The following is a 141,698-nucleotide window of genomic DNA, read 5'->3' on the forward strand; positions in this document are numbered from 1 at the left end:
TAACTGGATTCCCAAATTTGTATTTTTATAACTGGATTTCTGAGTTTATTTACATGGATTCCTAAATCTATTTTTATAAGTGAATTCCTGAATTTATTTTTATAACTAGATCCCCCAATTTATTTTTTATAACTGGATGTCTGATAATATATAACTGGGATCCAGGGCAGGTTTTTGGGGTAAAATGGGAAAGTCAATATTCCCTGAAAGCTGAAGCCACAAACTTCTCCTCAGAGGCTGCAGAGTTTGGTTTAGAAGAGATTTTAAAACCAGAAAAAAATCTTAAATCTGGCATGCAAAACTGGGCTTAAAATCTGATTTATTCCCTAAATTCAGTCTCAGGGATTTGCTGTAGGAATTTAATCCAGAAAGTCACTGTGTCCTGAAGCAGAGCTCCCTTATCAGATCATTCCAGGAGTAAATCATTCCAGTTTTACTGCTGGAATAATTCAGCCTCACATTCCAAATGTTGGGATTTATTAGGACATCTCCTGCTGGAATGAAGAGCTTTAAAACCTGATGTTCTTTCTTGGAGTAATTCCATGTGGGATTGCTGGGATGGGATTTGGGATAAGAAATGCAGTTGTTTCCTCTTCCCTGAGACACAGATGGACATATTTGGGATTTGGGGAAGAAAGGAAAGGAAAGGAAAGGAAAGGAAAGGAAAGGAAAGGAAAGGAAAGGAAAGGAAAGGAAAGGAAAGGAAAGGAAAGGAAAGGAAAGGAAAGGAAAGGAAAGGAAAGGAAAGGAAAGGAAAGGAAAGGAAAGGAAAGGAAAGGAGGACAAACGGCTTCCCTTCCCTCCTCACTACTCACTCCATAAAAATCCTCCCAGCTGTTTACAGGGAATGCTGGCTCAGCCATGGATCATTAACCAGGGTCGGAGCTCACCTGAGCACATGGAACTGCCCAAAATTTGGGATCACAGCCCCCAGCAGGTGCTGGAAGCAGTGACCCCTTCCATGGCTCCCCCAGGCTCCTGCCAACAGCCCAGGGGGGAGGTGACCATTCTGTGCCCCTCTGGCTCCAAGGGAAAAAAGGGAATTTCGCTGCAGGGATTTTCTCTCTGCATCAGGATTCAGCTCCACAGGCAGACCATGGAGTTTTATTTTTAAAGCACTCGTGATTCCCAGCTGGAATGATGGCATGGGAGCCATTGGCCCTGGGGTAAGCCAGAGCTGAGTTTAGGGAAGCAACTTCCATAAAAACTTGGCTGTGAACAAGCTGAGCCTGGAAAGGAAATTTTCAGCCCTTAGGAGTGTGAAGTCCTGGGGATTTATAGGAACAATTTGCCTCCGTGGTTTAAAAGGAGTGTGAAAATCCATGGAAGGCTCTGAAAGAACTTGGAATTTGATCTTTGTGGTTGGATCAGAGGATCCTCCCTGAGCAGGGAAGGGTTTGAGGGAGCCAAACATTGCTGTTTCTGATCAATATCTGATCATCAATCAATCAATTATCCCATCCATTATCCCATCCAGCTCATTCCCTGGCCGAGGCAGAGAGGGATCTGCATCCTTTCCATGGATATCTTGGCCTGGAAGGAGAAACACCTCTGGTATTCCTTCCTGAGGCATCCAGGAATTGTTCTGGATAAACACAAGGTGGATTCAGTTAACATCCTGCCTGGTGAACATTCCTTGGTTCAATATTCCTCATTATTCCAGCAAGGAATCTCAAATCCAGGAGGTTTTCCCCCCCAAGTTGCTCCCTTGGGAATGAAAAGGGATTGGGAAGGGAGATCCAACCCCGTTTGGGTGCTGCTCCTGACCCTGTTCTGTGGGAAAAGGTCTCTCATTGGCGAAGCAATCCTGCTGGGAAGTGGCCTTATATCCACAGGGTTTTGGGAATTCTGTGGTATTCCAGGAGGGATTCAGGAGCTGGGCTGGAAAATAGACCAAAAAAAAAAAAAAATTCCAAGTTGCATTGCACCTGTTCAATCCAGGCCAAATCCACGTATCCATCAGATTTCCAGGGAATTATTTGGCTGCCTTGTCTAAAAACCTGATACTTAATGAAACCAATTAATGAAGTGATTAATTTGTGAATTAAATAATTTATGGCAATTAAACAATATCCACAACCTCCTCTCCCTGGAATGGCCTTGAAATAGTTCATGGAACATCAGAGATGGTGCTTTTCCAAATTCTGATCCCACAGGATGACTATCCCAGGATAAGATCAGACTTCCACTTCCTTTGCAAATAAACAATGAATTCCTTGTTCTTGTTAATCTCAGGGAGGATCCCAAACTCTCAGCTCTGCAGAGAGAATCCCAGAATTCCAGAATGGTTTGGGATCTTCTAGACCATCCTGTTCCATCCCATTCCATGGGCAGGGACAATTCCCACTGTCCCAGGCTGCTCCAACCTGCCCTTGGACACTTCCAGGGATCCAGGGGCAGCCACAGCTTCTCTGGGAATTCCATCCCAGCCAGGAATTCCTTCCCAATTTCCCATCTAAACCCACCCTCCTTCAGCTTAAACACATTCCTGCTTTTAGTCCACGTTTGGATCACAAATATTTACGGGGCAGGAAAAATCCAGCCCAATCCCCATTTTTACCCATCATTTCCTAGGATCTTTGGTGGCACCAGGCAGCTCCTTTCTGTTGGGAAAGGCAACAGCATGGTCCTTCCATTGTTCAGCGGGAATGGTGTGAATCCCAAGGGATGAAGCCATTCCAGGCCATGGATCATTTTGCATGGAAACATTATTGTCACTGAGTGACTTCTCTGACAGAGGTTTGGAAATTTCCATCCTCAGTTTGCTCCGAGCCACTATCATCCCGAGAAATAAAGCCTTTGTCAGTTTTTTTTTGTGGGACATAAACCGTGAGGAATTCCAGTGAAAAATCTCCAACTGCTTTGTCTCCATAATTCATCGGAAGAGAAACATTTTAACCTCCCTGAAATGAAAATGTTCTCCTTCGACTTGTTGAAATCAGGCTTTGTTTGGGGCTTTTTCCTTATTGGATTTTGTTCCTCTGATGTGGTGTGGGAGAGCCGGAGACTACGAAGGAATTGGAATCTTATTCCTTTTGTGGGATGAAAGCTTTATGGCCAAATTACATCTCTTGTCATGCCCCAAATCCAACCCTGTCAAAACATCCGTGCTTTCCAATGAGCACATGGGGAGCAAAAGCTTCCAGGCCATGAGATTCCCACTGCAATTCCCATAAAGCCAGGGATTAATGGGACAATTCCATGGAACTGATTGGGAATTAAACCCCTCACGCCAGAGCAGCAAAACAAAAACTTCATGATGTGATTTATCATTCAGACATCGATCATTTCCCTCCTTCTTTGGCATAATTCGGTTTTACAGGAATTTTCTAGGCAGGAGTAATTGAAAAAGCCTGAGCATTCCAATCCATTGGTCCTTTTCAGGGATAAACTCCCAGGAAAATTATCAATGTAGGAATGATATCCAGTAGTTGATGGAATTGATGTCTCTCTATATGTTGGATTTACACATGTATTTCTGTATATAAATACATTTTAATGGACATGGTGGGACTTGAAGGTTGGACTTGGGATGTCTTTTCCTTAAAGATTCCAGGCTGGAATAACAGACTTCCAAAATCATGGAGTCCAAGCACTGCCAAATCCCCACCAGAACACTGAGTGCCACATCCAGAAGTTCCTTGGACATCTCCAGGGATGAGAACTCCAAACCTCCCTGGGCAGCTCCTGCCAAGCCCTGACCACCCTTTCCATGAAGAAATTCCTGCTGCTGTCCAACCTGAACATCTCCTGCTCATTCCCTCTCTTCCTTTCCCTGGGAATAGAGCCTGACCCCCCAGGGAATTCTGTCAGGGAATTGTGGAGAGTGGCATTTCCATGAAATGGGAAGGAAATTTTTCCCCATATTCTGGATCTCTGACCCTCAGCTCCATGGCTGGAAGCATCCCTCAAAGATCTGGAATCAGATTCCTTTTAAAGGGAAGATATTCCCACTCTGAGGCACAGCTACCGGAATGCAGCCTCCACTCCAGTCTGTGTGTTCAGGAGAGCAGCACAGCTGGGAATTCTCTCCAGACCATGTGTCCCACCCTAAATCCAGCCACTGCCAACCTGCCGGGAGCTCGGGAAGCGGGAAAACAGCACCTCCAGGCCAGTTCCTCCAAGGTCACTCCAGGAGCAAACCAGGAGGCTGGGAAGGTGGATGGGGAATCCAGCAGAGCCCGGAGGGTTTCTCCTCAAGCTGTGCCAGGAGTTGGGTTTTGTTCCCATCCCAGCAATGAGAGCTCATCAAGGCTCGGGATCCCCTCGGAAAATGCATGGAATTCCTTGAGGAAAAATCCCAGTGCACACAGAGCCATCCTGGCCTTTTTTTAGGTGCTGGAAGTGAGGCTTTCATCTGGATCAGTTTTCCTCTTGGCACCGGGGCTGGCTGGAGCTCCCATCCAAACCTGGCTGCCAATGGCAACAGAAATCCAGCCCGACTCTGCTCCTAACGGAGCTTCCCGCGTTTTCCTGCTGCTGGCTGGGATTGGATTTGCAAACAACACCCCAAATGTTCCGGGACAGCAAATCCACACAAACAGGGCCACGCTCCCCTCTGTTTGTCCAGCCCCAGGAATAATAATAATAATAATAATTACAACAATAACAAACCCTGGCTGGTTTATAAATAGCAGCTGGAGAACCCTTTGGAATATCCGCTTCCAGTGGATGGATGGAGTTTGTTCTTGCTGGAAGCTAAAAACTTGGGAATGTTCCAGGAGTTGCAGCAAAGGAGGGGAAGATGGGAGGGGAAAAGGGGTCTTGGGTGGGGGGAGAGGATTTTGGGATTTGCCAGCTGATGCTGGGAGTTCCTGAGAAGAGGGAATGGGGATTTGGCAGGGAAGAGGTGTGGGGATGATGGGAAAGAGCAGAAGGAGGATCCTGAAGGCTCAGGGAGGGAATGGAGTAACAACCTGCAGGGTGTCCTGAATTCCTCTGCACTTCCACAGGTTATCCCGGTGGAAAAGGGGAATGGTGGGATGGCTGTGGGGCCAGGAGAATCTTGGATCCAGGAAAGGGAGAAAGTGGGATGGCTGTGGGGCGACTAGAATCTTAGATCCAGGAGAATCTTGGATCCAGGAAAGGGGAATGGTGGGATTGCTGTGGGACCAGGAGAACCTTGGATCCAGGACCTTCTCCAGGGCAGGATGGACAAAGTGCAGGAGGAGAGGTCATAGGAGAGGTCAAGCCTGGAGGTGTGCAGCCACACCACCATTAAATTCCAGGCCTTGGGATTTAATTCCCATCCAAGATCCCTTCTCCTTCCCTTTCCCATTAAATTCTGGAGCACATCCAACACTCCAGGCCCTATTTCCAGCCCCGAGGCCAAATCCCACACCAGGACTCACATCCACACACAGGAACTCTTTCCCTCCCCTACCTCCAAACAAAAAAAAAAGGCTAAATCCCAACTCCCTTTGGGAATTGTCCTTGGCTTGTTCTACCCCTTGATCCAGGGATCTTCCCAAATTACCAGGATCCTGAGCATTTCTGGACTGGAAGGAGGCAGTTCTGTCCTGTTCCTGAGACAGTCTCCCAATTATTCCAGCTCAGAGGTGTTCCAGTGTTTCAAACCCAAGGAATGAATGAGTGGAATTGTCTTTATTCCATGGCTGGAAGCCACCGAGGGCAAAGGGATTAAGAGACTCAAATAAATGGATACCGATGGAGAAATCTTCAGGCTCTTGGATAAATCTTTATTTGGGAAGTGTGTAAGAACTTCTGTCAGCTCAGTGATTCCCTTCCAGCTGCAATAAATATCCAGGCTGAAATAACAAACTTCCTCTTTTCTTTTTCTCCGTAAAAAAATGCTTCTGTGCTCAAATCCCTCACATAAGTAAAGAGAAATATTCCCACATTTACATCTGATGGAGAAAATTCCATTTAGCAAATGCAGGAGTCACAAGTGCTGACACTTCCCTAAAACTTTATCATGTGGAGTCCAAAGGCAGAGCATTTAAATAATAAATAAATATTGAATAAATATTAAAAAATATTAAATAATGAATAAATTGCACGTCATTATTTAAATATTAAATATGAAATATTGAAATAATAAACATTAAATAGAAAACCTGGTTTCATGAGGATGATGAGCCCAGCCCATTCCCTAGGGATCAGATGTCAACCTGATAAGCAATTGGGACAAAATGCTTGATGATGGAAAAAACATTTTCAAAAGCAGCAAGGAGTGAAGAAATCCCAGTGATCAAAAGGATCTGCAGGAAGCCAACTTTTGGAATGTCTACAACAGGGCAGGACTACAAAGCTGGAAATTTTTGGGAATGATGAGAGATGAAAGCATCTAAAATATCTCTAAAATAACTCCTGAAAGATGGGTTTCTGTTGGAATTATGTCCATTGATTTTTATCTCTCTGGAGCTGGACTTTTCCCTGGATTATCCGTGGGCTGTCTGACAGCTTTGTCTGAAGCTGTGTCAGACCAACCCTGGAGATGTTCCACAGGAAATATCCCAGGAAAAGCGTGGCCTCCCTGACACCTCACTGTCATTGCTGATTAAAATCCTCCTTAAATCCCTCCCTTCCCAAAGCTCAGATCTTGCTGACCTGGGCCAGTTTGATCCAGCTGAGGAAGTTTTCTCATTCCCAGTGTTCTTGGCAAATATTCCCTATAATTCCTCATTGTTCCTGAATTTTCTGTCTTTTCCTCCCTACGTCAAGAGGCTCCAGACCCTGATGGTGATGGATTTTTCCCAGAGAAGCCGTGGCTGCTGCTGGATCCCTGGAAGTGTCCAAGGCCAGGCTGGATGGAGTTTGGGTAGTGGGAGGGGTGGAACAGGAAGGATTTTTAGATCCTTTCCAGATAATCCTGGGATTCTGAGAAGACAAGGAAGGGTTATGCAACAAGGCCCTCTGACTCCCAAAAGCAAAATTATTTCCCTAAAACTCCAAAGTGGGATAGGAAAATATCACAATCAGAGATTCTCCTGAGTTGGAAGAGAATCCAAATGATCATCCCAGTCTGACTCCTCAGTTTCCCAGTGATTCCAGGGAATGATCTCCAAAGCCTTAATCAAACCTGTGGGATTCAGCTCAGCTCCTGAGCAGTTGAACAAAGCTGCTCCTGCCATTTCTCCTGTAACCCTTGGATCATGGAATTCCAGAGCTCAGGAGAAGCTGAGCAGAGCAGGAAGGGAGATCCAGACTCCATGAATATCCCACGAAATCAAGCCATGGATCTTTTTGCCAGCTCTGGAGAAAAGATAATTCCAAATCCTAATATTGTCCAAGAGGAAAATCCTTTCAAAGGCAGAGCTCTTTATGCTCAGTGCTCCAAGTCCTTCCCACCTCCCTGTTTTTCTGGACACAACAAACTCCGGAGTTGGAAAAAAGGATGACACAGTGAGGTAGAAAACCCCAAATCCACGGGGAAAAATCAGGGAAAGTTTTGTTAAGGAATCCAAAAAGTTCGGAGCAACAGGGAAATGCAAGAGACACCAACAAGGATGCTGCAAATCCCAAACAAGGCCTGGAAAGCTCCGCAGCAGGATGTTCCCAGCATGGATTAGTCACCCTGCTGGGAAGGCTCTGGCAGCTCCTGGCGGTGGGCAGTCCAACAGGTGGGGCTGAAATTCCAGGGGCTTGAATTCATCCTCTGCTCTGCCAGCGCCGGGAATGTCCTTCCCGAGAAACGGAGGGTGCAAATCACACAAATATCCCCCCAAAAATCCAAATATTCCCATGTTCAGGGTGTGCACCGATCCCTCAGTCTGGCAAATATTCCTTCCTCTCCATGCTTATTCCAGATTTTAATGGCTTCCCATCTTTTTTTTTTTTTTTTTCTTTTTTCTTTTGTCATTAATTTCCATTCTTTGGGTTGAAATCCAAAGTTTTCTTTCTCCATTTTGTAGAATCCATTTATTTTTTCGCCCCTTAAAATTGTTTCAAAGGATTCCATAGGACATTCCAGCTGGGAGTGACGAGGAGATAAATTTGATAGGTTGAAGTTGGAATTACAGAGCCAAACTCCATTTTTTTGGGAAAAGGTGTCCAAGCGGTGATTTGGTTCCCATCTTCATGCAGCTGAGCCATCCAACTCCTGCCTCAAAAATAAAAATTCCCTGGAAATTGTGCGGCGAAAGCTCCCGAAATATGGGAGAAAAATTTTATTTCTAACTCCCCAAAACCAGGGAAAAAGAACTTTGCCTTTTGGAACCACCTGACCACTGCAAAGCAGAATTCCTTCGTTTTCCTGCTGCTCCAAATCCCAAATTCCAACAGGGCCTCTCTGTTAATCCCAATCCTGGAAGCCATCGACACTCCGGGATAATTTTTCACCACATTCCGCCAACACCTCATCCCTAATTTTCCCCTCAAAGAGCTTTTAGGAGCAGCAATTTCAGATCCAACCTCCTCCTCCTTCCCCTGGTGAGGCTTTTTGGGGGAATTTTTCCCACTTGGAAGTTCCAGCAGAGCCACTGGGAAAGCTGAACTTCTGGAAAGGACTTTGGCTCTCCGTGAAAAATTTCACTTCATCCCATGGAATTGAATCCAAGAAAACCAGAACAATACATGGACCTTTCTTCCTGCTGCTGCTGCCAACGAAATCAAAATATTTGGAGTTTTTTCAGCTTTCCTGCTTCTGAATGGTGTCTGGGTGTTGTTTTTCTTCCTTTTTCCCAGTGTTTTCTTTGTAATTCCAGCGCTTTTTAAATCCATTGACGGATTGGAGGAGTCGTTTTTATTCTGGGACTTCCTCGGGACCAAATGCAGAGAAAATAAAGCTGGGCTTTGGAAAGGAATAAAAATCGTCAGGTAAATACTCAGGATAATTTATAATTCATTCATTATTATTACTACTAATATATATAATAATAATTATTATTATTAATAATAATTTATTACAGGAATGAGAACATTTTTATTGCAATAAGGGACTTGGTCAGCAGTGAGGAAATGCATTTTTTAGTTATTTTACTGTTTCTGACTAAAATTAGGGATGTTTTTCCCATCTTTTCCAAACAGCTGGAGCAAGAGGTGGAAAATCTCACCCAAATCCTTTAAAAATTGTTCTTTTTTTTCCTCCTTTTCCCTTTCACTTTCCTTTTCCCTCTTCAGCACTGATTTTACTCCTCTCAAGTAATTGCTGATGCCATTAATTAACTGTCAGCATCTTTTCTGAAGGCCAATTAATTCTGATTTTAAGGAAATTAATTAATTAATATCTTTTGTGTTCTTAAGGTTTTTACAACAGTTATTATTTGTCTTGAGATGTCCAGCCTGGAAAACTGAAAAAAACCCTTTGGAACAGTTAAAGATTCATTAGATTTTAAATAAAAAAGAATTTCAAAAGATGCCCAGAATGGCAATGAACATTCCAACATTTTAATTCCTCCTGGTTTTCCGTGATTTTTTGGGAAGCAGAAGTACCTGGAGAGGGATGGATTTCAAGCAGGACTAAAAAAGCCCCAAAATTTTCAAGGAAGAGCCTGAAATCCTGACAGAGACTTTCCACCCCGGGAGATCAAAAGCTTCTGGAGAAGCATCCAGATCCTTGGATTTTTCCATCTGACTCCAAATCTCCATCGAACCCTCTGGAGATTCTCCTTTTAACCAAGCTGAGCTTCCTCTCCTGAGCAAATCCAAGGATTCCCACAGATCCAGCTGCTCCTCTTTCCAGCCTGGATTTCCTGGGGAATTCATCCCAGCTGGAATTTGTCCAAGGAGCTCCTTGCTGGTGGACAAGTGGTTGGCAAGAATCCCAGGAATTTCTCCACCTGGCAGCTTTCCTTGGATGGCTGAAGCAGCGGGAAAGACAAGGGTAGATCCTGTTGGATTGTAATTCCTTTGGAGGAAAATCAAGGATCTCCACGATTTGTCAGTCTGAGTCTTCATCCATGAATTTTGGGATGTTCAGAGGGGAAAATATGGCCAAAGACATCATCCCACTGAGGATCCTTTCCATGGAATGACATCCCATCTATTTCTCTCCATAAAATGAGGTTTTGTTCTGTGGCAGTGTCTAGGAAGGTTTGCTTTTATTAATTTTAAAATTAACTTTATTATTTTTTTATTATTAAATTTTTTAAAAAAAATTAATTTTTAAATTATTTTTCCTTGATTAAAGGAAAAATGTTTTATGGGATTTAAAACATTATGGACTCCATGGTGGAGTTAGGAGTCTCCTGAGGAGTTGGGAGTTGCCTAAATATAGGGGAAAAAATCTTTGCTGGGAATCTAATTAAAATCACTGATGGATCTTCAGCTAATCCTTGAATATTTCTCTCTGTCCCTCTCCCTGGCTGGGAGGGATTCCTGGAGATCCCTGGAATCCTCCCTGCATTCCTGCATGGCTTTTATCCTGCAGGCTGGGAGCAAAAAGTCCTGGAGACTATGGAAAACATGGAGAAACTCAGCTCTTTGCCCAGGCAGGAATTTGGAATCCCTTTGGAACTGAACTTTTGGGTGTTGAGCTGACACCAAGCTTGGAAATTCATTAAGAGAATGCAATTTTCCTAATGTAGTTTCAAGCCTAATTAGGGAATAACCCCAGAATTCCCATAATTAAAGCTTCCGGAGGTTTGGTGCTTCCTGGATCTCTCTGAGCTGAGATTTTTTTTCCTTAGTGGAATTTGATTTCATTACCTGAGAATAAACATTGGCAGGAGCTGTTCAGGGACATTTGGAGTTCCCATCCCTGGAGGTGTCCAAGGAATTCTTGGATGTGTCACTCAGAACTCTTAGATGGGGACAAATTTGAGATTGGACGTGATGACCTTGGATGTATTTCCAACCTCAAAGATTCCTTGATTCTGCAGAGGTAGAACCACATCCCAAATCCTATTCCCTAATTCCTAATCTCACAGGGAATGGTTCTGTAGGAATACGCTGTGTACACATTGGGATAACTGTCCCATTGAGCTCCTGCAACTGTGACATTCCTGGATAGAAGCACGGAAATCTGGGAAAATCCGAGCTGGCAGCTCCCAAGGAATTCGGATCCAGTATTGACCAGAGCCCAGCTGGCATGGGAAGCCCAAATCCCTGGATTTGAGGCGGGAATAAACCAGGAAAAGGCTGTCACCATGCTGAAGTCACCTCCTCCTGTCCCACCACACACAATCCTGGTGGACAATCCGTGTCCCACCTGGGAGCGACTCCTGTCATTTCCCAGGGATCTGTGGCATAGGTTGAGTCATTCTTGGCAAATCCAAAGAATTCTTGGCAAATCCAAAGAAATTTTGGCAAATCCAAAGGATTTTTGGCAAATCCAACTCTCAGGCTTGGCTTTGTCCCCAGACCAACCAGGAGCAAGGGAAGGTCACAAAGGACAACCTCCAGGTCTTCCACCCTGATCCATCCCGAACACTTCTGGAAAGCCCTGGAGAAAATCAAACTATTCCATTTTTGGCTGGAAAAAGCTGCCAAACCGAACAGAACTCTCACAGGCAGAGAAATGGAATCCATTTTTTATGAAATGTTCCTTTCAGAACCACGGTGGTGGAAGTCAGAGGGATTGTGCAGATTTTGAGGGAAAACCATCCGCGAAGGACCTGCCAGGTCTTGTTGAAGCACAGTGGGCAAAACGCTTTTTGCACCAAAAAATTCCATTTTTCCCCTTTTTATTCCTTCCCTAAAAAAGAAGAGGGGAAAAAAAAGAAATCTCTATAAATAACTCTACTGTACAGCTCTGCCTGAAAACTCTGGGAATATTTTACAAGCCGGAATTTGGGACCTGCAAATGGGAGCTCTTTCTGCCGTGGTTTGAAAATGTGGGGAAATAATAAAACAAGGAATGTCTCGGCTTCAAAAAAAAAAAAAAAAAGAAAAAAAAAGGAAATCCAAACCCTCTGGTCTCTATTCATGGTTTTTAATGGATTAAGTACAGGGGAAGCATTCTTTAATTTGGGGGTGCTTGGAAGGGACAGGGAAGGATTCAAAGCTGCTGGAAGGATTTGAGAGCTAATGAAAAGCAGCTGAAAATAGTAAAATTTAAAATAAGGGGAGGAAAATTGGAATGTCCAAATATTCACTGTTGGTGCATTTTATTCCAGCTTTTTTCTGCTTGGGCTTCAAGATAACCTGGGGTGCAGGATGACCTGTGAGCTCTCCTGTGGACATGGAGCAGATGGGAAAAATCCTGGAATTCCAGAAAGGTTTGGGATGGAAAGAACCTTAAAGCTCATCCATTCCAACCCCATTCCATGGGCAGGAACACCTCCCACTATCCCAGGTTGCTCCAAGCCCTGTCCAAACAGAGCAGTTGGAGGCCAATTTGTCCTTTCTTTGTGTTATAAGCAAAACAAACAAAAGAAACAAATATTTTGTTTATTGGTGGTTCTGGGTGATGGATTTGCTGATCCCTGCAGTGCTTTTCATCTCAATGCCCAGGAATTCCAGCCCTGGGAACGATTATCTTGGAGGTATCATTGGCATGCCTGGAATGTCTTTCCCGCTGAGGAACAATCAGGAAAATGAGATATTTTCATTTTTTTGTGTGAATTATTTCAGCCCCTAAAGCTCGTAGGGGAAGGAGCTGTTAAAGAGCATCTCCGAGGTTGCTAATGAGGGAATCTTTATGGAGCTTCCCGCTGGGAGAAAGGGAAAATCTGGGATTTATTTCTTGGTGGAGTTTGCGCTTGGCAGTTAAAGGTGAAATTAAGACAGCGAGGCAGAAAAATCAGGCACTGCCAGCGAACTGGGGGCTGTGGAGCAGAGAGAGGCAGGAATTTGATGGGAGAAGGTGGAAAATGGGGATTCTGGGAAGATGAGATCCACGTTTTTTTCCAAATGTTATCAGCAAATCCAGGTTTCACTTTTCCAGTCTGGAGATTTCAGCCTGAGGATCCAAAAGCAGGAAGAGATGACAATATCCGGAAGTGTTCCTTAGGAAAAGTCTTGGATATAGGGAATTAGATGATCCTTAAGGTCCTTCCCAAGCCAAACCGTTCCATGATTGTATGGATAGAAGGAATTTAAATACAGCTGGAGCATTTCCATGGGCTGAGGGAAAGAAAAGCATTTTGGACCTTTCAATGTGGCATTTTTAAAGGGAATTTTTCATCTTTAAAGGGAATTTTCCTTCTTTCAGCTGGGATTTAGGTGGTTGAAGGCAGCAATGAGATTTCCCTTTCAAATTCCCTGCTTAAGACTGAAAACTTCCTGTTCCCATGGGATTCTCCCAGAATACAAGTTGGATGGCGGCAGTGGAGCCACACTTTGGATTCTCTCCCAAAAAAATTTCTTTGGAATCCAAGCTATCCCATGAAATGATCCAATGGCCAACAAATGAGGGAATCAACACCCTCTGACTGCAAAGCAAAGCACTGCTGTAATTCCCTCCTGAAATCTCTTCCTTTATTTTGGAGACAAGGATGGATGGATGGATGGATGGATGGAGGGAGGGAGGGATGGATGGATGGATGCATGGATACATGGATGTGGTAGCATGGGTCTTTCCCATGAGAAGTTTTTCCTGTGTTTTATAAACAAAGATAAAGTTTGGATGTTATTAAAAGCAGTGTCTCGAGATTTGGACAGTTCAGGCCTGGCCAGTCAGGCCTAGGGGGAGGTTTCTGACTGACCAATCTGGGTGACCTCTGAAAAGTCTATATGAGTTGGAATTAAATAATGAAAGCTCTCTTTTTTATGCCACACTGAGAATCCGGGTCTTTTTTCTCTGCTAGCGGCTCAGCAGCGACACATGGATGGATGGATGGATACCTGGAGGGATGGATGGATGGATGGATACATGGATACATGGATTAATGGAAATATAGATTAATGGATACATGGATGGATGGATGGACGGATGAGACCAAACTGTGAGTTCTGCCATTTCAACTCATCTGCTTTTCCCTCTGAAGGAAAAGCAACCACTAAAAAGCCCCCCAGAATCCCAGGACTTTCCAAGGTCTTTGTCCTCTGGGATGAGGATGTGGAACCCTCTCCTTCTGAGGAACTGCTGAAGGCACAGAGATTTCTCTACTCCAGGAATTTTTAGGAAATCTTGGTCTTAAATTGGGCAAATCTGTTCATTCTCTCCTTCCATGTGTCCTGATGCTCTCATGGGAGCAAAATCTAGAAGCTGGGAATGAAGATTTTTGCTGGTTTTTCTTGAACCCAACATTTTGTGGTTGCAACATGAAGCATTTTCTCCTAAACCACATCTGAGGGGAAAAAGGTGCATTTTGAGAGGCAGACTTTGCAAGTGGTTTGCTGCTTTCATTCTGTCTCATTCCCTTCAAAGCCAGGGGTGATTTGGGATTTCAGTTCCCAAAATCCATTGGCTATGAACTGAAAATAGAAACCCCTTGGCCACTCAAAGCCAGAGATTTTTTTTTAAACCTCTTTCATTTTTTTTTCTTGTATTTTTAAATCCTTTTTTTTTTTTTAATGAAAGCCAGAAACTCATTTCAGTGGGGACAGCAGGGACAACTTCTCCATCAATCCCAATTTTTCTATCCTGAATTATTCCATAAATAGGAGAATTTTGTCTCTTCCCAAGCTTTTAACACTCCTAAAAAATGGTGTTTAATTAGTGCAGAAGGTTTTAATGAGGGTGGAGCCCTCATTCATCTGGAGATGGAGATAGGGGAGCACTGCTGATGTTTTCATGCTGACAGAGAGGAGAATTAATTTGCCTCATTTTTCCTTATTTATTTTAAGCACCACCATCTGCCTTGGAAATCCTTGGCTGTGGGGAATGGAACCTCCTTCCCTCAAATCCTGCTTTTTTTCAGGAGAAATCCAGCTAAAAATGTCATTTAATTCCAAACCCAGATGTTTATCGACTCTAAATCCACTCCCAGCCCTCCAAAGGAATTGTCTGGAGGTTTTTGATTGGGTGAAATTTGGGAATCATTCCTGCTGAGAGCCTGGATTAACTTTAGGATTGGGATAACAGGGATGGCCTGGATGCAGAGTGACATCAGCAGTGACTCTGCTCTGCCTGGTGTGAAGAGAAACACCAGGAACACATTCCTTGGAAATGCTTTCCAGCAGGAATCTGATCCATCCCGAATTTCACAGATGGCTTTTCCGCTGGCTCGGGATCAGAAAATGAAGCTTTTTATTCCCAACTCCCTGGCTCTCGTTCCAGCTCCGTGCCTAAAGTCTCTGCCCTTGAAGTTCAGAGGATGTGATGAAATGAAGGATGAGGGAAAACTTCCAGCTGCTCATCCTTTGGGAATGAGGGACAATTCCCACTGTCCCAGGCTGCTCCAAAGCCTCTCCAACCTGGCCTTGGACACTTTTTTCCTGGGAATTCCATTCCAGTCCCTCACCGCTCTCCCATGGAATAATTTCTTCCCAATATCCCATCTAACCCTACTCTCCTCCAGGCTGAAGCAATTCCCTGTTTTATGTCACTCCAAGCACCAACAAACAATTCCTTTCTGGATTTTTTTGCAGGTTTCCCCTCAGGATAACTCCAGGGATTTTGCAGTTTTCCTCGAGGATAGGAAATATTTAGGCTCACATTGATAAAATAATTTGTGCCCAATGGAATTCAGGCCCTGACAACTGGCTGGCTGTTGGATACTTGGAAAGGGAAAAGTGTGGACAAAAAAGCAGGAAAAGTTTTCCCTTAGAAAATCAATAAATCTGGAGATTTTAGCTGGATTAGGAACAGTTCCTGTTGTCTCTTTCCATCACAAACTGGTTTTTCTTGGATCTCTTTGCTCATCCCTCTTTTCCATTCTCTCTGCTCACAAAAATACACTCAGATTGAATTTCCTCACCTTCTGAAAAACAGATTTTCATTTGGGAAGAGTTTAAAAAAAGGAGTTCTGGATTAATTTGTCTGAGGCACTGCTCAATCCCAGGCTGGGATTTCTGGATTTCCAGAGATCCTAAAGATCCTTCAGCTGGGTTTGTTTTCCAGATCTGGGAAGAGCATCCCAAAACCTCTGTGAGCTGAGCAGTGTCAGCCTCTCCTCCCAGGGAACAAGGCAAGAGGATATTTGTGCCAGGAGAGGTTTTAATTGGATTTTAGGGAAAATCCCTTCACTGAAAAGGTTATCCAGCAGTGGAGTCTCAGTCCTGAGGGATTTAAAATCCCTGTGGATGTGGCACTTGGGGACATGGCTCAGTGCTATTGGACTTGATGATCCTAAAGCTCTTTTCCATCCTCAACAATTCCATGATTTTCCATTAATTCCAGTCTCCATCTCCTGTTCTTTGCAATGAGAGTTGGGGCTGAGCTGCTGTTTCGAGTTAATTTTGATTAGCTTTACATGAGCTTAAACTGATTAAATTCAGATCCACATGGACTCCATCCTGCTTTATAATGGAATAACTGGATTAAAATGATTCCAGCGGATTTAAAATCTCTGATCTGTACCGAGCAATGCCTCACCAAGCTGTTCCTGCCACAGAAATTAAAAAATTCAAATCAGCCTCTCCATGAGCAGCTGCAAATCAAATCCCAAAAATGGGAAAAAATCACATCTGCTAAAAATGAAATCAAAGCTTTTATCTGGCAGAAATTTTCCAACATTGCTGCTTTTTAATTAAAAATCAAATTTTTATTTCAATTTTTTTGGTTTGGAGGAAAATGCCCTTTCCTGGTCTGTTTTTGTGGACACAGATTTTAGCATCTGTCAGCTCGCCAAGAGTTTCTATCAGGAAATAAATACGAGATAATGAATAATAAATAAGAGAATGAATAATAAATAAGAGATCATGAATAATAAAGAGGAGATTTATTAACCATCACAGCACTGCTATCAGTGCTTGTGGTGAGGAAGCACAACAAGCATTTTTTTTTTTTAAATTCAAATTACACCTAATTTAAATTTCTTCGGTAATTTTCCTAAATAAAAGCTGGGTGAAAACGCTGAGCTGAGCTTAACTCAGCCACTCCATGCTGGCAGCCAGCGAGCTGACCTCACATCCCAAGGCTCCTGCTCCAAATTTTCTCCTTTTGGAAAATTACAGGCTGCAGTTTGGCCCTTTTCCCCCCCACCTGAATGGGGTTTTTTTTTCCCCTCCCCAATTCCCATCCCCTCATCCTGCTCGCCCAGGGTGTCCCACAAAACTCTATTTTCGATCCTAATGAACGTCCCGGAGCTGCTTTTGTTTGCTTTTCTGGTTAACCATCTTCGCTCCTCCAGCTCCTCCTCGTTTTTCCGGGAAGAACGTTCCCTGCCGACCCCACAATTAAATTCCAGACAGCCCACGGATGAAGATTTGGGCTATTATGGGAGACAAACCGAAAAATAACAACCCCGAGGTGCACAAACGATGTCTGACCACCCAAACGCCCGGGCGAGGAGAATTCCAGGCAGAGAGTGGGGGGAAAAAAAAATTCCAAAAATAAAAAGCTCGACTCAGCCACTGTGGGAGTCTCTTTTTTTGGAAAGGCCAAGGTTTTGAGGCCAAAGCAAACGTGGAGTTCAGCAGGAATGATGAATGCAAGGAAAGAGCCATTTGTGGTTTGCTGCTTTTAATCAGCTCCCACCTGACCCCCAGGGGATTGCTGATATTTGAACTCCACGTGGGATGTAGGATCTCAATCCCAGAGCAGCAATTTGCAAATTAGGACATCTACTTGGAGGGAATTAAAACTGGATTTAGCCGAGGCATAATCGCCCCACTGTCCTCCCTCAAGGTTGTCTTTATTCCCTGCTGGAGTCACCTCTGAAACCCAAAACATCAGTTTGGAAATTCCAGGTAGGGGTAGGACAGCACAGCTGGAATTATCTCCCACCAAAATATCCTTCCATCCAAATAAATCCCAGAATTACCTGGAATGCTGTGGAAAATGGCTTTGAGTTTGGCAGGAGAAAAAGTTGGGGTGGTGCTGCTATGGGGAGGAGTCTCCATGGGGAGCTCTGGGGGAAGGAGATGGGAGAAGAACAAAGATTTTTGGGAAAACTGCCCCAGGAATCCAATGGAGTTCCCAGCTTGGACTCAACACAGAGTTCCCAAATCCTGCCCCATGAGGAAAACCAAGGATCTGAGAGTGCATCTTGAATTTTCCAGCCAGTGACAGATTGAGGTGCTGTGCTCTCCAGTTTATTGGTTATCCTAAATTGATTGATTGTCTTGAATTTATTATCAATAAATTTATTGATTGTCCTGAATTTATTATCTTGAATTTATCAACTATCTTGAAATTATTGATTATCTTGAATCAATTATCCTGAATTAATTCATAATCCTGAATTGATTGATGACCTTGAGTTTAATGATTACCTTGAATTTATTGATTATCCTGAATTTATCGATTATCTCCTCCAACACCCCTGCTCAGAGCAGGATCCTGCACAGCCACATCCAGCTGATTCTGAGTGTCTCCACAGGTGAATATTCCATAAATCCAAGGGCAGCCTGTTCCAGTGTTGGTCTATCTCCCAGTGAAGAGGCTTCTGATGGAATATTCCAGATTTTATTTTTGATTCCCAGTCCCTCTGGATCTGTCTCTGGGAACTACTGCCAAGGGCCTGGCTCTTCTTCATTCCCTATCAGTTATTCCCACAAATTCCAATCCCTCCCGAGCCTTCTCAGCTCTCCCAATCTTTCCTCATAAAAATGTGTTGAGGTAATTTAAACTTTCCCTGGACCATTGGAGATGAGATTTCCAGTGCTGGGAAGAGGGGAAGGATCCACTCAGCCAGCTGGGAACACTCTGGAAATGCAGCCCATAATACTCATGGGCTTTTTCCACAGAATCACATGGAATCCCAGAATTCCAGGATGGTTGGGGTTCAAAGGGACCTTAAGGATCATCCATTTCCATGGGCAGGGATAACTTCCATTATCCCAGGCTTTTCCAAACCTCATCCAACCTGGCCTTGGACACTGCCAGGGATCCAGAACAGCCACAGCTTCTCTGGGAATTCCATCCCAGCCCCTCCCCACCCTCCTAGGGAAGCAATTTTCCCACTATCCAATCCAAACCTCCTCTGTTCCCAAATGTCCAGTTCTGGGGTGCAAATCCCGAAAGGAAAAGGCAAATGCTCCAAAAGCAGCACTGCCAGGAAGGATCAGGGAAGTCTCTCTTTTCCTTGGCTGTCCCGAGGTGACAGACTGGGACAGGGAAGGGCTGAGTCACTGGATGGGCAGGAAGCTGCTGTTGGCTGGAAGAAGGAAAACAGAGGCTGGAAACGGGAATGGTGGGAGCTGGGATGAATGGTTGCCGTGGAAACCACTCCTCCTTTAAAATGTTTCCCTGTATTTCAATAATTCCAATACTGATAACACCTCCTCACCTTTTTATTGGAGTGGGATGTGTCCATGGAAGGGGGTTGGAATGAGATGATCCAACCCAAACCATTCCAAGATTTTGGGATTTTAATCCAAAACCTCCTTTCAGTCGTGTCATGCTGAATTGAAAGAGTCTAGGAAGGGCTTTAGCTTCCTTATTTAAATAAAAAAGTGGGAACACAACCCAGCCGTTTCCACAAATAAGGAGAGTATTTTACTGGGCCCGAATGAAAAAACAAAAATAAAGTGGAATTTGGAGTCCTGTCTCTTCCTAAAATAAAATTCACACACTGTTGGCAAAAATTAAAGTTTGGAAAAATCCCCCTTTTCAGCACAGATTTGGGATTGTCACGTAATTCCTGCTTTTTTCCTGTGTATTCCCTGCCCTCTCCAGACAATTCCAGGGCCTCCCATCCATGGGATCCTTTTCCATGATTTGTGATGATCCTTTGGGAGACTCAGAAGGTCCCTCCAAGGCCTCCTTTGCTCCAGGATATTCATGGAATTAAGTGAAGAATTCCCGAACTGAGGGAGAGGTTCCTCTCTTCCCGCAGCAAACACCAAAGTTGGGTTGATGAGAAACATCCCAGAAATGTTGATTTCTCCATATGGATTGCACAGAGAGGGATAATGGATTTTTCTGGCCATTTTCCTGTTCTCCACACCAAAATCCGGCTGAGGGGACAATTCCATGAGATCTTATGGAATTCATTTTCCTGATCACCCACATTCACACCTCATTCCTTTTCCTTGGGATTCCCTTGGAAAACTCACAAATCTCATCTCTGATGATCCAGGGAAAGTTTGATTCAGGAGGAAAGATTGGGAGAGCTGGGAAGGCTTGGGAGGGATTGGAATTTGTGGGAATAACTGATGGGGAGTGAAGACAACGGAGTCAAGCCTTGGCCAGTGGTGCCCAGGGACAGATCCAGATGGCCTGGGAATGAAACACAAAATCCGGAATATTCCATTCTGGAGCTCCTCTGCCTTTGCCCTTTGAAAATTCCCAATTCATCATCAGCTCTGAGCCACAGCAGGACCTTGCTGGGAATGGTTTTTTGTGGATTTCTCTTCCCTGGGTTCATTCCAAGAGGGGTCAGGCAGTTCCTGGTATTCCCTGGGGGATACAAGGGCCGGGAATGTCCCACCGATGTCCCAGGATTCAGGTCACTGCTCCCACTGCACATTCCCCCTTTCCCTCAGGCTTTCCATGCCTCCACATTCCTGGGCACTGAGGCAGGACGGAGGGAACAACACAACCCCTTTCCAGGTGGGTTGGGAATGTGGCTAACGACTGCCGGGGCACTCCGGGCGGAATTCAGCGCATTCCCTCTTCCTCTGGAAGCTCTTCCCAGCCATGGGCTTGCATGGCAAGTTTGTCATTCCCTGCAAGCACCTTCTCCTTGACCCAGCACTAATTTGGCCTGAGCTCTGCTTAATCCCTCTGGAAAGTTTCCCAAAACCCTGGGGCATGGAATTTGTAGGGATTGGCTGTGACTAATCGCAGTTTTCACTTTCGCGGGACACAACCCCACCGGGGCTGGTTAAAATTCCAATTTGGAACTAAATATAACTGGGATGGAGCTCTGGAGGGAAAGGGAAGCTGAGGCCATCGGATCATCGCAGAATGGATTATCCTGGAGAGCTGGGGGTGACAGAGCGAGGAAAACAGAGCTGGAGAAAGTTGGGAATTACAAATTTATAGTCTGGGATGATCCTTTAATCCTTCCCACTTTCCCTGCCAGCTGTTTCCTTGGCATCCCTCTGCTTTTCCTTGCCCTGATATTCCATGGCTCAGGGAATGGGAAGCATTTAAACAAGGCTGACAATGGAATAATCCAGCAGGAGTTGAAGATTTGTCCTGAGGGACATCCAGGTGGTTTTCCTCACAGTTTCTTGGGAATACTCCATGTCCCAGCAGTCTCTGACTCCGTTGGGATTAGTTTGGTGCCACCTGTGTGAAACAAGTGCCTCACGATCCAGGAATTCCAGAATTTGGGTTGGGAGGGACCTTTGGGATCATCCAGTGCCACTGGAAGGGCTGTGAAGTCTCTCTTTGTTCTCCAGGCTGAAGGGATAAGGAAAGGGATAATCCTGAAGGAACACTGGATTTTGGAGACCTTTGCACAGCCTATTCCTGCTCCTATTCCTATTCCTATTCTTATTCTTGTTCTTGTTCTTGTTCTTGTTCTTGTTCTTGTTCTTGTTCTTGTTCCTGTTCCTGTTCCTTTTCCTATTCCTTTTCCTGTTCCTGTTCCTGCTCCTGTTCCTATCCCTATCCCTATCCCTATCCCTATCCCTATCCCTATCCCTATCCCTATCCCTATCCCTCTATCCCTATCCCTCTATCCCTATCCCTCTATCCCTATCCCTATCCATCTCTACCACTCTTCCTATTCCTATTCTTATTCCTACTCCTATTCCCATTCCTCTGGAGTGTGCCTTGCTCACTCCCTGGGCTCTGCCCCTTTCCGGGATCATCCCATCCCAGCCTTTCCATGTTCTCCCTTTCCATGTTTATTCCCACTTTGCCGTATCCCAAATCCGAATCCCACTGTGATGGTCTCTTCCTGACCCAATCCCAACATTCCAAAGCCTCTTCCCACCTCTGCCCACACGGAAAAGTTTCTTTGTGAGGACCAAAGGAGCTCCAGGGAAAAGGAGAGATCCTTGAAGACACAAATCCCTTTCCTCGCTGTTTTTCCCTCCCTCATTCCAAGCGCTGCTCTCCCTCCATCCCAGGGAAATCCATCTTTTCCCTTTGCTCCAGAGGTCGGAAGTAACTCCCGGAGAACTTTCTCGTTCAGAATTCCAACTTAATGAGGTTCTTTTACAATCTTCCCAAACATTCCCTGGCTCCAGGCTATCCCCCTGTGGCAGATCCCGAGGCCAAAGCTTCCATGGGGGAATTATGATTTTTGAAAATTCCATTTGAAAGATCCCGAGGGACTTTATTAAGACTTCCTGTAAAAGGACAGGGAGTTTAATACAGAGGGGAAAAAAAAACCCTCCAGGAATTTTGATTTCCACCAGAACAGGGCTTGGCTTTGTAAATGAAATTCCCTCACGGTTTCCCCCATCCTGTTCCCATCCCATTTTCCCCCCTCCAAATCCCATAAAATAGAGCCTGGGATCAATGCCGCGTGTGTATGGAAAGAAAGAGGAATCCTGTAATTCCTGGGTTTTTCTGTGGGATGGATCACGGAGTTTGGGCTCACAGAGCTGCTGGGGAGAGCAGAAATCCTGGGCTGGCTGGAATGGGAATTTTTTGGAATTCGGAGACGCAAGGATGAGGGGATAATGTTCACTGAGGGTCGCTTGAGTGGTGGGTTTGGGGTTTTTAACGGAAGGGTTTAAGGAACTTTTCCCTTTTTATTTTCTCCCATAGGAAGAGATGGGGAAATCTGGGATGAGCTGGAGAAGGAGACATTCCAAGGAAATCCATCCTGGTTTTCTGAGCATCCAGGATTAGTGGAAAATGTCCTTGCCTGTGACATGAGCTTGGAAATGGATGAGCTTTAGAGTCCTCCCAACCCAAACCGGCCTGGAATTCCATAATTCCGGAATCTGGAATATCCATAACTGGTGGGAAAACCTCTTTCCTGGGAAACACGGATTGTCAGGAATAGCAAACCCAGGAAGAATTTTCCAGGGATTGTGTGTTCCACAGGGACACCTTCACCCCATGGCTTTGACTGGCACAGGCCTTTTCCAAAGGGTCCAAAGGGTTTAGCTCCCATTGTTTTTGGGAATATAATCCCAGAATCCTGGATTGGGTCAGGGAATTACTGGATAAATCTCCCATGGATATTTCCCAGAGGCTCTGCTTGTTAAAGGATTGCTGGCATCCCTGCTTTGGGAATTCTCTGGCTCAAGGAGAAAATGGGACAAAATAAAAATGATGGAATTCAGAGTTAATTGTTGGAAAATGTAACCTCCCTGGAGATTGGGAGCTAAGGGATTTAAAGTCATTCCCATTCCCATCCATCTCCAGGGTGTTTATTTTCCTCTCCTGGTTGCTTTTCCCTCTTTTTAATCCATGTTTTCCAAGGTTTTGGAGGTTTGGGTGTTTTTTCATAATTGTCTTTTTTTTTTAGGAATTTTCTCTGTAGGATTTTGTGAAGGGATTTCCCATTGCTCATCTGGAAATGTATCCAGGGTGGGACCTTCCCTGCCCTGGAAAAGGTTTTCCAAGGGAATTCCTGGATTTAGAGCCCTTCCTGTGTTTTCCTCTGGCTCTGCCTGCTCTGGGATGAAATCATCTCCGAGAACACAAAACTTGGAGTTCTTTGGGATCCTCAAACCCCACCAAAAATCCCATTATTTGCTTTGACCCCAAGCCTTTGAAGGATGATCCAGCCTGGATTTTTTTCCCAAAAACCCCCTAGGATGCCTTTCAATTTGTGGGAAACCCCAGGATTTTCCAACCCCCTTTCCCCACGAGGTGTCCTTTGATGTTCCCATTCCGCATCCTTCAAAACGAAAATAGCCCCGAAAATCCTGGATCCGTGAAATTCCATAGCCTTCATCCCACATCCAGCAGCATTCCAGAGGCCAGGAAAAAACCCCAAACCATTCCCATGAAAGTCGAGTTGGAAACCGGAGAGATAAAAAAAGGGGGAAGTTGGAATTTCTCTGCCCCTCTCCGGTTTCCCTCGATGGCTTCCAGATTGATTCCCGAAAGGAAAACTTTCATTTTAATTCCTTTAAACTCTCCTTTAATTCCCACAAATTTGGGATGGGATGGAAACCTCTGAAGTCATTCCCAATAAAATTCTGCCACTGGAATGTGGCCAAACCTTTGGATGAGCTGGAAGGCAAGGGAGATGATTTTCCCATTAAATCTTTGGCTCTGCGGAGCCAACGGGAAGAAAAGGTGGATTTTGCTTCCAAGGAATCCAAAGCTCCAAACCACAGGGAAAATTTGGGAATAGAGGCTCCTTTTCCTTGAGAATTCCTCCCCTAACTACAACCACACTGCTTCTCCAAGCTCCATGGAAAATTCTGATGGATCTTATTCCAGACAGCCAAAATTCCAAAGGTTTAGGCTCCAAAGGATATGGAGCAAAAACACCCCAAATCCCAAAAAAAACCCAATCAGAGCTGGGGCATTGCTGGAGTTTTTGAAGTCATGGAATCATAAAAATCATGGAATCATAAAAATCATGGAATCATAAAAATCATGGAATCATGGAATCATAAAATCATGGAATGATGGGATGGTTGGAATGGGAATCATCCCATCAGTGGGATCATCCAGTCCCTTCCAAATCCCTCAATCCATGGAGGGATTGATTCCCTCCTGGAAGCCAAAATTTCTCCCGAGGGAGAAAGGGAATGTGGGAAAAGTTTGGACCAAGGTGAGGCTGGAAATTTGGGATTTGAGGCCATCCGGAGCAGAGGAATTCCACGTGAACCATTTTTTAATGGATTTACACGCTAAGGAGGAGAATTCCTGAGCGTGAATGGTGGCACATTCCAGAGGAAATCAGAAATCAGAATAAATCCCATTTTCATTTATTCCCAACCCAAAGAATTCCATTAAAAAATTCCCAGTTTCTCACACCTTGTTTTCCTCATTCCCATCCCGAGCTCCTCCAGCACCTCCTCACTTTCCCCCCGGCACACTCGGAATGCAAACCTGGATTTTTATTGGCCCCTAAATCCGAGAATTCCCATTGTATCCATGACCTCCCTGGAATAACCCCAGGCAGTTTTATGGGAAGAGAAGATTGGGAAGCTCAGGGAGGCTTTGCTGCTATTATTTGGGAACAAATCCCTGGAGAATCCTTGGAAAGGAATGTGCCTTTGGCGTTGTTGGTGACATTCAGCTTTTGTCACTCTGGGTGTTTTTTTCCCTGGATTTTTTCCAGCCAGGAAAGTTTGGGATCATAAAATTCCCTGTGAGGGGAGGAGGGGAGTGCCGTGGGAAATGCCGGGAGAAATTTGGGATGATGGAGAGCCTTGCTTATCTCCCTGTTATTGTCTGAGGAACCTCAGGCATTCTTGGAATTGTGCTCCGGGAGGATTTTTGAGCCGGATGGGAATTCTGGGAAAGGACCACACCCCATCCTGGAAAAAAAAAAATCGGGAAAGGCGAATTTGACAGCTTTTTATTGGTCAAAAATTCCCGATTTTTAAAGGCTGCAAATCCCAACCTCTGACAAATGTTAAAAATATAAATCCCAACCTGACCTGTGGATGAAAAGCTCAACCTCCAATCCGGGAAATCCGTGGGAAGCTGATAATTTCATTTTTTTGGCCACTTGGAAGGGGAAAATCCCAAGGTTTGAACAGCTCTGCTTCCAGGGATTCCACCCACCTGGAAAAGGGAATCTCCCACTCCTTGGGGTTCGTTTTCCATGGATTTAAGCAGGTGATCCCAAATTTTCTTTGCTGCAATTCCAAAGGGAGCACAGCCAAAAATTTTGCGATGTTTAGATCCATATTATGATATAAAATATCCTTTTAAAAATTTTATAAAAGAATTAATTTTATAAAATATAATAATACATTGTATAAAATCAAATCCCAGCAGTTCCTGGAATTCCCACTGTGGAAGGAGAGGGAAGAATTTCAGGTTTTTCCTTGAGAGACTCTGGGCCAGCTGGAATTCCTGCAGAGGGTTTGATCCTTTGGACATATCCTGGAATTTCCGAGCCATGAATGCACTTTGGCATCTCCTGCTGAGTTTTCCCTGCTTTTCCCTAATCCTAAAAATCTTAAAAATCAAACAAATCCTTTCCCCTAATCCTAAAAATCCATGAGGAAAATTCCACAAGCAGCTTTTGCCCAGGATTCTTTCCCAAATGAAAGATTCCAAATGCAATTCCAAACTCCTCTTTTTCATCTCCTGCTCATCCAGCCTCCCTGAAATCCCTTGGATTCAACTTTTTGGGCTAATTTTATTTTTATCCTCCAACAAAAATAAGATTTTTTTGGACTCTCATTCATCCATTATGAATTAAACCCAACTTTTCCTTCTATTATCCATGGAAAAACAACCCAGGGTGAAAATCTGGATAAACCAATGCCTGGAACATCCTTAGCTGGAAGATTTCCCAAATCCAGGCGTAACTTTCCATCCCAACTAAGCCCAGATTCCCTAAAAATCAATTCTAATATCCCAGACAAGATCCCCTCTATGGAATTTATGGAATTGTGGAGATCCTAGAATTTTTTCCAGGCTGGATGGTTTTTCCTCCTCCCACCTTTGCCATGGAACAGCATCACCTTAATCCAGGGAAATGAGCCATCCTGCCATTATTCCCTGGATTTCTGGGAATTAAATCCGAATTTCGGCCTCTGGAATTCCATTCCCACCGAAATCCGTGAAAAATAAATCCAGTTTTCCGCTAAAAATTCCCTCTGCCACACTCCAGCCCCCTGGCTGTGGATTTTCCAAGGCAATTTCTCCACCTGCTGGTGGAAAAACAATTCCCAAAATGCTGGAATTTCTCCGGGATGGAATTTTCCACCTTTTCCTCACTTCCCGACTTTCAGATCCCACTGGATTGGGGAAAACAACGATTTGGGGTTGGGAATTTATTCCTTCCGTGGCAACTTCGGGAATTTGGATGATTTTTTGGGACAGGATGTTCCCTGGAACCTCCAGGAATGGATTCCCTGATCCCAAAAATGAATTCCCTGAATTCCACCCTCACACAATAATTCCAGCCCAACTTAATCCACACTTTATTCCCAAAGGATAAATTACTTTTTTTTAAACAGAAAATCCTTTCTTTTTTCCCTCAATCAGTAAAACATTCCCACGAATTGCTGGGATCTGATCTGTAGGATTTGGAATATTTTCTTGGAAAGAAGGGATGCAGGTGGATTTCAAAGGATCCGCCAATCCCAACAATTATTTTATTTTGGAATTTGATTATTTTTTAATGGGATGGGGATGGAAGTTGGATGTAGGCAAAGGAATTTCTCAGCAAAGTAAAGGAGTGGATTTTCCTCCTGGAAACCTTTGGATTGGGAATAAATCCATAAATCCACTCCTCCTCCCTCTTTCCAAACTGAGCCAGCAGCCTCAGCAAATCCCAAATTTCCAGCAGGATTCACAGCTCTCCATCACAATTCCAGCCGCAGGACAGGAAATCTGAGTTTTCCTGCCCAAATACCAGCTGGATCCAATCCTGGAGTTTTCCCTTCCCAAAATTCCCAGTGGGATCAGGCAGATCCCAGGGAATCTAATGTTAAAATCTTATTTTTTGGTTGTGATTCCTGATTACAGAGGGCCTTGAAAAAATGGGATTGGGATTGAGATTCCAAATAAAATCCAATATCTGTGACAATATTCCCAAAAAATTGGGATTGGGATTGAGATTCCAAATGAAATCCAATGTCTATTTCCATATTCCCAACAAATTTGGATTGAGATTCCAAATGAAATCCAATATCTGTGTCCATATTCCCATTTTTCCATCGGTGCCATTCCAAGGATGGAGATTTAGGGCTCCTCTGGGCAGAATTCCCAACCCTGATTCCCAGAATTCCCAACTGGTGCTCATCATGCTCTTCCCAAACATCATTCCCAACCTCTCTCAAGTTTTCCACCTTTCCAGGACCTCTGGAATTCTGGGGTCTTTTTGGAGCTGATTGAATATTCCCTGAATTTTTCTGGACTCATTTCCCACCAGGATGATTCGGGGAGGAAAGAAGGGAAAGGAAAACCAGGACAAGGAAAAGTGGGAAAAATGGGAAATGTCTTTATGGTGATAAATCTGTGTTGGCAAAACAGCGGGAAGAGAAAACAGCTGGGAAAATAAATCAAATAAATATAAAATAAATCTCATTCCTGGGATTTAGGAAAAAAGGCCTGGAATAAAGGCAGCCAATTCCATGCCAGTGGATATCCCAAATTTTCGTCATCTCAAGACTTTCCATGCTATCCCCAAAAAGTTTTGGAAGCAAATCCCCCACAGCTGGGAATTCTAAAGCATAAATTGCCAGAATATTTACCAAAAAAACCCAAACCCTGAAAAAATGCTTTTCCTGATAAAACCACTCTGCAGAAATTCCCGGGAAGTGAGGGAATAACAACCATGTGGAAATGCAGCACAATTCCTGCTTTCAGAACTGGATTTCCTCAGCAAAAAATTGGGAAAAAGGTGGATAAATCTCCTGGAAGAGATGCAATTCCTTGTGTTACCTGCAGTGATCCAGGGAAAGAGGACCTGGGAAGGAAGGAAGGAAGGAAGGAAGGAAGGAAGGAAGGAAGGAAGGAAGGAAGGAAGGAAGGAAGGAAGGAAGGAAGGAAGGAAGGAAGGAAGGAAGGAAGGAAGGAAGGAAAAATTCCCACATGTCCAAACAACCTCTTGGAATTCACAACCTGGAGAACTCCATCCTTCGGGATTTTTCTGGGATTTACATCATCCCTAAAACTCCCCACGTGCAAATTCCAGTGAGGAAGTGCTGATAAAGAAATCTTTATCCAACTTCTCCAGGTCCTCAGGGAGAATAAATTTGGGATGAATCCCATTTTCCCGTCAGTTTGGCTCCTCATCCCTGGGCATTCCCATCTTTATCCAAAGTCCTGATTCTGGTTCCAGTTTTGTTCTATCCTTGTTCCCACTGGAGATTTTTATTTCTCATCCAACCAAATATCCAAGTTTTCCTTTGGAGAGCCAAATCCCAGTGCTTTGATCTCCAAAATGGAATCAATCCATGAATCCAGCAGCACTCCAGCTGGAATATCTGGAAAAGCACATCCTCCCAGTGCTCCCCCACAGCGATTTGCCAGAGAATTCCCAAAAAATCCCAGCCCTGTCTTTTAGGGAGGTCATTTCTTCTTTGCCGGAGCTTTGGAATTCCCGCCGGCTTTTCCGTTGCTTTTGGCACCTCCTGATTTTCCAGCTTCACCTTCCTTTTCCCCTTTTTTCCCAGCTCCTTGTTTCTTGTCACCTCCGTCCTTTCCCTTTTCCCCCTTTTCCCCTTTTCCTCCTTTTTCTTCTTTTCCTTCTTTTTCTTCTTTTCCTCCTTTTTCTCCCTTTTCCCCCTTTTCTCCTTCCTTCTTTTTGGCACCATCCTTCCCTTCCTTCTTGGATTCTTCCTTCTCCTTCTCTCCATCCTTCTTCTTGGGATCTTTGGCTCCATCCTTCTTCCCCTGAGCCTTGTCCACTTTTCCGGATACAGTGGGAACTTCCTCCTCTTTTTTTTCTTCCGCAACCTGAGCTGTTTTGAACGATAGAAAATAAAAAACCAGGAAAGGAATTAATGTGGATTGAAATTACCCAGGAATAGATCAAAATTCCTGCTCCCTGCTGGAAATCTGGGACAAAGGGAAAATACTCCTAATGGGGATTTTCCCATCCAAATGTTTGCTCCGGATGAGTTTTTTAGGAGAGGAATTTGGGATAATCTTTATTCTCAAGGTGGGAAAGCCTTGACACAGATTCCCAGAGAAGTTGTGGATTCTCCTGGATCCCTGGAATTGTCTAAGACCAGGTGGGATGGGGCTTGGAACACCCTGGGATAACGGAATTTCCCCTTGCCCATGGAATGGGATGATCCCTTAATTCCCTTCCAATCCAATCATTGGGAAGGAATTCCATAGCACAAAACTTTCCCTGATTTTTGTTTCCTTGGAACAAAAATGATCCTGATTTTTTTCCATCCAAAGTGGTTCCATTTCTCCAAAGTTCTCCCAAAATCAGGGATTGATGCCCTGAACTCATCCCAAGCACAACTTCACCCTTCAGCACGGATCACATTCCATGTGTTTCTTATGGAAAGTTTTGGTTTTTTCTTTGCTTGAGGAAAGCAGAGGATAAAGTTTTACAAAATCCAAAGAAAATGAGGGAAGTTCTCCATCTTTTTGCCTTCTCTGGAAAGGGACAGAGATTTGGAGAAAGGGATGGAGTGACAGGACAAGAGGGAATGGCTTTAAACTCAAACGCAGTAGGGAGAGATGGGATATTGGGAAGGAATTCCTGGCTGGGATGGAATTCCCAGAGAAGCTGTGGCTGCTCCTGGATCCCTGGCAGTGTCCAAGGCCAGGCTGGACAGGACTTGGAGCAACCTGGGATAGTGGGAATTGTCCTTGCCCATGGAATGGGATCATCCTTAAGGTCTCTTCCCACCCAAACAATTCCAGGATTCTGGAATTCCACGAAACCTGAATTTTTCGCATTTCCATAAAACATTCCTTCGGTGTGGACATTGAAATAAAGTTCCATCCTTTGTCCTTGGGAGTGGTGGTTTATTTATCCATAAAAAAATGGGAGTGGAACAATACAGAGCATTCCTCACAATCCGAGAGGAATCCCTGACATTCCATAAAAAAAAAAAAATAAAGACTAAAAATCAACCCCAAGCGACCCCATTGTCCCCTTCCCAGAAAAATAAAGTAGGAACCAGGTGAATTCCCCAAAAATCAACTGGAGCAGCCTCAGACTGGAATCCTTGGAGATCTCCATGGATCCACATGGGAAACTCCAAACAAATCCTGCTTTTTCTTCTCCCAAAACCTGGGAATGGAGCACAAATCAACTTTTAAATCCTGTTTTAACCACCGAGCCCTAAAATCCATTTCTTTATTCCCAGAAGGATTTGCTCTTTACGACATTCCAAAAATGACACGGAGAGCATTTAGGAATTAAAATATTCCATCCTAGGGAAGGTGAAATAGGAGAAAATAATTCCAAGAACTGGGAGTATTTTAAACATTGGAATATATTTGGGATCTGTGATTTTGTCAAGGTGTCCAGACAAAAATTCCAGCATGGAGATGAACCTCAAAGGTTCCCACAATTCCCATTGGAATGCCTGAATTGCACAGGGAGGATTTTTTGGGATCAGGATGCATCTCCAGAGGGAAAACCTGGGAATTTGGTCACACAAAGAACTGTCAATCCCAGGAGTCCTCAGCTGAGGGAATCCTTTGGAATTCCCAAGGCTGGAGACTCCCAGGAATTTTTAAGGCACAATTTGCCTCTTCCACTTCAGCACCTTCCTTTCCATGGAAAAAATGGAATATTTTTATTTTCCACCGTGGACAAAGGGATAAAGTCTGGATAAAGTCTGGAAAATCACTGCTATCCACATCCATCTGCATAAATATGGCTAACACTTGGGAAGAGATAATTCCCATCCCAATATTGACTCTTTCCAGGAAATTTGGGCTGCCAAATCCCAGAGGATCAGGAATTTCCAGGAACATCTTTTCCTGAGCCTTTATCAAATATCAGCACCAGAATTCCGGGATTCTCCATGGGTGACCCAAATTTAATGGGATAAAAGGTAGTTGGGATATTCCTCATGGTCTGACTGCCTCCGAATAAATGGATTTCTTGTGGATATATTGTGGGAATTTATTCCTGAATTCCCATTGTAAGAATTGGATTACAAATTAATTAATAATAAATTTGGAATCGAGTTAATGACTTGATTACAAAATCAATAACTTCCAATGGAATTATTAAATCCACACCAAGATCCAACCTTTGGATGAAGCACATGGATATCTGTGGGATGTACAGGATTTTCCCAGGAAATCCAGATTTATTCTGGGGTGAAACCAAATTTCCTCTCTGCCTTTTTGGGATATTCTTACCCTTGATTTATTGGTTTTCCAGAGGGATGAGGACCCAACAGGAAATTAATGGACTGGGAATTCTGTCATCCACATGATCCTTTACATTCCCTGGGATCTACAGAATTTATGGAGTCAGAATTTGGGTTTTTTGGGCAGCAAATCAAAGAATCCCTCAATTTCCTGCTGAAATGTGGGCATTTTCCAAGTGGGATTGCTCCCAGATTGGATTTTCCAGACCTTTGGATAACCTTGGAGTTGAAAGCAGTTGGATTTTAAGGATTTAAGGACAAGGAATAAGTGTAAACAAGGATTAATCCATGGAATTTGGGCTCAGGTGTCAGGACACCCCCGAAATCCCAAGATTTGTGTGATTCCCATTGTTCAGCTGTTATTTCTGCATTCTGCTGGTGTAGGACAGAATTTCTCCAAGGAATTCCTAAATTCCCAAATTCCTACAATGCTGGGATCTGCCTCTTTCCCCAAGGATTGAAGCAGCACATCCTGAATTAAGGAAAAGCAGTTTTTATAGAATTACAGTTTAGAGAGACACAGGAAAGAGGTGGAAAAAAGCCACAAAAAGGTGTTGAGGAAACAGGAAAAATCCAGGAACGGAGAAGCAGAAATTCCAAGGGTCGATGGATCCCCTTGGAAAGAGAAGCCACAGGCAGGCAGGAAGTCAATCCCTAATTTCCTTGGAGAATCATTTCATCCTCTTCCTTCAGCACGGGCAGGGAGTGGAGAGGTCGGGACTGGCTATGGCCAGGGAGAGTGAGGAGAGTTTCGGGAGAGCCTATGGAATCAGGAAAGGAGAGTGAGAGCCGCGGACAGCCGGGAAACCAACATTCCAGGTGTGTTTGTTCCCATCCCGCCAGGAAAAACCGGGAATAGGGAATTCCAGCCGCTCCTCTTTTCCCTCCAACCCAAGGAGTGGCCCTTTCATTAATCTTAATTCCCTCTGGGAATTTTAAACATGGAATTTTTCTCCACAACTCCCTGACGGGAGGGTGAGGCTCGGATTTTGATAGGAAAATGGGATTTGGCCACAAGTTGTCCCAGGAAAGGTTCAGATTGGATATTAGGGGAAAAAATTCCTAATCGGAAGAGTGATTAAGGATTGGGATTGGCTGTCCAGGGAAGCGCTGGAATCACTGGAATGACCATCACTGGAATGACGGCGATGGAATCATGGACATCAGTGGAATCAATGGAATGACGGTGATGGAATCAATAGAATGACAGTGATGGAATCACCATCCTGGCAGGATTCAAAAAACCAGGAATTATGGCACTTCCCATCACTTTTTAGCAGGATTTGGTCTCATACAGGGTTTGATGAACCTGAGGGTCTTTTCCCACCTTAATCTGGGAATAAAGGAACTATTCTGACTCAAACCAATGGAAAAATTCCCTCTAATCTGAAGGATCTTATCTAAATATCCTTATTTTTTGCCCAGAGAAAATTGGGTTGAAAATTCCACATCCCTGGAAGAGTCAATCTCAGTGGTGTCACCAACTTTGCATTCCCACAAAGGGAATGATTTTTTTTCCTTCTCAATCCCAAAAAAAAGAGCGGGAATTACCTCCAGGGATCTCGGTGAGCTCGTTGAGGGGCGGCACGGTGTCCAGTTTGTCGGCGTAGTTCTTGGCCGCCTTGCGCTGGGCGTAGCGCGCCTCGATCTCCTTGCGCGTGCGCGGGATGCGGCACTTGAATATACAGCACAGCGTGATGACTGGGAACGGAGGGAAAACGGGAATTCTGTGAGTTATTGGGAATGGAGGGGAAAACGGGAATTCTGTGAGTTAGTGGGAATGGAGGGGAAAATGGGAATTCTGGGTGATGACTGGGAATGGAGGGGAAAATGGGAATTCTGTGAGTTATTGGGAATGGAGAGGAAAATGGGAATTCTGGGTGAGTTATTTGGAATGGAGAGAGAAACAAGGATTTGGATTGGTCACTGGGAATAGAGAGAGAGAAATGAAGATTTACAGGGGAATGGAGAGGGAAATGAGGATATTCTGGGTGAGTTATTCGGAATGGAGAGGGAAATGAGGAATTCTGGGTGAGTTATTGGGAATGGAGGGAAAAACGGGAATTCTGTGAGTTAATGGGAATGGAGAGGGAAAATGGGAATTCTGGGTGATGACTGGGAATGGAGGGGAAAAACGGGAATTCTGTGAGTTACTGGGAATGGAGGGGAAAATGAGGAAATTCTGGTGAGTTATTGGGAGTGGAGGGGAAAAACGGGAATTCTGGTGAGTTACTGGGAGTGGAGAGGGAAAGTGGGAATTCTGGGTGAGTTATTGGGAATGGAGGGGAAAATGGGAATTCTGTGAGTTATTGGGAATGGAGGGGAAAATGGGAATTCTGTGAGTTATTGGGAATGGAGAGGGAAACAAGGATTTGGGTTGGTCACCGGGAATAGAGAGAGAGAAATGAGGATTTACAGGGGAATGGAGAGGGAAATGAGGATATTCTGGGTGAGTTATTGGGAATGGAGGGAAAAACAGGAATTCTCTGAGTTATTGGAAATGGAGGGGAAAATGGGAATTCTGTGAGTTACTGGGAATGGAGGGGAAAAACGGGAATTCTGGTGAGTTATTTGGAATGGAGGGGAAAAACGGGTATTTTGGGGGAGTTATTGGGAATGGAGAAGGAAACAAGGAATTCTGGGGGAGTTACTGGGAGTGGAGAGGGGAATCAGATTGAATTCCAAATTTTTCCGGGAAAACTGGGAAGGGTTTAATCACCTCCCATCCGGGATTTTTGCCCAAATTATTTTTCCTCCATTTCCAGGCTCTGCTCTATCCATATTCCTGATATTCCTGCTCTTTCAGGAATGTGGATTTATGGAATGACACACAAATCCATGAGAATTCCACCTCTAGCACTACCTGGGCAAAAATGGGAATACAATGGAAATACTCCAGGTGGAATTTTCTGCCATTGGTTGGATTATTCCCAATATTTTGGGGGATTTTTGGTGAATATCCAATCCCAGAGCAGAAATTAAGGAAAAAGAGATGGATGAGACTGACAGGGAATTGTTTCTGTAGGGATCATGAGGAATTTAGGGTTAGAGATGGAAAACCTCCTGGATTACAGGGATGGAAATGAATTTTTCCTGGTTTTAATCGTCCCAAAAATTCTCTTTATGTAGGGATTGAAGTTGTTTTCCCATTAAATGAGGAGAGAGTTTGGGATTTATATGGATTTTCCACCTTTTTTGATGGGATTATGCCACCTGGTGGGAAGAGCTGGAGCAGCAGTTGGAATCCTCACTTGGATCACATTTACAGATTTATTTGATTGAATTTTTATTTATTTTTATTTACTTGTTCCATTATTACTTAGTTGATTAAAAAATATGATGTTTGTAATTTATATTAATTACAAGTTGTATACATTGTTGTAATTAATACACGAATACCCACTGTGATGTTCACTGGATTTACAAAATAATTCTTTTAAAATTATAATTTATGCATTGATACTTCACTTAATTTTTATATTAACTCTATTTCAAAGGAATATTTTTTAAAATATTTATTCTATTTTAATGTCATATTTAGTTTTATTTTTTAGTTTTCTATTTTTCTATTTCATTGTGTCAATGTTTATTGTTATACTTAAATCTACCTTTTAATTTACTATATTTAATTATACTTTTATATTTTGTAATATTTTTAGGTTTCTATTTTTTATTTAATTCTATTTTTAATTTTTCATTTTTCTATTTGGTTCTATTTTTCTATTTTGTTCTATTTTTAATTTTCTGGTTTTCTATTTCATCCTACTATTTAAATTTCTATTTATATATTTAACTCTACTTTTAAATTTCCTATTTTTATATTTATTTCTATTTTTGAATTCCTTACTCTTACACTTAATTCCACTTCTAAAACTTTTATTTTTGCATTTAACTCTGTTTTTTAATTTTATTTTTTTAAATTTAAATCTACCCTTTAATTTCCTATTTTATACTTAATTCTATTTAAAAAAAATTATATTTATATACATATTTTAATTTTAATATATTTCTACTTTTGAATTTCCTAAGATCCTCCCTTTCCCCTCCATGAATAAATTTATCCAGAGGAATCAGCTGATTCAGATTTTGGAATTTGGGTTTTGTCTGATTTTGGAGTTTAGGATTTTGCCTGGTTCTCGAATTAGGTTATTTCCATAATTGTGGAATTTAGGGATTTTATCTGGTTTGGGAATTTTGTATTTTGCCAAGCTGGAAATTTAGGATTTTGCTTGATTTTGGAGTTAAAGATTTTGCCTGGTTCTGGAACTAGATTATTTCCATAATTTCAGAATTTAGGGATTTTGCCTGGTTTTGGAATTTAGGATTTTTCCTGGTTTTTGGGGAATTTTGTATTTCACCTTTTCTGGGAGGGGGGGGAATTCAGGATTTTGCCAGGTTTAGGAATTGATCCCAGAGTTCCAAATCCCTGGGATCTCCTGCAGATCCCTCCCTTTCCCTCCGAGAACAAATTCATCCGGAGGAATCTGTGCGTCCTGCGGAGTTTTCCGGGAGCGAATCCCGCCGGGAATGCTGGAAGTGCAGGACTCACTGATGGAGAGCACGAAGAGGGCGAAGATCCCAACCACCTGCCAGAGCCGCAGCCCCCAGATCACCACGGTTTCCGACGTCACCGGATCCGGCTTCTTCTTGGGAGGCGCCGTGGTGGCCTGGAAAACGGGAATATGGCGGGAAAACGGGAATATGGCGGGAAAACGGGAATATGGCGGGAAAACGGGAATATGGCGGGAAAACGGGAATATAATGGGGAAACCATGGGAATATAATGGGGAAACCATGGGAATATAATGGGGAAACCATGGGAATATAATGGGGAAACCATGGGAAAATGGGAATGCAGTGGGAAAATGTGAATATAATGGGAATATAATGGGAATATAATGGGAATATAATGGGAATATAATGGGAATATAATGGGAATACAGTGGGAATACAGTGGGAATACAGTGGGAAAACAGGAACATAATGGGAAAACAATTGGAAAATGGGAATATAATGGGAAAACAACAGGAAAATGGGAATTTAATAGAAGTACAGTGGGAAAATGGGAACACAGCAGGAAAACAATGGGAAAATGGGAATATAATGGGAAAACAGGAATAGAATGGGAAAATGAGAATATAATGGGAAAACAATGGGAAAAAGAGAATACAGTGGGAAAATAAGAATATAATGGAAAAGCAATGGGAAAAAGGGCATACAGTGGGAAAATGGGAATACAGTAAGAAAATGGGAATATAATGGGAAAATAACAGGAAAACAGGAATACAACAAGAAAACAGAAGTACAATGGGGAAACACAGCTTAGGATGGTGAAATTCCCAAAAATTCTCCTGCGCTGTCAGCACATCCCTGAGCAGGTCCAATGTGGTGACTCTCAACATTTTGGGAATGTTGGAGGAATGTGGAGCTGCTGTTTGTTTTTTGGGAATGTGGGAATCGAGCTGGGATTTGCAGAATTGAAAGGGAATCTTCTGGCTGTTCTGCAATTCCTGGTTGTTCCTAAAGAGCTCCTTTCTCAGAGCCCAACATTCCTAAATGTTTCCTTACTTTTGTTCCTTTGTTTTCCCTCATTTGGTTTTTTTCAGGAATTTTTTTAGCTGCTGGAATGATTTTGCTCTTTTTTTCTTTCCAGCTTTTTTTTTTTTGCCTTCTCTGTTTGCTCCAGTCTGGCTGAGCCGAAATCCAATTATTCAGGACAACTCCATTATCCAATTATTTCCAGGAAAAAAAACTCCTTGCAGAGCTTTTCCAGGAAAACCTGGGATAAACAAAGCAGATCCTCCAATTCTCCCTGGTTCATCCCAATTTTTGTGGGTTTGACATTTTATTTTTGTTTGCTTCGGCATGAGGACAATTCCTGGAAACTGGAATATAAGAAATGGAGAATTTTCCCGCTGGATGGATTGTGCTGAATATCCCTCGGATTCCGTGAAGGATAATTTGGGAATTCTGCACTGTCAGGGGAAGTTCTGCCTCAGTTGTCCCCTTGAGAGAGGTTGAACAGCTCGGAAAACCTGGAATTATTCCTGGAGCGTGGGAAAGCTTGGGAAGGATTCCTGGATTGCCTTGCTGGGGATTTTAGGGAATGCTCAGGTAGGATGGATTGGTGGAAAATCAGGGAATTATTTGGGAATGGGACAAGAAAAGTGCTGGGAAGGAGCTGGAAGTGGGGAGTGGATGTGAAATGGGAATTCCCTGGTTTTAGGGAGGAGCTGCCAAATTCCACAGGCTCTGGAAAGCAGGGGAAGAGCAGGGATGAGAGGCTTTAAATCCCTGGAAAAAAACATGGAAAGGGCATGGATGAGAGGCTTTAAATCCCTGGAAAAAAAACATGGAAAGGGCAGGGATGAGAGTCTAAAAACCTGAAAAATCCCAGTGTTCATCCCTAACACAGCCATGCAGGCAGGAATTTTCTAATCCCAGAAATCCGGAAATCCCAGCAAAGTTCTGCTCCAGAAATTCCAGCTTGGAGCGGGAAGGATCCAGAGGGGGGAAAGTGAAAGTTTTTGGGAGCTGGGATTCCAGAGCGCCGTTTTTCCAGGGATTTTCCCTCCTGGAATTGCTCTCAGGGATCGGGAGCTGCTCGGCCCTCCTGGGTCATTCCCAGTTTTTTCCATAGGAAGCGCAGAGTCATCCTTAGGGAAAAACTCTCGCGGAGGGGGAGGAATTCCACTCCCAAAATCCAGGTTTTTTTCGGGATGACAGGGAATGAGGGAAGGCAGGAGAAGGAAAACACAGCCCGAATATTTTCCTCGGGAATGCACATCCAGGGACAGGATTTTGGGATCATTCCAGGTCCTTTCCCCCCTGATCCTCAGATGGTTGGAAGTGCAGAACGGGGCTGGAAACCGCCGAGATTCCAACCCCTGGAAAACTCTTTATTCCCTAATTCAGGCCCTTCGGGAATCACCCAAATCTCCCAAAAAACCCCCTTGGAACCACCTTAAATTCCCGGTTTTTCGCTCTCCACCTTCCCTGACCCCCGGAGATCCCAGTTTTCCAGCGGGATTTTCCCTCACCTCGATCAACTGCGCCAGGGAAAGTCTGGAGCGAACCAGGATGAGGCAGGAAAATCCCAGGCAGGAGGAGAGAGGAGCGTTCCAGGGTGGATCCCACGCCATCTTCTCTTCCCGGGGTTTTTCCAGCTCCTGCCGATCCCGGGATTTCGTGGATAACGCTCTCCCGGCCCTGCTTTTCCAGGCGCCTTTTCCAGGCGGGACCCGGCGCTGGGAGCCGTTAATTAATTAATTAGGCGGTGTCGCTTACAGAGCTGCGGGAAGGGAGGGAGCAGGGAGCACCGGCAGCTCTTCCTGCTGCTCCACAGGCGAGGAATTCACTTTTCCAATTCCCTGATTTGCTTTTCCATGGGGTTTTCCAGCTGCCTGAGCGATTCCAGCTGTTGTTTTGGGGAGGGAATTTTATTCCTTTAAAAAAAAAAAGGGATTCAAGCCAAGCTGGGGCTTCTTCAGGGGTGCTGGGGATGGATACTTGGAATCCTGGGATTTTCAAAGTGTTTTTCATTCCCGATGGATTTTATGGATGTGTTCCTGCAGTCTGGGATGTCACCTGAACTTTATAGGATCACGGAATGATTTGGGATGGAAAGGGTCTGACAGCTCATCCCATTCCCTGGCAGGGACAATTCCCATTATCCCAGATTTCTTCAGCCTGGCCTTGGAAACTTTCAGGGATGAGGCAGCCACAGATTTTCTGGGAATTCCATCTCAGCTACTCCCCACTCCCCAGCCAGGAATTCCTTCCCAATATCCCATCTAAACCTCCTCTCCTTCCGTTTAAAGCTGATTTCTGAACTGGATTTTGGGATTCTGTCCCAGCAGAATCCTGGGATTTCAGGCAGGGAAACAATCCCAGGGATCCAGGAGGATCCAATCCCTCCAGCTGCTGTGTTGCAGCATTTTTAGGGAATTAAACGCAATTCCTGGATTAAAGTATCTCCGCAGGGAAGGAATATTTCAGCAGCTCAAGAAGCCTTGAGATTTAATTATGGATCAGCCTGGGAATATTCCAGGAGTTTGGAATGCTCCCAGCATGGCTTTTGAGGAATGGCACGGGGCTGGGATGATGGGAAAATGCTCGGGAATTCAGGAATTCGGGATGCGGCGGTAGGAGACAGAGGGTGGCAGCAGCGAGACAGGGAATTCCTGCTTCCCAAATTGTCCAGCCGGAGGGAAGCTGGAATTCCTGCCGAGGGTGGGATCAGCTCCATCCAACCCTCCCCAGACATCCCGGGCTTTCCAAGAATCCCTTCCAAGCTCGCTCTGCTCTCCTTGGGTTTCCCCCAGAGCAGTGAGATCCAAACCCTCTTTTATGGATGTTTGGAGATTTCCAGGGATACCTGCATCCCAATTTTCCCTGTCGCTCCCCAATCCAGCCCCAGCAAAGAGAATCCTTGCAGGGGAGGGGAGGAGACCCGGAATGCAGGAAAAACTGGGAAAAGCCAGGAAAATGATCCTTGGGAAAATGACCCTTGTAAAATCCCTTTGGCTGCACTTTAATCCTTAATTTTTCCCTTCACCTCTAGGATCTGCAGGTTGTCCCTGTGGATTGGGAATTCTCGGTGGGAGAAAGGCGCAGACTCCATCCTCACTTCGCTCTGCTCCACATGAGCTTCCCCAGGAGGGGAAAACTCGGGAGCATCCCGAATTCCTGCCGCCGTTTCCCTTTAAATCCTCCCCGAGCCATTCCAGCCGGTGGAATTTTCCAGGGATGGCAGCTCGCCAGAGGTTTCCATGCCTACCAGGAATGTTGTGCGGTGCACCTTGGGAGAAAGGAGCTCCACTTCCTAGAATTTCAGTGCCTTTGGACAGAAAGCAGGAGAGGAGTTGGGTTCGGGAGTTTTTTCCCACCGGGAATGCCCATGGAGCTACATCCCGGCTGATCCCAAGGTAGGGTGGGAATTTTTGCTACGGAATTGCTCTGGAATTGATCCCGTGGGATTTGCGCTCCTGGTGGATTTGGCTGATCCATAAAACAGATCTGGGCTCTGGGATTTTACAGCTCTGGGATTTTTGGGATTTGGGAATCTCTCTCCCGGTGTTGTTGCTTGGATGTTTTGTAGGGTTAGGGAAGAATTCACAATGTATTTTGGGAAGCTGGGAGTTCAGGCAAATCCTGCCTTTTCTGCCTCAGGAATTTCCCTACAAATATTCCCCAAATCCCTGATGGGACATTGGGAATGGGATAGAACAGTGGGATTTCCTGGGATGAGGGGACTTTGTCTCTCCCGTGTGGCTCCAGGTGGTGACAGAGCTCAAGGAATGTTTGAACAACACCCTCGGGAATATGGTGGGATTTATGGGATAACCTGTGGAGGATCGGGAATCGGACAGGAATGTTTGGATAATGATCCCTGGCACATTTTGGGATGTCCTGGCAGGACTGGGAATGGGATTGGATGATCCTGGAGGATCCCTGTTTTGTGGCTCATCATGGATCCGATGTCCCTCGTGATTCCTGGTGTCCCAGTGGGACAGGGCCAGGCTGTCCAATCCAGGTTGGATTAGGATGGGAAGTTGGGATATGGATGGGAAGGTCATTCCAAGATAAGGACAAAGCCATGAACTCCTGTGGCTTCAGGAAAAAAAATCCTAGAATGGTTTGGGAAATGGAATGGAATGGAATTTCCTCCAGAGCAACCCGCGCAAGGATCAGGGAGAAGTTCGGCTTTGTATTCCCTGAACGGCTCCGGGTGGTGATGGAGCTCCAGGAATGTTTGGATAATGATCCCTGGCACATTTTGGGGTGTCCTGGCAGGACTGGGAATGGCATTGGATGACCCTGGAAGATCCTTGTTTTTGTGGCTCATCATGGATCTGATGTCCCTCGTGATTCCTGGTGGCTCTCGGTCACTGGGACAGGGCCAGGTTGTCCAATCCAGGTTGGATATGGATGGGAAGTTGGGATATGGGTGGGAAGGTTGGATATGGAAGGGAAGGTTGGATATGGATGGAAAGTTGGGATATGGATGGGAAGGTTAGATATGGATGGATAGATTGGATATGGATGGGAAGTTGGGATATAGGTGGGAAGCTGGGATATTGATGGGAAGGTTGGACATGGGTGGGAAGGTCACTCCAAAACCACCAACTCATGAGGTTGCAGGAAAAAAGTCCTGGAATGGTTAGGGATGGAAAGGACGTTGGAATGTCCCCCAGCCCAATGTCCTGACAAGGGACAATTCTGCTCCACCAGGTCCCCTCCTGGTCACTTCCCTCTGCTCCTCCAACCAAGGGGGAAATTTGGGAATGGGAAAGGATGGGAAGGGTGGGAAGAGTGAGCCAAGCCTTTCAGAGTTGACCTTGGCATCTCCTCCCACTCCCTGTGTGAGGATTTCCCAAATCCAAGGGTGATTTTCCCAGGAAATGCCATAAAATCCACGGCATGGGAATGGCTGTGGCCACGAGGAACATTCCCTATATATTCCCTGCATTGGGAAGGAAAACCTCATGGATTTGTGACTCTCCAGCCCTTCCCGTGACTCTCCCACCTCTGGAATTTTGCTCCTCTTCCTTCTCTCCACTTCAGGCGCCTCTGGAATTGCTCTGATCCAGGTGCACCTGGCAGAGCTTCCCAAGGACTGGGAAGAATTCCCAGATCACAGCCACCCTGCCTGGAGCATCCCTGGAAAAGTCAGCATTCCGTGCAGTCAGACACTGTTGGGGTCTGATATTCCCAACTGAGATGTTCCCAATCCCCAAAGTCCCACCATTAAGTGTTTTTCTGGCAAATGATCCAATTAACCCCTGAAAAACTCCTGGATTTAGAGAACTTTGTGTAGAGGAAGGAGCTCTGAGGGGAAGGTGCTGACATGGAAAAGTGGGATTGTTTTCCTGATTTCCATCTTCCTGCTGTTCCTATGGAATCAGGGTTGACTCCAGACCTCTTTAGCAAGGCCTGTGGAAAATCCAAGAATTTCTTTGGAATCATGGATTAATTCCTGGAACTAAATGGGCACCATTGAAAAAGAATTCCTTGTTTCTCTGCTGGTTGCTGCCAGAAAATGGAGCCTGAAGCAGAATTCCAAAGGATTTCTTGGAATGGGCTGGAATTTCTCCCTGTGGTTCTGTGGGAATACCGAGGGGGAAGAACATCAGGCATGGAATGTTTTGTCCCAAGAGAATCCATGGATGTGTGGTGGGCTTGGTGTCTTCCCAAAATATCCGTGAACATTCCAGGCTTCCCAAAATTCCTGGAATGGCTGGAATGGGACAGGAGGGGCTGGAATGGGCCAGGAGGGGCTGGAATGGGACAGGAAAGGCTGGAATTCAGTGGGAATAAGGGAGCAATTCCCAGGCCAGTTCCACCAGCTGGCTGCTGCTGGGATTTCTCCAGGAGCTTACGGAACTGGTCTGGCTCGACCAACAGGCACAGGGAATGTTTTACTCCTGGGGATTTCTTGGATCAGGAGCAAGGATTGTCCCTTATTTTGGAGCCACTGGGATCCGGTTGGGATTTGTCCCTTTCCAGCTTTTCCGCAGTCGGAGGAGATCCTGGTGGTCCCTGGTGAAGGCAATCCATGGGTTTTGTTTTTCCAGGGGTTTCTCAGGGCCTTGGATGAGCTGGAATTCCTCCAGTTTGGAATTCTGGCACATTCCTAGTGGTGAGGGATCTCTGGGAATGCTGAGCCCAGGAGCTGCCAGACACAGGAGAGCACAGCTGGGAGGGACATTCCAAAATCGTGGAAAAAGCTGGGAAAAGGGAATTTAGGTCACGGGGTGCTCAGCTAGGGTTGGAATATCCACACTGAGCTCGGTTCATGGAATTCTTGGATTTTTGAGGTTGGAAAAGGTGTTGAGACTCGAGTCTGACTGTTCTCCAGCCCTGCCAAGGCCACCACTGATCCATGTCCCCAAGTGCCACATCCACAGGGATGTTCAATCCCTCCCGGAATGGGGACTCCACCCTTGCCCTGGGCAGCTAATTCCAGGAGAATTTTCCCTAAAATCCAACCTGAACCTCGCCCTGAGGCCATTCCCTCTCCTCCTGTCCCTTTTCCCTGGGAGCAGAGCCTGATCCCCTCTTTCCCAAGTCTGCAGCATTCCATGGAATTGTCGTGACCCAGCTTGGCCTTGCCAAACCTTGGGAATTTCTCCTCCATCCATGGATCCATCCTGCCCTGATCCCTCTGCAGATCCACATCCCACCTGCTGTGCCCCTCATCCCCATCATGGATAAAGGCGTTTTCCAGGGATTTTTCAGGGATAAAAGCATTTTCCAGGGATTACCTGATCCTTCCATCCGGGATCCCGTGTGGGATCAATCCTGTGATATTTGGGTTGAATCCCTTGCAGGACAAGTCAATCTCCTAATTTTTTATGGGAATTTTCTCCATACGGAGATGAGGAAAATCCTCAACATATGGATATTTTTCCATGTGTTTCTCCTGTCAATCTCCTAAATTTTTTATGGGAATTTTCTCCCTAAGGAAATGAGGAAATGCCTCAACACATGGATATTTTTCCACGTGCTTGTCCTGCTGCTGGCCAGTCCGTATCCCTGTTTTTTCTTGGATTGTATCCCACAGACAGGGCTGGGCAGTGCCTTTTCCCTGAATCCTTGTGCTCATCCCACTCTTCCCCAAATCCTTCTTTTCATCCCACTCTTCCCCAAATCTTCCCATTCATCCCAATGAGGATCTGTAGAAAGTCTAAAACCACATTTTCTGGAATTAAACATGGAATTTCCATCCTGGTTTCCTACTCAGCTCAGACTTATTCCCACTGCTGATCCCAGCTTGTTGTGCTTTATTTTCCAATTCCCACTGCCATTCCCAGTTTTTTGTGCTTTTGTTTTCCCATTCCCACTGCCATTCCCAGTTTTTTCCAATTCCCACTGCCATTCCCAGTTTCTTGTGCTTTATTTTCCAATTCCAGTTTCCAATCCCAATCTCTTGTCCCTTTCTTTTCCAGTTCCCACTGCCCATCCCAGTTTTTTTGCGCCTTGTTTTCCAATCGTTCCCTTATCCTTTAGGGGAAAACCTTTGTGTTGCCTCAGTGAAAAAACAGGGATTGGATTATCCCGGAGATTGTGCAACTCCTTTTGCATGAGATAAGGATCTCAGCTCCCTCTCCATGCCCGCGCAAATCCCAGGATTCTGGGCTGGCAAGCCACGGAATTCCATGCTTGGAGCAGATTTTCCTGAACTTTGGGAATCTTCTGGGTGAGTGAATCCCAGCTTTCCAGCTTTTGTGGGGTTGGATACTGAACTGGATGCAGCAGAGCAGATTTTCCAAGGAAATTCCAGGTGTTCTGAGCTCCCTGTTCTTTGCCAAAACCTTGGATTGTCCTGGAGGGAAGCAGTGGAAATCTCAAATTGGAATTAGCTGGGATTACAGTGACTCCAGAAATTGAGATTTTCTTCCAACTCCCAGCTCCTTGTCCTTGATGGGCATTGGAAACTCTTGGAATGTCTTGAGGGAAATTTGAAATTATTTTTAAAATTCCTTTAAAAATTCCTTTAAAAATAATTTTTAAAAATCCTTGAAAAATCCTTTTAAAAATACTTTAAAAAAATCCTTTTAAAAATCCTTTGAAAAAATCCTTTAAAAATCCTTTAAAAAATCCTTTTAAAAATCTCTTTTTGGAAGGAACTGGGAGCTGTAGGATCCTGGGATTTCTGCCAGGAGAAAATATTATGGAATTCTTAAGCTTAGAAAAGAACTCCACAATTCGAATAATCCAACAGATTTTTTTTTAATTGGGGGAAAAATTATGAATTTGGGGTTGGTTTTTTTTTGTTTTTTTTTTTTTTTGTTAGTTAGGGGTTTTTTTTTGTTTGTTTTTTGTTTTTTTTTTTTTTTTTATTTTCCACATATTCCAACAGCCTTTTCCTGGGAAAAGCAGGAGCCAGCTTTTCCTGGAGCGATGGACTGAGGGAAATTTCCAGAGGGAAAACGCTTCTAATTGCCTGGTTGGGTAATGAAGGATAATTCCCTGTGCCATAGAATCCTTGGAGACCTCGTGGTCCCTGTGGAACAACCTGTGGAGCAAGGAATGCTTGTGGCATTCCCAGAGTTTCCAGCTGGAGGTGATCCCACATTTCCGATGTGGGGCTGCAGATATCCAAGGACAATTCCATGAACAATGATCTGGTCAGATCATGGGAGAAACCTGGAGCTGATAGGGAGGGTTGGGAATTTTTCCAAGGAAAACCGTTGCCTTCATTAAATAAAACCAGGAACAGCTCAATCCTAAGAAAATTCCTTCCTTTTTTCCTCCCCAAAAAGCTGCATATTCAATATATCCTTGAATTTTTTCCCCCCAGTGTTTCCTTATCACGACTGAAACATCTCAGCTCTGTTTTCCTTGGGGTTTTTTCCCCCAAAATTTGAATCCAAGATCAAAAATATCTCATTTTTCATCTTCAGGACTAAAATTTCCCTGTTTGCCAAATATATCTTTGGATAGCTCATGGAATCATGGAATGCTTGACCTTAAAGCTCATCCAGCTCCAAATCTCCTGGAACTGGGAGGTTGGAATTTGGTGATGGTGGGAAAAATCCAGGGCTGGAAGCTGAAGGGTTAATCCTGTTGAGGATGGAAAGGAAGGGAGTGGGAATGTGAAGATCTCTAGAGGAAAATCTGGGAAAATCTGGGAAAATCTGGGAAAATCCTGGATGTGCGGATTGCTGTTGGAAGCATCAGAGGGGAAATGGGAGATCGGGGCTGGGGAGATGAAAAACTGGGAGGGTTGGATGGGATACTGGGAAGGAACTCCTGACAGAGGGATTTGGCAATTTTGGGATTGGTTTAGGGTGTTTTAGGAGGAGGGGAAAGAGTTAAAGTTGGCTCAGGTGCAGCAGAGAACTCTGGAACCTCCTGACCAAGATATTCGGGAATTCTGGGGTTTGTTTAGGGATTTTTTAGGAAGAAGGGAGTTAGTTAAAAGTGGCTGAGGTACAGCAGAGAACTCTGGGACCTCCTGATCAACGGATTTTGGGGTTAGTTTAAGGTTTTTTAGGAGGAAAGGAATTAGTTAAAAGTGGCTGAGGTGCAGCAGAGAACTCTGCAACCTTGTGACTGATAGATCTGGGAATTTTGGGGATGATTTAAGATTTTTTTAGAAGGAGGGGAAAGAGTTCCTCGTGGTTGAGATACAGGAGAGAACTCTGGGACATCCCGAGGGGTGGTTTTGGGGTTTGGGGTTGGATTTAGGGTTTTTTAGGAAGAAGGGAATTAGTTAAAAGTGGCTGAGGTGCAGCAGAGAACTCTGGGTCCTCTTGAGGAATGGATTTAGGAATTTTGGGAAGGTTTAGGGTTTTTTTAGGAGGAAGGGAAAGAGTTAGAGGTGGCTGAGGTGCAACAGTGAAATCTAGACCCTCCTGAGCGATGGATTTGGGAATTTTAGGGTTGGTTTAGGGTTTTTTATTGGTGCCTGAGGTGCAGCAGAGAACTCTGGGACCTCCTAAGAGATGGATTTGGGAATTTAGGGGATGGTTTAGGGTTTTTTTAGGAGGAAGGGAATCAGTTAAAAGTGCCTGAGGTGCAGCAGAGAAATCTGGAACCTCCTGACCGAAGGATTTAGGAATTTTGGAATTGGTTTAGGGTTTTTTAGAAGAAGGAGAAGACTTACAGAAAGCTGAGCTGGAGGAGAGAACTCTGGGTCCTCTTGAGGAATGGATTTAGGAATTTTGGGATGGTTTAGGGTTTTTTTAGGAGGAAGGGAAAGAGTTAAAGGTGGCTGAGGTGCAGCAGGGAACTCTGTGACCTCCTGAGCGATGGATTTAGGGGTTTGGGGTTGCTTCAGGGTTTTTAGGAGGAAGGTTGGTTCCCTTTTTTCAGAAGGAGGGGAAGGAGTTCCTGGTGCCTGAGGTGCAGCAGAGAACTCTGTGACCTCCTGCCCGATGGATTTGGGGTTTGATTTAGGGTTATTTTAAGAGGAGAGAAATGAGTTCCTGGTGGCTGAGGTGCAGGAGAGAACTCTGGGACCTCCTGAGCGACAGAATTGGGAATTTTGGGGATGGTTTAGGGTTTTTAGGAGGAAGAAAAAGAGTTAAAGGTACCTGAGGTGCAGCAGAGAACTCGGTGACCTCCCGCCCGATGGATTTGGGGTTTGGGGTTGGATTTAGGGTTATTTTAGGAGGAAGGGAAATGTTTCCTGCGCTGAGCAGCACCAACAGCTCTCCTCGCTGCCAGCAGCGCCTGTGAATGGCAGGAAAGCTCCCAATTCCCAGGATTTCCTGGAAGCTGCAGGAGGACAAACAAATAAATCCCAGAAATTTCTCCGGCAAAGCTGTGTGGGAACAGCGCGGGGCTGGAAAGGGTGGGGAGCTGAACAAACCTCCCCAAAACCCATCCCGACCTTTTCACTTCCCCGCGCTTGAACTTCCCCAAAATCCGAGCTGCCGGCGCAGGGATCGCCAGTTCGGTGTTATTTTTAGGATTTAAAAAAAAAAAAAAAAAAAGGGAAGAGGAGGGGCAGAATTTTGGGAAGCTCCCGAGTGAGGATTTTGTAATCCTCCCTCCGTGGGAGTTTGGGATTTGCGGCTGGGAGCTGGGAGGGCAAAGCTCTGGGAAAAGCGAGAATTCCAGGATTTCTGCGGCTGCCCGAGTCTTGGGAAAAGGGGAATTTCCCTCGGCTGCCTCATGCCAGGTGGGTGGCTCCGCGATTCCCGGGATTTTGGGGTTTGGCGGGTGGTTTTGGGGTGGGATGGGCTTGAGGAGGGACTGGGATTGCTTTGCTCCGGAGGAAAGTTTGGGAATGTCTTCTCCAGGTGGGAATTCGCGCACGGGATGGAATTATGGAGAGGATTTCCCTGGAATATAAACCGGATTTCCACGTGGTTTATCCATACAAAACCATGGCTTTCCATGCGGAATTTCACCTGTTTTTTGGGAATTTCACTCCCAGCGATTTTCAGGCTCGGTTTAGATCCTCTCCTCGCTCCCAGCAGGGAATTTCCCTGTTTTCCAGCCGGGATTTTCCAGCCTCACCTGGCGTTCCCAGGCTGATGAAATGAGGCTGGAAAAGGCTCTGGCTTTGCTCATCAAGAAATCAGTGCCTTGCTAATTAAGGAGAGGTTGATAAGCTCGGCTTATCGGGTTTCTGTCGGGGGGGAAAAAACACTAAAAAAACAAACAAAAAAAAGCTTCCAGGTGTTCCATGAAAAGTGTGGATTAAAGGGGAAAAAACACATTGGAGGGTTTTTAAAAATGATAAATAATGAAAATAAGGAGGAGGAACTGCGGCTCTCAGCAGGGTTTGGGTTTAAACTTTGGCTTATTTTTGGGCTGGGTTTAAACTTTGGTTTAATTTTGTTGGTTTGTTTTGGGCTCTTCGGGGAAACTTCCTCTGGCCCGGGAGCTTCCTGGAATGTGCAGCTGCTCCCTGGAAATGTCATTAGTGCTTCTGGAATGGCTTTGTTCCCGACAGGCTGAAAAAAATGGGAATTTTTTGGGAAGGCTCTTTAGTGCTTCTGGAACAACTTCACTCCCTATGAGCTGAAAAATGGGAATTTTTTGGGGCTCATTAGTGTTTCTGGAATGGCTTAATTCCCAAAGAGCTGAAAAGTTTTTTGGGATTTTTTTCTGGGGCTTTTTAGTGCTTCTAGAATGGCTTCAGTCCCGATGAGCTGAAATATATTTTGGGAATTTTTCTGGGGCTCTTTAGTGCTTCTAGAATGGCTTAATTCCCAAAGAGCTGAAAAAATTTTGGGATTTTTTCTGGGGCTCTTTAGTGCTTCTGGAATGGCTTTGTTCAGGATGAGCTGAAAAATGGGAATTTTTTGGGGCTCATTAGGACTTCTGGAATGGCTTTGTTCAGGATGAGCTGTAGTATTTTTTTGGGAATTTTTCTGGGGCTCATTAGTGCTTCTGGAATGGCTTAATTCAGGATGAGCTGAAAAATGGGAATTTTTTGGGGCTTTCCAAGGAAACCAGGCAGGATTATCCTTCAGAACTTTGCCTTCGCTGCATTTTGGAGGCCAAAATATCAGCGAGTTCAGGAGAAATTCCGGGATAACAGGGAATAGGGTTGGAGCTTTGGAGATTCCCGATGCCATATTTGGTTTTTTTTCCGGGAATATGAGAGGAACAAACCTCGGGAAGTTGGGTTGGAGTTTATTTGCTAAAACCACCTCTGAGCTTGACGCCTGAGCTGCTTGGGAATTGTTGACATTCCTTTGGGATTGGAAGAGCGAAGAGCTCCACAAACTGGAATTTCCTTGGGAATTTCCTTGGGAATTTCCTTGGGAGCCTCTGCAGGTCAGCAAAGCGCCTGGAGCTCCTTTGCTCCGGGAATTGTGGCTCCTCCTTGGAATGCTGGGCAGGATTTGGGAGGAATTTGGTTTCTCCTTCATCCTCCGGGATCACCGGAGGGGTTGGATGGAATGGGAGGAGATTCCTGCTGCTCCCAGATTTTGGGAAAGGCCCTGGGGGTTACAGGAGTGCAAAAAAAAATTGGGAGTTTGTCATTTAGGATTGGAGTTAATGGTGCTGGAAATTATTCCAGGGAATGTTCGTGGATTTTTTAAAGAGCTCCAGGGACAGGTTTTTGCAGGAAACAGGGAGAGGGACAAGGGATGGAGGGGCAGGACACAGGGAATGGCTTCCCACGGGAAAATGGAGATTTAGATGGGATCTTGGGAAGGAATTCCTGGCTGGGCTGGAATTCCCAGAGAAGCTGTGGCTGCCCCTGGATCCCTGGCAGTGTCCAAGGAAAGCTTGGAACACCCTGGGATAATGGGAGGTGTCCTTCTCTGTGGAATGGGATCATCCTGAAGGTCCTTCCACCCCAAACCATCCTGGAATTCCAGAATTCTGGGAATATGCAGCTCCTACTCCCAAAGCTGTGCCAGAAAAAAGATTCCTGTCCCTCTTTTCTGCCTTTCCCTATTCCCACTCTGTGAAATTCCTCTCTCCTGGTGTTCTCCTCCCTTCCCTGCCTCTGGCCCATCCCAGGCTGGAATTTCATCCATGAATCCCAAGCCATTCCCGAATTTCATCCACGAATCCCAGCAGTCCCAGGCTGTGCTGGGTGACAGCAGGGACACTTTCCTAAGCTCCTTGTAAAGATAAGGATAATGGGAATTACACAGCCAGGGAGCATTAAACATCTGAGGAAGCAGCTCCTTATCGAGCCCTGCTCTGTGCTGGGCCTTAATTAAATCCTTCATTTAATCCTTAATTAAATCCTTAATGAATTCCTTCACGAAATCCTTAATTAGGGGGAGAGGGATCTTCCCTGGCGTTGCTTGTCAACAAAGCCAGGATTTAATTCCTGTTTAGTTCTGCACTGGGGCAGCACAGGAGACCCAAAAATTCACTTATTTCACTGGAAATGGATTAAACTGAGCCTGAAATTGGGTTCATTTATCTCACTGAAATTTTATTAAACTGAGCCTAAAAGTTCACTTATTTCACTGAAATTTGATGAAACTGGTCCTAAAATTAGGGTCACTTATTTCACTGGAATGGATTAAATTTGGCCTAAAAATTCACTGGATTAAACTGGGGCTAAAAGTTCACTTATTTCACTGGAAATGGATTAAATTTGACTTAAAATTAGGTTCACTTATCTCAGTGGAAATGGATTAAACTGAGCCTAAAAATTCACTTATTTCACTGGAACGGAATTAAATTGGACCTGAAAATTCACTGGATTAAACTGAGCCTAAAAGTTTACCTATCTCACTGAAATTGGATTAAACTGAGCCTAAAATTAGGTTCACTTGTCTCACTGAAATGGATTAAATTTGGCCTTAAAATTCACTTGATTAAACTGTGCCTGAAAGTTTACTTATCTCACTGGAATTGGATTAAAGTGATCCTAAAATTCATTTATCTCACTGGAATTGGATTAAATTGGATGTGAAAATTCTCTTTATCTCACTGGAATTGGATTAAACTGAGCCTAAAAGTGACCTCATCTCACTGGGTTCAATTGAGCCTAAAATTTCTCTCACCTCCCTGAAACTGGATTAAACTGAATTTAAAAATTGCCTCAACTCACTGAATATGGATTAAGCTAGGCATAAAAGTTCACTTATTTCAATGGAAATGGATTAAATTGGACCTGAAATAAAGTTCACTTACCTCAGTGGAAATGGATTAAACTGAGCCTAAAAATTCAGTTATTTCACTGGAATTGAATTCAATTGGACCTGAAAATTCACTGGATTAAACTGAGCCTAAAAGTTCAATTATTTCTCTGGAATGGTATTAAACTGGGGCTAAAAGTTCACTTATCTCAGTGGAAATGGATTAAACTGGGCATAAAAATTGACTTATTTCACTGGAACTGAATTAAATTGGACCTGAAAATTCACTGGATTAAACTGAGACTAAAAGTTCAGTTATTTCACTGAAATTGGATTAAACTGAGCCTAAAATTAGGTTCACTTATCTCACTGAAATTGGATTAAATTTGGCCTGAAAATTCACTGGATTAAACTGAGCCTAAAAGTTTACTTATCTCACTGGAATTCCCTCCTGTAACCCCACGAAAAACCCCAAATCCTCTCCCATCCCAGCCTGATTTTCCAGATTATCCTTGAAAACTTCCAACAACCTCCAGCACTCCCTAAAATCTGTGGGAAATGACTTTATCCTGGTTTTTATGAGATAAAGAGCTTAAAAAATCAGCAAAAAAAATCAAATTTTAGCTCTACCCTCTCCTTTTGGGCTCCTGATTTTCATTTTTTTCCTGCTTTTCCCGGGAAAGTCCAGGAGGAATTTGAATTCCAGGTTTTTAGGAGTTATTTCCATGCCTGGAGTTTCCCTCTGGGATTTGTGTTCCTGGAAAAAAAAATAGTCTGGATGAAGAGCTTGATGGATGAAAATTCCATCCTAATGGAATTAGGATTATGAAATTATGGATTTTTTCTTTAATGATTCCCATTTTTCAGGCAAATGGGATTGGAGGCTGTTGGTTACTAAGGAGAAATTAAGGATGCAGTCATGTTTCTCTTGATTCCAGCTGGAAAATCCCTTGGTTTTTTAGGGATGAATTCCTGGGAAAAAAATTCCTTAAAGAGATTGGGATGATTTTTTGAGAATTCAGATTTTTTTTGGGGAATTCAGATTTTTTTAGCAAAAAATCCACCCACGGGTGAGGCTGAAAAATGCGATTTTCCCCACACAACTCAGCCAGAATTCCTGGATCAACTTTTCCCAATCCATGCTGGGATCCTCGAGGAATTTCCTTCCAGGAAGTATAAATTAGGATTGGCTCTGAATTCCTGACAAATCACTGCCGGGAGGATTAATTGCATTAATTAATTTAATTCGGAGCAATCAGGGTGGAGTTTGGGACATCTGAGTGTTTCACCTCTTCCTGGAAACAGGGAAAAGCTCCTGGAAATTTCCCTGGAAATCAGTGGTGTCTCCATTGGGGAATTTTCACCATTTGCCACAGGAAATTTATTCCATTAGGGAATAAATTTATTCTGTTAGAGAATAAATGGGAATAAATTTATTCCATTAAGGAATAAATGGGATCCAACTCCAGAGCCAAGTGGTTGTTGGACAATCCATGACTTCCTTTTTTCCTAAACCAACTTTTCCATGTGCAAATTCCCTGTTCCCAATATTCCTTGGATTATTTTTACTCCAGGTTCTCCTCATTCCCATCAAACCTGTGCCAAAGGCATTGCCACCAATTTAGGAATATCAATATTTGTGGGATAATTCCAAATCCTGGTTCCCTTCCCGATGGGAATTCTGTGGCATCCAGGTGGGATCAATGTGGGAAGAGCAGCAGCGAGCGACGGGGAAAGGAGGAATGGTTTTGAAGGGAAATTTGGGGATTTTGGGAAGGAATTCTTGGCTGGGAGGATGGTGAGCTAGGATGGAATTCCCAAAAAGGCTGTGGCTGCCCTGGATCCATGGAAATGTCCAAGGCCAGGCTGGATATCCCAGCTTGGGATAGTGGAAGGGGCTGGAATGAGATGATTTTCAAGGATCCCAAACCCTTCCATGCTTCCCTCCCCAATCCTCGATCTCCATTCCACTTCCCAAAGCCTCAGGAATCTCAAAATTCCGTATTTCCCCCCTTTCCTGTGCTCTCAGCTGATTCATCCCGGGGCATTTTCACTTCCTGGCCTTTTTCCAGAGGGGCTGACGTGCCCTGAGCTGTCCTGCCCTCACTTCCTGTGCCTCATTTTTCCGGAGAGCCGTGGGAATGAGGAAGCTGCCGGAGAGCTTCAGGAGAGCTTCACGCAGCAGCGCTCGGAAAAGAGCAATTCCAACCCCCTGCTCCTGGAAAAACTGGAATTTTGGGATGGCTGGCACAGTTTGAACCTCGGGAATTGTGGATTTGCCCAAAATCCGGTGAGAGGGATTGGAAGGGATTCTTGGGATTGTCTCCATCCTTCGCCGCCTTGGATTTGAGGGATTTCCTCCTGGGAAAACAACTCTGGAACTCATCAGGATTAACAGGAGGAATTCCAGGCTTTTCCAGACGGGTGGAAGGAGTTTTGTGGCCCTGAGATTGTTGGGAATTTGGGAAAACGGGTTTGGTTGTTCCCTGTGCTGCCAGCTCAGGTTGAGCTGGTTGGTTTCAGTTTCCTTTCCCAAGTTTTCCCAATCTTTGAGAATTTGGCGATTTTTGGGAATTTGGGGATTTTTGAGAATTTGGGGATTTTGGGAATTTTTGATCACAGCACCACCAAGGGCAGGAAGGGTTTGCCAGACCACTGAAGCCTTGAGAGAGAAAATCCAAGGATTTTCAGTGGGAAAAACCTCAAATCCAATGGATGCTCCTTTTTCCCAGGAATTGATTCATTCCTTCCATGTTATCCAGGAAATGTCCGTGGCGGAAACAACGGGATCACTGCTCCAAGTGGAGGAGAACTTCTCCTCCTGCCTGGCCAGGATCGATGCTCTCATCCTCAAGCCTCTGCTCCAGGAAGGTGAGTCTGGGTTGGAGTTCCCAGCTGGAATTAGGGATATGAGCTAATTCCAGTTGGAATTCCTGCTGGAGGTGTTTCCTTGGAGTGAGTGGTTTATGGAAAACAGGGAATTTTATGGGTGTTTGTGGCCTTTTGCTCAACCCCAGGGCTGTGGTTGCTGTGGTTTTTAGGGATGAATCCACATTTTTACCTGAATCATCACTCCCAATCCAGGGTTTCCAGTGTGGAAATCCGAAATCCATCCCACACAAATCCCCAAAATCCATCCCACACAAATCCCTAAATCTGAGCTGTCTCTCCTTCCCTGCTCTCATTCCATGCTCAGGCCCAGGGCTGTGGTTCCTGTGGTTTTTTTGAGATGAATCCACATTTTAACCTGGATCAGCATTCCCAATCCAGGGTTTCCAGCGTGGAAATCCAAAATCCATTCCACACCAATCCCTAAATCTGATCCTTTTCTCCTTCTCTGTTCCCATTCCATGCTCAGGCTGTGGTTCCTGTGGTTTTTAGGGATGAATCCATGTTTTAACCTGGATCAGCATGCCAGGTTTCCAGCAGGGAAATCTGAAATCCATCCCACAAAAATCCCTAAAACCTCATGGAAATCCAACATCCATCCCACACAAATCCCTAAAACTGAGCCCTTTCTCCTTCCCTGTTCCCATTCCATGCTCAACCCCAGGGCTGTGGTTTTTAGGGATGAATCCATGTTTTAACCTGGATCAGCATTCCAGGTTTCCAGCGGGGAAATCCGAAATCCATCCCACAAAAATCCCTAAAACCTCATGGAAATCCAACATCCATCCCACACAAATCCCTAAATCCTATCCTTTTCTCCTTCCCTGTTCCCATTCCATGCTCAACCCTAGGGCTGTGGTTCTGTGGTTTTTAGGGATGAATCCCCATTTTAACCTGGATCAGCATGCCAGGTTTCCAGCAGGGAAATCCAAAATCCATCCCACATAAATCCCTAAATCCAATCCTTTTCTCCTTCCCTTCTCCCATTCCATGCTCAATGGAATAAATCCACATTTTAACCTGGATCAGCATTCCCAATCCAGGGTTTCCAGCAGGGAAATCCAAAATCCATCCCACAAAAATCCCTAAATCTCATCCCACTCTCCTTCCCTGCTCCCATTCCATGCTCAGGCTGTAGTTGCTGTGGTTTTTAGGGATGAATCCATGTTTTAACGTGGACCAGCAATCCAGGATTTCCAGCAGGGAAATCCAAAATCCATCCCACACAAATCCCAAAATCCGATCCCTCTCTCCTTCCCTGCTCCCATTCCATGCTCAGGGAGAACTTGTGGGAGCAGGCTGGGAGCTGGCAGGGAATCAGAGCAGCTCCAGGGAAAGAACAAATCCATGGAAATATTCCGTGGCACTGGGTTGGGTGGAGGGTGGGGTGGATGAATTCATCTTTTGGGATGAATTCCAAAAAAACTGGGAAGAGTTCTTTGGGGAAAAAGGTGGGAAATTCCCCTCTGGAGCTCCAGTTTGAGCCTCACAGGGAGTTTGGGATGGAATTGGTTTCTTCCCGGAAAAACAGCTCCCAAAATTCCCTGGAATATTTTGGATTCCGAGATTTCCCACTCGGTTTTAGCAGGGATTTTAAATCCACATTTTTCTGGCCCTAATCACTGGGATGGGATCAGGATCTCTCCAGCTATGGCAAATTCCCTGCTGGAATTTCATCCCAGGGAAATTCCCTCTCTGGGAATGGTTATCCAGGCTTCCCATGCTTCAAAAATTCCCAAATTTCCCTCAGAAATCCAAGAAATCCTCCAGAAATCCTCAGAATTCCCACCAAAATTCCAATAATTTATCTTTGCTCTCTCCCTGAGCCAACTTTATAAAAAAGATGGATCACTTTGATAGGAGATAAAATGGGATAAATCCATTTTTTCACCCCATTTTTTGTTGCTCTCGACGTTTCCAAAGTGTTTGATTTATTTCTTCCTGGGAAAACATCAAATTCCTTGGAAATTCCTCTTTTCCCTGTCAGGAGCAGATAAGCAGAGGAATGGGATTTATCCTCAATCCCTGAAGTTATTCCCATCAATTGGAAATCAAAGACCTCAAATCTTTTCCCATTCCAGGAAGATCATCATCCAGCCATGGATATTTTCCTTCTAAATCTTCCAGGAATTTTTCCCCCTTTTTTTTCCTCATTCTGGCCATAATTACCCCTTAAAATTAATTACCAAAATGGAGAAATGAAGGATATTTGGAGTGACTGAAGGCAGATCCAGAGAAAAGAGATTTTTCTGGATCACTCCTGATTTTTTTTCCTCATTCTGGGCCTAATTACTCCTTAAAATGAATTATGAAAGTGGACAAATGAAGGATTTTTGGAATGAATGAAGGAATATCCAGGAAAAAGACATTTTTCTGGATCTCTCCTGAATTTTTTCATGTTTTTTTTTCTCATTCTCCCCCTAATTGTTTCTTAAAATGAATTATAAAAATGGAGAAATGAAGGATTTTTTGGAGTGGCTAAAGGCAGATCCAGGAAAAAGAGATTTTTCTGGATCACTCCTGAATTTTTCCCCCTTTTTTTCCTCATCCTGACCCTAATTACTCATTAAAATGAATTATAAAAGTGGAGAAATAAAGGATTGTTGGAGTGAAGGAAGGAAGGAATTCTTGTGAACTGAAGGAATTTTTGAAGGAAGATCCTGGGAAAGGAGATTTTTCTGGATCACTCCCGAAAATCCCACACAATTCCTTGGGAACCCCAGCTTTTCCACAGCATTTTTCCCGATTTTTCCCTCCCAGAGCCCCACGACCAGAAGGGCAAGGAGAACTTCAAGCTCCTCACTCTCCTCAACGATCGTTTCCAAGCCCTCTGGAACCTCACGGAGGAAAATTCCCGAATTTTGAGGCAAAAATGCGCCAATTCCGCGTCTTCCTGCATCCAGGATATTTATATCATCTGGAAAGGACACCTTTTCCTGAACCTCTACATCCAGTGAGTGCTGAAATATTTGGGAAGGATGGGATGGATCCGAGTTGGGATGGTTTTGGAGAGGGAATTTGGAAATGGGAATATTGGGAAAAATCAGGATTGAAACCCTCGGGGGGAACAGGCGGGAAAATATCCATGGAAAAAGTGGATTTGATGTGGTTTCTCCAGGTTTTTATGCTTTTTTTGATGCTTAAAATATCCTTGGAAAAATTGGATTTCATGTGTTTTTCCAGGTTTTTATGCTTTTATGCTTTTTTTTAGAAAATTTAGAAAAATTGGAATTAATGTATTTTTCCACGTTTTTATGCTTTTATGCTTTTTGATGCTTAAAATATCCTTGGAAAAATTGGATTTGATGTGGATTTTCCAGGTTTTTATGCTTTTTTAATGCTTAAAATATCCTTGGAAAAATTGGATTTGATGTGGATTTTCCAGGTTTTTATGCTTTTTTTATGCTTAAAATATCCTTGGAAAAATTGGATTTCATGTATTTTTCCAGGTTTTTATGCCTTTTTAATGCTTAAAATATCCTTAGAATAATTGGATTTAATGTAGTTTTCCAGGTTTTTATGCTTTTTTGATGCTTAAAATATCCTTGGAAAAATCGGATTTGATGTGGATTTTCCAGGTTTTTATGCTTTTGGAGAAGGATAGAATGGGGATATGATATCCCAGCAGGAAAAGAGGTTCCTGGACATCTGACATTCCATGAAAACATTCAATTCCTCATTTATTCTTTTCCATAAAAGCAGCCAAGGCTTTCCCAGCTGGATTTCTCCAGTTTTGGCCCCACAGGGAATGGGAAGTGGGCAGTGCTTCCCAAATTCCTGCTCCCCCAGGCTCGTTTTCCATGGATTTTCTCCATCTGGAAGGGAGGATTGGCTCCTGTTTATTTGGAATTCCCCATTTTAGGAAGTGCTGCCCAAGCTTTGCCTCGATGGGAAAGGTTTGGAGCAACAGGGATTTTCCTTTGGGAATTTGCTCCAGGAATTAAAGCTGCTTTTCCCAGGGATTGGAAAAAATGGGAATTTGTGCTGAGGTTTGGGATGACCCAAAGGAGATGTTCATCCTAAGGTTTTTCCCTTTTTTTGGAATTAAATCTGAGTTTTTTGGGGGTTAAAACTCAGGTTTGGTTCTTCCCCTCCTGACTCATTCCATGTGATCCCAAAAATCCTGATGGGAATGGGGCAGGAGGGAGGAAAGTGAGGGTGAGGGGCTTGGAAATCAGCAGGGAATGTTGTCCTTGGGAAATGGAATTCAGGAGAATCGGGTTGGATGTTCCACAGGATTGAACTGCAAACCTGCTGGGAAAATATGGGATTTGCTGGGGGAAAATGTGGGCTTTTCTGGGGGAAATATGGGATTTGGTGGGAAAACCTGGGGTTTGCTGGGAGAAAATGTGGGATTTGCTGGAGAAACATAGAATTTGCTGGGAGAATGTGGGATTTTCTGGGAAAGAATGTGGGATTTGGTGGGAGGAAATGAGGGATTTTTTGGGGAGGAAATGTGGGATTTTTTTTTTGGCAAATGTGGGATTTGGTGGGAAAATGTGGGATTTTTCTGTGGGAAAACATGGGATTTTTTGGAAGAAAATGTGGGATTTTCTGGGAGAAGATATGGGATCTGCTGGGAAAACGTGGGTTTTTCTGGGAGAAAACAGGATTTGCTGGGAGAAAATTTGGGATTTGCAGGGAAGATGTGGGATTTGCTGGAGAAACATAGAACTTGCTGGGAGAATGTGAGATTTTCTGGGAAAGAATGTGGGATTTGGTGGGAGAAAATGTGGGATTTGCTGGGGGAAAAGGTGGAATTTGGTGGGAAAACATAGGATTTGCTGGTAAAAAAATGTGGGATATGGTGGGAGAAGATGTTGGATTTGCTGGGAAAGTGTAGGATTTTCTGGGGGAAAATGTGGGATTTTCTGGGAAAAAAATGTGGGATTTTTTTGCGAAAATATGTGGGATTTGCTGGGGGAAAACGAGAGATTTTCTGGGAGAAAATGTGGGAATTGCTGGGAAAATGTGTCTCGATCTCCCTCTAGTGTGGGATGAGGAGCACTGGAGAGGAATACCCAGGATTTGCTTGGGGAATAGAAATAAATTCCATACATTTCATGGAATCCTGGAATGCTCTGGATTGTTCTACTCCCATATTTTATGGAGAAATAAACAGCCATTCCCAAGGACAAAGGATGGAATTTTATTTTAATGTCCACACCAAAGGAATATTTTAGGGAAACTCAAAAAATTCAGGTTTCGTCAAATTCCAGAATCCTGGAATTGTTTCCTTTTTTTTTGGTAATTTTTTTTTTTAAAATTCCATTTATTTTAAGTGGATTTTTCTTTTCCGGTTGAGGATCACTGGAGGAAGTTGCAATATCCATGGATTTTCTGCCAGTGATTTGGAATAAATCCTCTGGGAATATTAAGACAGAGGTTGCAATTTGTTGTTTAAAATTTAAAATTTCAGTTAGATTTTTTGGGGTTTTTTTGTTTAGTTTTTTGGGGTTTTTTTGGTTTTGGTGTTTTTGTTTTTTGTTTTTGTTTTTGTTTTTTTTGAAGTGCAAAAGGAACAAGAAAAAAACCCCAAAAAGAAATTACAGGGAATTACGGAATAAAATCCAAGATCAGCTCATTCCAAGCCCCATGGGAATTTTCCTCTCTCCCAGGCTCCAAAAAAATCATCCATATGGGAATTTTCAGTCCAGGAAAATGCAGATCTTGGAAGAAAATATTGCAAAATATTAAATTAGTGCTGCGAAAGAAAATTGGGAATTCTGCTTGGAAAAATAAACCAACCTCAGATAACCAGAGCTTTACACTTCCACCAGAATTTACATCCCAGAAATCCCAAATAATCCAAATCCCAAAGGGAATTCTGTGGTGAAAAGTCCATGATCTGCAGGGAATGAGCAGCTCTGATCCTGCAGGCAGGAGATTAATTCCATGGAATTCTGTGGAAGTGGATTTTGGTGTTTTCAGCACTTTTTCCTTATCCAACTCTACCATGAAATCCTGGAATGAAGATTTGAAAAGAATTCCAAGATTGAATCCAGTTTTTAATCCCAACTAAACCATCTGGTTTTGTCTTTTCCCAGAGATGCCCCTGTGAGATTAACAGAACTTCCCAACAATTTGGGATCCCTAAACTCATCCCAAATGTTCCTCTCTAACTCATCCTGAGAATCCTTGGAATTTTTTTCCAGGTATTTCGTCACCTTTGCCAACTTTGCCGTCGTCCATGGATTCGAGCAGGCGACCAAGAGCAAGAGGTCAGTGGGGTGGAAAATCCTTGGGAATCTTGGGAATCCTTGGGATGTGGAGATGTTTTTGGGTTCAAACTGCAGTGGGCAGCTCTGAGTGTGAGAGAATTCCAGAATCCTGGAATTGGATTGGGAAAGACCTCAAAAATCATCTCATTCCACAATCCCACCATCCCAGCTTGCTCCAAGCCCTGTCCAGCCTGGCCCTGGAGAATTCCAGGATGGATTTCCTCTTTTCCACCCTCTCCCTCTCTTCCCAAGCACACCCAGCTCCTTCTGGAGTTGTAAACTTGGGATTTGGGGATCCAGGAAAAGGATTCTGACAGAGGGTGCTGTGGGAATCTGGCAGGGAATTTCAGTTTGTCCCAAAATTTTATGGATACAGCAAATGAAAATTTTACAATAAGCAGATTCCCAACCGCTTTATTCCCTGATTTTCCATGTTTTCTCCAGCCTCTCTGGGATGAGATCACAGAGAAAACCTGGAAAACTGAGGTGGAAAACAATGGCAGGAATGATGGGAATTTCCAAAGGGGTGGCAGTAAAAATCCTGTTCTTTTGATGATGAAAATACAGCAGAATTTGGTTGTTGGGAAAAGTTGGGAAAGCTTTGTCTGGGATTCATCCCTGTCTGCTTTTCACTGGGAAATAAAGGAAAATGTGGGAAGGAGCAGAGGACAATCCACATGACATTTTCCCAGTAAATGTGGATTATCCAAAAAAACCTGGAAATTCCCAGGATAACTAACAAACCTTTCTCATCATTCCCATTTTCCAGCGAGGCCTGGAAGCACCACAAGACGGTGCTGAAACAATTCCTGACGGATTTCACCTCTGAGAGCTGCCTGGCCCTGGCCCTGTACACTGTGCTCCACAAATCCATCCGGGATCACATCCAGGAATACCTCCTGCTCCTCTCCAAGCTCCACCAGGCTCTCCAAGAGGTGGGAAGCTCCCTGGATTTGAAACAATTCCTTTGGGAATATTAGGAAATTTTGAAATGTCAATTTGCTTTCAGAAGCGCAAAAGGAACAGGGAGAAAAGATCAATGATAGGGAATGATGGAATAAAATGATGGAATAATTATGGATCATTTGGGTTGGAAGATCAGCTGATTCCAAGCCCTCTGGGCAGGGAATTTTCCTCTATCCCAGGGTTCATAAAATCTGGCTCTTGTCAATTATCTTTGTTAATTGGCTCTTGTCAATTATCTCTGTTGATTGATTGTTGATTGGCTTTATGGATGTGCCAGGGAAGAAATATTCCCTAAAATCCAATCTGGACCTCCCATGACACTAAAATTCCAATGAAATCACAGGAATTATGGGAATTTCCAAAGCGGTAAAAATCTGGTTCTTTTGGTGGTGAAAATGCAGTGGAGTTTGGCTGTTGGGAAAAGTTGGGAAAGCTTAGTCTGGGATTCATCCACAAAATCTTGGATGTCAATTATCGATGTCGACAATCTTGTTGATTATCTTTGCTGATTGACTGTCGGTTGGCTTTGTGGAAATACCGGGGATGAAATATTCCCTAAAATCCAACCTGGACTTCTCAGTCTGGGATGGAAGCATGGCTGGAATCTTTCCGTGTTTTCCCAGGGATCTGAGAAGGATATGGTCGGCACTGTGATCCAGGAATACGGGAAGCTGGAATCTTTCATCAGCCAGGTGCTGGATGAAGCCTGCTTCACCAAGGCCTTGTGGAAATCCTTGGGATACAAATTCACTGTGAGTCCCTGTGGGAAAAGGGAGACCTTGGGGAAGGTTTTCCACATATCCAGGAGGGGATTTAATACAGATCAGGAATTTGATAGGGATCAGGAATTTGATGTGGATCAAGGTTTTTAGACTGGAAATCAATGGAGAAGAGTTGAAGAAACTCCCAACATTCCCAACTCTCAGAAGAGTTGGAGAAACTCCTAACTCTCAGAAGAGCTGGAAAAACTCCCAACTCTCCCAACTCTCAGAAGAGTTGGAGAAACTCGCAATATTCCCAACTCTCTGAAGAGCTGGAGAAACTCCTGGGGAGTTTGAATGTTGACTTTGTGTCCAATGGTGCTGGATAAACTCCCAACATTCCCAACGCTCTGAAGAGTTGGAGAAACTCCCAACTTCCCCAGCTCTCAGAAGAGTTGTAGAAATTCCCAACATTCCCAGCTCTCAGAAGAGCTGGAGAAACTCCAAACTTTCCCAGCTCTCAGGAGAGATGGAAATACTCCCAGGGAGTTTGAACACTGACTTTGTGTCCAATGTTGTTGCCTTCACTTGAACCCCAAGGCAGATGATCCCTGCAGGAATTCCTGCCTAGAATTCCATGTTTTCTCCCAAATCCTGAGGCTCCATCCCGTGCAGGACATGCTGTGTGTCCCGGAGAGGAGGCTGCTGGAGGACAGCAGGAATCTCCCCATCACCTCTGGCTCCAATCGCTCCGAGCGGATCCTGCTCTTCGACGATGTCCTGGTGCTCATCCAGGTCAGTCCGAGCTCCTCCAGAGGCATCATGGAAAATTGACACTAAAATTCCAATGGAATGGTGGGAATGAGGGGAATTTCCAAAGGGTGGTGGTAAAAATCCGGTTGTTTTGATGGTGAAAGTACAGCGGAGTTTGGCTGTTGGGAAAAGTTGGGAAAGCTTTGTCTGGGATTCATCCCTGTCTGGTTTTCATTGGGAAATAAAGGAAAATGTGGGAAGGAGTGGAGGAGCATCCAAGTAACATTTTCCCAGTAAATGTGGATTATCCAACCACCACAGGCACAAAGGAAAATCTGGGAAGGAGCAGAGGAGAATCCACATGATATTTTCCCAGTAAATCTGGATTATCCAACCACCACCAAGGTGCCTTTGGAATAATCCACATTTAATTCCACAGGGAATTTTGATCCTTTGTCATTCCAAGGAGTTCTGCTGGTCAATGATGTGATTCCATAAGCTCCCGTGCATTGGAATAAATAGGATTTTCCATGGTTGCTGATGCTGGAGGTGGTTTTGGGGCTGGTTTGGGTATTTTTGGGGAGTGTCTGCAGCCATGGGGAATGGGGTGGAGATTCCCTGCCCCACCTGGACACTGTGGAATTCTGATCCTGCTGGGAGCAAGTGCCCCAGGCTCCCTGGGAATTCTGGGAAGAGCAGCCTGTGCCGTGGGGTGAGGTTTATCTGCCCTATTTGGGATGCCAGGATTGGGATGGGAGAATGGGATCAGCAGATCTCATGGAATTATCTCCATGTTCAATCCATGATTCCCATGTGTCTCACCTGCTGCTGCTGAGATTTGCTGAGGTTTGGGAATTAGAATTGGATTGGGATTGAAGTGGTTGGCTTTGGTTGGGAATCTTGATGTCCTGCCCTTGCCTGTTTTCCCAAATCTGGGAGCTGCAGCACTGGGGAATTCCTTGGAAAACTCCATCTTCCCAGGCAGCATCTCTGGATGTCAGACAGGGAAGGGAGATGGAAAATTTTTCTAAAAAAATCTTTATCTAATTTTTTCAACCATTTTAGTTCATTCCCAAAGTAAAATCTGGGATTTGTGGGATATTATTGGTGGTGCCATCTGGATTTCAAATCCTAAATAAATCCCAGAATGGTTTGGGATTGACAGGGAGCTTAAAGAAGATCCATTCCCTTGGGAAACCTCCCACCACCCAAGGCTGCTCCAAGTCCTGTCCAGCCTGGCCTTGGACACTGCCAGGGATCCAGGGGCAGCCACAGCTTCTCTGGGAATATTGTCTGGAATAATTGGGAATGTTGCTGTGTGATAGGGAAGAAATTCCTGTGGAGATCAAGGTGATCTGGGAAGGTTTTCCTGCTGGTTGTAGCCATGGAATTATGGAATCACTTTATGGGTGTTCAAATTAGAACTTCCCTCCTTTTCCTGTGTTTTTTCCATCTCCAAGGTCTCTCATCCTAATGGATGTGATGCCCAAAAAAGAGGGAATTTGCAATCCAGCAGTTCCATTCATTCCATGGATTGACAGAGCAAAGGGTGATGTTGCCATCAATAACAGGACCATCTTTCCCCCCTTTTTTCCAGGGAAACAGCTTCCAGAGTTTTGATCTGAAGCTGGTGTGGGTGGATGAAAACTGCGGAGAGAAATCAGCTCCGGGATCGTGAGTGAGAAATTCCCACTGGGAGTTAAAAGAAAAAGGAATAAAAAAACTTTAATTTCTGGTGACAGTGGGAGGAAAGGATCCAAAGCTTTGTAAGCAGTGGGATTGGCTCTGGGATGTGGTGATGGAGGAACCTCTCGGATGGAATCACAGCAGTTTGGGATTTGCTGACAGATGGAAATCCCAGGATCCCTGAGGTTGGAAAAGTCCCTTGGGATCATCAAATCCATCCTGTGCCCAATCCCCACCTTGTCCCCAGCCCAGAGCTCTGAGTGTCACGTCCAGAATTCCTTGGAAAACTCCAGTTATGGGGACTCCAAACCTCCTGGAAAAAATTCCTCCTGATGTCCAACCTCCTGGAAAAAATTCCTTCTGATGTCCAACCTGACACGAGAAAATTTTATCCTGAGGCTGTTCCCTCTCATCCTATTGATTACAAATTGCACCAAAATTATTTAATCTAGACCTGGAGAACTCGAGATCTCTCCAGGAAAACCACCTGGAAAAGCACCAGGAGCTCCTGGAGGGGGATGGGAAGAGCAGGAATCTGGGGTTGGGTTGGGAAATGTGTTTTCCAAGCTGTTTTTTGCCTCCCAGGTACAGCCTGCGCATCACAACCCCGGAAGAAACGTTCATCCTCTCAGCCAAGGACCCCCAGATGAAGGTCAGGGATTTTGGGATTTTGGGATTTGGGCATCTATTTCTTGTTTAAAGCAGAATAATAATCCAGGTGGGGTTGGGTTGGGATTTCTGGCTCCTTTTCCAGGATAATCCTGGATCAGGTGGCCAGAAGTGGCTCAGAGTTGATGGTTGGTTAGAAATGTTGGTGGGAACCCATGGATTTCTTGTGCTTCTCCTCAAGTTTCTCTTTTCCACAATCAACTTAAACAGTTTTATTTTAATTTTTAAAAATTTTTAAATATTTTTTTCATGCCCAAGTATAAATTCCTCCCTCACAGTTATCCTCCCAGGATAACCCCTGTGGATGCTTTGGTTTCTTCCTGCTTTTCCTGAGGTGTCTCCTTTTCAAATCAACTTGAACTCCTTATTTTAATTTTTTTTTTTAATATCCAAGTGGAAATTTCCCACTTTTTTAAACATCCAAATGGAAATTCCTCCTCAGTGCAGTATACAACTCCCAGGATAACTCCTGTGGATTATGGAGATGGACTTTGGTGGGAATCCATGTCTTTCTTCCTGCTTTTTCTCTTGTCTCTTTTCCACAATCAACCTGAACATTTTAAAATTTTTTTTTTATATCCAAGTGGAAATTCCTCCCTCACAGTTATGTTGTACCTTTGTGACTCCCAGGACAACTCCCGTGGAAGCTGGAGATGAGCTGGATCTCCCCAGCTTTAGTGAGAACCCATTGGTTTCTTCCTGCTTTTCCTCGTGTCTGTTTCTCACTATCAACCTGAACATTTAAAAAAATTTTTTTTCTAATATCCAAGTGGAAATTTCCCACTTTTTCTAACACCCAAATGGAAATTCCTCCCTCACAGTTTTGTTGTGCCTTGGAGCAGTGTCTGACTCCCAGGATAACTCCTGTGCATGCTGGAGATGGACTTTAGTGGGAACCCACCAGCTCCTTCCTGCTTTTCCTGACGTGTCTCTTTCAAATCTACTCAAAATTTTAGTTTTTTTTTCAACACCCACGTGGAAATTCCTCCCTCACAGTTTTGTGATGCCTTGGAGCAGTGTCTGACTCCCAGGATAACCCCTATGGAAGCTGGAGATGAGCTGGATCTCCCCAGCTGTGGTGGGAACCCATCGTTTCCTTCCTGTTTTCCCAAATTTTCATCTCCTGGCGCCGGGTTTCCCAGGACCCATACTGATTCCCTGTTTTCCCTGTTTCCTGTGTCCCAGGCGGTGTGGCAGTGGAAGCTGAAGCAGGCGGTGCGTCAGGCCCTCAACGGCAAGCGCGATTTCCCGCTCTGGGGTCGCAGCGGCGAGGGCGCCGAGCCCCCGGCCTGCCGCTTCTTCAGCTACGCCTTCCGCCTGGAGGGACGGCTCCGGGGAGCCACCTACGAGGGACAGTGGCACTGGGGGAAACCCCACGGCAAGTAAGGAACCTCCTGGGCTGCTTTTCCAGGCGGGAATAGGGATGGGAGTGCTGCCTTGGTGTTCCCATGGAAGCTGGGAAAAGCCGCCGAGGTCAACCCAACCGTCGCAACTCAACCAAATCACCGAGGTCTGGTCGATTTTTGGGCATTTCCAGGGTGGTGGGAATGCAAAAATTGGATTAGAAATGAGGTTGTGGATGTGAGTCCAGGCTGGGGTGGGCCAGGCATTCTGCTTCCTGCCTCACTGATTCCCAGAGGGAATTCTGGCCTTAGCAAAGCCTGAGAATTGGGATTTAGCATAGATTCATCCATGGTTTATTAAATCCTAACCCATTCCCAGAGGGAATTCTGGCCTTAGCAAAACCTGAGATCTGGGATTTAGTGTAGATGTCTCATCCATGGTTTGTCAAATCCTAACTCATTCCCAGAGGGAATTCTGGCCTTAGCAAAGCCTGAGTCCTGAGAGTTGGGATTTAGTGTAGATGTCTCATCCATGGTTTATTGAATACTTAAGGATTGGATCCGTAAATCAGTAGTGTGGTGATCACACTGAAGGTACTGCGTGGGTTGCTGCCTCTAATTAGGATTTAAAATTTTAATTAGGATTTAGGCTTGGCCTTAAATCAAGGTCTCAGCCTGAGACGTGGAAATCTCACCCTCATGATGAGAAAAATCTCGCTTGTAAACGGGAGAAAAGTTTTATCCTGTGCTGTCAAAATAATTTTTAACTCTGTCCAAACTTTTGATATCCAAACTTATATCCAAGGAATTAAAAAAAGCTTCAATACAAAAGGTGCTCAGATGGTTTGATGGGAATGTGAGGACTGTTCCCATTAAATCTGTTCCAGTAAATCGCAGTTTAATTGAGCTCTGCCAGAAGGGAATGTCTGTAAATCCCTTGTTCCCAACCAACATTTTTTGTGATATAGGATAGAGAACAGTCTGGGTTGGTTTTTTCTGGGGGAAGAAACATGGAATATGACCAACCTCCTCAGGCACAAAACAGGCAGATTTGGGAATTTTATGCTCCATGGATTTTCCATGGTTTGCTCTTGAAGCAAAAAGGATGTAAAGACTTGGTTTGAAAAAGCCTTAAAATAATGAAAGAATCCAGAATGTAAATTTTGGAAGGGATTTTAATCATCCAGTTCCAAGCCCAAATCAAAAGCTGAATCCTGAATATTCTGGGGAAGAGATTGGAACAGCATTAAGGGGATGTTTAGGGTAGAAATGCACCTGAGGAGACCCCTTTGCATCATCCCCACCTTTATTCCCAAAATCCAGCTCCTGGTTTTTATCTCTTCCTGTCTCAGGGCTGGAAAATGAGGATTAATCAAAACCTCTCCTGTGAGGCATCGCAGGAAATTTGGGGAAGAATTAAGTGACTGCAGGTGTTTTAACATCTTGGATTTGAGTTCCCTTCCCACTCCTGAAATTCCCCTGCCGTGGTTTTGCTGAGGGAATTTTCTGGAGCAGCATCCTGGCTGCTCTGGGATTTGGAAGGGAGGAGCACCTGAGTAGAGCTGTGGGAGTGGGAATTTGGCAAAAACACCTGTGTCCCCCACTCAGTGTCCCAGAATTCCAGGTGACCTGGTGTGGGGGAAGGACACACTCCCACTGGGATGTGGCTGAAACATCCTCGTGGCTGCAGCAGTGGGAATTATGGAATATCCTGAGTGGGAAGGGATCCATAAGGATCATTGATCCAAGTCTTGGCCCTGCACAGATATCCCAATAATCCCACCCTGTGCTCCTGGAGCAGCCTTGGGAATGTTCCCATTCCTGGGAATGTACACTGCCCACCACCCTCTGGGGGAAGAAACTTTCCCTAAATCCACCCTAAACCTGCCCTGGCACAGCTCCAGCCATTCCTTCATCCTCTTTGCCTTCACCCCCTTTTCCATTCCTACCAGCAAAGCAAAGGGAATTTGGAGTGGATCTAAAATCCATCCACACAATTGCCTGTAAAAGCTGGAGAGGAGCCCAGCAGCTGTGGGTGTTTGGAACAACAGCCTCGGTGAAAGTCAAACAAAGCAGTCACGGTTTTGGTGTTGCACCATCGCCTGTTCGGCTGACCCGGAGGAAGGCTAGACTAAACATTGGGATGGAATTCCTGGCTGGGATGGAATTCCCAGAGAAGCTGTGGCTGCCCCTGGATCCCTGGCAGTGTCCAAGGCCAGGTTGGACAGGGCTTGGAGCAACCTGGGATAGTGGAAGGTGTCCCTGGCCAGGAATAGGATAATCCTTCAGGTCCTTCCATCCCAAACCATTCCAGGATTTTCTAATTCTTCTGTGTCCAGCTGGGGAATGTGCAGGGATCTGATTGTCTGGGATAAGGCTGGAATTACAGCTGTCAGTGGGTGTGGGAGGAGTGGGAGAGCGGGAAGGAGGGAAATCACTCCAGAGCTGGGCATGGCTGGGCAGGAATTTCACCATAGCTGACCATTCCCATCTCTCTGTGCTTCATTATCTCCTCCTGGCATCACTTTTCCAGCTCCCACACAAAACTGATGGAATTCACGATCCCTTGGGACTGCTGTTCCTCTCTTGTTTTTCCAGTGGAATTCCAGGCTGTGGTGCCATCCTGTTGTCCATGGGGATGTGCCAGGCCGGAACTCCAGCTGGATTAATCCCTGTAATTAATCAAGGATCATGTGTAAGGTCCTTGAGGCATCACCCAGCACCGCCACAAAATGCTTTTGGGATTAGGGAGCATGGAATGGATTCTAACCACTCATTCCAGAGCATGGAAACATTATGGGATTAAATCCTCACCGTGAAAACCAAGGCCTAGAGTTGCCTTTTGTGTCCTCGTCCTCTGAGGGAATTTTTGGATGTTTGCTGTAGAATCTGGGAATGGTTTGGGTTGGAAGGAACCTTGGGAGAGATCCAATTCCAACCCCTGCCTTCGGCACCTTCCATTAACATTCCAAATTTACCAATTTTCCAAAATTACCAATATTCCAAAAAGTCCCCAAATTCCATCCAAGCTGGCCTAAATATTTCGGCTGTTGTGATGTTCCTAGTGAGAGAATTCCTTGAATTCCAGGGGGACGCTGAAGTGGCGCGATGGACGCAACCATGTCGGAGATTTCCAGGAAGGCCTGGAGCATGGGTAAGCATTGGAAAACTGAGTATTCCTGCTTTTTAAATAAACTATGGAATGGTTCCTCCCAGGGGGATTTATTCATAGGAGGTGTCTTGGGGTTATATTTAGATCCCTTTAAAAACCTTAAAATTGAGGTTTTTCCTCACAATTTAAGAAACCATTCCATGAAATTCCAGTATTATTCATGTTGATTTTACCAGAAGTAAGACTTTTAGATTCCTTGTTTTTTCAAGGCTAGGGTTTTAAGGGGAAAAAATATCCCAGATGTTTTGTGTCAGGAATACCAGAACATTTAACTCAGCCTTTAAACTGGGAAAAGGGTAAAGAGGAAGGAAAACAACACCGAAAGAAACTCTGGAGGAGGAACAAGGAGGAACTGGGAGTGCAGCTCCCAATGGGATGAGTTTTCCTTTGGATCAAGTCCAGCAGAACCTGGGAAAAGTGTCGGAGTAGAGTTGATTCCAACCACAAAAAGAATGGGAGTATGGACAATCCTTGGGTTTTAAACTTCATCCAATACAAGGATGGATGAAAACTTCTTGCAATACATTTGCCATGGTGACTTTTCCATGCTGACCTTTTCCATGTGTTCCCCATAGGTTTGGGATCTGCCTGGTGCCGCGGCGCTCCGAGGATCGCTACGACTGCTACAAGTGCCACTGGTACCAGGGCAAGATGAGGGGCTATGGAATCTGTGAGTAAGTAACATCCAGGAATAGGGAATCCCTGCATTCCAGGGAAAAGGGCACTCCAGGGGTTTGAAGTGGGGACTGTTCCTGTCTCACCTCCCCCTCAAGGCGCTGCTGGGATTTGGGATGGGGCTGGGGCTGTAAATGATTTGTGGGCATGTAGAATTCCAGAGGTATTTGGGAGCTTAAGGATCATCCCATTCCACCCCTGCCATGGCAGAGACATCTCCCACTGTCCCAGGTTGCTCCAAGCCCTGTCCAACCTGACCTAGGACACTGCCAGGGATCCAGGGGCAGCCACAGCTTCTCTGGGAATTCCAGCCCAGCCAGGAATTCCTAATTCCCAATATCCCATCTCTCCCTGCCCTCTGGAAGCTATTCCCTGTGTCCTGTCCCTCCATCCCTTGTCCCCAGTCCCTCTCCAGCTCTCCTGGAGCTCCTTTAGGCCCTGGCAGGAGCTCTGAGCTCTCCCTGGATCCTTCCTTTCTGATGTCACATATGGCTTGGAGCCAAAGCTGGGAACACTGGGCTGCCCATGGCTCCTGCTCATCCCAATCCCTGATTTCTCCGTGCCAAGTGTGGCAGAGGAGAGCAGACAATCCAGCATTCCAACTGGGACAGGCCTGATCTTCCAGCCTGGATTTACCAGTGGTCAAGGACCTCTCCCAGGACAATTCCAAGCCCGTGTGTTGTGTCCTTGGATAATTTGGAAAGCTCTGGAATGTCTGCTTTGGGTGCTGCATGTTCCTAACAGTAAACAAGGATCACCTCCAGTCCCATCAGGCGAATATTTGGAATATTTAGAAGTGGATGAGCCTGATCTCCTCCCTTTCCTGTCTGGAATTCCCAGTCTGGAATTCCCAGTCTGGAATGCTCTCCCTCTCCCTGCAGGTATGGGAATGACCTGGTCTACAAGGGTTACTTCAAGGATGACGTGCGCCAAGGGTTTGGGATCCTGGAGAACTTCTCGGCTGATCATCCGTTCAGATACACAGGACAATGGGAAAATGACAAAAAGAACGGATATGGAGTCTGGGAAGACAGGGAGAGGTAAAGCTGGGGTGGATCTGGAGTGGGTTTAGGTGGGTGAGAGCTTTGTTTTTGGTGGGATAAATCCTCATGTTTGCATGGGATTTGGGATGGAGAGGGGAGGGATGTAAACTGGAATTCCTTGCAAAACATTCCAGGACCTGAGTTTGTGTGGGACATCCTGCATGGAGCATGATATAAAATAAAAATGCCCTCAGCAATGGCACAGCCAATGGATTTAGAACTAGGAAAAACCAGAAAGAATCCATGATTTGGTTTTCCTTGCATTCCAGAGGGGAGAGATACATCGGGACGTGGCTGGATGACCACAGGCATGGCCAGGGCATCGTGGTGACCCAGTCGGGCGTTTGCTACCAGAGGACATTCCATGCGGATAAAATGGTGGTGAGTCCAGGATTTCACTGGAATCTGGGAATCCCTGGGATGTGGAATTCGCTGCCAAGGAAGAGATGAATGGTGAAATGGAATGTTAAACATGGAGGGCAAATAGGAAGGAAGAGGGTTGGATTTTGGGGAAAAGGTTCTTCCCTCAGAGGGTGTCAGGCACTGAACTGATTCCCCATGGAATTGGCACATTCCTGAGGCTGCCAGAGCTCCGGGAAGTTTGGACAATGTTCCCAGGGATAGAGTGGGATTGTTGGGGTGTCTGGGCAGGGCCTGGGCATGGATTTTGATCCTTGTGGATCCACAGAGAATTCCATGATTCCACACAGTCGCTGCCTTCCCATTTTCCTTTGATAATTTTCCAAGGAATTACCCCCAAAATGCCCCAGCATTGGGAACACCACAAGTTTGACTCTGTGACAATCCCTGGTGGCTCTCCTTGGCACAGGATCCTGCTGTTCCTTCCTTTTCCTAGGAAAATCCCTGGAATAATTCTGTTGTTCCAAGCCTCCCGACCACCCCGGATTTTCCACGGATTTTCCCTGGAGCGTCTCCTTGCTCTTCTCCCAGGCATTGAAAGGAGATGTTTGGCTTTAAAAAAAAAGTTTCTGGGAATCTGCATCCCAGAAATGTTCCAAGCCAGGGTTTTTTCCTGGATGAATTCAAGCAGGTGGGAATTTCATGCCATGAATTCACCATTTTTCCTTTCATCCCAAGGGCTCTGGAATTCTGCTCCTGGAAGATGACTCTGTCTACGAAGGGAACTTCACGGAAGATCTCACATTTGTTGGAAAGGTGAGAATTTCCTCCCTCTCATCCTGGAATATTTTTTTTTCCAGATGGATTCACCTTCCAAGTTCATTCCTTCGTGCTCCACTTCCCTCAGCTTCTTAAAAACAGCATTTTCCTAATTTTTGGAGTATTTTTGTCTATTATCAGCCTCATCACAGAAGGAAGGCTGCAGCTGAGGGACTTCTGGAAATTTGGCAATAATTTTGGAACAATTTTCAATGTTTTATTTATTGGAGTTTTGTTCATTTCGGTTTTTCAGTTGAGTTTTTGGGGCATTTTTTTTGATTTTATTTATTGAAGTTTTATTTGTTTGGGTTTTTCGGTTGAGTTTTTAGGGCTTTTTTGGGTTTTCTCGTTGGTTTTTTTTTGGGTTTTCTGAGACATTTCCGGCTGTTCTTTGCAGCTACACCCAAGATCCCTTTTTTACCCTTAAAACAAGAATATTTCAGGCTTTGGGGCGTTTGGGGCCTCAGGAAATGATGACAAACACATTTCAGAGAGCTGAAATTCGGGTTTTGCAATCCAGGCTCTGCCCTGACACGTCTGATGTTCTGCGGTTGGTTTTGAGCAGAAATATTTGCCCAGAGTGCTGATAAAATTCCCATTGCAGGGAAAACGAGTCCTCCAGCCTGTCAGGGAAATCTGGGATGAGCCTGGTGGGAATTTGGGGTTCAGCCTCGCTGAGAGATGGCAAAATTAACGCTCATTAATGAATGCAAACGAGCTTTGTCATTTGCTGGCCTGGCAGGGGAGGAAGAGTTTCATCATCTTCCTTCTCCGGGAGGCTCTGGGGTGGATTTGGAGGGATTGATCAATCCATGGATATATTTCCCTCCAAAATTCCTATTTATCTTAGTGCTGAGTCCAGAAAATTCTGGGTTTTTTTAATCTCAAGCTGGAATGTCCTTCCTGCTTCATGGGCTGGAATTCCAAGGCAGATTTGTTAGGATATTGTTTGCCTTTGGACTGAATGAAATCCTGAAATTTTGGAGTCAAACTCGACATGTTTGAGGATTTCAGGTTTGTCTTGCTGGCAGCAAACAGCCTGGAAGTGTTTCTGGGGAAAATCCCAGGATTTGGGAGGCTGAACTGCCTTGTGGTTTTCAGCAGTGGAGGGAAAACAGAGGAGAAAGGGATGTTTTGTGTTCCAGGTTCAAAATAACCATTGCCAAATTAATAGAAAAATTAATAATATATAAGAACAATTAATAATAATATACAAGAGTAATAAATAACAATAATATTTAAGAATAAGCAATTGAATATAATAATTGTATTATTATAATTAATAATAATATATTTATATATAGAATTGCATAAGAATTATTATTAGAGTAATTAGATACTAGAGAATTTAATAATTTATAGAAATTTTAATAATAGGGAATTTGTTAATAGAGAATTTATTAGTAGGAAATTTAATAATAATTAGAGATTCTAATAATAGGGAATTTAATAAAAAGTAGAGATTTTGATAATAGAAAATTTAATAATGAATAGATATTTTAATAGTTGGGAATGTAATAATAAATAAAGATTTTAATGATAACTTAACAATGAATAGAGATTTTAATAATAAAGAATTTAATAATAAATCAAGATTTTAATTATAAGGAATTTAATAATAAATAGTGATTTTAATAATAGGGAATCTAATAAAAAATAGTGATTTTTATAATACGGAATTCAATAATAACTAGAGATTTTAATGATAGGGGATTTAATAATAAATAGATATTTTAATAATAGGGAATTTCATAATAAATAGAGAATTTATAATATGGAATTCAATAACAAATAGAGATTTTAACAATAGGGAATTGAATAACCGCAAGGAGATTTTGATTTGAGGAGCAAAATGCAAATATTCTGCTCTGATTGCCAGAGGCATTGACTCCAGGTGCTCCCACTTCCCATTGCTGGAAACTGGGAATTTTAGCTCTTCCTCCATCTAATTTCCTGATAATCCCGGATTTCTGCTCGGCAGGGAAAGCTGTCCTTTGCCAACGGCTTCGTTCTGGAAGGAACCTTCAGCACCAGGTCAGGCCAGGGGCTGCAGACCCATGGAATCCTCAACACCTCCAACGAGCAGCTGGACGAGAGCATCACCAAAATGTGAGCCTGGAATGGGATCTTGGATTGTTCTTGGATCTTGGGTTGGGAATTTTCCTGGAGGAGCTCTGGATTGATCCATCCATGGAACAGGGCAGCCCTGGCTGGGGATTGATCCAATCCAGTTCCACCATCCCAGGTTGCTCCAAGCCCCATCCAGCCTGGCCTGGGACACTTGCAGGGATCCAGGGGCAGCCACAGCTTCTCTGGGAATTCCACTCTGGGAATTTCCAGGAATTCCTTCCCAATATCCAACCCAAACCATTCTGGGATTCTCTGAAAAATCCAAGCAAAGCTCCACTCCTTTTTCCAAGTGGGATGATCCTTTAATGCTCACAAATGGATTAAGGAATTGTGACCACCCTGCTCTTCAGATCCCTGGAGATTTTGGAACTCAGGCATTCCTGGTTCTCCTGCTGCTCCAGGAGAAACCAACCCCTCAAATACCAGAACCACACTGAGATTTCCAGAGAAATTCCAGAAAACTTCCCTGGAAGCTCTGGATTGATCCCTCCATAGATCAGGGCAGCCCTGGCTGGGAGTAGATCCAAAAATTCCAGTTGCCCTCACAAATCCCAGCTCCTCTCACGAATCCCAGTTCCCCTCACAAATAATTCCAGTTCCCCTCACAAATAATTCCAGTTCCCCTCACAAATAATTCCAGTTCCCCTCACAAATAATTCCAGTTCCCCTCACAAACCCCATTCCAATTCCCTCCTTTTTTCCTCTCCAAAATATTCCCACTCCCTCAGAGCATCTGTGGGGCAGGAAAAGCTCCTGGGAGTGGTGGTTGCTCAACTCCTTCTTCCCAGGCTTTTCTGTGGGATTCCAGATGAGATAAATCATCTGGATTTAGGAATATCCATCAGGGGATGGAGCAGGAAGCCCGGGATCAATTCATCAGCAAAAATTGGGATTATTTATGTCCCATGCATGTGGAATTTTTTTTTCCTAAGGGACTTTTGTTGTCAGGACAAAAGGTGCTTTTGTTGAATTTCCATTTAGGATCATCCTGGAATGGTTTGGGATGGAAGGGAGTTTAAGGATCATCCCATTACCACCCCTGCCATGGGCAGGGACACCTTTCCTAATCCCAGGCTGCTCCAAGCCCTGTCCAGCCTGGCCTTGGACACTGCCAGGGATCCAGGGGCAGCCACAGCTTCTCTGGGAATTCCATCCCAGCCAGGAATTCCTTCCCAAGATCCCATCCATCCCTGCCCTCTGGCAGTGGGAAGCCATTCCCTGTGTCCTGTCCCTCCAGCCCTTGTCCCCAGTCCCTCTGCAGCTCTCCTGGAGCTCCTTCAGGCCCTGGCAGGAGCTCTGAGCTCTCCCTGGATCCTTCCCTTCTCCAGGTGAACATTCCCAGCTCTCCCAGCCTGGCTCCAGAGGGGCTCCAGCCCTGTGTTAATATCAAATCCTGGAGAACATTCCCATATTTGAAGGGGAAATCTGCAATAACTGAGGAGAAAAATGGAAAATGCCAATCCTAATTTGTTTTTCAGCCAGCTAGGCCTCAAGGAATTCCCAGTGGAGAAGAGATGGACAGGAATCTACGACCAGTTCCTGGAATTCATCCATTCTGGCTGCAAAGAGGAAATGGAGGAATCTTTCACAGGATTTCACATCCAAACCAGCAAGGAGCTGCGGAAATCCCAGGAATACCTGTTCTGCCAAAGGTACTGCAGAGGAATCCAAGGGTTCTCCAGGTGTTCCTGCTCGGGAGGCAGCAGGAGGAATTTTACACCTCCGTTGAAATTTGTGCTGTTGGAACTGATGCACATGAGGCAAAAATCAGTTTATTTAAATTTAAATTAATTTTATTTGGAATCTGCCAATCTGGATTTGTCAATGTGTGTTTTTCCTTCCTCGCCTCCCATCTTTCCAGGGGCACTGAGGAGATATCCTGGAAAATTGAAGATATTCTGGAAGAGCTCGTCCAGCACCAGGAGCTGGAGTCACTCCAGAGTTATTTAGAGAAGGTAAGGATGGAAATGATTTATTAAAATTATCGAGATTTGAACAAACTGAGCACATCAAACCCTGCCAGGGCCTTCCAGAGCTTTTCCATAGAATGTTTGGAGAATAGGCTTCTCCTTCCTGCTTTTTGGAATTTTCCTGAGGCCAGGAAGTGATGATAAAGCTCCACTCTTTGTTCCCAGCCTGGATCAGGGAATATCCATCTCCTGGAAGGGATTCATGGCATTACAGGCACTCTCAGAGGTTCCCAAGATTAATCCTGGAATTTATCCCTGTCCTGCTGGGTTTTCCCATTTTTGTAGGAGCGCTGGCTTTTCCCAGTGAGATGGGGTGGGAACAGGAATCCCTGGGATGGGAACACCAGGATTTGAGGACTCCAAAACCTTTGGAAAGCCAGCCATGGAGCAAGGTTCCAAACCCTCCCCCAGTTGGGGATTTTTACTGGTTTTCCCTTCCTGGAGCACCCTTTGTTCCCTCTGGAACATCCCAGCAAATCCCAGCAGAACAGCACATTCCTGCCAGATAAGGGGAGGAGAAAGGATTTGTGGCAGCCAAAATATCCCAAAATTCCAGTTGATACCTCCAGGCTGCTTCTCCTTTGCTGCCAGGAGAAGGTTGGGTGCACTTTTGGGGTTTTCCTCTCCTCACAGCCTGGAAAATTGGATTTTCCTTTATCCTGCAGGCACTGAAATCTTCCCTGCATCCCTTGGGAAAGCTGCTGAGGGCTCTGACTGTGGCATTCCAGGCAACTTATTCTGGGATTGGGGCCAACAGGCACCTGCTGACCATGGCACAGGAGGAAGTCAAGTTCTATGCCAAGAAAATTTGGGAATTCTACCAGTAAGTCAGACACAGAGCATTTCCATGGGGTGTGAGTGTGGGGGGGATTGTGGAATAGCCTTTGGAATTGTTTTTAGGTGCTGTGGCTTATTTGTATTCCTTTTTCTTGGGAATTCTTGGGAGAGTTGCTCCACCGAGGTGATAATGCCAATCAGAGCACAGAACAGTGGTGTTAGAAATCCATGTTTGAGGGAAAAATGGATTCATGGAATGGTTTGGGTTGGAAAGGATCCGAAAGCTCATCCAATTCCAATCCCTTTCCACTATCCCAGGCTGCTCCAAGCCCCATCCAGCCTGGCCTGGGACACTTCCAGGGATCCAGGGGCAGCCACAGCTTCTCTGGGAATTCCATCCCAGCCAGGAATTCCTTCCCAATATCCAACCCAAACCACTCTGGGATTCTCTGAAAAATCCAGGCAAAGCTCAACTCCTTTTTTCCGAGTGGGAAAATCCTTTAATGCTCATGAATTAAGGAATTGTGACCACTCCACCCTTCATATCCCTGGAGATTTTGGAACTCTCAGCCATTCCTGGTTCTTCTGCTGCTCCAGGAGAATCCCCTCAAATACCAGAACAACACCGCGAGAATTCCAGAGAAATTCCAGAAAAAACTTCCTTAATATCCCACTTGATGCTGGCACAGCTGAGCTCCTCCTTTGGGAACAACAAATTATCCTTAAAAAAAAAATAAAAGCAGGGAAGGAGCTAACCCTTGTTTGTGCTGCTCTTCCAGGGGTTTGCTCCGCCTGGCTTTGGAACAGAAAGGCCAAACGCCCTCAGCGGATGGAGATCCCAGGTTTGTGTCACCTCTGGAGGTTTCATTTCCAGCTGTTGGGATGGACGAGGTGTCTCCTGACATCCATGGAGTGCTGAGCTGCTGTTTGTGTCTCTGGGCTGGGCTTAGTGCCCAGGCTTGGCTCCAAGTGCTGAATTTTCCATAATTCCGCTTGGAGCACAGAAACAACTCCTCCTCGTCATGTTCCGGAGCAGGACAGGCAGCAGAGGAGGTGGAAAACATGGTGTTCCTGGAATAAATTGTAGGAATAATCATGGAAGACCCAGGGTTAGGGTTTTGGAGAGTGAGGAGCAGCTGGTCTGGATTTTCTGCCGATTTTTCCGCAGCCATTCCCACAAAGCCAGGAGAGGGTGGAATGGTGGGAAGCTGGAAAAGGGATTTATTTATTTTAAGTGGATTTACTTGGTCTTGGCGCTCAAGTGCTCCATTGGGATAGATTGGAAAAAGAGCTGGGGATTGGTTTCTGGTGCTCCAGGTTTTTCCCAGTGATTGTGGAGATCCCATGGAGATCTCAGAGATCCCATGGAGATCTCATGGAGCACAAGATCCTCTTGGATCTGCAGTTTTTGGGCACCACTTCCCACAAAGCCAGGAGAGTGTGGAATGATGGGAAGCTGGAAAAGAGCTTTTGAAGTGGATTTATTTGGTTTTGGTCCTCAAGTGCTCCATTGGGATAGCTTGGAAAAACAGCTGGGAATTGCTCTCTGGTGCTCCAGGTTTTTCCTGGTGGTCCACGGAGATCCCATGGAGATCTCATGGAGCACAAGATCCTCTTGGATCTGCAGCTTGTGGGCACCACAGCCCTGGAATTCCAGAGCACTGTGACCTGGAATTGGGAGCAGGGAGAGGAAAACAAGGAGAACACCTTGGAAGTGCCTCTTCCATCGGGCACTGGGTGGGTTTGGGAATACCCAGGTGGATTCCACACTCAAATCCCACATTTTTCCTGCTTTCCCAGTTCCCAGAAGGGCTCCAGCCTGGTCCTGCCGCTGATCCTGCCCTGCTTCTACCCCGAGCTCTTCATGCTCTACATGCTCTACCACGAGCGGGAGGATGATCTCTACTGCCAGGGAATTGTGGATCTCAGCCTCTTCCCCGACATCAAGCTGCTGGAATTCCTGGATGTGCAGAAGTAAGTGGGATTTTTTTCCCATCCCAGGGTGCTGTGATGCCAGGGAAAATCCTGGAAAGGATGTGTTGACCTTTTGCTGGATCCATCACTGGATGGGGTTTTTCCCGGTTTTCCGTTTCCGTGTTTATTTCCTGGGAAATTTAAATCAAAATCCTTGACTGACTTCCTGGATCTGCTTGGTCTTCAAAAAAAAAAGGTGAAATGTTTAAAGCTGAGGAGATTAAATCCATGAATTTTTATTTTATATGGAAATGTTTAGGTTGGAAAAGACCTTTAAGATTATGTAGTTGTTCCCAGCTGCCAGAGGAATTCCCAGCCTGGAATGCTGGTCTGGAAGGACAATTTTTTAGTGGAAAGCTGCTGTTATCTCCACTAATTCTCATTTTTGTGTGGGAAAACTGCCATTTTTAGCTCCCCAGATCCTTTGCTCCAACTCAGGACCAATCACCCAGAATTTCCAAATGCCTTGGAAAGTACAATAATTCATTCCAGGGTATTTCCAGTTAAAATGTGGGCATGGAAACTGGAAAGAGGGAAAAAGCTGATGGAGGCTGATGTTCCCTTCATCCATCCCTGCTGCTGGATCCACCTTTGGAAGTGATGGGAGATCCAAGCTTGGGAGTTTTCCTCAGGGATTTAAGGAGGGCAGCAGATCCAGGGTATCAGTTTGATGCAATATAAAATTAATGAGAGGAATTGGATCCAAAAGCATCAAAATTCCTCATGGATTATCTAGGATCATCCCTGAGTGGGTGGAATTTTGGGTGAAATCAAACCTACATCTCCATCCTCTCCTTCCAGACACCTGTGGCCTCTCAAAGATCTCACCCTGACCACCAACCAGGTAAGGAAGATCCAGCTGGGAATGGGAGGGACATGGAATTGGGCTTGGATGAGGATGGAACTTCACCTCATTAACCACAGGGCCCAGAGCTCCATGGCTTGGGTTGATCCATCTGATCCATGGATTTCCACCCGTGGATTTCCACCCGTGGATTTCCACCCATGGATTTCCACCCAGGGATTTCCACGGAGTTTTTGTAGTTTGGCTCCCTAAATCTCTGCTCCTGGTATTCCAAAGGTATCCATTCTCCCTTCCAGAGGCGCTCCCTGATCAAGGATAAATGTTTCCTGTCTGCCACCGAGTGTCTGCAGAAGCTCATGTGAGTCCCTGTCTGTCTCTTCCCACTGGGATTTGGTTTTCTGGGAAGTGCAGGAAATTTGGACTTGTATGAAAAACATTCCTGGGCCAAGCTTCATGATTTAGGGAAAAGTTGTTTGAGATGTTTTTGAGGGAAAAAATATCCATGGAATTTTTTCCTCAAAAACTCAATGAAAACACATGAAGGATGTTTAAATCCAGCTATTCCCTGGTCAGTATTTTCCATTTTGCACAGATATTCCTTAGGAGGGAATTCTTGGCTATGAGGGTGGGGAAGAGCTGGGATGGAATTCCCAGAGAAGCTGTGGCTGCTCCTGGATCCCTGGCAGTGTCCAAGGCCAGGCTGGAGCACCCTGGATCATGGAAGGTGTCGCTGCCCATGGAAATGGATGATCCTTAAGATCCCTTCCAACCCTAAACCAATCCAGGATGGAGTTTCCACAGAAAATCTTGGATGAAATGGAATTCACTGGTGCCACCTGCAGAGCACAATGGGAATTCCTGGTCATTCCTGGATTCAGGGAGCTCCAGGAGGTTTATCCATCCCGCAGGGAATCCCAAGAGGCTGAGGAGGCAAAGCTGAGCTCAAGATAAAGCTCAGCCTAAAGTCCAGCCTAGGGAATGGTGCTGCGGGAACCAGCAGGAATTTCAGGGGGAGCAGGGAAGTGGATCCATGAGATGGGAATTCCTAGGGAAGTGGATCCATGAGATGGGAATTCCTAGGGAAGTGGATCCATGAGATGGGAATTCCTAGGGAAGTGGATCCATGAGATGGGAATTCCTAGGGAAGTGGATCCATCAGTGGGAATTCCTAGGGAAGTGGATCCATCAGTGGGAATTTTCAGGGAAGTGGATCCATGGGATGGGAGCTCCCAGCTGCCTAAATCCTGAGAGCCTCCCTGTGGAATCCAATGCAATGATTTTCCTGGGAAAGGCAGCACAGGCCACAGGTACCTTTGATATGGCCTGGAATGTGACATTCCACCTTGGAGGTATGGTCAGGAATGTCCCATTCCACCTGGGAGATGTGGGCAGGAATGTCACATTCCATGTTGGAGATATGGTCAGGAATGTCCCATTCCATGTTGGAGATATGGTCAGGAATCTCCCATTCCACCTTGGAGATGTGGGCAGGAGTGTCACATTCCATGTTGGAAGATACAGTCAGGAATGTCACATTCCACCTGGGAGATATCAGGAATGTCACATCCCACCTTGCAGATATGGGCAGGAATGTCACATCCCACCTTGGAAATATGGTCAGGAATGTCCCATTCCATGGTGGAGATATCAGGAATGTCACATCCCACCTTGGAAATATGGGCAGGAATGTCACATTCCATGTGGAGAGATTCAGTCAGGAATGTCACATTCCACCTTGGAGATATCAGGAATGTCCCATTCCATATTGGAGATATGAGCATGAATGTCCCAATCCACCTTGCAGATATCAGGAATATCACATTCCATGTTGGAGATATCAGGAATGTGCCATACCACCTTGGAGATATGGGCAGGAATGTCACATTCCATGTTGGACATATGGTCAGGAATGTCACATTCCACCTTGAAGTTGTCCCCCGGCACAATCTCGAATCTCCCTAAATCCTTTCACCCCTAATTTTTTTTTTAAAAGACCCCTACTTTTCCCTGGATAAACATCTTCATCCCAACTCCTTCCATGCCAACAGCACCACGGTGGATCCCAGGGAGAAGCTGGAGATCCTGCAGAACACCTACGAGGAGATCGAGGCCACCGTGTCGCGGGTGCTGGACAAGGACTACAAGCTGCCCATGGATGACCTCCTGCCCCTCCTGATGTACGTCGTGTCCCGAGCCAAGTACGTGGAATTTTTCCCTCTTCCCGTCGGGATGGGATACCTCTGGAAAAGGGCAGCCATGGTTTTGGGCTGAATCGTTGAAATGAAAAGCTGGGATTTGGTTTTTCCTGACAAAAAAAACCTCAAAAATGGCTTTTTTTCCCCCAGAGATGCGGTTGGGTTTTTGTGTGTTGGATGGGATATGAATTCCATAGAATTCCATAGAATTCCATAGAATTCCATAGAATTCCTGAGTGTCCATGTCTTATCCCAGAGGATATTTCAGGGTTTTCATAGAAAATTGAAACAATTTTATCACAAAACCTCCAAGGATGATTGTTGATGCCTCCAAGGCATCTTCTCTATCCTACAGCAATCCTCCATCCTCAGCAGGGCACTGGGATTCAGTTTGGAGATGAGGAAGTCCAAATCCCATCCAGGAATTGGAGTTTTCCCGTGGGTGGAACACATTCCTACCAAAGAGGAGGAATGTTCTGCTTTAAGCAGGAATCTCCTCCCATCCAGCAGGATGAAACCATTTCCTTGGGTTTTTTTTCCCCTGGAAAATGTAAATCAAAATCCTTGCCTGACTTCCTGGATCTGCTTGGTCTCCAAAAAAATATGGAAATGTTTAAACTTGGGGTTGTGAAATCCTTGAATTTTTTTTTTAATATGGAATTGTTAAGGTTGGAAAAGACCTTTAAGATCATGAAGTCCAACCTAATCCATGTCCCAAAGTGTCACATCCACGTGGTTTTGGGACAACTGCAGGGATGGGAATTCCACCTCTTCCCTAGGCAATATTCCAATATTTGATATTCCAAACAATGTCCAACATTCCAAAATTTCCATAAGGAAATTTTTTGTGATACCCAAAATAAACCTCCCCTGGTGCAACTCGAGGCCTTTTCCTGTCACCCTGTCAAAATATCCTGCTGGATGACGGGAGGGTTTTTTTGGGAATGACGCAGGAAGGGAATGAGAATGGAAAAACAGAGCTGGAATTTTCTTAGGATGGAACATCCAAAGTGGTGGCTGCTCCATGCTTGGAATTGTTCTCAGCTGGATGGGGCTTGGAGCAACCTGGGATAGGGGAAGGGGTTGGAATTGGATCATTGTTAAGGACCTTATCATCCCAAAATACTCTGGAATTCTGTCAGATCCCATCATGGCAAACACCTCCAGAAAATCAGGATGCACAAGGAATCAGCAATGGAATTCCAGACTTTTCCCTCCTTCTCTCCAAAATCCCAACCACACCCTGCAAGTCCCCAGAGATTTTTTTCCAGCTGGGATTTGTTTTTCCCTAGGATCCAACACCTGGGAGCTGAAATCCACCTGATCCGGGATTTGATGGATCCAACCAACCAGGGAGGAATGTTTGACTTCCTGCTAACAGCCCTGGAGGTAAGGGAATGTTTGCCAAAATTCCAGCTGGAATTGCATTTTAGGGAAGTTATTCCCCTGCTAGGCTGGAAAATATCTTTAACAGATTTAATGCTGTTGGGAGAATTATTTTTGGGAGCAGCTTTGGCTGCAGGAGCTTTGATTTTGTCCCGGAATTCCCAAATTTCTCCTGACTTGCTGCTCTGTTCCTTTCCCAGTCGTGCTATGAGCACATCCAGAGGATGAGGCTCCACCAGAGGGAAAGCTGCCATGCATCCCACAGCTCCTGAGCCACCAGGAATCTCCTTTCCTCAACTCTCTGGACCCAAAACTGCTGGGAAAAGCAGGAATTGTGTTCCTGCTGCCTTTCAAAGGGAAGAATTCCTTATTCCTGAGCTTTTCCTACAGCACACAAAAGGATGGAAGCTTCGACATCCAACCTCTGGGAATCTCTTTTTGAGTGGAAAAGGTTTCTCTTTGTACTTTTATCCCCTTTTCCTGCAAATAATTCCCTGGAAATCTCCTTTTCCTGCTCTGGATGATTTTTTGCACTGGAAAACTGGCAGTAAAAGAAGAATTTACTGGATTTTGGATGGGATTTCTCAATCCCCAACGCTCCTCAACATTCCTGAAGGGAGAGGTGGTTTTTTTCCCACCACTCCTCATCCTACTTTTCCCAACTCAGGACTTCTCCATTGCATTTGGAAGCTGCTATTCCTTAATTTCCCCGATTTTTATGATGCTTCAAATATTTCTATTTTATCAGCTGCTCCCGTGAGACCTCAGGGATGGCACTCCTGCACCTTGGATAATCCCCTGCTGCTCTGGAAAAAAGAAAAAAAGACTGATTTGTCCTGGATTTTTGGGAAATTCTGGAAAAAAGACAACAGAAAATACGAAAATATAAAATCCAAACCCAGCTGGTTCTGTGCCCTGAGGTGCTGTGTGAGCAGAACCAGGATTGATGCTGCCTCTGGAAAAAGGGATCTTTGGAATATTCTGAAATGGATATTTGGGATTTGCTGCTCCCAGCAGCCAAAAATAGTCCTGGCTGAGCTGCGTTTTTAGAGCAAAAGCTCTTTTTGACACACTTTTTAACCTGCTTTTTTGGGATTCTTCCCTTGGATTTTTTTCCCCCTTGTCCAGGTTGATTCCAGGAAAACAAAACTCCCCAGGCTTTTTCCTCCAGTTTTTCCCAAACGTTCTGCTTTAATAAATAAATAACACATTGATTACAATAATTAATATATTAACGAGAGGATCCTAAGGGATGGTTGACAGGGATTTTATATTTAAATAAAGAACTGAAATGTTGGACTTGTGATGAGATTCCAGGCTCCACATGCTCCTCATTCCAATCTTTGGGAATTTTCTATGTTTAGGGAAATGTGGCTCCTTGAGTGCCTTTGGGATTGCTGGGAATGAAGAATTGGAAGTACAAAGCTTTCAACAAATGGGATTTTTGTGCTTCTGTTCCCTGCTGGATCAACCAGGAACACAACGGGAATCCAACACCAAATCCATGCTTTTCTTCCCCAAAAAAAAAATTCACTGTCAGCTTCCAATCCTTGTCTCTCACCTCGAGGAAATCTCCCTCGATTCAGCCAAGGAAGGAAATTCCAGCTGCCTGGCTTGGAGAATGGGAAGAGCCCTAAGGAACAGCTGGGAATTGAGCTCCAGAGGTGCCTAAACCTGGAATTTTCCCACCCTGGATGAGTGAATTAAAAAAAACCTCTGGATTTTCCATCCATTCTTCCATGCTCTGGGGAAGGATTTTGGCTTTCAGGTAGCTTTGCTACTCAAAAAATGCAGATTTTCTACTAGAAAAGGACATGCAAAGTGCAGGAAGGGTAGAAACTCCAAGGAAATTCTCTGGAAAACGAGGTGGATTTTCAGTTTTACTTCCTAAAACACAAAAGTTTTTCTCTGCTTGGATAGGAGGAAGTTCTTGAGGAGGAATTCAAGTGAGGCCTAAAGTGCCAACTCCAGGTTAACAGTGTGCAGCCATTTGTGCTTCCAGGCTTTTTTTTCTCCAAGGAAAAGCAGGAGAGAGGGGGATGGATGTTCCACTGGGAATATCTGGTGGCATTCCAGTCGGGAATTGTGCTGTGGAACCATGCAGGAGGTGCTGATTGCTGTGGGCACAGCATGGCTTTTGAGGCTCCTTTTGGGATTCCCTGCTGGATCAAACCTCTCCTGGCGGGAATGCTGGGCCTTGGAATTGCACGTGGAAATGTGGGAAAACACTCCAATCCCTGCTTTTTACAGAATGAATCTTTACCCATCAGATTCCACTCTGATTTTCTGATGGTGAATTGCATCCTGAGCCTCTCACATCCCACTTTGGAAGACATGGAGTCAGCATTCCCAAATCCAGCCCCCAGCTCAGGTTTCCACGGAAGCTCCAGCAGCTGGAATTCCCTAAAAAAAAAGGGCTGGGAAAGCTGAGCTGCACCTGGAAGCAGGAGAGGTTTAAAAACCACTGAGCTGGGAGCAAAGGGAGTTTGCTTCATTCCAACGCCAGGTTTGATCCACAGGGAATTTTCCCCCCCTTCCCTGAGGGATAAAAGTAAGGAAGATTTGGGATTTTCCTTGATTTGGGATCGGTTTTTCCCAAAACACTCAGCTTTGGGAATGTCCTCATTAAAGCTGTTGCGTTTCCCTCCAAAAGCTGATAAACCAGGAGGAGCCAATCTTCTCCAACCCTTTGGAAAAGAGCTGGAAAAGAGCTGGAAAAGTGGGAATTCAGAGCAGGGCTGTGTCTATGGCTGCCTTCAGGTGGTGCAGCAGAGCCTCAGGAGAGGGGGAGAGCGAGCTCAGATCCAATTTCCTGAAATCCTCGTTAGCACTTAACGAGCTCAGCACCTTCCCCGTCCTCTCCAGGTCGAACACGGCGTGCAGCATGCCCAGGGTGGAGATGGCAGCTTTGGAATTGTTCTGGGCTGAGGATTCCTCATCCAGCCCTTTCTCCAGCACGGAAATCCTGTTCTCCGCGATGACCTTGAGGAAGTTGTAGAATTCCTTGTAGTCGATGCCCGTGCAGGATTTCATGATTAGCTAGAGGGGGGAAAATGGGATTAAAGTGGGGAAAACCACAGGAGAAATCCCCAAAATTGATTTTAATTCATACATATTTATGATCTTAAAAAAAAATTATTTTAAAAAATTTTATTTATTTCAGAAAATCTTATTTTGAAAAAAATTAGTATGAAAAAATTTATTTCAAAAAATTTATTTTAAAAATTTTATTTCAAAAAAATTTATTTTGAAAAATTTATTTCAAAACATTTATTTAAAAAAATTTATTTTGAAAAAGTTTATTTCAAAATTTTTTTATTTTGAAAAATTTATTTCAAAATTTATTTCAAAAATTATTTTGAAAAATTTATTTCAAAAAATTTTATTTTGAAAAAAATTATTTCCAAAAAATTGATTTCAAATCAGAATTAATTTATGTGCAATCATTTTAAAAATAATTTTAATTGGAATTGTCTCTAGCTCTAAAAGCACCAAGCTGGTTTTTCCAAGTCCTCAAAGGCTGTGGGAGTGAAAACTATTTTGAAGGAAATCAACCCAAGGAGAGAGAACAGCTTCCAGAAATAACCTTGGCATTTGTTTCATCCATAGAATTTTGGAAGGAAATGGAATCCTGCCCAGATCCAGGGGCAGCCACAGCTTCTCTGGGAATTCCATCCCAGCCAGGAATTCCTTCCCAATATCCCATCTAAATCCCCATTTTCCCAGTGGGAAGCCATTCCCTGTGTCCTGTCCCTCCATCCCTTGTCCCCAGTCCCTCTCCAGCTCTCCTGGAGCCCCTTCAGGCCCTGGCAGGAGCTCTGAGCTCTCCCTGGATCCTTCCCTTCTCCAGGGGAACATTCCCAGCTCTCCATATAAAAGCTCTCTAGATCCCGAATGGTTTCCCAGCTTTCCAGACAACATTCCAACCTGCCACAAGCAATTCCCAAGCTTTTCCAAGGAATATTTCACAGCACCACCAAGCTGTCCCCAATTCCTGCTTCCTCCCAGCACATGGAAATCCCAGAAATTTCGGGATCCCTTGGGGATCCTGCTGTACCTGGCATTGGAGGTGCCAGTCATCCATGGGATCTTTCCACTGGTTGATCTCCCTCTGCACAGCTGCCAGCTCGTCCTGCAGGAAGCACCACATGACAGCCACGTTGCAGCCGTTGACCCAGTTGTGGTTGATGGAAATGGTGTCTTCCTGAGGGGAAAAATTCGGGATAACGCGAGGATAATTAGTGATGGAGTCGTTAGGAAGAACAAGAAGGAATGTGCTGCTCCAAAAATCCTGGTTTTGACAAGGGAAAGGCTTGCTTGGCAGCGAAATTGGCTGGAAAAGTCCTTCTTTCCCTGTCCCTGAACAACCCAAAATGTCCCTAATTCCACAAATCAAAAAGGTGGGAGAATGGGGCAGGGAAACAGGGAATCAGTTGGTAATTCTGGGATGGAATCCTGGGGAATCATCTGTTAATTGGCCATTGTCAAATTAAAACTTCCTGCTGGAAATCAAGATTAACGATCGTGTCTCATCCAGAATCCCATTCCTGAGGGATTTGGAAGCATTTCCAGGCAAAAGATCAGGAAAATGGGATGCAGGCAGCTCTTTTTCATGGCATCCTCTCCCAAATTCCAGTGAGCCAAGGAGCTTTGGAGTTTTGATGTTTTTAGCATCCCAGAATTCCAGAATGATTTGGGATGGAAGAGATGTAAAGGATCATTCCATTCCCACCATCCCAGGCTGCTCCAAGCCCTGTGCAACCCCCAAGTTTGGAAGGATTTGCATCTCTTTCTCTCCCTTTTTCCCACAGTTTTCCTCCTCACCCCAATTCTGTGCTACACCATGGAATTCCAAAATGGCTTGGGATCAAAGGGATCTTAAGGATCATCCCATTCCCATCTCTACCACAGGCAGGGACACCTCCCACTATCCCAGGATGCTCCAAGCCTCCTCCAACCCAACCTTGGACACTTCCAGAGATGGAGCAGCCACATCTTTTCCGGGAATTCCACTCCAGTGACTCAACTCCTTCCCAAGGAGGATACCTCCACCTTTTCCCTAAACCCTCCCCATCCCAACAAAACCTTCAGGACCAGCCAAGCAGCATTTGATCCAATCCAAAGCCAATCCCTGCCCCACTCCCTCTCACCAGATTATAAACCTGATGATGCCATCCGCTGGGAATGAAGACGATTTCTCCCGCTTCCTGCACGATTTCCACCGGGGGTTGGCTTTGGCTGTAGTGAGGATAAACCTTCCTGTCCCTCAGGCTGGGAGCTGTGACATCGAAGGGAAGGTTGCCATGGCAATCCTTCAGGAATTCCTCCTGCCCTGCAGGATACAGCAGCCACTTCTTCCTGCCGCAGATGTTGGCTGACCAGCTGTAGGAGCGGAAGACGTCGGCGTGGAACGGAGTCCTGGGGGGAAACAGGGATGGGGAGAGGCAATCCCCAAAAATTTGTAAGGGGAATTGAAGCTGTTGAGAATGTGGGATGGTGATCCCGAAATTCCTCATGGGGTTTTGGTGGGTTTGTGGAGTTTGATGTGTTAGAAGGCATTGCATTGACGCTGATCCCAAACTTCTTCCTCGTGGAATTTTGGTTTATGGAGTTTGATCCATTAAAAAGCCACTGCATTGACATTGATCCCAAACCTTTTCTTCCTCATGGAATTTTGGTTGGTTTATGGAGTTTGATCCATTGAAAAGCCATGGTTTCCATACTGATCCCACCCATTCTCTTCTCTTCCTCATAGAATTTTGATTAATTTATGGAGTTTTATCCATTAAAAAGCCATTATATCCATTATATCTATACTGATCCCACCCATCCTCCTCCTCATGGAATTTTGGTTGGCTTATGGAGTTTAATCCATTAAAAATACACTGTATTGACACTGATTCCAAACCTTCTCTCCCTCATGGAATTTTGGTTGGTTTATGGACTTATCCATTAAAAAGCCACAATATCCACACTGATCCCACCCATCCTCCTCCTCCTGGAATTCTGGTTGGTTTATGGAGTTTAATCCATTAAAAATACACTGTATTGACACTGATTCCAAACCTTCTCTCCCTCATGGAATTTTGGTTGGTTCATGGATTTATCCATTAAAAAGCCACAATATCCACACTGATCCCACCCATCCTCCTCCTCCTGGAATTCTGGTTGGTTTCTGGAGTGTTTTATATCCTCTGTGCTTCTCCATCCCTTAGGTTTTAATTTATCCCACAGATTCCTCAAGGGCAGGAGCTTCTGGGATGGTAACTGATAAAAACACCCCAAATTCCACTTTATAACCAACACTGGGCTGGAATTTTCACCTGGAAAACACCTGACTCAGTTATCACTGCCTTTCCCAGGCTCCCACTGATGCTGCAAATTCCAGCTGGCTGATCCCAAAGGAATTTCTCCTCTAAAACATTCTCTAATCCACCTGATAATTTTTGTTTTGTGAGCTCAATTTGGGGCTTTTCCTTTTCCCTCACGGAAAACAAATCAGCTCCAGGTAGAACACCAGACCTGCCTGGCTATCCTGAGGGATAATGGGATAATTTCCTGGGAAATTCAGCTCCCAAATAAATTTGTGGGAGTGAGAGAGCCTTACCAGGAGCCCTTGGGTCCCATGTAGACAAATCTATAATCATCCACAGCCACAGCATCCCAGTACTCATTAAGCCAATCTGAGGAGAAGTACACAGGGGTGGTGTAGACATCCTGCTCTGGGAAAGCTCTGGAAAACAGGAAATGTGGGAAAGTAGCTCAGGGAAATCTGATGTTGCTCCTTCTGCCAAATCTGGATGGAAGGAGGGAGAAGAGTTGTGTTTTAGCTGAGAATTCCAAAGGCTTGGGTGGGAAGGGAGCTTAGGGATCAGAAACCTTCCACTATCCCAGGCTGCTCCAAGCTGGCCTTGGACACTGCCAGGGATCCAGGGGCAGCCACACCTTCCCTGGGAATTCCATCCCAATCCCTTCCCACCCTCCCAGCCAGGAATTCCTTCCCGAGGTGTTTGTCCAGCTGGAGAAGGAAAGCCAGAGCAGGGGCAAGAGAACTGGAATGAGTGGGAATGTTCCCAGAAAAGCAGATGGATACTAAAGGATCCCAAATCCTGAAATAATCCCAATTAAAATGCCCTCAAGTTTGGACTGGAGGAGATGTTCCAGTCACAGTTTCCATTGGGATAACACAATGGAATAACATGGAGTGGTTTGGGTCAGAAGGGAGTTTAAGGATCATCCCATTCCATGGGCAAGGACAATTCCCACTATCCCAGGCTGCTCCAGCCTGGCCTTGGACACTGCCAGGGATCCAGGGACAGCCACAGCTTCTCTGGGAAATCCATCCCAGCCAGGAATTCCATCCCAACATCCCATCCATCCCCACCCTCTGGCAGTGGGAAGCCATTCCCTGTATCCTGTCCCTCCATCCCTTCTCCCAAACCCCTCTCCACGTTTCCTGCAGCTCCTCCAGGCCACCCTTGGACCACCTCAGAGCTCCTGTTTCCCAGGCTGAGCATTCCCAACCCCTCCAGGGGCTCATCCCCGAGCTCAGACCTGCTCAGGTGCCAGTCCTTGAGGTAGAGGCAGCCGCGGGAGGAGCGGTAGCCATTCCGGATGTATTCCTTCCAGTACTTGACGTACTCCTTGAAGGGCAGCTGCTCCTTGGGGTTGGAGTTGTACTCCTTGACGTCACAGTTGGCCACAGGCACCACGGCGTCACCTGCAATTCAGCATTCCACACAGATTCCCCACGGGAAAGGAGGAGGGGAGCTCAGAAAATTCCCTCCCTGCTGCTGCCTGGGAATTCCGGGCTTTTAAATATTCCAAATAAATCCCATAAAGCAGCAGTGCTGATCCCAGAGTTGGCATTCCAGGGAAACATGATCCCAATCCGGTGATTTTTATTTGATGTGACCTGAATTTTCCTGCTAGTTCTTTCATGTGACCTGAATTTTCCTGGTTCTTTTTTTCTTTCCTGTGACCTGAATTTTCCAGGTTTTTATTTGACATGACCTGAATTTGCCTCTTAAATTCCATTAGGATTGGGGTGTGGATTACTACTTAATAAATAAATGTATCACATTTAGATAAATGCATTAAATAACTATTGTTTAACTATTAATTGATTGATTATTAACTAATAATTATCAGTTATTATTTGTAAACATTATTTGGATTAAATGCAAATATTCTAATAATAATATCCTAATATATATAATGCATGATATAATAAATAATAATATAACAATGTAATAATCAGAATTTGTGTAAGAGTAATTTCTATGCTAATTTATTATTTTGATAACAATTTATATCTTCATTGTAACCTAAAATTAAATATAAATTATTCTGACTCAAAATCATAATCTTAGCAGAACTAATTCTTTTATTATTTAACTGTTCAATATGTGAAGATTTTACAGCCTGTAAGGAGATTTTGCTGGAACCACAAAATATTTTCTTCTTATAATAATAAACACATAATAAATAAATAAATAATTTTTCCTGTTATAATAACAAGTTCCTGTGGGGATTTTCAGGCTAATGCTCCCATGGAGGGAAATAAACTAGAATAATTAAATTATATCGTATATTTTGATTTACTGATGGGAATAAATTTGCTCCGCGAGAATAAAATTGAGATTGAAATCAACAAAACAAACCACGAATAAGTGGAGAAAATCCATGTATTAATTTAGGGAAAACCCTTGGAATTCGGCTTTTTTCTTAGCGCTTCCATCCCTAAAAGTAAATCAATTAAAATTAAATTTAAAAATGATTAATTAATAATAATAAGAAATAAAATAATAATAAAAATTAATTAGTTAATTAAATTTTTTTAGAAGTATTTAAACCAGGCTTAGGAAAAACCCAACCCCAGGACTCACCGAACTTCTGCAGCAGATGCTCGAAGTTGGGTTTGCCATCCCACGTCACCCAGCTCCTCCTGCTGCCCCAATCCTCCGTGAACTTGGCCGAGAAAATGCAGGGATGGTTGGGAATGAGATAATCCCGGAAAAAATCCGAGTAGGTGAAGGAATCGACCTTCTCGATGAAATCCACGTGTCCCCCCGGGAGGCTGAGAGCGGCAGCAGAGGAATTCCCCGAGTCCCGGAAAAAGGCGGTGGAACAGGCAAAGGTTGCTCTGTCCATGCAGGCTGGGAAAGATTCCTGGCTGAGCCAAGGAAGCTGGGAGCAGGGGGATAGCCCGTTATCCCACGGCGGAAAACTGCTAAAAAAACTGCTAAAAAACGGCTAAAAAATGGGATTTGAGGCGCTAAAGCTGGGGAAAATCAGGGGAAAAGTGAGGAGAGATAAGGAGTGGTGCAGGAGCATCCCAGCGCGGTGGGATGAGGAGGATTTTCCATGGTTTGGAGAGCTGGGATAGCTGGGAAAATCACTTTATGGATGCTGTTCTTGCCGTGTCGCCTTCTTGCCGGGGCTGGTTGCTTCCTGGAAGGGCAGGAAGAGGAAATTTCAGCGGGATATTCCAAGGAAATTAATTTATTAATCGCAGGGGTGGAGGGAAAGGAATGCCCTAGATATTTCTGGGATCACCGCTTTGTTGCAAGTCTGGCACCTCCCACCTTGCGCAGAGCTTTTCCCAGGGAGATGGAGCGACTGCGGGATGAAAATAGGGCAAAGAAAAGGGAAAAAAAATAAATAAAATGAGGGAAGACTGAGCGCAGAGGGAGAGGAAAGGCGAGTGGAGGAAATAGAGCGCGGGGATGGGATTTGGGAGACGCGGAGGGAAAAGGGGATTAGGGATGTGCAGGTGGGAATTCCTCCCTCCCGGAGCTCCATGGGAATAGCCGGATATCGGTGGGATTAAGGGAATTCCTCTCACGGAGCTCCACGGGAACAGCTGGACTCCGCGGTGGGATTAAAGAGCTCCATGGGGGAACTCCCCCCTCCCGGAGCTCCATGGGAACACCCCGGTTAAGGAGCTCCATGGGGGAATTCTCCCTTCCCAGAGCTCCATGGGAACAGCCGGATTAAGGAGCTCCATGGGGGAACTCCCCGCTCCCAGAGCTCCATAGGAACACCCAGATTAAGGCACCTCCACGCCGGGATTCCCCGTCACGGAGCTCCACGGGAACACCCCCGATTAAGGAGCTCCGCGCCGGGATTCCCCATCACGGAGCTCCCAGGTGTGGGGGGGAGCACCCGGACACCACAGGCCGTCGCACACCCCATCCCCGCCCCGCTCTCCCGTTCCACCCGCACCCCCGCCACCCGCAGGAACCGGGAGCAGCCCGAGGCACCCACACTCACCCCAGCCCGCCGCGGGGAGCCCCCCGGCGCCAACGGCGGCGGCGGTGAGAGGCGATGGCGGGCGCCGCCGGAACCTCTGCGTCGGGCGGGCGAGGGCCGGAGGGGAGGTGAAGAGCGGAGCGCAGCGGCTCGGAGCTCCGCCAATGGGAGCGCGCGGGGGGCGCAGGCGTGGAGCGGGGTCGGTGCCGCACTGGAGTAGGTGCGTGCGGGGAATGGGGGCTGGAGATGGAGATGGGGGGCTGGAGATGGAGATGGGGGGCTGGAGATGGAGATGGGGGGCTGGAGATGAGATGGGGCTGGAGACGGGGATGGGGGTTGGAGACGGAGATGGGGGGCTGGAGACGGAGATGGGGGGCTGGAGACGGAGATGGGGGGCTGGAGACGGGAATGGGGGCTGGAGACGGGGATGGGGGTTGGAGACGGAGATGGGGGGGCTGGAAATGAGGATTGGGGGTTAGAAATGGGGATTAGGGGCTAGAAATGGGGCTGGAGGGTTGGAAACGGGGATTAGGGGCTGGAAGTGGGGCTGGGGAGGGGTCGCATTGGGGTTTTGGGGCTCTCCGGGCCGGGAACTGGGTGCACCGTCCCATGGCCGGGGTGTTCTCCGGCCGGAGCTCGGCCCGGGGCCGGGCGGGGTTTCGAACCGGGGCCGGGCAGATCCGACCGGGGGTCGGGCTGAGCTCGGGTCGGGGCCGGGCTGGGCTGGAACCGGGCCGGGGTGGCTCGACCCGGGGGTTAGGGGGGTCCGGCTGGGGGATGAGGTGTTTCCCGGCTGGGGAGCGGCAGGGGACCTCGGACCGGCGGCTGGGCAGGCTGCGAGCCGGGGAGCGGCGGGGGGCTCGAACCGGGGCGGGAATGGGGGTTCGAACCGGGAGCGGAGAGCGATGCTGGGCTGGGCTGGGCTGGGCTGGGCTCCGCACCGGGGATGGGAGGGCTCGGGCCGGGCTGTGAGCGGGGCTGGGATGGGGAGAGGGAATTCCCGGGTGGGGAGGGAGAGGTGCGGCGTTCGCAGAGCTGTGGGTTGGTGCAGATGGTGTCCGATGTGTTCAGCAGTGATCTGGTGATAACTTATTAACTTAATTAACGGCAATAAACTCCTCGGTAACACCGAGCTGTGCGGCAGTGTGCACACTGAGGGGCTGGGGAGTGTCCAGGGAAGGGAATGGAGAATTCCCGAGGGAGCTGGGAATGTCCATCCTGGAGCAAAGGGGGATCAGGGGGACCTTGTGGCTCTGCACAGCTGTGACAGGAGGGGACACCAGGGGGTCAGGCTGTGCTCCAGGGAACAGGGACAGCAGGAGAGGGGATGAGCAGGAGGTGCTCAGGTTGGACAGCAGCAGGAATTTCTCCATGGAAAGGATGCTCAGGGATTGGCAGGAGCTGCCCAGGGAGGTTTGAAGTTCCCATCCCTGGGGGTGTCCAGGGAATTCCTGGCTGTGGCACTCAGTGCCCTGGGCTGGGGACAAGGTGGGCATTGGGGACAGCTTGGACTCCATGGGCTGGGGAAGCTTTTCCAACCTCTGGGATTCTGCAGGAAGAGAGGAAGGGAGTCGGGAAAGATCCTCTCAGTACCTGAAAAGATGCTGCAAGAAAGATGGAGAGGGACTGGGGACAAGGGATGGAGGGACAGGACACAGGGAATGGCTTCCCACTGCCAGAGGGCAGGGATGGATGGGATGTTGGGAAGGAATTCCTGGCTGGGATGGAATTCCCAGAGAAGCTGTGGCTGCCCCTGGATCCCTGGCAGTGTCCAAGGCCAGGCTGGAGCAGCCTGGGACAGGGGAAGGTGTCCCTGCTATGGAATGGGATGGAATAGGATGATCCTTAACATCCCTGCCATCCCAAACCATTGGAATTCTCAGGTGTAGCAGGTGACTGTGCTGTGTTTGGGCTGAGGAGGAGGAGGAGGAAGACTGATGGGAAAAGGGAGGAGAAAGGGATGGAAATCCTTGCCAGGAGGGAGGAAATCCAGCTTGGGGTGAAGAGGCAGAAGGTGAGGATTGGGAATGGTGTTGGGGAAGGAAAAGGGAATGAGTTGGGGAAGGAAAAAAGGAACTCATTCCTGAGTATTTAGGAAACATCTTGGAATTGAGCCTGAATTAAAGAAGAGGGAGAGTGACCTGATAGGATTTATAATTGATAGGATTATTGATTGGATTGGTAAACTGATTTATTGAGGGTTGGTGGCTCCCAGGAGCTTTTCCCAGCTGGAAATGCTGAGTTGGGAATGAACCCCTGTGGAATCCTCAGCCAGGGAGGAGGAGAGAAAATCCCAGGTGGGAAAATCCTGGGAGTTCATTTTTCATGGGAACATTGCCCAGGGATGGCTGCAGCTCCTCCTCCCTAATTAACTAATTAGCGACGCTGCCAGGTAATTGGGTGATCTCACAGAAGGTGAATCAGCTCCTTTTTATGGAAGCAGCCCCTGGATGATGTTCCAGGTGAAGAATTCCTGAAATGTCCCCGTGATGCTGCTGGATGGGAAATCCTCATCTCCCTGTTACTAATCCAGGGATTGCTGTGGGTGGAACTCCAGGATTTTGGGGCTGAAATGGCCAAAAATCAGATTATTTATTAAAAAAAGGTGATTTTCAGAGTGTGGATAACGGGAGACTCCAGAGATTGGTCTGTGGTCAGATTGTGAGGGAATATTTACAGGAAAAATGGAAGGAATTTCCTGTGGAATCACTCAGGTGTCTCCTGGCTGAAAGGCTGTGCCATTCCCAAGTTGCCAAACCCATTCCCAAGTGGATTTACAAGGAATTGGAGGCCACTTGTGGCTTTTGTTTTATTTTTCTGCCAATCCAGACCTTTTCATGGATTAGTAAAGGAGTGATTTATGTCTTGGGGGGTTTTTCTTTGGAATGGTTTGTTCCATAAATATTGGAGAAGTTAGGGATGGGCAATCCCTGGAATTGCTGAAAAGATGGGAAGGGATAATCCTTAAAATCCTTTCCCACCCAAACCATTCCATGATTCCAATCCAAAAATCCAGGATACCTCTGACCATTCCTTTCCCAACAATCCCAACCATTTCCTTTGTCTGATGTTGCTAAAATCCCTTCGATGTTTTAATTTGAAATTCCCATTTCTTCTCCGAGAGAGACGAAAAAAAGAATTCCCCAGATCCCATGCTGACAAAAAATTCATTATATTGGGGGGAAAAAATTGCTGAATCAATGAATGGATTTAATCCCCACGTGGATTTTTCCATGGAAAATTTGCCCTGAGGCCCAGCAAGGTGCTGAGCAAAGCCTCAGAGCTCCCAGGTGAGTCAGGAGTCACAAGAGCTCAGCCACATCCAGGTATAAAATCCAGGGAAGTGACAGCTCTGCTTGTCCTGCCCTGCCAGGCCTTGGATTTGTTGTTTATTCCATGGAAATCCTGGATTTTTGAAGGAATTTTCAGCGTGGGAACAGCCTCAGTTGGATTTTCTTTTAGTTTTTTTTTGGTTTGGTTTGGGGAAAACTTGGAAGAGGAAAAAACCACAGAGGGAAAGAATTGATTCTCGAGGGGAAAAAATGTTCCCTGAGAATTCCGTGATTTCAGATCCAGGTAAGGAGCTGGGGCTGGGGGTCAGGAAAAGCTTATTTTAATTGAATTACTGAATATAAATCCGTGAATTTTTAAGAGAATTTTGCCTCAGTTGTGTTTTGCTTTAGTTTTTTTTTTTCCCCTGGTGAAAAGTTGGGAAAAAATTGCTCTCTGAGAATTCCATGGTTTCAGATCCGAGTAAGAATCTTGGGGTAGAGGTCAGGAAAAGCTTATTTTGATTTATTATTCCATAGAAATCCTTGATTATTTAGGAATTTGAAATTTTGGGAACAGCCAGAGTTGTATTTTCCTTCGTTTTTTTGTTGGGTTTTTTTTTCCCCCAAAATTTAGAACAGAAAAAACCACTGAGGGAAATAATTTTTCCCTAAGGGATAAAAATTGCTGCCTGAGAATTTCATGATTTCAGATCCAAGTAAGAATCTTGGGATAAGGGTCAGGAAAAGCTTATTTTAATTGAATTATTGAATATAAATCCGTGAATTTTTAAAAGAATTTTGCCTCAGTTGTGTTTTGCTTTAGTTTTTTTTTTCCTGGTGAAAAGTTGGGAAAAACAAAGGGAAAAAAATGCTCCCTGAGAATTCCATGGTTTCAGATCCAAGTAAGAATCTTAGGATAGGGGTCAGGAAAAGCTTATTTTGATTTATTATTCCATAGAAATCCTTGATTATTTAGGAGTTTGAAATTCTGGGAACAGCCAAAGTTGTATTTTCCTTTGTTTTTTTTGTTGGTTTTTTTTCCCCCAAAATTTAGAAGAAAAAAAACCACTGAGGGAAATAATTTTTCCCTAAGGGATAAAAATTGCTGCCTGAGAATTTCATGATTTCAGATCCAAGTAAGAATCTTGGGATAAGGGTCAGGAAAAGCTTATTTTGATTAATTAGTGAATATAAATCCGTGAATTTTTAAGAGAATTTTGCCTCAGTTGTGTTTTCCTTCAGTTTTTTTTTTTCCCCTGGTGAAAACTTGGGAAAACCAAAGGAATAAAAATTGCTCCCTGAGAATTCCATGATTTCAGATCCAAGGAAGAATCTTGGGATAAGGGTCAGGAAAAGCTTATTTTGCTTAATTATTGAATATAAATCCGTGAATTTTTAAAGGAATTTTCATTGTGGAAACAGCCTCAGTTGTGTTTTGCTTTATTTTTTTTTCCCCCTGGTGAAAAGTTGGAAGGGAAAAACAGAGGGGAAAAAATGTTCCCTGAGAATTCCAGGTAAAGAGCTTGGGTTAGGGTCAGGAAAAGCTAATTTTGATTAATTATTGAGTAGAAATCTTGGATTATTTAGGGATTTGAAATTTGGAAGAGAAAAAAAAAACAGTGAGGGAAAAGTTGTTCCCTAAGGAAAAAAATTGCTCCCTGAGAATTGAATAAAATGTTAATTTTCATTCCCTGTTCTGGAGTTCCTTTGGTCCAATAATTCAGATTAATTTGGATTTCTAATTTATAAGTCCTGGTGGATAAAGCTGGAATATGATTTAGCTTCAGCTGTCATTGATTTCAGCATTAATGTCATTTAATTAAATAATTTAAACTGATTTAATTACCAGTTATAGTGGCAAAAAATACAATTATTGTAACAATTCCCATTTAAATTATCCTGGAAAAAACCCTGGATTTTTTTGAATTTTACTGCTGGGGTTTGTTTCTTTGCAATCACATTTGATTATTTCAAACTATTTTTCCTGTTGGTGTGTGGAAATAGTGAAGTCAATAAATAATAATAAATAGGAATTACAGTAAAAAAGATAATAAAAATAATAAATGGTAAATAGAAATTATCGTAAATATAACAAAATGATATTAAATAGACATAATAAATAGAAATAATGTTTAAGAGAAATAATGGAAATAAGTAATAAAAAAATGCCATGGAAATCAGGGATAGAAGCCAAAATAAAGGAATTTTTGGGATATAACATAGGTGGATCCTTCCAATAATTCCAATTGATTCCAATAATATCTTCCAATTAGTTTCATTAATTATATTAGAATTTTGAGTGTTATTAATTTAAAAAAATCATCAGACTTGGACTTTTTAAGGAATATTAACCCTAAAGAACTGGGAGATCTCCATATGGGATCAGCAATTCAACATTCCTGAAGAAGGAATTTGTTGTTTCCGTGAGAATTCCTAAACTTTCCCTGGAGGAAAAGTTTCCAGATTGTCCTGAAATTCAGGAGGATCATTAATTGGGATCTCATTTCTGGCCCAATTCCAGCAGCAGAATTCCTGGAATTGGCTTTTTCCTGGAGATTGTTGGGAATTCCTGGAGAATGTAGAGAATTCTTGAAGAATATGGAGAATTCCTGGAGAATATAGAGAATTCTTGAAGAATATGGAGAATTCCTGGAGAATATAGAGAATTCTTGAAGAATATGGAGAATTCCTGGAGAATATAGAGAATTCTTGAAGAATATGGAGAATTCCTGGAGAATATAGAGAATTCTTGAAGAATATGGAGAATTCCTGGAGAATATAGAGAATTCTTGAAGAATATGGAGAATTCCTGGAGAATATAGAGAATTCTTGAAGAATATGGAGAATTCCTGGGAAATAATGGGAATTCCTGCAGAATATTGAGAGTTCCTGGAGAATCTTGAGAATTCCTGAATGATAGGAAATTTCTGAAGAATATTGAGAATTCCTGGAGAATACTGAGAATTCCTGAGGAATATTGAGAATTCATGGGGAATATTGAAAATTCCTGAGGAATATTGAGAATTCCTATGGGAAGCTGAAGGTAGAGTGGGAAATGAGAATATTCCAGGATATTAACGGAATTATTGGTAAAATGGGGTCCCAGCGATGTTCAGGGTCCTTTCCAGAGGAAATCTGGAATTTTGGGATATCCTGGATGTTCAGTTCCTGTTGGACTGTGGGAAGCTGAGGATGATGTGGGAATGGCAATATTCCAGATGGACACAGATGGAATTATTATTATTGATAAAATGGGGTGGGCAGTGATGTTGAGGGTCCTTTCCAAAGGAAATCTTCAGGAATTTTGGGATATCCTGGATGCTCTTTAGTGCCTGTTGGTCTGTGTGGGAAGCTGAGAACAGAATGGGAAATGGGAATATTCCAGGATATTAATGGAATTCTTGGTAAAATGGGGTGGCCAGTGATGTTGAGGGTCCTTTCCAGAGGAAATCTTCAGGAATTTTGGGATAGCATGGATATTCAGTTCCTGTTGGCCTGTGGGAAGCTGAGAGTAGAATGGGAATGGGAATATTCCAGATGGACACAGATGGAATTATTATTATTGATAAAATGGGGTGGGCAGTGATGTTGAGGGTCTTTTCCAAAGGAAATCTTCAGGAATTTTGGGATATCCTGGGTGTCCTTCAGTGTGGATATTTTGGGATATCCTAGATGTTCTGCTGGTCTGTGGGAAGCTGAGAACAGAATGGGAAATGGGAATATTCCAGGATGTGAATGGAATTATTGATAAAGTGGGGTGGGCAGTGATGTTGAGGGTGTTTTCCAGAGGAGATCTTCTGGAATTTTGGGATCTTCTGGATGTTGACAGCCCTTTCCAGAGGAAATCTGGAATTTTGGGATATCCTGGATGTTCTGCATCCGTTGGTCTGTGGGATGCTGAGAGTAGAATGGGAATGGAAATATTCCAGGATATTAATGGAATTCTTGGTAAAATGGGGTGGCCAGTGATGTTGATGGTCTTTTCCAGGGGAAATCCAGAGGAAATCTTCTGGAATTTTTGGGATATCCTGGATGTTCAGTTCCTGTTGGCCTGTGGGAATGGGAATATTCCAGATGGACACAGATGGAATTATTATTGATAAAATGGGGTGGCCAGTGATGTTGATGGTCTTTTCCAGAGGAAATCTGGAATTCTGGAATATCCTGGATGTTGACAGCCCTTTCCAGAGGAAATCCTCCTGTGATTAGGGATAGTTACCAAATTCCTTGGATATCCACCTGAAAAGAGCTGGGAACAATCCATGAATGGCATTCATTAATGTGTATTTATGAAATATTCCTTCTTTTCCCCCCTTTTCCATGGATTTCAGCATCTCCCGGTGGACTGGAGACCATTTCCCTGGCGGAGGAGGCTGGGCAGAGCAGCTCCATGAACGAGGACATCCGGATCCATTCCTGGCCCTGCTCCTACTACCTGGACACCAGCAAGCAATGGATCCCTGGCAAGCTCTCCCTCACTCCCACCTCCATCAAATTCACGGCTGACAGGACCGGAGAGCTCCTGCTGGATTTCCACCTTTCCGCCATCAGCGAGATCAAGAAGGAATCTTCCCACCTGATCTTCAGCTCCCTCACCGTGCTGGAAAAAGGCACCAAGCACTGGTTCAGCTCGCTGCACCCCAACAGGAATGTGGTTTTCAACATCCTGGAGCATTTCTGGCGGGAGCAGCTGCTCTCCAGGGAGGAGGGAGCAGCCGGAGCGGCTCTGGAATCCAGCAAGGGCAGGGAGTTGTCGGGAATGCTGGTGGGATCCCAAAAACGCCTGGAGGACACGGCCAGGGTGCTGCACTGCCAGGGGGAGCAGTTTGACAACATCATGAAAGGGCTGCACAAGATCGAGGGGGACATGGATGTGGCTGACAGGTAGGGAGTGGGAATTCCGGGGCTGGGAATGGGATGGGAGGTGGATGGTGGATTGGAGGGATGGAGTGGATCTGGGAGGGAAGGATGAGGGGATTGGGAATGTTCCCCTGGAGGAGGGAAGGATCCAGGGAGAGCTCAGAGCTCCTGCCAGGGCCTGAAGGGACTCAAGGAGAGCTGGAGAGGGACTGGGGACAAGGGATGGAGGGACAGGACACAGGGAATGGCTTCCCACTGCCAGAAGGCAGGGATGGATGGGATATTGGGAAGGAATTCCTGGCTGGGCTGGAATTCCCAGAGAAGCTGTGGCTGCCCCTGGATCCCTGGCAGTGTCCAAGGCCAGGCTGGATGGAGCTTGGAGCAGCCTGGGACAGTGGGAATTGTCCCTGCAATGGCAGGATGATCCTTAAATTCCCTTTCATCCCAAACTATTCCAGGGATTCTGGGATTTCCTGTTCTGTCTCTTCCAAATGACTTCCCAAGCCTTAATGAATTCCCCCTAAAACTGGTGGATATTTGGGAGAATTCCAACAGATTATCCTCCTGTGAGTTTGGAGAGAACAGGCAGCTAGTTAGAGGAGAGATCTGGAAATTGCTGTCTCCACTGAAGGAATTGCATTCCCGTTTTATGAGACATCCAGGAATATTCCTGGGTGCCAAAATCCTGGATTGGGTTGATTTTGGAGCTTTTTGGAGCTATTCCAACATGAACCAAACCATCCTGATTTCCTATTCCCTCCTCACCATTCCAAGGAAATCCTTTTATCCTCCTTTTCCACACCAATCCCAAAATCCCCATCAGATCAGGGGCAGCTCTGTAACATTCCAGGTTTTTTCTGGAATCTCTTCCACCTGCAGGAAAAAACAAACAGCAGGAAAGTTCAAAGCAGTTATTCTTGGAAGAATTCTGGATGGAGATGGATGAGGTCTGAAGGGAAATGTTTTTTTCCCCAACAATCCCAGGGATATTCTCCGGAGCCTTTCATGGAAAGCCAAGAGAGCTGGAAAGGATCTGAGGGAATGAACAACGAGGAGGGAAATCCAAGTTTGCTCCTTGTTTTTGGGAGAGGAGGTTGTTTTGGGTTGGGATGCTCTGGCAGGGATTGTTTGGCCTCTTGGGTCAGAAAAGTTGGATTTTTTGGGATTTCAAAACGGGGAAAATAAGGGAGAACATGGGAGCTGGGATTGTGTTTTATCTCCATGGGGAGAGTTTGGCTGATGGTTCAGAGCTGAAATGCAGGAAAACTGCTGTAAGGAGATGTTGCTGTTGAGCTGCTAGCAGAGAAGGAAAACCCAGATTCTCAGCGTGGCATAGAAAAGGTGCTTTATTATTTTGAATCCAACAAATATATAGATTTTTCAGAGGTCACCCAGATTGGTCAGTCAGAAACCTCCCCCTAGGCCTGACTGGCCAGGCCTGAACTGTCCAAATCTCGAGACACTGTTTTTAATAACATCCAAACTTTATCTTTGTTTATAAAACACAGGAGAATGTCCTCATGGGAAAGACCTGTGCTAGCCACAAGGAGATTTTCAAATTTAGGAGATTCTCTGGAAATGTGTGTGGATTTTTTGGAATTTCAGGCTCTTCCCCCTTCTTTCCCCTTCTCCCAGGCTGCTGACCGAGCTGGAATCCCCATCCTGGTGGCCCTTCAGCACCAAACTCTGGAAAACCCCTCTGGAGCCCAAACCCAAGGAGCCAACCCCACCTCCCGATCCCAAAGCCCAAGAACCCATCCTGCTGCAAATCCCCGTCATCATCACGCACAGGACAGACTCCAGCGCCAAGCCTGGCAAGCTCACCCTGCTCCCCTCAGGCCTGGAGATCAGGGACTGCAGCTCCCAGCTGGTTCACCGGTTCGAGTCCCGGGAGGTGGATGACATCCGGGTGCACAATCCCTACGAGGTCAGCGTCCGGCAGAGGTTTATTGGCAAACCTGACACTTCCTACAGGCTGCTGTCAGCCAGGATGCCTGAAGTGATCCCAGTGCTGGAGATGCAGTTCAGCAAGAAGATGCAGTTCCTGGAGGATGCTCTGGGCTTTGCTGGAGCTGGGAAGTCTCCCCAGGGGGATTTGGGAACGTCCATCTGGCAGGCAGGTGGGTGGTAGGAGGAATTCCTGGTTCGGAGGGTTTGCCAGGGGAATTCTCTCCCTTGTGTCCCTGCAGGGAGGCCATGGGGAGGAGAAATCAGGGAATAACCTGCAGGAGCCTTGGGCACTGCTGGTTTTTCCTGGTGGTCATTCCCAGCTGGAAGGGAATTTCCAATATCCAATATTTAATACCCAGTAACCAGTATTTTGTATCCAATATCCAATATTTAGTATCCAGTAACCAGTATTTAGTATCCAATATCCAATATTTAATATCCAGTAACCAGTATTTTGTATCCAATACCCAATATTTAATATCCAGTATTTAGTATCCAATATCCAGCATTCAATATCCAATATCCAATATTTAGTATCTTGTGTCCAATATTTAATATTCAATACCCAATATTTAATATTAAACATTCAATATCCAATATCCAGCGTTCAATATCCAATAGTTAATATCCAATACCCAATATTTCCTCTCCAATACCCAACATTTCATATTCAATATCCAACGTTTAATATCAATATCCAATATATCAATATCCAGATCCATATATCCATATATATTGATATATATAATATTGGTATCATATATCAATATATTTTATCAATATCCAATATATCAATATTCCATATCCAGTATTTAATATCCAATACCCAATATTTAATATCCCCTACCCAATATTTAATATCTAATACTGAATATTTAGTATCCAGTACCCAATAGTTAATATCCACTATCCAGTATTTCATATCCAATATTTATTAATTAATAAATATTAATTAATTAATATTTATTAACCAAATCCAATATTTAATATCCAATAACCAACCTTTAATATCCACTATTTTATGTCCAATACCCAATAGCCAATATTTCATACCCAATACCCAACAATTCATATAAAATGCCCAATCTTCAATATTTGATGTTCAATATTTAATATTTATATGGAACTAAAACACAGAAAATTTCACCCAAAATATCCAGAACATTTTTAATTAACACATGGGATAAACATCATTTTCCCATCTTAAAAAAAACAGGATTTTGATGTTCCAGAAGTCCAAGTGTTGGAATTTAGGAGATCTTGGAATTCATTAAGAAAACATTGGAGATTTAAACTCCTTCTCACCAATGAAATTTATATTCCCTACCTTAATCCTTCCAAAATTCCAGGAAGGTTTTTTTTCCCAATCCAGCCCTAGGAATTTTTGGCAATTAGGAATTTATTCCTCAATAAATTCAGGAATCCTCTAAATCCTGAATCCTCTTTTTTTTCCCCCTAACTCTGACTGCCAAAAGAGCAAATCAAGGATGAATTTAGTGCCAAAAACAAATGGAAAAAACAGAATAAAATCATACATCCACCAATTCCTCTGCCCTCAATTCCAGCAGGAAAGGGAATATCCTGTTGTGCAGGATTATTCCAGCTTGGAAAAACTCCATTATTTTTAAGAAAAAATTCAATTTGTGGGGCATTTGGCTCTGGAATTTCACCACCACAACAACTCCAAGGAAAAACAACCTGCTGGGTTCCTGTTATTCCGGAGGGAATGACATCAAATCCTTGGATCTCCAGAGCTTCTCCCTCTTGTTTTGCACCTGCAGCTTTCTTCCTGCTTTTTCCCTTTATTTAATTTGGAAAAGGCTGGGAGGTGATGGAAATCCTGACTCTGTTTGTGTTTTCCCTGGAATTGTCACCATTCCCCTTCTGTCACCAGGTGGCACTCATGGACTGTGCCTCATCCTCTGGGATTTTTCCTTGGAAATCCTGCATTTTCCAGTTTTTTTCCCCATTTTCCTCAGAGCAAAGGGGGAAAAAATCAGTTTTATTCATATCTGTCTCCCTGTTTTCAGATAGGGAATTGATCCAGGGATTTATTGGAAAAATATCCCTTCAGGGGGATTGAATTCTTTTTAAAAATCATGGATTTTTCCCCCAAAATTGTCACAACCCCACCTTTGTTTCCACAGCCCTCAGTTTATGCATAAACACATTTATGTAATTAATTTTTTTTTTAAAATCATCTTTCCTAACAATTTTGGCTTAATTCCATGTGGAAAAGGAATTTATAGAGAGTTTTATACACACCAGATTATCTGCAAGTGTTTTTAGCTGCTTTTTTTGGGATAAATGTTGAAATTCCCAGGGACTGTTTTGGAACAGCTTTTCTCTGGTTTTAGCCTCAAAAAAAGGCTGATAACTTCCCAGGATGAAAAACCTGGATTAAAATCCTGTTTTTCGTCTGCAATGGGATAATTTCTTCAACTCAATCCTGATATTCCCAGGTTTTTATCCCTTTAAAGGCTCTGAATTTCCAGATTATTTTGAATTTTCAGGATTTTTTCTCAGACTTTTGGTGACTTTTTGTCCTCTCTGGGTGTGACACAAACGAACCCAAATATTTGCAATATTCCCTCCTTCCCATCAATCCTCTCCCTAAAAAATCTCTGGGAAATTCCAGCTTTTTTTGGCCCTTTGGCATTCCAACCTCTTTTATTCCAGGGATTATTCCTGTTCCAGGTGGGATTAATGGGGTGGGAATGGATTAATGGATTAATTGGATGGATTAATGGATTTTCCTGGAATATTTAGCTCCTTACCCACTTGGCTGATAGAAACACAAAGAGTCCAATCGTGGATTCCATGGGGAATTCTGTCATTCCCTTCCTGCTTTTCCTGAGGGAAATCAATCCATGAATTCCCTATAAATAGCATTTTCCTGCCTGGATTTTCCTCCTTTGGGAAACAGGGATAACAGGGAATAACTTCCTTGTTTTCCCCTTTGCTGGATGCTGATTCCAGCAAATTGGAGAATTCCAGGGATGAGGAGTTTGGGGTGAATCTGGAGAAGGGATTTAGGGTTTGGCACTTCTGGGTTGGCTTTTCCCAGGGAAGGAATGCTATCCAGGAGAAACTTGGGATGGTGGAATCCCCATGGCAGGGATGGAATGGGATGATCCTTAAAGATCCCTTCCATCCCAAAGCATTCCAGGATAATCCTCATAGTTTATTTCATTCTTTATTTCATTTTTTATTTCCATTTTTTAAATTTCATTTAATTCATTTTTTTGGTTCCGTATTTTATTTATGGAATGTTTTGCTGCTTCTCCTCTGTTTGGATGAATCCTGAAATCCCAATGATCCCATTCTCCAAAGGAATCCTCACATCCCAATGATCCCAAATAATCCCATTTTCCAAAGGGATCCCTTGGACAATCAATCATCTCCTGGCAGCTTGGGCACCTCCAGGATAGGAATTATAGGAAACACAACTTGAAATCTTGAATCCTTCCTGGCAAAAATGTCATTTAATGGGAAAACCTGCAATTTAATAGGGAAAAAACATAATGGGGAAAAAGAGAATTTGGTGGGAAAAAGAGAATTTGGTGGGAAAAGTTGAGTCCTGAGCCTTCCCAAACTCCTGTGGAGCAAAGCACAGTTTGATCCCAGCCCTGGTGGTCACTGTTGGGCCACAGAATCCCAAAATTCCAGAATTCCAGGTGGGAAAGGACCTTAAGGATCATCTCATCCCATTCCATGGCATTCCACCTCCCACTGTCCCGGATTATTCCAACCTGGCCTTGGAATTTTCCAATTTCCAATTAATTTTCCAATTTCCAATTCATTTTCCAATTTCCAATTAATTTTCCAGCATCCTGAGGCTTCACCTCTGTCCATCCAAACCAGGAATTTTTCCCTAATTTCCACTCTGACCCTGGAATTCCCTGAGGCTTCACCTCCCTCCAAACCAGGAGTTTTTTCCCTACTCTCCACTCTGAATTTCTGGAATTTCTCTTGCAGCCACAGGACTGCTGGGAGGAGTGGTGAGTCCTGGATCTCCCGTGGGAAGCAGGGAAGGGATGGAGAATGAGGTGCAGCTGCAGAAACACGAGAAGGTTTCCCAGGAAGAAGCCAAGGAGCTCCGACAGGTAAAAAATTTGGGATGAATTTATACCTAGAGAATTGAATTTATTCCTAAGAATTGAATTTACTCCTGAGAATTGGGATGAATTTATTCCTAAGAATTTATTCCTAAGTATTGAATTTATTCCTAAGAATTTATTTCTAAGTATTGAATTTATTCCTAAGAATTTATTCCTGAGAACTGGGATGAATTTATTCCTAAGAATTTATTCCTAAGAATTTATTCCTAAGAATTTATTCGTAAGAATTGGGATGAATTTATTCCTAAGAATTGAATTTATTTTTAAGAATTTATTCCTGAGAATTGGGATGAATTTATGCCTAAGAATTAAATTTATTCCTAAGAATTTATTCCTAAGAGTTGAATTTATTCCTAAGAATTTGTTCCTGAGAATTGGGATGAATTTATTCCTAAGAATTTAATTTATTCCTAAGAATTGAATTTATTGCTAAGAATTTATTCCTGAGAATTGGGATGAATTTATTCCTAAGAATTGAATTTATTGCTAAGAATTTATTCCTGAGAATTGGGATGAATTTATTCCTGAGAGAATGAACACCTATTGAGGACAGAGATAATTGTGCCACACGATTAATTAATTAATTATTACATTCATTATTAATTCATTGATTTTTTTTTTTATTAATTGAGGTATTTAGGATGGAAATTCCAGAGTTTTCCTGAGCAATTCCCTCTCCTGAGGATTGGGATCTCTCCCTTTTTGATCTCCTTGTTTTCCCACAAAAAAAGAGGTTTTTTTTTCCTTCTCACAATCCAAATCCAGCAGAACTTTAAAAGCTGGAAAAGAGGAATTCATGAGCAACAAAGTTACCCAGTTGTTTCTCTCCCTCTCTCCTCCAAATTGCAGGAATAACAGGAATTGCTGGAAGTTCCAAAATTCCTTCCCTTAGGGCTGAAATTCCCAAGCAGGATTTGAATGCTTTTGGAAATCCCAGATTTTGTGGCAGTGTGGATCTCTCAGAATCTGGGAATGAAGGAAAAAAATCCTACAAAATATCAAAAACTGCACAACACCACAGGATTTGCACAGAACAGCCCCAGGAGTGGGAAGGATGTGCCAACACCGGCTGGAGAATTCCAGAGGGACTTCCAGAGGCTCTTTTTTTGGTGTTTTTTTACCCTTTCCTTGCCTTCAGCTCAGGAAATCACAGCTGGCCGCTGGGAGCAAAGCTTGTTTTGCCCAGGAACTGCTCCTTCCAAGAGCTGAAATTCCACATTTTTCATGGCATGGCTTCCTTCCACGGCCTGCAGCAAGGAGCAGCCACCTGAGCTGCCCTCCGAGGTGGAAAACCACGCCTGGCTGGGGTGTTTTTGGAATTTTTTCCTTTACAATCCGAGGGGAGAACTCAGCTCCTGGCTGTTTACACCTCTGGAGTCGCCTGGGTGTGATTTCAATAAATGGCATTAAATAAAAAAGGTGGGAATTGAGCCTTGGAGCTGCTGGGATGGATTGTTTTCCGGACCGAACTGGCACTGGCAAAGGCAAAAAAATTAGGATTTTCTCTCAGTCCATGCAGAAAAATGGGAGAAATATCCTCTGGGAAATGGTGATTCCAAACTCCTGCCTCCCTGAACATTCTGGGTGCAGCAGGAGAGGATGTGGACAAAGTTCCTCCAGGATGATCCAATCCCTAATGAGGATTGGAGTGTGGAAAGAGATATTAATTGGATATTAATTCCACTAATACTGGGATTTTTGAGGTGTTATCCCCACTTCTTTCCCACCTGCGCTGTAGGAAATCCTGGAAAACTATCCCTGTTTCACCCAGTGCTGAAAATGACACTTTTTTCCCTAAAAATCAGGTGGATTTGGGTGGGAAAGCTGCACATTCCTGGATAAACGTGCTCTGCTGCAGCACTCAGGATGCACAGGGATAATGGGATGGAGCTCTGGGAGTTTTCCCAATTTCCTGGCAATTTTTCCTGCACCAGGACACTTCCAGCACCTCATTTTTCCTGCTGGATACTCCGTGAGGAGATGGGAGATAATTTTTCCCAAACTTTCGCTGAATTGCAGGATTTTTTGGGAATTTCAGCTGACTTGCCTGGAGCTGCCCAGAAAATCCATGGCAGAACCACCAGGATAAATCAGATTTTCCAACTGATAATCCACAGGCAGAATTCCATGTGAGACTGAGCAGAGCAGGGAATGTGCCTTGGAAACACCTGTTTGGTGGGCTCAGGATTCCTGACTGGATTTGGGGAACACACACAGCTCCATGTGGAGTTTTCCTGCCTGGATTTTCCATCCAAAATCCATCCTGGCTCGGGAGGCAGAGCTGCAGCAGTGATAACTCCACATCCCCTATAAAAACAGTGCCCAGCTTTGCCCAGACCTCCCATTGCCATTTTCCTGTCCTGGAAAAGCTGGGAAAGCTGGTTTTTATTTGGGGGATAATTTGGATTTACACATACTGGGGAGAGGTGGGAAATGAGGAATATTCCTGGAGGGATATTCCTGTTTTCTCCCTTCATCCTCATTTTAGTGCTCCAGGTTTTCCTGCAGCAGGAGGTGGAAGTGTTGAGCATCCTGAGGGATCATTCTGGAAGATGAGGCAGAATTTTTGTCCTGCTGTGCTGGAAAACATTCTGGGATGCTCTTGGATCACAGTTTTTGTAAACTCATGGAAAAACTTCCATGAGGACCTTTTAAAATCTCCTGCAAGTGGCAAAGCTCCTGTTTGTTGCTGCCATCCTTTGGGATCTGCTGAGGGAGTGAGGATTCTCCTTTAATCCCAGAATCTTTAAGGTTGGAAAAGACCTTCAGAACCATCAAGTCCAACCTTTAAACCAGGATAAAGAATTCCAGGTTTTTAGGAGGGAATGTTCTCTCAGCTGGACACTGACTCTGGCCCTGCTCTTATTTGGATCAGGGAGACCTTTTCCAAGGTCCTTTCCAATCCTAATTATCCCATGATTTTGTGGATGTGGCAATCATTTCATGGAGCTCTCGTTGATTTTTTAATGGATGAATAAGATTGATGCAGAAATAAATCCAAGGAAGGAGTGAGGGAGAGCAACCCCTGGAGTGTCCTGTGCAGGAGCAGGAGTTGGATGATCCTTGTGGATCCATTCAAATTTCAGGCATTCTGTGATTCCATCATTCCCATTTCCAAGTAAAATTACATCCCTGGGAGAAACAAGACTTAATTTTATTCCCGAATAACGCCTGGGATGGATCTGATCTGTCAGTTTGATTTTTGGGATCTGATCTGTCAGTTCTATTTTTGGGATGTGCTCTGCACCCATCCAGCACCTCCAGTCTGGGGAATCCAACCTGGCTTTCCTCTTCCAGGGAAAGAACCTGGAATGTTGTATTTGGGATAGAAACAGGAGTTTCTCACTTTTGGGAAGAGCAGAGGAAGGGAGATTAAGCTTGATCCATGATTTATTTTTTATTTTCCCTTTGGCAGCTGAAGGACAATCCCAGTTATCCACCCAGCCTTGTTTCTGGCTGCTTGGGATTTCTGGGAAGAGCCAAGCTGTTTTCCAGGATCAATCCCACTGCTTGGCTGCCATCCAGCTCCACTCAGAGCATTTTGTCTGAGTGAATTCCCCTGCCATTCCAGCTAGAGAGGATATTCCTGCTCTTCCCAAACCAGGAATTGCATAGGGATGCAGATACTCCACAGAGATAATAACAGAGTTGGGAAAAAATTATTCAACTGATTTTTATTTCTAATTTTTACTTCCTCTGTTCCCCTCTGTCCTATGGAAATGTTCACCTGGAGAAGGGAAGGACCCACGGAGAGCTTCCAGCACATTCCAGGGCCTAAAGGGACTCCAGGAGAGCTGGAGAGGGATTTGGGATAAGGCATGGAGGGACAGGACACAGGGAATGGATTCAAACTGGGAAAATAGAGATTTAAATGGGATATTGGGAAGGAATTCCTGGCTGGGATGGAATTCCCAGAGAAGCTGTGGCTGCCCCTGGATCCCTGGCAGTGTCCAAGGCCAGGCTGGACAAGGCTTGGAGCAACCTGGGATAGTGTGAGGTGTCCCTGCTTATGGAACTGGATGATCCTTAAACTCCCATCCATCCCAAACCATCCCAGGATTCTGGGATTTAAATCCAGGAACTATCCCATTGGTACCAAACCCTCACAGCCAGCTCTCCCTGTTTGCACCTGGCAGATCCTGAAGAAGCTGAAGGGGCTGGCCCTGGAGACGGAGGCGGAGCTGGAGCGGCAGGACGAGGCGCTGGATTCCATCAGCAGCTCCGTGGATCGCGCCACGCTCAACATCGACCGGCAGAACCGCAGGATGAGGAAGCTCACGTAACATCCCGGCTGGAATGGGAACGGGGGGAAGAGCAGGAGCTGGGATTGTCAGGACTGCTTGTTCCAGAGACACTTTGGGAGGTGGTGGGATGAGGGTCGAGTTCCTGAGGGGTTTGAAGGGGTTTGGATCTTGGATGGTGGTTGGATCTTGGTGGTTGGATCTTGGATGATGTTTGGATTTTGTGTATTTGGATCCTGGATGATGGTTGGATCCTGGATGATGTTTGGATCTTGGATGATGTTTGGATTGTGTGTATTTGGATCTTGGATTGTGGTTGGATCATGGATGATGGTTGGATTTTGGGTCATTGTTGGATCTTGGATGATTGATTGGATTTTGTATATTTGGATCCTGGATGATATTTGGATCTTGGATTGTGGTTGGATCTTGGATGGTTTTGGATCTTGGATGATGTTTGGATTTTGTGTATTTGGATCTTGGATCGTGATTGGATCTTGGATGATGGTTGGATTTTGGGTCATTGTTGGATCATGGTTGGATTTGGGACGATGGCTAAATCTTGGATGATGTTTGGATCATGAATGATGTTTGGATTTTGGATGTTTAAATCTTGGATGTTTGGATCTTGGATGATTGCATTTTGTATGTTTGGATCTTGGATGATGTTTGGATCTTGGATGATGTTTAGCTCTTGGATGTTTGGATCTTGGATGATGATTGGATTTTGTATATTTGGATCTTGGATCATGTTTGGATCTTGGATGATCTTTAAATCTTGGATCATGCTTGGATCTTGGACGTTTGGGTCTTGGATGATGATTGGATTTTGTATATTTGGATCTTGGATCATTGTTGGATCTTGGATGATGATTGGATCTAGGATGTTTGGATTTGGATCATGATTGGATCTTGGATGATCTTTAGATCTTGGATGATGGTTGGATCTTGGATCATGGTTGGATCTTGGATGATTGATTGGATTTTGTATATTGGGATCTTGGATGATGTTTGGATTTTGTGTAGTTGGATCTTGGATGGTTTTGGATCTTGGATGGTTTTGGATCTTGGACGATGTTTGGATCTTCAGTCAGGATTGGATCTTGGATGATGATTGGATTTTGTATTTTTGGGTCCTGGATGACAATTCGATCTTGGATGATGTTTGGATCTTGAATGATGTTTAGATCTTGGATGACGACTGGATCTTGGATCATGGTTGGATCTTGGATGATACTTGTATCTTGGATGATTCAGGATCTTGGATGTTGGCTGGATGTTGGATGATGGTTGGATCTTGGCTGATGCTTGGAGGCTGTTTTAGGATAAAAAGGTCCAAATTTCCCATCAGGATGAAACAAAATAATTCTACACTACAACAAACCTGTAAATATGAAGGGATGTGACAAAACCTCACCTAATTTTAATTAACCAATTAGTTAATTAATTAATGTGCTTTTTGATTTTGCTGCTTTTGGGGAATTTTTTTGTGCATCCAAGACCACCTGAGCTGGAATCATTGGATGCTTCTGGGAAATCCCATTTTCCTTGGTTTTTATTTTATTTTTATTTTATTTATTTGCACTCAGTGAAACATTTCAAGGCTTTTCCTGGACTTTTATTCCTAAAAAAAAAAGGGAATTTTTTCAATTGAAGTCTAAAGTTTACACTTGGCTCCATTGAGAGCAGAGATTTCCTCTCCTCAATTATTGATATTCTATAGGAAAAATTCCAGCTAATCCATAAAACCTCACATTTCATCAATCCCTACATTTCCCCAGCTATTTTCACTCAAAAAAAGCTGCTGCAAAATGTCCTTTTTGAGTGGTTTTTTTTTTAATTTTAATTTAAATATTTCTGGTGTTGCTTTCAAACTCAACACTCTCAGTGCAATATTTCTAAATATTTCTAAATATTTATAAATATTCCTGGTTTTACTGGGAAATTTTCCTGTTTCCAAGGAATCCAGCCTGATTTGGGGAGAAAAAGACATCGTTGGTGTTGTTTGCAAGCTCTTGCTCTCTCCCTTGGTTTGTATTCCTTCATTTTAGTTAGGATTGGAGGCAAATCGACTCCAAGTTTTTCCTGGCATGCACTTTACTGGATAATGACGGTGAGAATTCCATATCCATCAACTCCTGACTGTGAATCAAATCCTCTCCCTGCGTTTCCCACCCCCAGATCACGGCTGGGAGAGGAAAACAACCTCCACACTCATTTCTTCCATGGATTTCCAAGTGGATTTTTGCACCAAATCCGTGCTTGTCGAAGCTGCTGCCGCCTGGGATGGGAGCTGGGAGCTGGATGAGTCCAAATCCGGATTCCCAAAAGGAATTGGGGCGTTTTGTGGGATGTTCTTCGTGCCATATTTTTTATTTTTGTGGGATTTTCGCTCCGACTCGGGATTTTGTGGGTTTAGTCTGTGTCCCAAAAACCTGGGAATAGTCTTTGTCAAGCCCATCCTAGAGCTTTCCATCGGCTGAATTCCGTGTGCCGGAAGGATTTTCCCACCTGTAATTCCTTCTGATTAAATCTCTTGGAATTGTGAGTTGCTCTCCTGTCTTCACTTGGAAAAATCCATCCCGTCGGGTTCCTGGGGAATGGGATTTCGTGGAGCACTTCCTGTGGGGTTGGGCTTTGGGATGGGATTGGTTTGGAGTGAAAAAGAGGGAAAAGTTTGGAATTTCAAGGGAATTTTGGGTGAAAATCACTTTAAAAGTTGTTTTGTTTGTTTTGTTTTGGGGTTTTGGGTTTTAATTTTTTGGGTGGGTTTTGGTTTTTTGTGGGTTTTTTTTTGGTTGGGCTTGTTTTTGTGGTTTTGTGGTTTTTTTGGGTTTTTTTGTATAGTTTGGTTTTGGGGTTTTTTTCCCATTTATTTATTTTTTTGTCACTTTTCTGTCAAAAATTCGAAAGCAGTTTTTCTCTCCATGATGTTGGGTTTGTTTTTTGGTTTTGTGGTTTTGGGTTTTGTTTGGGTTTTTTTGTATAGTTTGGTTTTGTTTTGTTTTGTTTTGTTTTGGCTTTGGTGTTGTGGGTTTTTTCCCCCCCATTTATTAATTTTCTGGTTCTTTTCCATCAAAAATTTGAAAATTTATTTTCCATGACTGATGGAATTGTTTGGGGAATGGTCTGGGGTTGGGAATGGAATTGTGGAATGGTTTGGGGTTGGGAATGGTCTGGGATTTTGGGATTTTTCACGCGGTGTTTTTGACTCCTTTGGCTGTAAATCCCAAACTCTGTGGGATTTCTCTCCCAGCTGGACACATCTGCTTTCATAGGGGTGGAATTTCCACATGGGAATCCCAAAATTCCCGTCTGCTGCTGGATTTGAGGCATTCCAAGAGGGAATTCTGTGTCCCAGGTGACAAATGTGGGAATAAACCCCAAAATTCAGATTTCAGAGACCTCAGGGACGACTCTGGAACAACATCTTCTCCATGGATCATCCAACAAGCCTGGAAATTCCTGCATTCAGAATTCCATCCTTATCCACATCCAGAGCATTTCCACCTCCCGAGGTGAGTCAGGCTGGGAAAATCCATCCCAAAACCAACCTTGGGAATCCCTGTTGTATCCCAGACAGCAAAATCCCCAATCCCCCCTTATTCCAACCACCATATCCTTGTTTTTCCACTCATTTATGGTTCACCACTTCCAAGCACAGCAAATTCCTGCAGGGAGAAAAATCCGGGATTTGTTTTTCCCCGGGTTGGGTTTGGCCTGGCTGGGAGGAAGAGCTTTGTGTTTTATGATGGCAAATGCCCTCGGGGTGTTTTTTGGGCAAGGAGGTGGAGTGGAGGGATGGAGGGAAGCCAGGAGGAAAGGGAAAAAAAGGCAAAAAGCTCCTGAAATGCATATTTTCCCACTTTTCCATAAAAAAAAGATCATAAACCCCTTGAAATCAGGGTGGATTTCCCCCCCCCTCTCCTTGGCTTTAAGCACTGTTGGGGTTTTTGGTTTTGGGGGTTTTTTACCTCTTTTTAAATCCATGAAAATCATGGGGAAAAAACATTCCATTCAAACTCTATAAGGAAATACCTCGGGGACAAATGACTTAAAAAATCAATTAAACAGGGAAAAATAATGGAAGGCTGGTGGGAGTTGTGGGGTCTTGGAGCAGCCTGGGATAGTGGGAGACATCCCTGCCCATGTGGAATTGAATCATTTCCAAATTTCCTCCCAACCCAAACCACCCTGGAATTCCATAATTCCACGATAAGGAGTTTTTATCACTCAAGGAAAATCAATCTCCCCCACCAAACCCAAACTAAGGTCAGATGGATTTTTTTTTGCAGGCAACAAAACCACCCAACTCCCCAAAAAAAGACACATTTCAAAAAAACTCCGGAGCCAAAACCATCCCAGTCACAGAAATCCATCCTTTCCAAGCCCTGAGCCCCTTAAATTGCCCCATAAAAATATCTTTTTTTTTTTTTGGGAGGTTTAGACCCTGTTGGGCTGTAAACACCTTTTCGTATTTTCAGGAGTTTTCCTTCCACTCCTATTTTTCTCCTTATTTTCTCCTCATCCTCTCTGATTTAAAATATCCTTTTTATTCTTTTCTGGCACCCTTAAAATGGTGAGTGAAAAAAAACCCCAAAATATTGGGGGAATCCGGGAGCCTCGGGTGGGTTTGGGGAGATTTTAAAAGGTGCAAAGTTATCCTTTGGATATTCCTGTTGGAATTTTATTGGCCCTGAAAGGAAAGCCCTGAACTCCCTCTGAACTCAAACCCAAGAATATGGGAATTTAGGTGATCAGGGCTGGGTGTCTTTGGAAAATCTCATGGAAAACCTCATGGGAACATGGGAAACCTCACTTTTCTGGCATGATTAAATCAGGAAATTTTTATTTTTGTGGCCTTGTCAGCTGGATCAACCTATTCCTGAGGCTCAAAATTCCTGTGACATCTGACAAGCCTGGGATTCTTCAGCACTGGAAAAGAACTTCGGAATTTAAGATTTCAGTGCTGGTGTTCTTGGAAAACATGGGAAAGTTCACTTTTCTGGCATGATTAAATCAGGAAATTTTTATTTTTGTGGCTTTATCAGCTGGATCAACTTATTCCTGAAATTCAGAATTCCCGTGGCATCTCCTGACAAACCTGGGATTCTTCAGCACTGGATAAGAACTTGGGAATTTAGGTTATCAGTGCCAGTGTTCTTGGAAAACATGGGAAACCTCACTTTTTTGGCATGGATAACATTTGGAATTTTTTATTTTTGTGGCCTTGTCAGCTGGATCAACCAATTCCCTGAAGGTCAGAATTCCTGTGGCATCTCCTGACAAACCTGGGGTTCTTCAGCTCCAGCCCTGGACAAGAGCATGAGAATTTAGGTTATCAGAGCTGGTGACTCTGGAAAACATGGGAAACCTCAGGAAAACATGGAAAACCTCAGGAAAATATTGGAAACCTCAGGAAATCATGGAAAACCTCAGGAAAACCTTTCCTGGCAGGAACAACAGCTCCATTGCCACCTGCAGTGCAGCTGGGAGGACAGAGCTGCTCCCTGCAGGAAGCAGAGAGGGAAGAGTTTGATTCCTTCCCTTCTCTCCCTTCTCCCACTTCCTCTTACCTCCAGACTGTTTGTTTTTCCCAGGTGGCTCCTTCCCTCTGGAATTTTTCCCCGATGGAAAATGTGAGTTTCCAGCACGGGAGAAGCAGCCAGGGGAGCTAATCTGGATTTTGGAAAAGCTTTATCAGCTCTCCTCGTTATCCTTGGGGGATGTGATTGATTGATTGATTGATTGAGGGCTCCATCCTCCCTCAGGGATGCTTTTCCTTTGGATTTAGAGGATTTTCCTTTGGATTTAGAGGATTGGGAAGAGGTTGCAGCTCCCTGGCTCAGGGCTGTAAGCAGCCAGGGTGAGGTGAGGGCAAGTTGGGACTTCTGGCTCTGATTTGGGAGGTTGGAGGTGAGGAACACCTGGGATCACAGGGAGAATATTGGATACCAACCACTGGAGCTGTTGGGAAGGGAAAATCCACACTGGGACACCTCCTGTTATCCCAGGCTGCTCCAAGCCCTGTCCAGCCTGGCCTTGGACACTGCCAGGATCCAGGAGCAGCCACAGCTTCTCTGGGAATTCCATCCCAGCCAGGAATTCCTTCCCAAAATTTCATCTAAATCTCCTCTCTGGAAGTTCAAAGCCATTCCCTGTGTCCTGTCCCTCCAGCCCTTGTCCCATATCTCTCTCCATGTTTCCTGCAGCTCCTTCAGGCCCTGTAGGGCCACAATTTGGTGTCCCCAAATCTTCTCCTCTCCAGGCTGAACAATCCCAACTCTCCCAGCATTTCCTTCTCCATCCCTTGGATCATCCTGGAGTCTCCTCTGGACTCTCCAGCAGCTCCAGCTCCTTCCCATGCTGGATCCAGGGCTGGAGCAGCTCTGCAGGTGGGGCTGAACCTGAGGGGGGCAGAGGGGCAGAATTCCCCCTTCCCTGGATCCCTCAGTCACATTTCTTTTGGATCCTCATTTTTCCAACAAATGTCCCAAGGTTGCCTTAATCCCTCCTCAGATGGTGTTTAATAACGAGTTTGGTGTTTCATTTCTCTCTGCTCTAGGGCTTTTAGACTCTGAGATTTCAGGGACAGCAGCGTGGGCACCTTGGGTTTTCCCAGCAGGATTTGGGATCCACATCTCTGTGGGATTCCAGGCAAAAATCCCATCCCTACAGCACTGAGATCCTCCAATTCCTCATGGATTCATCCCACCCTGGAATTAGAGAGAAAAAGTGTTATCCTGGTCACTCTTTGAGCACTGGGATCACACTCCAGGTGTTGTCTGAATTCCCACTCTTTCAGGCTCCCAGGAAATCTCACACCCCACCAGAAAACAGGAGGAAAACTCAGCCAATTCCCAGCTCTCCCAGTGCCAGGGCGTTTGGCACTAAGCAGATTTTGCTGCCCTGTGTCTGGCAGTGCTGGGTCTTATTTCCAACAAGCTCCATCCGAGGATTACGAGGGCCTTGTTAAAATAATGCCCTTCGAGCTTATTCCTGCTTGGAAGGAAAACAAGGATAAACAGAAAGGCTTCTCTCATCCCCGGGGTTATTGCTTGGAGTGCTTTGAAAGGAGAAAAAAGGAGCAAAACTGGCAGGAATGAGAGGAATATATAAACACACACACACACACTTGTCTGGAAATATAAAGTGAGTTTTGTTTCGTTTCTGCTTTATAGCCCTCGAAAGAAAAAATAATTAACAGCTCCCCCCGCTGCTTAATCTAATTACTGGCGATGTTTTGCTGTTGTATTAAAAGTTTTACCTCGGAGAAATAATTAATTAAAAAGGGAAAAGGGGAAGGAAGGCATTCCGAAGGGGAGTTGCTATATTTACCCTTTTTAATGGAGTTTCATAAATGGGAATTAGGGAGTTTCACGGAATGATGACAGCGAAATGGGGAATTTTAAATGGGGTTTGTTTGCCACAAAAGTGCTCACGTTTTCCAAATAAAACCTGGAAAAGCTGGATGGCTCCATGGAGAGCTCAGGGGGGCTTTTCCCTCAAGGCTTTGATTTCATCCAGAGGGGACAGCAGCAAACAGGGAAGATATTCCCAGATTCCTGAGGTCTGCTGTGCTTCCCGGAGATCAGATCCACTCTGTCCTGCTCCAGGGGATCAGAGCCACTCTGTCCTTCTGCAGGTGGAGAAATGGATGCTCTGCAGTGAATGGGAACTGAGCAGGAATCTCTGGGATGGCAGTCCAGGAGGACTGAGTGGGAAACTTCATTCCTGCTGGGCTGGGGAGTATCCCAGAATCCCAGAATTCCAGGTTTGTGTTTCTCCAAGCCTCATCCAGCCTGACCTTGGACACTGCCAGGGATCCAGGGGCAGCCACAGCTTCTCTGAGAATTCCATCCCAGCCAGGAATTCCTTCCCAAATCCCATCTAAACATTCTCTCATCTTAAACCCATTCCCTGTGTCCTGTCCCTCCACCCCTTGTGCCCAGTCCCTCTCCAGCCTTGGAGAGCAGTAGGGATCATGCAGGATGAGTGACTGGAATTTCATTCCCAGGTCGGTCCCTGGCATGGATTTCTCTCCCCAGATCCATCCCTGACCATGGAATGGTCAGCCCACAGTTCCTCCTGGAAGCAGGAATGGAACAACTTAGGTGTGCATTGCTCTTCTCCCAAATAATCCATATCCAGAGCTGGAGAGCTGTGGATAAATCTGCTTTTGGGATCCTGCTGGATTCAGACATCCACGGATTCTTTGACAAGGAATTGGTGTTGGACACACCAACTGCTGATTTAATTGGAGCCTCTCTGGTTCTTCCATTGAACAGCCAACCCCTTTTCCCTTTGTCTTTTCCCCTGCATTTGATTGTCCTCCATCATCTCCCATCAATCCATCCTCAATATTCCACTCTTAACAATTCCTCAAGAAGGGTACATCCCTTCCTTTTGATCTTTGCCTTTATCCCAAAGGATTTTCCCATTTTTATTGTGCTTTTCAGGCCTCGTTTGGCTTTTGGAGCTGCTGTGAGCAGAAATGCTTGGCAGCAAGATCCCGACAGGAAAGGGGATGTTTTCCTCATCCCAATCCTGTTCCAACGTCGGCATCACCCATCCCCAAAATTCCAGCCTGCTTTCATCAGATTCATGGACCAAAGCCTCACCCTTTAATTAAATCCAATCCAATTAAAATGTTGCATCCTAATCAGGTCCATTGTTTGCTTGTAACCAATCGTGAATTCCCTGGAGGCAGGAGCAACAAATTCCCAAGGATTTTCCAGGAATGGTTGGTGGAGGTGATTGTTGACTGAGAGGAATGCAGTGCCATGGATTGTTCTCACAGTTTACAAGGGTTGAGCTGGAGTGTCTGGGAACATTCCTTGGCATAAAAAATTCCCTAAAATCAGTGCAGCCATCCAGACTTCTGGCTGAGCATGGAGAAGGTCTGACTCCTCCTCACATCCATCATTTGGTGAGAGCACAACTGTGCTTTCCTAAAAATTCCTGATGGATGCCTCAGGGAGCCCTTGAGGGGGAAAAAGGCTGATGAGGTCCCAAATCACCAATATTTGGGATTTAATCTGATTATAATGTCAGAGGCAGACAGAGGAGACTTCAGTGTGCTCAGGGAATCACCACAGACCTGGAATGGAATTATAGGTCATTCCAGCCTTGGATTTCCTACCTGGATCACCACAGATGTGGAAGGGAATTATTGCACAAGGAGGTCATTCCAGGCCTGGATTTCACTCCTGGATCACCACAGACCTGGAATGGGAATTATTATACCTAGAGTCCATCCCAGCCTTGGATTTCCTACCTGGATCACACAAATCTGGAAGGGAATCATTGGTCATGAAGGTAATTCCAGCTTGGATTTCCTATCTGGACCATCACAGACCTGGAATGGGAATTATTGCACACAGAGGTCATTCCAGCTTTGGATTTCCCACCTGGATCATTATAAACCTGGAAGGGAATTATTGCACACAGAGTCCATCCCAGCCTTGGATTTCCTACCTGGATCACCATGGACCTGGAAGGTGAAGAGTCTTCCTGCAGGAGTGTCATATTCCAAAGCCCAAAAAATTTAATAATCTTAAAATAGAAAACAAGTGTAATTGATTAACAGCGTTGCAGAGATAATAAGAATTTTTTTTTTTAATTTCAGATTCATTTATTTGTAACTTTGTCTTCTCTAGCTGTTTATTTTTGGTTTACAGCCCCTACTATGTCTCAGCCCCAGAATACGTATTTCTCCATTTCTCTAGACAAACTGTTGTTTTCACTATCAGAATGTTTATTATGGCCAGACCTGTGTGAAACAAAGTCATTTTGATTCAGAAGGTTTTCATGCAAACATTTTTTCTCTCTTTCATTCAAGAAGTTCATCCCTTGAGTTTGTCTTTGAGCTTCAACCTCAAAGGAACCTAAAACTGCAATCTGAAATCCAGTCAAGGCTGCAAAGCTTTGCCTTGTTTCAGCTCAAAAGCTCAGCAAAGTGTTGAATTACCTGACCAAAGCAAAATCCATTCCCTGGAAAAACCCCTACAGTAACACAGAATTATCTTGTTCCTTTTGGTTCAGCATAACCCAAACTCATTAAAAACTCACAAAATGTCAAGGAAGCTCAAACCTCAACATCCCCAAATGCTGCTCCTGCTCAGCCTGATCCATGGGAATGTCCCCAGAGGGGCAGGAAACGACAATTCCCAGCCATTGGAGTGGCCAAGGAGCTGCTGATGTGCACAAATCCCCCAAATCCCCCAGATCAGGCTGTCCTGGAGACTGGAACAGGAGAAAATCCCACGGGACATTTGGGATTGTGCCAAATAACACCAGGAAAAAAGTTGGAATATTAGGGAAGAAGCAGGAAGGAGATGCTGGAGGATGATATAGAATTGGATACTTTGAGGGAACATCGGTGAACTTAAAAATCAGGGAATGTGAGGGAGAATATGAAATCAACTGGTGGAAGCCAATAGGAAAAATCCAGAAAATTCCTTGGGAAGGTTTCATGGCCAATGCCAAAGTTTTGCTGCCCAAACCCCCCGGGGGAAATTCCAGGACACAAATCCCTTTTCAGATTCCCTGAGGAGCTGCGGGTTGGTTTCCCAGAAGGGGTCAGCCTTTCCCAAGGATTTGCGGGAGTTTTGCCCGACTCTTCCAAAGGGAAGCATAACTCCTGGGGGGATAAATTCGGGAATTTCCAGGAGCAGCTGCAGTGAAATCGAGCTCAGTGCAGGTGGGGACTCACCTGGAGAACCTGGCAAACAACTGACCTCGTACTCCAGGGATTTGGGAATTCGCCTTGGAGCAAGGTGGGGAGATGAGATGGGAACATCGTGGTCAGAAATCTCAAAATGTGGGAATTAGCACTGCCTGGGAGTGACAGAGGGAAATGATGCGAATATTGTGCTCAGAAATCCCAAAATGTAGGAATTAGCTTTGGAACAAAGTGGGCAGATGAGATGGGAACATCGTGCTCAGAAATCCCAAAATGTGGGAATTAGCTTTGCCTTGGAGTGAGAAGGGAAAGAAATGAGAATGTTGTGCTCACAAATCCCAAAATGTGGGAATTAGCCCTGCCTTGGAGTGAAAGAAGGGAAAAGATGGGAACACCGTGCTCAGAAATCCCAGGATGTGGGAATTAGCTTTGCTTTGGAGAAGGGAAAGAGATGGGAATATCGTGGTCAGAAATCCCAGGATTTGGGAATTAGCACTGCCTTGGAGTGAGTCGGGGGATGACATGGGAATACTGTGCTCAGAAATCCCAAAATGTGGGAATTAGCTTTGCCTTGGAGTGAAAGGGGGAAAGAGATGGGAACATCATGCTCAGGAATCCCAGGATGTGGGAATTACCTTTGCCTTGGAGCGAAGGGAGGGCCATGAGTTGGGAATATTGTGCTCAGAAAAATGCTCAACATTCCCACTTTCTTTCCCTGAATCTCCTCTCAGGTGCTGCACCACGAAAATCCTTTTCCCACCATTAAAGTTGGTGGGAAAAGTTGGTCTGGAAAAGTCCAGCTCTGGGAGCAAAAATGGATCTTAGGAAAATCTAAAAGATCCATGGGCCTTCCAGGGCAGCTGTGGAATTATTAAATCTGAATTATGCATCCAAAGCAGGGAAAAGTGGGACAAGCCTGCTCCTCTGGCTGGGAAAACACCAGGCCCTTCCACCAGCACCTTTCCCTATCCCATTCCTGAATTGCTGTCCCAAATCCCATCGGGATCCATCCTTTGGGATTGACATTTTCACAGTCTGTGGCTGCTGGGATCAACTTTAAAAGCTGGGATGATTCCCTAAGTTTGGAGAGAACCTCCTCTCCCTAATTCCATCCCTCCTCTTTTCCACTGGTGTCTCATCCAAATTTGAGCTTGAAATTCCCAGAAAATCACCCCGAGGAAAGGTGATTCTGGAGGATGGAATGGTTGGAAAAGTGGCCACGAAATCCATGTGGAAATCCTTGGATTCCTGCAGTGAGGGAGACCTGAAAATAAGATTCAAGGTAAGAAATGAAGGGAAAAGAGAAAAATGGGGACACAGGGGATATCCAAGCAATATTTCAGTTGGTCCCAGCAAGGATAAATGTTTTCCCGGGGAATGAAGCTATAAATCACCGGATAAATAACAATTAAAAGCCATTTTTGAAATGAGATTTGGTATTTAAGCACTGGGATTAAGTGTTTCACCTCATAAAGGCCAACGCTTCCTCCTGGATCTCCAATCTCCCGTTGACTCTGGACTCTGTGCAGGATTCAGCCTGGATTTCCACCCGGAGGCATTCCCAGCACAGGATCCTGACTAATTCCTTGTGTGGGTTGGCAGTGCTGGAAAACCCAACCTGAGCTTGTCAGGATCCTTCAAACCAGGTCAGGATATTCCCTTGGGATATTTACAAAAAGCCAGGAGGGAAATATTTCCTTTCCTTTTAACGCTGTTCCCTTTTCTTCACACGGCAGGACCTCTGTCAAGAAAAGAAAACTTTTCAAATCCTGTTTTTTTCTTCCTTGTTTTCCAGGCAAATTTCTGCCACAAGGGCAATTTCTTGGATTTCAAACATTTCTTTATGAAATAAATAAAATAATTTAGTTATTCTTCTGGGAATTGCATGAGGAAGTCTGGATGATTTTGGACTGTGGTTCCATTGTTTCTTGTTCCATTTCTCTGTGTTTATCAGAGGGTACACAGAAATATGTTCCAGAGTATTCCTAAATATATTTACCACAATATTCCTAAATATATTTTCCAGAGTATTCCTAAATATATTTTCCATAATATTCCTAAATATATTTTTCCTGTATAACCATCAGGATTCCTGCATGAAATTTATCAGATTAATTTATCTGTGCCTCCAGATACAGCTTGGAAAGAGGAATTTTACCTCTTCCTTTCTCGTTCCCCCTCATTCTGAATTTATACTTTTCGCCTCCCAGCACCACCAAGTTACCTTTTTCCTTTTTCTCCTCCTTCCCGAAGAAAAGAATTGATTGGGAATTTCAACACCACAAGTCACTCCCCTTTTCCCTCCCCCCATCCCACTCTCCCTTCCATCACCATCCCAGCTCCTGGAATAGAAACCATTTGCTGAGCTCTGGAAAAACCAACAAACCCCAAAGGGTCTGTAATGTCAGCAGCATCTCATTTGGGGGATTTATGGGGTCTGCAAGCACTTGCTGCTTTACAGCCTATGAGTTCATTCCCATGGGAATTCCCTCGGGATTCCAGCTCCTTATCCTTGATCTCGGGGAGCTTTTCAAAAGGTGGATCATCATCCCTTGGGAAATGGGAGTTTTCCTTTGTTTCCCTGCCTGATTGTTCCTGAAGAGAATATTCCTGAGGCCAGGAAGGGATTGGAATTGGGATGTGCTGGATGAAAGAGCAATGGAATAATTATCCCAGGTGGACCTGTCAAGGTTCACACATTGAACAGGAGGGACATGGCTGCCTCTTCCTTTGGGCTCCCTCTGACTTTTCTGATTTTCCTTCCGTTTTCTTATTTTCCCTTGAGCCTTTTCCCGGTGCCTGGAATTGCCAGGGAGAAGGAATCACCAGGAACAATCTGTCGCTCCCTGCAGAGTTTTCCCTGGACAAAGGAAGGATGAGGTGAAGTTCCTTCACCAGGTGAAGATCCCTCAGCTGAGCCCTGCTGGTGACAACATTCCAGGGTTCTCCATGATCTTGAGGTGTGGGAGTGGCGCCAAGGTTGGGTTTGGCAGCACAAGAGCCATTTTCTCTGTGTTCTCAGCCACCTTCTCCACCTTCTCCTTCTCCATGTTCTCATCCACCTTCTCCATGTTTTCATCCACCTTTTCCGTGCTCTCAGCCATCTTCAATCACATGTTGGGCTCCATGACCTTGGAGATCTTTTCCAACCAAAATGATTCTGTGATTTCCTCAATGTTCTCAACCACCTCCTCCATGTTCTCAGCCACCTTTTCCATGTTTTCATCTGCCTTCTCCATGTTTTTATCCATCTTCTCCATGTTCTCAGCCATCTTCAGTCACGGGTTGGATTCCATGACCTTGGAGATCTTTTCCAACCAAAACTATCGTGTGATGTCCTCAATGCTCTCAGCCACCTCCTCCATGTTTTCATCCACCTTCTCCATGTTCTCACCAACCTTTTCCATGTTTTCATCCATGTTCTCCATGTTTTCATCCACTTTCTCCATGTTTTCATCCACCTTCTCCATGTTCACAGCCACCTTCAATCACAGGTCAGATTCCATGACCTTGGAGATCTTTTCCAACCAAAATGATCCTGTGATTTCCTCAATGTTCTGAGCCACCTTCTCTGTGTTCTCAGCCATCCTCAGTCACAGGTTGGACTCAATGATCCTGGAGTTATTTTCCAGCCGAAATAATCCCATTATCCTGTAATTCCACCTTCTCACCCCTGCGGCTGCACAAGGAGGAATGTGGGGATTTCCAGGTATTTATATTCCAGGGACAAACCCCTGGATAATTCCAGTTCCAGGCTCTGGAGAGAAGAGGTTCCAGCTCTCTTTCCCACACCTTCACTTGGATGTTTCCAGTTTGGATCTGTTTTCCAGGATAAACATTCCATGGGACAAAAATTTCTCTCACCTTGGGATATTAAGGTGTTTTCTCCTCTGGTTTCCACCCCTCCTCCCTGGGACATCACATGGAATCCCATGGATTTCCACATGGAAAACTGGGAAAAAAGCTCTTTTTTCAAGGAAAATCTGTTTTTTACCCAAACTGTTCATTGCAACATTCCTCGAGCTGCAGGGATGGCTTTGGACACTGAGAAGATGTGGGTTTAATAAAAGTTTTCTCCATGGAAAAATATGGCTGCAGATCCTCGTGGAGAATTGCTCAAGTCCAGAGAGACTCATTCCTGACTCATTCCCGAATCCCACAAAATTTGCACAGCTCCCAATGCTCCCAATGCCATTCCCAACCATTTTACTGCTGCTGTTTGCTTTTCCAGTCAGGCTCATTCCTGAGGGAAAGGTGATCTGATGGTGAGGGTATGGATGTAAGAGTGAGGAGAAAAAAAGCTTTGGAAAAAGGCTGTGGATAATTTCTGGGGGAGTTTGTTGACGTTAACTTTAAAGATTTAAATTTTCTACCCTGGAAATATTGAATTTTTAAAAATTTTGTTTAGTTTTCACAACTGTAAATTAAAAAAAAAAATTGTATTTATAGGATCAAATATTTCGGCTGTGTTTTCCCATCAACTTCTCTCCAATGAAAAACCATAAGTGTCGGGATTTTCTACTCAAATATTCCAAATAAACCGATTTCCCTTTTCCCACTTTCCCTCTAAAGTGTGAGGAGCTCAGGAAAAAACACTTTTTATTCCTTGTGTTCTCACCACATCCATTCTCACCACAGACAAAGGAATAGAGGGAACAACACTGAAATTTTTGGGATAACAGAGGGATCTCTCCTCAATCCCACAATTTTTGGGCTGATCAGCTCTCAATAAACAGAAATATTCCCATTTTTTTTTCTCTCTGTGGTGACAGCAAATGGTACAATTTGGGATTGGGAATAGTGATGTCATTTTGCAGCTGCCTCCACAGGAGCCAAGCTATTAAATAACCTCTCTGTCATTCCTGAGGAACTCTGGAAAAACTTTTGGAGCAGGAAGGAGCAAAATCATTGGGACAGCCGTGTCTGGATTATGTTTTGCCACTAAATTTCTTCTCTCAGGGTCTCAGACTCTTCAATGGAGCCAAATTTTGCCAAATATGGTGAGGAAATTATGATTTTTCATGGAAAAATCGAGTGGGATTCATCCTGGTGAGAGTCCATGGAAAATCAGGAGCTGGTTTGCTTCATCTGTTTGAAGATGCATTAAAAATTCTAGGGGTTTTTGGGGTTTTTTTGACTTCCTGGATAGTGGGAGGTGTCCCTGCCCATGGAAGAGGTGGGAATGGGATCATCCTTCCGACTCCTTCCAACCCAAACCCTTCCAGGATCCTGGAATTTTTGGATAAATTGTTGAATCCCTCCCTGTTCTTCCTGGAGAATGACACCCTGAGGAATTGAGTATTCCCAAATCCACTGCAGAAAACCATGGGATCCTGGGATGAGCCACCTGTCCCCATGTGACCTTACAAAATTCCAGGCTGTGGTAGCTGGAATGTGATTTTCTTAGGGAAATGCCAATTTTTTTGCTCCACGGATCTCTGGGATGCAGAAATTCCAGCTGTGTCCATCCATGGGCTCATCCTGGGAGCTCACTGGGAATACTCACCTCTGCTCCAGGATATGAGATCCTTTTCCAGGGAACCCTTTTGGGGTTTTGGATCAGAATTTTGGGTTGCTGGTTCTCACCCGCTGCACACCTCCAATCTGATCCCAGATTGTTTTCTTCCTTTTCGAAACATTCCCAAAATTTGGAGCTTGATTTCACCATCATAAATGATCCACTGATAATCCCCCTTCCTTAATCCATAGCCTCATTCCCAAGTGTTTCCCCATTCCCACATAATCCAGTGAGGGAAGAATTCCATGCTTTGGGATTTTCCATGAAAAAAGGGAAATCAACTGAGAACTGAGAATCTCAAGGGTGAGTTTTAATTAATACTGATTTAATTTAATGTGTCCCTGCCTATGGAACTGGATGATCCTAAAGGTCCTTCCCAGCCCAAACCACCCTGGAATTCTGTTCACACAGATTAATTTCTAAGATTAATTTGAAATTAATTAAAAATGAGGTGAGTTTTTGTACTCAGGAAATGCTTCAGCTCACTTTTAGCTGGGCTCTGCTTCCAGTAGCATGGAAAACCAACTGGAATATCGGATAGAACTCCTGGATTTTTGTCTTCATAAAACCTGGGGGTGATTCAGCTGCAAAAGTTCACCAATTTACAGAAAATAATAATTATAAAATCATAATTATGAGATTCAAATTCCCAACTTCAGCCCCTAAAATGTCCATGTTTGGCAAAATTCTGTTTTTTCACTTCCTTCCATAGTTGAGAAAGGAATTTTCAGATCCTGATTTGTGCCACCAGTGAGGATTTTTAACTTCATGAGCCTCACTGGTGTCAAAAAATGAAGCAAATTGCACTTGTTTTGGGTTGTATTTTGGGTTTTGGGTTGTATTTTTTGGGGTTCTTTTTTCCATTGGTTGTGGATCTGGTTTGGAATATAACTGGAAAAGAGGAGCAGGGATCAGAGGAGAACAAAAAGCAAAAAAATGGGAAGGGATATTTCCAATCAATTTTGCCTTGGTGCAATACTGAGTGATTAAACAATAACTTAATATTTTAAATAATTGAACATAAGGAACAGGGATTTATCCCGATGTCTGTCATTTTTTAAGTCATCCCAAATTTCCTTTCCAGCTGATAAACCCCTGAACTGCAGCAATATGGATGTGCTGGTTGGAAGTTTCCCTGGGAGATCTCTAATCCTACCTTTCACTCGGAGCAGGAGGAAGTAAAGGAATGTTGGAATTTTCACTGGATCAGTCAAGACCCAGATCAAGAGCCAGGCTGGAGCAACCTGGGATAGTGGAAGGTGTCCTTTCCCATGGAATTAGGTGATTTTTCAGGTCCCTTCCACCCCAAACCATTCCATGATCCTGTAAAAATATCCCCATTATATATTTCTTGTGTTATTAGTTAAAATACATATTTTTAAACTATTATTTTTCCCCTCACAGGAAGCAGGTGCATTTCCAGAGTGCAAACCCCAGAATCCCAAACCCTGATTTCCCACTGGAGAAATTTTGACGGCGATTTTTCCAAAACTCCAGGGCAGAATGGAATTTCTTCATCAAGAAATAAATAATAAAAAGAAAACACTCAGCAAAACTGACTGCAAACAACCAAAGAGAGGCAACATCCTCACATCCCTGATTCCCTGCTCCCAAATTCCGGCCTTTCCCAGGTTTTCTCTCTTCCCCTTCATGTTGCTGGGAAGAGCTCAGGGATGCTTTGATGCCTGGCTGAAGGCTGATAACATTCCCTGCTGACAGCCCAGGGATGATTAGCCAGGAGAAAAAGGAGGGAAGTGTCCTGGAAGGAATTTTTCGCTCCCCGATGGCCTCAAAGCCTCCATTGTTGTTCATCCCCAGGAGAACAATCTGTCCCTCTGAAGGAGGGAGATATGGATCTGCTCCCCATCCCTCTGGAAAACCATCCCAGGGCTCCTCCAAGCTGCTGGAATGGCTTCAGAGGGCGTCGGATGTCAAAAGGGACCTGGAGCCTCCCGGAATTTCCTCAGCTCCGGATCCTCGCAGGGTTCAGCTGTGCAGGTGTTGGATAAAGACACCGAGATTTAGGTTGTAGGGATATTCCCAAAAATCTCTCCGGGCAGAAATTCCTTAGGGAAATTCCTCGTTCTGCAGATTTTTTTCTTGATTCATCTAAGCCAGGTGAGAGTTTTAGGGATGTAATTCCCTGTGTAATTATCCAGGTTTTTCCTGACTCAGGTGGAATGAAACCAGAATAATCCTTGTGCTGCTCCAGAAAAAATTCCCACCTGGATTAATTCTAATGCAGAGCATGAGATTCAAGTTGAATTCCCAACTCTCCAGTGCCAGCTGTGTTCTTTCCCTGGGGATAGGAATGAGATGATCTTTAAGATCCCTTCCAACCCAAACCATTCCAGGATTCCATAATTCTCCCTGCAAATCCTACAGGATTTGGGAGATGCTGCTCCCTGTGTGTTTGGAGGCTTTGGGAACATAAACCAGCAGATCTCAGTTTATTTTCACCCATTAAGACTTGATCCTTAATACTTTTGAAATAAATTAAATGGAATTTTTGGCCACCAGGAGTGGCACTGTCCTGGATTTTGGGGGATTTGTCACCTCCTTTCCAAGGCAAGCAACTTCAGAAAAAAAAAAGGGGGGAAAAAAAGAGGGAGAAAAGGAAAAGTCCCAATTAAGTGTGTTTTAAATCCAGAACAAACAGATTGACTGTCAAACTTTATCCCACTTCAGAAAGCAGAGGAGGACATGGTTTGTTTGATCCAGCTGTAGGTTTATCCCAGCTTGGAAAAGCGGGACATCAATTCCATAGGGACATCCCTGAGGGGTCAGCAACCCCTTTCTGCTGCTGCTGGATGTTCCCTGAGTCGTGTGAGTTGTTTTTTCTCCTCGGCGAGGATTTACAGCCGGTGATTCAGAGAGAGCAGCCGTGTTTATTTTCCTTTTCCGACGATATTCCGTGTTCCAGGAAACATGACATAGCTGTTATTGCTGGGAAGGAGCTGCTGCCAGTGGTTTGCATCCCCAGCTGCCTTCGGAAGGAAGGAAGGAAGGAATTCCTGGCATTGCTCCTCATGCTGTGGAGTTTAGTCCTGTGCGAGATTCCTCGTTTGTTTTTTTCTGGATTTGCAAATCCGGATAGGAGATGCTGAGGAGTTTCCCCTTGGGAAAGGGGATTTGGTGTGAGTGTTGTCTCCTCTTTTTGATGAATCTCTGGAATAGCTTAGCACATTCCCAGTGTTTATGTTTTACAGGATCCAGAAGGATTTGCATCCATTTATGGCCACATGTTCCATCCTTGGAAGGGGAAATATGGAATCGCTTCATCCGCAGACACATGAATAAATGGAATGTGCATGGAATCATGGAATGGGTTAGATTGGAAGGGAATTTAAATATCATCAAATTCCATGGCAGGAACACCTTCCACTATCCCAGGCTGCTCCAAGCCCTGTCCAGCCTGGCCTTGGGCACTGCCAGGGATCCAGGGGCAGCCACAGCTTCTCTGGGAATTCCATCCCAGCCAGCAATTCCTTCCCAATATCCCATCTAAACCTTCTCTCTGTCAATTTGAAGCTATTCCCACTGGTCCTGTCCCTCCAGACCCTTGGAAATATTCCCTCTCCATCTCTCCTGTAGCTCCCTCAGGTCCTGGAAAGCCACAATGATGTCACCCCAAAGCTTCTCTTCTCCAGGCTGGGAAAGAGCCACAGGAAATCCAAGTTTTTCAGCACTGCTGCCCAGAATCCAATGGTTTTTAAGGAAAAGTCTACCTGATGAGGGGAATTATAACCATTGCACTTGGGATGACCAGTTTTGCAATGGATAACGAGTGGAATTCTCCTTGTGGGTTGGTGGAGCAGCACTGGAAACAGGTTGGATGGGCTTGGAGCATCCATGGAGATGTCCCTGGCCATGGCCAGCCGGATGATCCTTAAGGTTCCTTCCACCCCAAAGCATTCCAGGATTCCATGGAGGTTAACAGCCAGGTTGTGAGGTCACAGTTACACCAAAACTCTCCGTGAAGATGAAAACCATGGACCTGGTTGGAATATTGAATGGGAACCATGACCAAAGCCAGGCAGTGGGAAGCAGGATCATCCCACATTCCAGCAGGGATGGGTGATGTTTTCCCAAGGCTTTTGCCTGCCCAGTTCTCATCCAAATCCTGAAATTTGCTTGCCCAGTCCAGGAATTCCCTGAGCACGCTCTGGTTTTGGCTGGCATCGAGTTGCCCCATCGGTCTGTCTGCATCTCAAGGAAATTCTAAGTGGTTAACGAAGAAAATCCCAATTGTGCCAACTGTGGGAAATCATGGCAGCCTTTGGATCCCAAAAATCGGATTCTGACTCCTTTATTCCTTCATTTCAGGGAACAAACACTCGTTACAAGGTTTTCTTGGAAACACTGCCAAAATTGATGCTTTTAATTAAAAAAGAAAAAAAATTTAAACAAACGAAGCAAATTAAAAGAGTAATTGCAATTGAGAGGGTTTTTTTTTGGGTTTAATTTTCCTACTGGAAAGTTGGAAAAGGTTATGGAAATAAACACTTCTTCCTGCCTCTGTCTAAACATTTTCATTACACAGAATAAATGTATTCCCTGGATTAGGAAAACAAAAATGCAAAGGCAAAGCAGCTTCACTTTCAATGGTGGAATTAGAAATCAGTTCAGGCAGATCCACCTGGAATATTTGGAGTCCCAGAGCATGGAATGGGAGCTCAGCCTTTAAATGGAAAATCTATTTATTTATTTATTTAATTTATTTTATAAGATTTCTTCCCCTGGCTTTGAAATCCTCCCAGGGATGGGAACTCCATCATTGCCCTTTCCATGAAGGATTTTTCCCCATAGCCAACCTAAATCTCCTCTGGAACAGCCTGAGGATATTTCCTCTCATCCTGTCTCTTTTTCTTTGGGAGAAGATTCCAATCCCCACCTGGATCCACATTCCTATCAAGGAATTTTGGAGATTAAATTCCTGCCAGCTCCAGTGGGGAAAAATCAGGATTTAAGGAAAAACCTTCCTCTCATGGATGAGAAAATGGAGCCACAAAGTGAGTCTTGGATCCTTAGATTTACCATTGTTTTCCCTCTTGGAAAAACCATATTCCAATTCAGCCATTCCCATAAGAAACATCAAACACACAGGAGGGAAATAAAAAAAAAAAAAAAAAAAAAAAAAAAAAAAGCCTAAATCTGGCCATTCTGGGACCACTTTAATATTTCCCATATCGCAAATCCTAGGGTCCAAATTCCCATGTCCCAAATCCCATGTAAGAATAGGGAAAATTGATATTAATAGGATATTTTCCATGTTTCTCTGTGCTGTGATTGCACTACAAATCCCCATGGAGAAGCAGCATCCAGAGTGGTTTTCCAGAGTCAATCCCAGGTAAAAAAAAAGCCAGGAGAGCAAGGATCTATTTATGAATCCTGAAATCCATTGCGCATATCTGGGAATGACTTCTTTAAGAAACATCCAAAGCCCCAATCCTGTCAGTTCTCCAGGGAATTACTTGGCATTTTGGATTGCCATCTGAAATCCTAAGGGATGATTTCAAATATCCTTTTTCATTCCAGGTGGATTGGGAAATTTTTCCTCATGGTGTGAATTCCATTCGGAACATAAATGGCTTTTCCTTTTCCCTTTCCCTTTTCCCTTTCCCTTTTCCTTTTCCTTTTTTCCTTTTCCCTTTCCCTTTCCCTTTCCCTTTCCCTTTCCCTTTCCCTTTCCCTTTCCCTTTCCCTTTCCCTTTCCCTTTCCCTTCCCTTACCTTTCCTTTCCTTTCCTTTGTATGATTCTCTGGGATGCTCCTGTCCACATTGCAGCCTCTCCAGAGTTAAATGACACAAATGGTGCTCACCTCTCCATTCCAGACTGAATTCCCTTCCTGGAAAAGCGAAAGCTTTGAAAATCCTTTAATTTCCAGAAGATTTCCAAGCTGGGAGCAGGGAGGGATTAAATGGAATCCCATTCCTCACAAAGCATTCCCGACGCATCCCAAACCCCATAAACGAATTATTCATGACCTTCATTATCACCTGCTCAGCTTGGATTTCCACACCCAGCAAATCCCTCATTCCACCGCGGATCAATCCTTCTTCCCATTCCTTCCAGGAGCCCTAAAGCTCCGCGGGTGGCTTTCCTGCCTCCCTCCGAGTTCTTCCCATAAAGATTCCCCCCAGGGCTGTCCAGACAGCGAATTCCATCAGCCACGGAAATCCAACTGCTGACCTGAGCCTCCAAATCCATCGTGAGCCCATAAAATACACCTGGAGGCTTTGGGTGGAGCGGCAATGGCAGGAGATCGTGGAACGCGCAGGTAGAAAATTCCCTTTTTTTTTTATTTCCCAGCATGGATTTGTCTCTGATTTCTCCTCACGAGTCCCAGGGTGGAGTTAAACCTTCTCTCACTCCTGGAGCTGCCGGGGCTTTGTGCTCTATAAATTTCCAGACAAACCACTCATTTTTCCCGGCTTTTTTTTGGTTGTTCCTTCAGTTCTCTTGGAGTCGCCGGAGGGCAGATGTGGGGTTGGTTAATAACTTCAGGTTTCATCACTTAATAACTTCAGGTTTCATCAATTAATAACTTCAGGTTTCATCAATTTTCCTGTCCAAATGTGAGAATTTTTTTGCAGCCCAGGAATCCGTGGACAACTCAGGATGGGAGAATTGAGATATTTTGGGACTTTCAGGTCTCTAAAAATACAATACAAATTGAGGAATAGGAATGTTGGAGGAAGAGGCATTTAGAAATAAAATTAAACTCTCCAAATTAAAAGTTTTAATTAAAGCTGCTTTGCCTTTTCCATAGAGTGAGAGCCTCCAAAAGCTCACCCTGAGCCAGGATTAAACCTGGAATTAGACAAAACCCGAGAGCTGTTGGGATGAGGGAAACAAAACAGCCTCTTGCTGTCAGATTTCCCTCATTTCGTTATCCCGAGGTTTCCCTGAAGGCTGCAGAGCGAATTCCTTCCGTCAGGAAGTGCTGGAGCAGCGAGGGAAAGTGCTAATCCAGGAGTTCAAAGGCTGGAGAGGGAAATCTAATCCTTCCTCCAGGGAATTGTCAGGGAAGAGTGGTTGACCACAAGAAAATAACAGCTCTGGGAAACCTTGGAATGACTGAAATTCCAGCTGAGGAATCAGCTTCTGGGAGGTTCCTGGGCTGTCTGCTGCCTCCCAAACCATGGGAATTCTGCAGGGAAGCCAAGGGGAGGAGGATAATCCAAGAACTGTGGGAATTCAAAGGTAAAGGGCTTCGATTTTCTTCCTCTTCCTGGTTTTTAAGAAGAGAAATCTTGTAGGAGTGAATTCCCTTGGTTTATCCTTGGACAATATCAATTCCTGGGAATCTGATTTTTTCCCTGGATTTTCCCACCTGAGTGGGAAGTCAGGTGACTCCAATTCTACAGCTCATCCCATTGGCAGAACTCCATCATTCCAACAGGGAATTCCTCCAAAGCATTTCCCAGCATAGACAGAGCTCAGCAATGGGAATTCAGATGAAGTTCCTGAAAAACAAAATATTTTAACTCACCTGGATGTGTTTTCCTTGATTTTCGACCTTCCAGGATAGGATCAGCTCCACCTCCATATGGATTCTATCAGCTTTTTGTGTTGTATTGAGGTTAAAAACATTCTTTGGGAAAGGGAAGGGAATTCCTTTGATGTTCAATCCATTTGGAGTTTAAACCAAGGCTTTGGGAAAGCTGAACCAGAAAAAACTGTGGAAAACAACCAGGAATTGACCAAAAAGGCACCTGGTTGGCAAAGAAAAGCTTGAGCTAAATCCCAAAAGATTGAATTTCAAGGAATTCCTCTGGATTCGGCTGGAAAAACCTTCCGCGAGGAAAAGCTCCATCAGGATCTTTCCATTCCTAACCAAATGTTCTGCTGCAACACATCCACCTTTTCCAGGCTAAAATACAGAAACCAAAACATTCCTGAAGATTATTCCCATCCTTCTCCAGCAGCCAAGGATTTTTCCATCTGGTGTCAGAGTTTTGCAGATCCTTCTGTGAACAGGAGAATTTCACTGGATGGATCCAAGTTACTTTATTACTATTAATCACCATCAGAATAATTATATTTAGCATTTATTCCTTATTCTAATGAACCATAAACAATAAAATGCTCACACAACCATAAAGGGAAGAAAGTCTAGGAAGGACAACCTGGGAAGGAGGAAGTCTCCTTGACAAAATCTCTTTATCAGCATTTTTGGGATTGGGATAATCAAGGAAATTATCCTTGGAAATATTTCTGTGTTTCATGTTGTCAGGACTCCTCCAGCTCTGTTAATTCCTGATTCTCTGCCCCTGTTGGGCACAAGAATAAATCCAAATCGTTAATTATATCAACATCTAATTAGTTGTGTGTATATATGGATATATATTGTGTATATACATGGTGGAAATTATGGATGGATATAATTAATATGATATATTAGTTGTGCTGATTGGCTTTCCCCATAATTGAAGGAGGGGCTTGGATTCAGATATTCCCTAAATTCCCTTCCAACCCAAACCATCCTGGAATTCTCCAATCCTATAAATTTAATCTCAGTTTAATCTCTATTGTGACATCCAGGACATGATATCTGATGTGAATTTTTAAACTTTTCATAAAATCCTCCTTTTCCAACTTTGCATTCCCTTAATGAGAAGGTGTTGCCTTAACTTCCCGGGAGAAATAACCAGGATTAAATTCCCTGTTTAAATCGCTTTTTTCCCCCATTTCATATTTCAAATTTAATGGGATTTTTTGTAGCTTCTTCGAGCCACCCCCCTCCCCAGTACAAACCAGAAGGAATCGGAGTGGAACTCCAGCAAAACTTTCATCATCCCCTCCTTCCCAATGAATTTTAATCCCAGTTATCCACAGGGGGATAATCAACCATCAAAGTGGTCGCTGTTCCATACCTCCCCTGAATTTGTATCCCAAGAGGGTGGGAAATGCAGGATTTTATCCCAGCTCTGAGCAAACCAGACCTACAGAGCCCGGAGTGCTTAATCCTGCCAAATTAAATCCCACTTTGCTTAATTAGGTGCTGCTCCAGGTGTTTGGTGACCAATTTTTTTTTCAGGTTACCCCCTGCAAGCCAGAGAAAAAAACCAGGGAGACTCCTCTGATGAATGAGCTTCCAGTCCCCTCGGCATCCTAAATTTTATGGGGTCAAACATGACCTAATTCCCTGAATTTATCAAGGTTAGCTCCCCTCAGAGGAAAACTCTGTGGTTTTAAGAGCAAATATTTGGGGGAGGTTTCGTGTCTGACTGGGAAAAATAACAGAGGTTGAAGGGAAGTTGGTCAGGAAGAACTGAAAAGACCTGCCTGGATGTTGTGGGGGAAAGTAGCAGAGTTATCCAATTATTTTAGCTTATTATCTTATTATTCTATTGATTTTATTAGTTCCCAAATCATATAAATTATTTGTCATTATTTGTCATTTATAGATGTTGATATTTGTATGGCTTTGTCCATATCCTGCCCATGGAATGGGGTTGGAATGAGATGATCTTCAAGATCCCTTCCAGCCCCCAAACCCCTCTGGGATTTGAAGATTCCATGAAATATCTGTATTTATTTAATGCAAATATAATATTTTGGACCTTCTGCTCAAGGAATTCGGTGGAAACGAACTTTTGTGGGTTTATCCCAAATCATGGCCCTTTCTGAAATATCTCCTACAGGTTCACTTTGGTTCTCAATCAGAGATATCACGGAAACCTCCAGATGGAAATGTCATCTTCTTGATAAAGAAAATGGGAATGCTCCAAGCTGGAATTTGGTGTGCCAGCTTTGCAGACATGGATTGAATTCCTCAGAGGATTATGCCATTCTTGTTTCCCCATATTTTCAATGAATGTTTAAAAATTAATTTACTTTTCTAGGTTTCGAAATCCAGGTGGTGTCACACCTGTCATCACCTGTCCCCCCTCAGGTTCAGCCCCACCTGCAGAGCTGCTCCATGCCTGGATCCAGCATGGGAAGGAGCTGGAGCTGCTGTAGAGTCCAGAGGGAGCTCCAGGATGGTCTGAGGGATGGAGAAGGAAAGGCTGGGAGAGTTGAGATTGTTCAGCTTGGAGAGGAGAAGCTTTGGGGTGACCTCAGTGTGGCCTTGCAGAGCCTGGAGGAGCTACAGGAAATATGCAGAGAGATTTGGGACAAGGGATGGAGGGACAGGACACAGGGAATGGCTGCAAACTGCCAGAGAGGAGATTTAGATGGGATGTTGGAAGGAATTCCTGGCTGGGATGGATTCCCAGAGAAGCTGTGGCTGCTTCCACAGCTTCCACAGGATCCCTGGCAGTGTCCAAGGCCAGGCTGGACACTTGGAGCAGCCTGGGATGGTGGAAGTGTCCCTGCCATGGCTGGGGTGGGATGGGTGGTAAAATTGGTGATTATTATCTGTGATTATCACATTTGGGTCATCAAACCCTTTTAGGTCTCTTCCCATTTCTGCACAGAGAGAATCATCCAAACCGGTGCCACCACAGCTTTCCCTGGAATTGGGTTTTGCTTCAGCTCCTGGCTGTGTGAAGCTGAGGAGGGATTTTGCTGTTGGCTTTGGAGTGGTTAAACTCCAGGATCTTCCCTCCTTAGGAAGTTTCCAAGCTGGAACACAAACCAGAGCAGGAATGCGAAGGAGCTGCCGTTTCCCCTAATTGCCTCCACTGCCGACATCCCATTTCTCCTCAGTCAATCAACTCCTGCCTTAATTACCACTTGGAGAACCTCTGGCCACCAGGATTTGCGGGATTTTCCCGGGAGAATTCCCAAAGCTGCCTTGTTTTCCAAGGGGCTGGGTTGTGTCGCCTGTTAAATAACTGCCCTTGTCAAAGGCCTTTCCTCGGCAGCTTCGCCTCACACCTCACGGTATTCCCTCAGCCGGGAATAACGGCTGGAAAAACAACTCCAGCCCACTGCCCACCTCCAGCTCTCCAAAAAATGGGAAAAAAAGGCCAAGGGAAGGGGAAATACACTCTGGGATGATATCCCAAGGTTCAGCCCCTCTGGCGTCATTCCCAGAGGTTGGTGAGGCTCAAGGAGCTGGAGGAACGTGAGGGAAAAGCAGCTGAGAGGAGCTGATGGGAATATTCCATGGGGATTGTTAAAGGGAGGAGAGAATCCATGTGCTCTGCTCCTGTCCGGGGATTTGGGGCTTTGGGACGAAGTGCAACAGCAGCCAAATTGGGCTCAGATTTTGGGATTATAAAGACATTTAGAGGCATTAAAAGAATTGATTCCAGACAGCGGAACAGAGAAAGGTCCTCACCAACCTGGAAAAGTCCCAAAATTCTGGGAAAATGAGTTTGCAACAGCAGGATCTTGGGTTATCCTGCAGATATGAGCAGCCAGAAATCAGCTGGAATGGGTTTATCCCAGACATAAATGAGTGAATTATGCAGAGACAGAGGAACCATCCCTTGGGTTGGTGTTGCAAACTCATTTTTCTTCTGGACCTTTCTCTGTCCTGCTGTCTGGAATTAATGCCTCTAATGCCTCCAAATATCTTCATGCTCCCAAAATTTCAGCCCCACTAGGACTTTGTGCCAGTTTCAGTAGAGCCCATGGTTTTTGGGATGGGAGTCTCCAATCCCTGGATTATGGAGGCACCAAATGAGGGGAGAAGGGATCAACGTCTCCACGTGGAAAGAGGTTTAATCCAGGAGGAAAAGGATGACACCTGCAGATAACAGAATGAGGGAATTATTGATTTCCAGATTTTGGGACATTTGGCTTTGAACTGGAATTCCTTCATGTGGAAAAAACTGCTTTAAGTGCATGAATTCCCAAAGGGAATTTGGGAAGTTGGAGAGCAAAAATTTAGGGGGGAAGTTTAGATTAGATGTGAGTTGAAATTTCTTCGTGGAGAAATTCCTCAAGATTAGATATGAGGAAAAATTTCTTCAAACCCTGGCAGAGCTTCCCAGGGAAATGGTGGAGTGACCATCCCTGGAGGGATTTAGAAGTGTGGATGTGGCACTTGGGGACATGGGTTAGTGGTGGCCTTGGGAATTCTGGATTGACAGAATTGATATTCTTTTGTTTCTTAGGCCTCTCCATGAGTCAATCCCCGAGGGATTTATGGGATGTCCCTGCTCGTGGCAGGAGGTAGAACAGGATGATCCCTAAATTCCCTTCCAACCCAAACCATTCCAGGATTCTCTGATGTACATGGGAGCACCAAGTTCTATCTTCACAGCAGTGATAAGGAAACCATGGAACAGCGAAATTGGATTCTCCAAAATAAATTACCAACCTGATAACAAAGGCAGAAAATCCCTATTTCTCCTGCATTCCAGCCAGATGGGGCTGAATACTTAAACCCCACATTACCACCTGGATAAATCCTGGATTTGAAGCCTTTTCTTGTGTCAACTCCAGAAAAAAACCAAATAATTCCCACGCAGCCAAAGGGTTAAACTCCTTCTCATCAGGAAGCAGGACCAACTTTTCCAACTGCATCCGCAGCTGCCAGCAAAACTCAGGGACAGCTTTATAAATCACACCTGGAGCAAATAAAAGCAGAACGATT

General features: G+C 44.6%; 4 protein-coding genes and 1 long non-coding RNA gene across 17 annotated transcripts; 3 read left to right on the forward strand and 2 right to left on the reverse strand.

Moving 5' to 3' along the window:
• Positions 1 to 24,700: 24,700 nt before the first annotated feature.
• Positions 24,701 to 39,437, reverse strand: TMIE (transmembrane inner ear). The gene is made up of 4 exons (XM_085050068.1): positions 38,787 to 39,437; positions 36,296 to 36,413; positions 33,298 to 33,447; positions 24,701 to 29,355 (listed from the first exon to the last, which is right to left on the reverse strand). Exons 1-4 carry the CDS (start codon positions 38,886 to 38,888, stop codon positions 28,964 to 28,966), a joined length of 762 nt encoding a protein of 253 aa, XP_084906194.1. The 5' UTR covers positions 38,889 to 39,437; the 3' UTR covers positions 24,701 to 28,963.
• Positions 39,438 to 40,518: 1,081 nt separating this feature from the next.
• ALS2CL (ALS2 C-terminal like) lies at positions 40,519 to 85,609 on the forward strand. Of its 6 annotated transcripts, none has more exons than XM_085050072.1 (26): positions 40,519 to 40,673; positions 54,527 to 54,635; positions 57,414 to 57,606; positions 60,809 to 60,874; positions 61,644 to 61,809; positions 62,464 to 62,592; positions 63,217 to 63,336; positions 64,892 to 64,968; positions 65,566 to 65,632; positions 66,835 to 67,031; positions 70,081 to 70,146; positions 70,740 to 70,838; positions 71,721 to 71,879; positions 72,152 to 72,263; positions 72,981 to 73,058; positions 75,043 to 75,170; positions 76,670 to 76,843; positions 77,053 to 77,146; positions 77,827 to 77,984; positions 78,718 to 78,780; positions 79,739 to 79,912; positions 80,714 to 80,756; positions 81,014 to 81,075; positions 82,766 to 82,915; positions 84,205 to 84,301; positions 84,499 to 85,609. In XM_085050072.1, the coding sequence occupies exons 2-26, from the start codon at positions 54,530 to 54,532 to the stop codon at positions 84,568 to 84,570; spliced, it is 2,850 nt and encodes a 949-aa protein (XP_084906198.1). In that variant the 5' UTR covers positions 40,519 to 40,673; positions 54,527 to 54,529; the 3' UTR covers positions 84,571 to 85,609. The 6 variants fall into 6 exon arrangements, with proteins under 6 accessions (XP_084906198.1, XP_084906199.1, XP_084906197.1 ...); XM_085050073.1 differs by lacking the exon at positions 40,519 to 40,673 and adding an exon at positions 44,757 to 44,947; XM_085050071.1 differs by lacking the exon at positions 40,519 to 40,673 and adding an exon at positions 47,828 to 48,379.
• JMJD4 (jumonji domain containing 4) lies at positions 85,458 to 94,649 on the reverse strand. Of its 3 annotated transcripts, none has more exons than XM_085050080.1 (7): positions 94,574 to 94,649; positions 93,187 to 93,751; positions 91,853 to 92,018; positions 90,906 to 91,031; positions 89,449 to 89,716; positions 88,356 to 88,502; positions 85,458 to 87,337 (listed from the first exon to the last, which is right to left on the reverse strand). In XM_085050080.1, the coding sequence occupies exons 2-7, from the start codon at positions 93,449 to 93,451 to the stop codon at positions 87,026 to 87,028; spliced, it is 1,284 nt and encodes a 427-aa protein (XP_084906206.1). In that variant the 5' UTR covers positions 93,452 to 93,751; positions 94,574 to 94,649; the 3' UTR covers positions 85,458 to 87,025. The 3 variants fall into 3 exon arrangements, with proteins under 3 accessions (XP_084906206.1, XP_084906207.1, XP_084906208.1); XM_085050081.1 differs by lacking the exon at positions 94,574 to 94,649 and adding an exon at positions 94,359 to 94,464; XM_085050082.1 differs by lacking the exon at positions 94,574 to 94,649 and adding an exon at positions 93,886 to 94,177.
• A 20-nt stretch (positions 94,650 to 94,669) lies between these two features.
• Positions 94,670 to 115,544, forward strand: SNAP47 (synaptosome associated protein 47). 6 transcript variants are annotated; one of them, XM_085050078.1, is made up of 6 exons: positions 94,670 to 94,772; positions 102,156 to 102,708; positions 104,320 to 104,804; positions 108,613 to 108,740; positions 112,892 to 113,034; positions 115,178 to 115,544. In XM_085050078.1, the coding sequence occupies exons 2-6, from the start codon at positions 102,215 to 102,217 to the stop codon at positions 115,302 to 115,304; spliced, it is 1,377 nt and encodes a 458-aa protein (XP_084906204.1). In that variant the 5' UTR covers positions 94,670 to 94,772; positions 102,156 to 102,214; the 3' UTR covers positions 115,305 to 115,544. The 6 variants fall into 6 exon arrangements, 5 of the variants coding, with proteins under 5 accessions (XP_084906204.1, XP_084906201.1, XP_084906205.1 ...); XM_085050075.1 differs by having other exon boundaries at positions 94,708 to 94,768; XR_014849639.1 differs by having other exon boundaries at positions 94,710 to 94,768; positions 112,892 to 113,286; positions 113,688 to 115,544.
• A 5,087-nt stretch (positions 115,545 to 120,631) lies between these two features.
• LOC146440687 (uncharacterized) lies at positions 120,632 to 121,658 on the forward strand. Its single transcript, XR_014850357.1, has 2 exons — positions 120,632 to 120,770; positions 121,456 to 121,658. It is a non-coding gene; the product is annotated as an uncharacterized LOC146440687 (long non-coding RNA).
• The last annotated feature ends 20,040 nt before the right edge of the window (positions 121,659 to 141,698 follow it).

This window comes from Lichenostomus cassidix, chromosome 2 (genome assembly GCF_008360975.1).
Source record: "Lichenostomus cassidix isolate B80296 chromosome 2, HeHo_3.0, whole genome shotgun sequence".
NCBI classification, from domain to species: domain Eukaryota; kingdom Metazoa; phylum Chordata; class Aves; order Passeriformes; family Meliphagidae; genus Lichenostomus; species Lichenostomus cassidix.

Bases quoted from the DNA above. Each gene is read 5' to 3' on its own strand.
- SNAP47 (XM_085050075.1), top strand. From the start codon at position 94,717: ATGGGAGCGCGCGGGGGGCGCAGGCGTGGAGCGGGGTCGGTGCCGCAC. The intron at 104,805-108,612 runs GTGGGTGGTAGG...TTTCTCTTGCAG, and splicing joins AACGTCCATCTGGCAGGCAG to CCACAGGACTGCTGGGAGGA. The intron at 113,035-115,177 runs GTAACATCCCGG...TCCCACCCCCAG, and splicing joins CGCAGGATGAGGAAGCTCAC to ATCACGGCTGGGAGAGGAAA.
- ALS2CL (XM_085050069.1), top strand. From the start codon at position 53,701: ATGCTTCCCTCCCCAATCCTCGATCTCCATTCCACTTCCCAAAGCCTC. The intron at 62,593-63,216 runs GTGAGTCCCTGT...CATCCCGTGCAG, and splicing joins CCTTGGGATACAAATTCACT to GACATGCTGTGTGTCCCGGA. The intron at 79,913-80,713 runs GTAAGTGGGATT...CTCTCCTTCCAG, and splicing joins GAATTCCTGGATGTGCAGAA to ACACCTGTGGCCTCTCAAAG.
- TMIE (XM_085050068.1), bottom strand. From the start codon at position 38,888: ATGGCGTGGGATCCACCCTGGAACGCTCCTCTCTCCTCCTGCCTGGGA. The intron at 36,414-38,786 runs GTGAGGGAAAAT...CCCGTTTTCCAG, and splicing joins CCCTGGCGCAGTTGATCGAG to GCCACCACGGCGCCTCCCAA. The intron at 33,448-36,295 runs GTGAGTCCTGCA...CTCCGTTCCCAG, and splicing joins CCTCTTCGTGCTCTCCATCA to TCATCACGCTGTGCTGTATA.
- JMJD4 (XM_085050080.1), bottom strand. From the start codon at position 93,451: ATGGACAGAGCAACCTTTGCCTGTTCCACCGCCTTTTTCCGGGACTCG. The intron at 89,717-90,905 runs GTAAGGCTCTCT...GTTTCCCCCCAG, and splicing joins ATGGGACCCAAGGGCTCCTG to GACTCCGTTCCACGCCGACG. The intron at 88,503-89,448 runs GTGAGAGGGAGT...TTTTCCCCTCAG, and splicing joins ATCATCAGGTTTATAATCTG to GAAGACACCATTTCCATCAA.